Consider the following 144,179-nt stretch of genomic DNA (forward strand, 5'->3'; position numbering starts at 1 on the left):
TAAAGCTGAAGAAAGTAGACATACTTATAGACTCAGACGTAGAGTAGAACCCGTCATTCGACTCAGTTATGATGAGCCAGGGGTACCTACAGACCGGCCTATTACCTTAGTACATCGTGGGCTTGTCATTCGGATAAGTTACGAAACCCGAGATGTTAATTCCTTTTACACAGGTTGTAAATGTGTACCTGTCCCCTCTCGATATAAATGAGCATAAGGTTTAAGTCTGGTCTTATGGGGGCATGAAGACCATCTGAAGGGGGAGAGTGTAACCCTGATGTGTATATTTATTATTTCTATATTTACTGAGGGTGAAATTGATAAAATGCTTTATTTTATTTTTTGTGTAATTTGAAACATGTTTATGTTTAATATGTATTGTTTTTTTTTTTCTTCGTTTTATTATAGTTTGGTTGGGGCGTACATGTGAAAAACGTGTCTAACATCATCTTGGGTTGTTAGATGATGTGCATTGGCCCAAATAAGAGACTGACAAGTTTGTGAGCCAATCAGATTTTCCTAGGGGAGAGTTTTTTTCTGTTCAGAAAAAAGTTCGGGAGAGAAAGTTCGAGAGAAAACAGAGGCGAGACGAGAGAAAGTTATGGGAAGAAAAGACGCGACTTGAGTGATTTCTTTGAGTGTTAAAGTGTTTTAATCTTTCCTGTAATCAGAAGTACTGCTCGTATTTCTTCACTAAGGAGGTGGCTCGTTGTAACTTCGGACTGTTTCATGTGAGTTTTGCCGTCTTTGCATGTTTGGCTCGGCCAGAGTTGAACGCTTGTGTGTGTGTTGGCATTCTTCTGAAACTGTTGTTGTCATCTGCTTAAACCGAGCGGAGTTTCAGGATAACTACATAGACTTTCGTTTCCCGGGAGGAACTTGTCGGTGAGCATCGGTTTTGTGCGGATCTGACGCTCAAACAACCCCTGCATCTATCGTACACGGAGACATTGCGGCCCATTGGACACAGGACCATTTCAATGTAATGCATGCGGATGTGTTTCAACGTACACTAGCAACCAGATTGAGGTAACCTTTGAAACAATTGTTTTTGTTTGCTCACTTGAGCGAAGGGGCCATTTTCGTTTTCTCGGCCACTACGCACTCAAGCTCCGAATCAGGCCTGCAACGGGGTGGGAAGTGTGTAAACATTCAAGTGCACTAATATCGTAGTGATATTGTGACCGGTCTTTTTCTTTCTATTTTGTGTGTATTTTGGATGTGTTAAAAGTTTAATAGGTTTATCAGAGCTTATACAAGTTATACAGAGTTAATTTGATTGTATAACTTAAACTTAAACAGAACTTAGAAAGCATTTGTGCCTGTGTGGTTAACTATAGTGAGGTAAATACATTCATACAGTGACTTAATCCAGCCGTGATACTGTAAAAAAGTGTTTAGTTACTGTTAAAAGTAAGGCAATCACAGAGGGTTGTTTTTTGCATATTTTATTTTATTTGGGTTCGTTTTCATTTACATTGTCAAATTCAAATTATTGATCTATTTCATTTAATTTAAATACAAATATTCAATTTAATTGACATTAATACAATTCATTTTGGTTTAAACGTTATTTGTGATTGTGTGTGTGTTTTTGCAGGTTAAAAGTGGTTTATAAACAGCTCATGTGCTATTTAAACAGACTGTTTGAATAAAGTGATTTCCTGTAGGTCAATTTATATTAGAAGACAGGGTTAAAAGATCATTAAGAAATAAAAGAACTCAGGTCCTTATCAGAAACTCTGGCCTAGTGCAAATGGTTGGTGGATAGGGGCTACACTTTGAAGATCGAAATCATTGTGTACATGATATGCCGATAGCTGTGCAACATATTAGTATTACAAGAATCTTTCTTAGTTTCGTCATTAGACACCAATCCAGCATGCCATTGCAAATGAGCACGCTTAGAACAAAGACTCATAAATCCTCCCCACAGAAGAAACTCCCGCGCAGAAATTTCCCCTTTCTTATTGGTTGAGCCAGCCCTGCAAGGTGTGACCTTTGTCAAGCTTTAAAAGGCCTCTTCGCTAGCCCTTCCCTCTCTTAGCTTTTCTCTTCTGGCCTCAACTGCTGCTTCTTCACGTCCCTTTTACGATCTTGATCTTGTTACTTGCTCTAAGCGCTGTACATGCTAAGGAATAATTATTTTTCGGTGGCCATGAAAGATATGCTTTTCTTAGAATAAATGAATAATCAAAAGAGTTTGTTGGAACTGATTAATTGATTGTAATATTAATTTAGCTACCTCAAGTTAATCCAATTAACTGACCCAAATATTAATAACTAATCATAATTGATAATTATGAGTTATTATTAATATTTCCCCTTTGGGCTAATTTGTTACAGGTACAAAGGTGTCATCTCCACAGAAGTAAACAAATGGTAATAAGAGTTTAGAGATATCTTGCTTACAGAAGAGGGCGGGTCTTTCATGCAAATGGAACCCTGCCCTCAAAATGTGGTAACTCTGAATGCTAATTCACATTGTTAGTAAATGTTTCCATATGAAAGAAGTTTATGTCTTGGTCTAAGCACTTGAAAAAATGCAACAAGAGGCTCAGGGCGATTTTGTAGTGAGATCAGCCCATGATGCCAAATGTCCTCAAGACACTCATCATCATGTATACTTCTAATGTCAGGTAGCCTATGCATCTTTTCTCTTTGTTCCAGATCATTTGATGTTTTGTATTTATTATCTTTGAACTGATTATGTAATTGGCATGATATTGGATTTTATTCTGACTCACTCTGAATTATTTATTGAATAATAAATTTAGTACATTTCATTGTATCCATTGTTACCGCAAATCTACGTCAGATTAGTGACGGACTAGATTCCAGTTTTGAGTGGAGCATAGGGCACACCAACGATTTTGGAGTTCCAGGCTAATGTTTGGCTCAAATTCAAGTGTACTTGGTTTTGTAAAGACAAAAGGGGATTTCCATTTCCTATTTCCGTTTAGGACAGCAAACTGCTGTTCGACCAACCTAAATAGGGTGAGTCTTACCTCTGTTTAATGTGATGTTACTTCAGTTAAGTGTACGTGGGAAACCATGGTATGACCAAACCAAAGCTACTATCAGAGAAGTAATATTGGTCGGCTTATTTCTGTAGTAGTGGCCATGACCTCTGTCTGAAGAAAACTTTGCTTTAAGTGCTTTACAAAAATATATTTGATTGTGTTAGCATGAATGCGACCATCTAAGATATTAGCCAATTACCTCTGTTTAGTGACCAAAACTGTTTGTGAGTTTGTGATCGTGGGCCTGCGCAACGGCCGTTGCGAGGACCCTGTGCGACTTTGGCACCCGAATGATCGATTATCATAAGGGTAAATAGTTAAATAGAATAATCAAATGTATTGCTAAACTATTATATAATTAATCAATAACAAATTGCCATTCCAACCTAAATTCGAGGTTGTGATAAAATGGAGTCAGATAAAAATTTAATTGGAATTACTTTGCCACACGAAAAAAAAAGTAACACGCAGTAAACCTTCACCGGACCGATTGGACAGGCCTTACACAGTTATACAGAGAATGAGTAAACATTGTTCATTCACATACCGACATTATAACAATACAAAGTGGGTAGAAAATCAGATAGATATATTAGAAGGTATGAGGTAGACACAAATTTGAAGTTTTTTGTTTTGATGTGTGCAAAATTTATCAACCTTTTCCACATGGTTTTATGGGATCTCTTTGATAAAAATTTTGCTTGTAAAATAATATGGACCTCCAGTATTGGCTCCAAAATATAATAAAAGTCATAATTATTTAATCTGTCATTAATTAAGGGTATGTGTTCCAAGTTTTAATGTTAATATTAATGCTCAGTAATGATGCATTTCTCCATAATTCAAATTTGACACCACTTGTAGTTGCACTTCCATCTGGGAAATTAGATTTTGCTGATGTATATGTGACCGTATGATATCAAACATGACATCCACGTACATGATCAATGCAGTTAATGACATTGCATTGCCTTTTAAGCAAATAAACTGCATCAGTGTCACGGTTCATGAATTCACTGTCTCCTTCTCACGCTGTGTTTGTGTTGTGTGTGTGTGTGTGTGTGTGTGTGTGTGTGTGGGCGTGGTCGCTGATCAGCCGCTGATCCACAGGCCTATCTCCGTTTCAGTGTAGCTTAGGGTACCAGCCACCAGTTTTTTCTAGCCTGGAATCCGAAGTCGCGGTCCCCTCCGCTCACGCCTTCGTCCAGAGGTGCTGCCGCACATGGACCGGAGCCCGTGAGACTCTGCTCCAGGTGAGGGCACGCACCAAGGCCAAAGCCGATTGCCACCGGTCTAGGCCTCCCGTGTACGTCGTGGGTCAAAAAGTGTGGCTTTCTACTAAGAATATTCCGCTCCGCTCCGTATCTAATAAACTTGCTCCTAAATTCATTGGCCCATTCACTGTCACCAAGATCATTAGTCCGGTGACAGTCCGCCTCAAACTTCCTCCAGCGTACAGGAGAATTCATCCCGCCTTTCATGTCTCCAAATTAAAGCCTGTGTTTCGTTCTCATCTTAATCCGCCAGTCCCGGTTCCCCCACCGCCGCGACTCGTAGATGGGGAACCTACATAAATACGTAAAACGTATTCTGGACTCGAGAAGGAGGGGACGCGGATTTCAGTATCTGGTGGACTGGGAAGGTTACGGTCCTGAGGAGAGAAGTTGGGTTCCTGCTAGAGACATTCTGGATTACTCCCTTATTGATGATTACAATCAACAGGTAGGTCCTCCTGGGAGCGCCAGGGGGCGCTCCTAGGGGGAGGGGTAATGTCACGGTTCATGAATTCACTGTCTCCTTCTCGCGCTGTGTTTGTGTTGTGTGTGTGTGTGTGTGTGTGTGTGGGCGTGGTCGCTGATCAGCCGCTGATTGTCATCAGCGCCAGCTGATTCTGATCAGCGATCTCTATTTAAGCTTATGGTCTTTCGTCTTGTGTTTGTCAGATCGTTGTGGGATTTTCCCTTGTGTAGTGAGTCTTCGTTTGGTGTTCCTGATTCCCGGTGTGGTGTTCCTGTTGAGTTCGTTCTGCCTGTCGTCTTCTGTGGATCCTGTTTCGTCTCTTCACTCTGCGGACTCGTTTGGTGTTCCCGTCATCTGCTTCAAGGATTTCATCTCACCTGTTCACACTACGGGATCTGGGTTGCCCATCTGCCATCCTGCGCTACTAGGGACCATCTACTGTGTGCTTTATATCCCTGACTACGTGTTCATTCAATAAACCTTTTTCTTGCAATTGCATCTTCTGTCCTTATTTTATGTGACAATCAGTGAGTAAAAGTTCAGACATTACATTATAATAATTACCACAGTTTAGCAAATGTTTGCAGGGTATAGGTGTCTAAAACAGCTTAATCGTCTTCTTTGTTGATACCTGCTAAACAAGGTGGACCATCTTCTCCATATTGCACAACAAAATGCTATATTATATGGTTGAAATCCAGATATCAAATAGGAATATTTCACATCCAACTTAGAATGCAATACAACATAAATGATAATGTGCTGAAGCATAGGTTTTTGTTTAATCCTACTATTTTTGTAACAAAAGATTCTACAAAGCTAATCTCTATCTGGAGGAAACAGATGTATCTGATGAAAGCAAGTGCTCGGGACTCTGACAGGAACAAATGGAGTGTGATTGGCGACAAAGCGAACAGATCAATTAATGCCTAAATCAATCTCCGTGAATCAGTGCCATCTGACATGAGTTGCTCCATCCCTGTGATACTTAACACATCACTTTCAACACGTCTGTTGCTTTGGTTTTAATGAGCATGCTTGTTTAGAGCTGTATGAGAGCAAAGAATTTCTGTCAGACTGTATGAGAAAATTAGCTAATCTCAATAATCTCTGGAGTCATTGCAGGGAAAATGACTGTGGGTTTTACTACTGGTTCAATATATCCCTTTTGTAGTTTAAAATTCATTATGAATATTCTAATATTTATAAACTGATATACTGTACAGCAGGATTTAACCCTTGTATGGTGTTTGTGTCATGAAACAGAGGTCCAGAGACGAAAAGCAGGTACAGTTCTCTTTAATAGAAACAAGGAAAACGCCGTACAGGCTGATAACAGAAAGTCACTTCTCAAAAATTCAAACAAAGGTTTTGTTCGCAGCTTTTCTCAATGTAAATAGAAACTGAAGAGTGAACTGTCGATCTGGACCACTTCTGAGTAGCAAGGACTGGAAGTAGGTGAGCAGTGGAACCCTCTGCTATTCTCCACGGAGAACACTGGATACAGTACAGAAGAGGTAACTCACAGCAGTTGAAACCAGTGGCACAGTATTATTCAGCAGGACCAGGCAGGACAGGACAAGACTAGACAAGGTATTCCTACAGAGTAATAACAGCCGACGTGCATCACAGAGAAACAATAATCCGACAATACAGACACGAAAGAGAGAACTAGATATAGCGAAGACAAAAGTGAAAGATAGAGAACAGGTGTGTAGATGGGATGCGAATGAGAAACAGCTGAGGGCGATGAGGTGAAGCGTTAATGAGTGTGTGCGTAAGTGTGTGAGCAAGAAGGTAGTAAGGCGTAAAACAGCCAGCAGAGGGAGACAAAGGAAAGAAAAAGAGAAGGAAAGAGCCAGGATCATGACAGTACCCCCTCCTCAAAGTGCGCCCCCTGGCGCATCTGAGGAAGAGGACTGACGGGAGCGGAAAAAAACGTCAATAAGCGAGCGGTCCAGGACGTCCCGGGAGGGGATCCAGCATCTCTCCTCAGGCCCATAACCCTCCCAATCGACAAGAAATTGATGGCCCCTCCCCCTGGGGCGCACATCTAGTAATCGGCGAACTCGGTAGACGGGCGAACCCTCAACCCGGACCGGAGACAAGACAGGACGAGGAGGAGCGCGAATAACAGGCTTCAAACAAGAAACATGAAAAACTGGGTGAACCCTACGGAGATTGGCTGGCAATCGGAGTCTGACCGAGACCGGACTAAGGACCTTAATGACGCGGAATGGTCCAATGAATTTGGGAGCCAGCTTACGCGAAGGATACTGAAGAGGAAGGTTAGCAGTCGAGAGCCAGACTCTCTGTCCGCGGACATAACGGGGACTCTTGATGCGCCGCTTATTAGCGGATCGACGCGTCACAGAACGAGACTTACAAAGGGCGGACCTGACTATTCTCCAAGTTCGTTTGCAACGTTGAATAAACGCCTTAACCGAAGGGACCTTAGACTCGGTATCAGAAGCGGAGAAAAGGGGAGGTTGGTACCCCAAACTGCCTTGAAACGGCGACAGACCGGTGGCCGAGGCGGGAGCGGAATTATAGGCATATTCTGCCCAAGGAAGCTGTTCTACCCAGGACGCGGGATTACGAAAAGCAAGGGTGCGTAACAGACGACCGATAGTTTGGTTTGCGCGTTCAGCCTGACCATTTGTCTGGGGATGAAACCCGGAGGAGAGGCTGACAGAGGCACCTATGAGGCGACAAAACTCCTTCCAAAAGAGGGAGGAGAACTGTGGCCCTCGATCCGAGACAACATTCTCGGGAAGACCATGGATCTTGAACACATGGTCAACGACAATCTGAGGGGTCTCTCTGGCTGACGGAAGCTTAGGCAACGGAATAAAATGGGCGGCTTTTGAAAAGCGATCAACGACCGTGAGAATTACGTGGTTACCCTTGGAAGAAGGGAGACCAGTAATGAAGTCAAGGGCAATTTGTGCCCATGGACGCGACGGAATAGGTAAGGGTCTAAGATACCCTGCCGGGGGTCTGTTACTGATCTTGGTCTGTGCGCAGATAGAACATGAAGCGATGAACTGACGAATGTCTCGCTCGCGGTATGGCCACCAAAATCGTTGTCGAATGGCGGAAATTGTGCCCCTTACCCCTGGATGAGCGAATAACTTAGACGAGTGACCCCACTGAAGAACGGCGCGGCGGGCGGAGGGTGGCACAAACAAAAGTCCCTTAGGGCAGAGCCTCGGCGTATGAGTGTGAGAAAGGGCTCGTTTGACTAAACGTTCAATACCCCAGACGGCCGCGCCAACTACCACCCCACGAGGAATAATTCCCTCATTAGTTGGCACGGTCTCTGAAGAAGGAAACTGGCGTGATAGTGCGTCAGGCTTTAAATTCTTGGACCCCGGCCGATAAGAGATAGAAAAATCAAAACGCGTAAAGAAAAGAGACCAACGAGCCTGACGGGCGTTAAGTCTCTTGGCAGAACGTATGTATTCGAGATTCTTGTGATCGGTCCAAACCACGAACGGAACCGCAGAACCCTCAAGCCAGTGTCGCCACTCCCCCAAAGCCAGACGAATGGCCAGAAGCTCTCGATTACCTACATCATAATTCTGCTCGGCAGGGGTTAAACGATGTGAAAAAAAAGCGCAGGGGTGAATCCGCTCATCAGCTGAAGCGCGCTGAGAGAGGATGGCCCCTACCCCGACCTCTGAGGCATCGACCTCGACAATAAACTGCTTCTCTAAATCAGGCGTGACGAGAATGGGAGCGGAAGAGAAACGCGATTTGAGAAGATTAAAAGCTGCCTGGGCAGCTTCAGTCCAGGAGAATCGAATCTTAATAGACGTGAGTGCAGTGAGGGGGGCCGCAATCTGACTAAAACCTTGAATAAAGCGTAGATAAAAATTAGCAAACCCTAGAAAACGCTGGAGGGCAACGCGGGACTCTGGTCTGGGCCAGTCTGTAACAGCGCGAACCTTGGCAGGGTCCATACTGATTCCCTGGGCGGAAATAATGGAACCGAGAAACGAGACCGACTGGGAGTGAAAGGTGCACTTCTCGGCTTTGACAAAAAGACGATTCTCAAGGAGTCTTTGAAGGACCTGTCTTACGTGTTGCACATGAACTTGGAGATTAGGAGAGAAAATCAAGATATCGTCAAGGTAAACGAACACGAAAAGATTTAACATGTCTCTGAGAACATCATTGACAAGAGCTTGAAACACGGCGGGAGCGTTGACCAACCCGAACGGAAGAACGCGATATTCAAAGTGCCCTAGGGGTGTGTTAAACGCCGTCTTCCACTCATCACCCTCCTTGATGCGGACAAGATGATAGGCATTACGAAGGTCCAGTTTTGTGAAGAATTGAGCCCCCTGCAGGATTTCAAAGGCTGAAGACATGAGCGGCAGCGGATAACGGTTCTTAACAGTAATGTCATTCAAGCCTCTATAATCAATGCAGGGGCGGAGCGAACCGTCCTTTTTCTTCACAAAAAAGAAACCTGCCCCCGCAGGAGAGGTGGAGGGAACGATAGTACCTGCATCTAACGAATCGGAAAGATACTTCTCAAGAGCCTTGCGCTCAGGAACCGAAAGAGAATAAAGCCTTCCACGAGGAGGCGTAGTACCCGGGAGAAGCTCAATGCTGCAATCGTACGGCCGGTGGGGAGGGAGAGATGCGGCCCGGGAACGACTGAAGACCGCCCGCAAATCGAGGTACTCCTCAGGAACACCGGACAAATCCCCTGGCTCCTCCTGAAAAACAGGCACAGTAGATACAGGAGAAACAGCAGACACAAGACATTCTACATGACATGAAAGCCCCCATGAGAGTATGGAATTCTTAGCCCAGTTAACCTGTTAAGCTGCAACGCCACTTTTGAAAAATCCCCAGAAATGACATACCCAAACTGAAACAGATACAGTTCATGAACCCTTTGTACTAAAACCACAAGTATGATCTCGTTTGAAAGCTGACACCTGGCAGTTTATTGTAAATGTAGAATTAATTATTGTCGTAATGACAAAAATTGTTATAAATAGCTTCAAAGTTTTGTAAAGTTATTAGAAATTATTTTTTATGAAACATCCTCATGAAAATAAAATTGAAATTGGCACTGGAGCAATCTAGAAATGCACTACAGCTAAAGCCACATGTCTAAACATTTTATGTTTAAAATCTGAAGATAATAAGCCCAAAACTCTGTATTTAGTTAAATGTTTTTCAAGACCATGTCATGTGACTAACAGTTAGGGCTAGCTAGCATGTTAGCTTAGCACACCATCAATACACGACAATATATGAGATTAAAACCATATTTATGCTCAAAACGTACTTTATAACTCAAGCCGAATGTTTTAAATAATCTTCTGTGATCTAATTTAGCTTCAGATAAAAAAATCAGACAGAAAATATATTATTTGATAGTATTATGCACAATGATGAAGTCTATATAGATTAGCATTACATTATAAATATAATCTATTATTATAAAAATACCTGGCATGGCTTGAAGAACACAGGCAAATCAGATATCATTGCAATCATGTTTATTGTCTTCAAAACATCTTTTATCTGCATGATTACAGCCGATCTCTGTTAGCTGTGTGTGTGTTCGAGGCTTCCTGGAATGTCACATGATCATGGCTCTTCTTCATGTGCCATATATGGACTATATTACTGTGCATATAGCGCCCTCAGGCTATTGGTATGAATTGAAAACACTGTGAATTAGAATACCAAACGCTCATAAAGATTACATTGACGCATTTGGGTATAAATTCAATAAATATTATTCCTATCTATAGAAATATGATGTGAATCTAAAAGAATCTATCAATATTTCTCCAAATCTGCACATTTTTGAGCTAAAGCCCTGAGGGACGTTGTTTTGTGTATCGCTGTCATGACGACAGCACGGGAGTTTTTTTATGAATGGGAGCGGCTGACGCGCATAATTCATATTAAAGGTATCGACTCATTTTTTCATTTCATAACTCCTGACACAAATTAAGACATAACTGTCACTATGAGTTTCTCAGAATACAATAGTGGTCAAATACTGAAACTTGAGTCTTATATCTTTTTAATGATGTATAGTTTGTCAATGTATAACATTAAATCTGATAGTAATTTTGAATTAAATAAATAAAAAACGCTTCAGTGCGCCGACGCACTGGTGAAGCTTAACAGGTTAATATGAGGGTTGTGTTTGACCAACCATGGATGACCCAAAACTACAGGGGTATTAGGTGAATCAAAAATTAAAAAAGAAATAGTCTCTTTGTGGTTACCAGATACGGTGAGACTCACCGGTGCTGTAGAGCAGCAAACCTGGGCGAGAACTCGACCATCCAGGGCGTAGACAGGAGTGAGGTCTTGAAGGTCTAATAGGGAAATACCCTGTTTAAGAGCCCAGTTCTTGTCCATAAAATTTCCCTCAGCTCCAGAGTCTATCAGAGCGGGACAGGTGACAGACGAGTTGGCCCAGCGGAGGGAAACAGGAAATGTGGTCCGGGAGCGCAGTAGAGGGTCCAGAGAGGATGCGCTCACCAGTCTCCCTCTTATGACTGGTGAGCTTTGGCTTTTACTGGGCACTGTGTAGCGAAGTGCTTCTCCGAACCGCAGTAAAGACACAGACGGTTGACGATTCGACGATGGCGCTCAGCAGCCGAGATCCGTATCCCTCCTAACTGCATTGGCTCGTGTTCGGTAGAAACTGCAGGTGGAGAGCTGGCAGTAGATGAAAGAGTAGGCGTGGTCATAACACGGCGAGTCCGCTGGCGCAGTTCAAAGCGCTTCTCAATACGTAAAGCAGAGTCTATCAGTGGATCAAGACGAGTAGGGACCTCACGAGCCAACACTTCATCTTTAATCTCAGCATTGAGACCTTCAATAAAACGAGCCACCAGAGCAGGCTCGTTCCAACCACAGGAGGTGGCGAGAGTCCGGAACTCCACAGAAAAGTCAGAGACAGAGCGGCGTCCCTGCCGTAAGCAGGACAGTGTGCGAGAAGCCTCAGGACCATGGACCGAGCGGTCGAAAACTCGCAGCATCTCCTCTTTAAACAGTGAATATCGGATCAGACAATCAGCTTCAGCATTCCAGACAGCCGTACCCCACTCGCGGGCTCTCCCCTTGAGCAGAGAGATTACATAGGCTATTCGGGAGCGCTCTCTTGTGTAGATAGATGGCTGGAGCGAGAAAACGACTTCACACTGAGTGAGGAAAGGCAGGCATTCCGTAGGTTCACCAGCGTAACAAGGAGGGTTGTTGACCCGCGGTTCAAGTGTACCTGATGAGACAGACTGGGAAGCGTCCATGCGAAGCACGTGGAGCTGCTGAGAAAGATCGGCCACTTGAGCGGTCAGCGAGTCCACAACACGACGGGCGGCGGAGAGTTCTTCATCGTGCCGACCCAGTAAGGCGCCCTGCATCTCCACAGCGGCCTGGATAGGATGTTCACCAGCCTGCTCCATTCTGATGGTCGGATTATTCTGTCATGAAACAGAGGTCCAGAGACGAAAAGCAGGTACAGTTCTCTTTAATAGAAACAAGGAAAACGCCGTACAGGCTGATAACAGAAAGTCACTTCTCAAAAATTCAAACAAAGGTTTTGTTCGCAGCTTTTCTCAATGTAAATAGAAACTGAAGAGTGAACTGTCGATCTGGACCACTTCTGAGTAGCAAGGACTGGAAGTAGGTGAGCAGTGGAACCCTCTGCTATTCTCCACGGAGAACACTGGATACAGTACAGAAGAGGTAACTCACAGCAGTTGAAACCAGTGGCACAGTATTATTCAGCAGGACCAGGCAGGACAGGACAAGACTAGACAAGGTATTCCTACAGAGTAATAACAGTCGACGTGCATCACAGAGAAACAATAATCCGACAATACAGACACGAAAGAGAGAACTAGATATAGCGAAGACAAAAGTGAAAGATAGAGAACAGGTGTGTAGATGGGATGCGAATGAGAAACAGCTGAGGGCGATGAGGTGAAGCGTTAATGAGTGTGTGCGTAAGTGTGTGAGCAAGAAGGTAGTAAGGCGTAAAACAGCCAGCAGAGGGAGACAAAGGAAAGAAAAAGAGAAGGAAAGAGCCAGGATCATGACAGTTTGGATCTGTAGGACCCGTTTTAATTTTTTATCAAAAGAAAAATGATACGATTAATTATTTTTTCAAACTCAGACTCATTGGCCTTGGCTCATTTTCTGTGAAGAATATATATCTGAACACATTTTCAATGACCAAATTGTTTCTACCCCTGCCGTTTCTTCACAGGGTTGCAATTCTTAAATGTGATCTAACAAAGATAAAGAGAAAATATTAACCATATGCTGTTTATATTGCTTGTAATTGGGATGAATTAAACATCTGTTGAGTATTTTAACATAACATTTTTGATTGTGTTGAATTAAAAACCCAAAAATGCAGCGGATCCACCAGACCCACGAACACTGGCTGAATAACAAAAATATGAACACCACACGAGGGTTAAATTGTTCCAGTTCCATTTGTGTGTGTGTGTGTCCACAAATATGGCAATATCTGAAATCCTTGTCATTCTGGGGACATTTCTGGTCCTCGTTAGGAAATCAGCTTATAAGTCATACAGAATGATGTTTTCTTTGTTGTTGTTTTTTTAAAGAAAACTGCAGAAAGTTTTATGTGATGGTAGTTTTAAGGGTAGGGTTAAGGGATAGAACATACTGTTTGTACAGTATGGAAAGTCCCCATAAAACATGAAAACCCAGAGAGAGAGAGAGAGAGAGAGAGAGAGAGAGAGAGAGAGAGAGAGAGAGAGAGAAGGGGGGGGGGGGGGGTTGTTTTATCCGAAAAGAAAAAAAAAAAGATTTGCTGTTGGTGTAAAAAAAAGTACTGAGAAAAAGCTATAGGCACATTGGGTTTCACCAAAAACATTCATTCTAAGATGGATATTTATATATTTTTTTTTTTTCGAGTCAGCCAAGGATTACATGAAAAGAACAATTTGAGATGCCTAAATCAATAGAACTATGTCAACTTCTCCAAAATGCTTGACACGAAATCTTAAGATAAGAAACTTTGAACCATTACACCCTTATACTTGCACAATGATTACAGTAATCGGAAACACTGCATTTCAACAAGCTTAGTTTTGTAAGAAAAAGATGTTTAATAACATGAGAAATAACATTTTACTTGCAAAGTCTGTAAACAATTCACCACCATGACGCTTCATGACAAAATCTACAGAGCATTTCAAACAAGTAACAGAGAACATCTTGAACTTTACCACACCAAAACACACTCATGCGCAGTGGGAGGGTATAAATTAAAAAGGGAAGTTGACATTCTGACCTCAAGAGCATTGAGTGACACACTGACACTCCATTTAAAAACACATACCGAGACTGATTTAGAAAACATTTACTTGGAATCGAAACTTTGAGAACAACATAAAAATACTCTTTTCCACTTTTTTTTCCACTAAATTTTCTTTTCCAATTCACCATGAGTATCACAAAATAACCATACAGTGTGTGACCACTCAACATGCAGCTGAAATAATCAAGTATTCCCATGCAGTGGAAGGGCTTCCAGGTGCACAGGTAAAAGAAAATGGCACACCGTTCCCTTTGATGTCAGGAGCAGCCTACTGGAGCTCTCTGATCTTGGGCCTATGGATCCCAGGACAGAACATCTTGTGCATAAATTCTCTTCTATTGTTGGTCTGAAGATGAGAAATTGGACCTCAGGCTATGGTGATGGAGGAGCCTTCAGGGAATTACAGGAACCTCCCTGGCTTCCCCCTCCAGTACTGTGATACTGCAGACAGCAGAGGAGAACAAAGCACTATAGTCATCTTAGTTCACTCAAAACTTCATCAGTCATGCTTGCACTGATTTGACATTACTGCATTGGACATTTACATTAAGTTCAAGGTTCACAGATCATGATTGTGCTCCTGTTGACTTTTGCTGCTATTAAGGTGGGATACCAATAAGGTTCTGTGGTTTGGTTAGATGCTTTAACGGTGTGTAGTTAGGTTTAACAGTGGGTTATATATATATATACAGTGAGGAAAAAACGTATTTGAACACCCTGCTATTTTGCAAGTTCTCCCACTTAGAAATCATGGAGGGGTCTGAAATTGTCATCGTAGGTGCATGTCCACTGTGAGAGACATAATCTAAAAAAAAAAAATCCAGAAATCACAATGTATGATTTTTTAACTATTTATTTGTATGATACAGCTGCAAATAAGTATTTGAACACCTGAGAAAATCAATGTTAATATTTGGTACAGTAGCCTTTGTTTGCAATTACAGAGGTCAAACGTTTCCTGTAGTTTTTCACCAGGTTTGCACACACTGCAGGAGGGATTTTGGCCCACTCCTCCACACAGATCTTCTCTAGATCAGTCAGGTTTCTGGGCTGTCGCTGAGAAACACGGAGTTTGAGCTCCCTCCAAAGATTCTCTATTGGGTTTAGGTCTGGAGACTGGCTAGGCCACGCCAGAACCTTGATATGCTTCTTACAGAGCCACTCCTTGGTTATCCTGGCTGTGTGCTTCGGGTCATTGTCATGTTGGAAGACCCAGCCTCGACCCATCTTCAATGCTCTAACTGAGGGTAGGAGGTTGTTCCCCAAAATCTCGCAATACATGGCCCCGGTCATCCTCTCCTTAATACAGTGCAGTCGCCCTGTCCCATGTGCAGAAAAACACCCCCAAAGCATGATGCTACCACCCCCATGCTTCACAGTAGGGATGGTGTTCTTGGGATGGTACTCATCATTCTTCTTCCTCCAAACACGTTTAGTGGAATTATGACCAAAAAGTTCTATTTTGGTCTCATCTGACCACATGACTTTCTCCCATGACTCCTCTGGATCATCCAAATGGTCATTGGCAAACTTAAGACGGGCCTTGACATGTGCTGGTTTAAGCAGGGGAACCTTCTGTGCCATGCATGATTTCAAACCATGACGTCTTAGTGTATTACCAACAGTAACCTTGGAAACGGTGGTCCCAGCTCTTTTCAGGTCATTGACCAGCTCCTCCCGTGTAGTTCTGGGCTGATTTCTCACCTTTCTTAGGATCATTGAGACCCCACGAGGTGAGATCTTGCATGGAGCCCCAGTCCGAGGGAGATTGACAGTCAAGTTTAGCTTCTTCCATTTTCTAATGATTGCTCCAACAGTGGACCTTTTTTCACCAAGCTGCTTGGCAATTTCCCCATAGCCCTTTCCAGCCTTGTGGAGGTGTACAATTTTGTCTCTAGTGTCTTTGGACAGCTCTTTGGTCTTGGCCATGTTAGTAGTTGGATTCTTACTGATTGTATGGGGTGGACAGGTGTCTTTCTGCAGCTAACGACCTCAAACAGGTGCATCTAATTTAGGATAATAAATGGAGGGGAGGTGGACATTTTAAAGGCAGACTAACAGGTATTTGAGGGTCAGAATTCTAGCTGATAGACAGGTGTTCAAATACTTATTTGCAGCTGTATCATACAAATAAATAGTTAAAAAAAACATATATTGTGATTTCTGGATTTTTTTTTTTAGATTATGTCTCTCACAGTGGACATGCACCTACGATGACAATTTCAGACCCCTCCATGATTTCCAAGTGGGAGAACTTGCAAAATAGCAGGGTGTTCAAATACTTATTTTCCTCACTGTATATATTAAGTGCATTGTATCATAAGATTCATTTATATGTTAGCACAAAGAAGTTGAAGAAGACACAAGATGGGGCCAAATGTATCATTAATTAAATAAGTAATAAAAAGAAAACTCATTTAAAAATAGTTAAAACAAGAATTAAATCAATGGTCCTAAAATAGACCTAATTGTGTTTATTATTATTATTAATCATAATAATAATAAAAATAATTATTTGTGCTGAAGTATGTGAAATCTTAAGTAGAAAGTTGAAGATTTGAGGTGGGAGAGTAGTGTTAAAAATAAGTTGGCCTTTAATAGGCAAAAAAAAAAAAAAAACAATCACAATACTCTTCACCTCAGCCTTCAAAACCATCTGCTGTTAGAGAAAATAATTTGTTCTAGCTCCCTGCATTGCCACAAATGACAGAGCTATATATACAGTGGATATGTTGCTTTAAATAAAGTCTCTAGATAGTTTTCAGAGAAATTCTAACATTTATTTAATGTCAGTAATGCTTCTAGGTGCTTGATTCTTTTATTTTCCCCATGTGAATTTGAATGTCTTATAAAAAGAAAAGAATAACAAATGAAGAGGATCTTTGATATTTTGAGTATGATTTTTTCCTGCAGGACCACAATGACCTTGATTCAATTGTCTAGGGAAATGTAGCTTAACAATAGATCAGCTTTGCTTCAGACAGACTTCAAATCACCAGAGCAATCTAGCAATGGTTTATTTATTTTTTTAATTAGCTCTCTATTTAATTTGTGGTTAAATCTTTCAATAAGGTCTTATTTGTTAACATCAGTTAAAGGGATAGTTCACCCAAAAATGAAAATTAGCCCATGATTTACTCACCCTGAAGCCATCCTAAGTGTATATGACATTCTTCTTTCAGACGAATACAATCGGAGTTATATTAAAAAATGTTCTGGCTCTTCCAAGCTTTATAAAGTCAGATCTGAAATCAATATCTCTTATCTCTATAATTATTTATGTGGTGAAATGCTGTGTAATAAGTGGTATGACTGTATACCGTATCTCTTAAATCGTCTAGTTTGAACTTGCCGTGCTAGCAACAGCTCCTTCTGCGGAAGCTTTGCGTTTAAAGACCTAATCAAATATTTCAACTCAGATCAATATTTCGTGTCTAATTATTTACTTATGTGGCAAATAGCCGTGTAATAAGTGGGATAATGTACATCCAGCCGGTTGTTATCTCAGAATAAACCTCCTTCAGGCTGATGCAAGACCAAGACCAAAGTCGTCATCACCCTGTCGGGGGTTTATTCTGATTTTAATCCTTAGATATTATCCCTTACTTAATGTTATTTAATCAACATATTGTTCATTGTTTGTTCATGTTAGTTCACAGTGCATTAAGTATTGTTAACAGATACAACTTTTCATTTCAAATAATTTATGATGAAATATTGAAATTAACAAAGATTAGTTTGATTAGTAAATTAAAGATATGTAAAGATTTGTAAATAATCATTCACGTTAACTAATGTAGTTAACTTAAGTTGACAAACAAAACCTTATTGAAAAGTATTACAAAATGAATTTCTTTTTATTTATATACAGTGCATCCAGAAAGTATTCACAGCGCTTCACTTTTTCCACATTTTATGTTACAGCCTTACTCCAAAATGGATTAAATTCATTATTTTCATCAAAATTCTACAAACAATACCCCATAATGACAACGTGAAAGAAGTTTGTTTGAAATCTTTGCAAATTTATTAAAAATAAGCTCAGTTACATCCTGTTTCCAATGATCATCCTTGAGGTGTTTCTACAACTTGTCCACCTGTGATAAATTCAGTTGTTGGACATGATTTGGAAAGGCACACACCAGTCTATATAAGTTCCCACAGTTAACAGTGCATTTCAGAGCACAAACCAAGCCATGAGGTCCAAGGAATTGTCTGTAGACCTCTGAGACAGGATTGTATCGAGGCACAAATCTGGGGAAGGATACAGAAAAATGTCTGCAGCATTGAAGGTCCCAATGAGCACAGTGACCTCCATCCTCTGTAAATGGAAGAAGTTTGAAACCACCAGGGCCCGGTTCCCCGATAACGCTCACTCTTAGCGCGCTAAGAAGACTCAAAAGATATATCTTACCAAAGTTGTTTATGTTCCTAAGTGTGTTCCCCGAACTATACCTTAGAAAGCTGCTTAAGATATACCTTCTTACGTGCGACGTTACCGGGTGCTGTCCGTGGCGATGGTGATGAATCTGCTGATATCGATGGCTCAAGAATCAATTATTCTCTCGTGCAGGGGCTGTTTATGTGAGAAAGCGGTGTTCTTTATTAAAGAAGCACTTCAGAAATAGTTGAAATTACATTTATTAGGACTATTGGATATTATAAAAAATAATCCAAACTATAATAGCCTATAATAGCCTAGCCTACCTATTTTAAAATTGTAACATTGCTGCCACAATAACCTTTTCAAAAATTTTACGTGCTTTCTTCTCTTTCCCATTTTTGCTTGCTGAGGTGGAGCTGCGATGAAATATTGTTCTTGGAAATACTTTCGAGCATTTCAGTAATAAAAGTGTAGGCCTACATCTTACGTACGGTGCTCGGGAGTGATCAAAAAGGATTTAAACCGTGAATTTTGAATCTCTTCTTGTAAACTCAGAGATGTGGATTCAGACAGCAATTAAATTACCACACGACCTGTTTGTCAAAAAACAGTAGGTACTAATTTGGACAGGGATTTTTACGCGGGTTGGGTGAGAAAAACACTGATATTATGGATTCGGACGGCACTAAAATCACTGACTCACCCCTATAAATGTTTAAAATACCATACGAGCCCATGAGAAACAATATTAGCGTCCGAATAGGACTTAACTGACAGTAGACTATGCTTTCACTGGCCTTTAAAAGCGCTTTTTAATTAATTTAATAATATTGTATAATAATATAATTAAAAATCTAACAACAATCGGTGTAATGACAGTTTTATTCTTTGCATGAAAACACTTGAATTAGCCTAATTGAACACTGTCTGGGTGTATTAAAACTTCAGAATTATATTTGTGTAGACCTGCAACAGTGATAAGGTAAAGCTAAGAGTGGTCCAGACCAACCTTACGGAAGTGTGACTTACAGAAAATATACTTAGCGTACGAACGTGTCGGGAATCGTGCCATAACGTTAAGAGAGAGGTTAAGGAATAGGTTAAGAACTACTTAGCGATAAGAACGTTTTGGGGAACAAAAATCTCTGGTCTGATGAAACAAAGATTGAACTCTTTGGCCTGAATGGCAAGCGTCATGTCTGAAAGAAACCAGGCACTGCTCATCACCTGGCCAATACCATCCCTACAGTGAAGCATGGAGGTGGCAGCATCATGCTGTGCGGATGTTTTTCAGCGGCAGGAACTGGGATACTACTCAGGATCGAAGGAAAGATGAATGCAGCTATGTACTGAGACGAAAACCTTGATGAAAACCTGCTCCAGAGCGCTTTGGACCTCAGACTGGGGCAACGGTTCATCATCCTACAGGACAACGACCCTAAGCACACAGCCAAGATAACAAAGGAGTGGCTACTGGACAACTCTGTGAATGTCCTTGAGTGGCCCAGCCAGAGCCCAGACTTGAACCCGATTGAACATCTCTGGAGAGATCTGAAAATGGCTGTGCACCGACATTCCCCACCCAACCTGATGGAGCTTGAGAGGTTCTGCAAAGAAGAATGGGAAAACTGCCCAAAAATAGGTGTACCAAGCTTGTAGCATCATATTCAAAAATAATTGAGGCTGTAATTGGTGCCAAAGGTGCTTCAACAAAGTATTGAGCAAAGGATATGAATACTTACGTACATGTGTTTTTTTTTTTTTTTTTTTTTTTTTTTTTTTTCATTTTTTCTTTTTAATAAATTTGCAAAGATTTCAAACAAACTTCTTTAACATTGTCATTATGGGGTATTATTTGTAGAATTTTGAGGAAAATAATTAATTTAATCCATTTTGGAATAAGGCTGTAACATAACAAAATATGAAAAAAGTGAAGCGCTGTGAATACTTTCCGGATGCACTATATATATATATATATATATATATATATATATATATATATATATATATATATATATTAAGGGTGTCACGATTCTCCAAATCCTCGATTCAATGACATTTTCGATTCTAAAGTCACGGTTCGATTCGATTCTCGATAAAAAAAAAATATATATATAATTTTATGCAATATAATAATATCTGACCTTTGTTCGCAATGTACCACACACTACATTGTCAAATTTAAAACGTTTATTAACAACATAATGTAACAATAACTCATATCTTCAGTCAATTGGAAACTTAAACAATATAACCTATTACCTATATAGTCACGGGGCTCCCTTGGACTCCTCAGAGCAGTCACAGGCGAATAGCACGGCGTTTTAAATTGGGTTCCCACAGCGTTTGCAACGCAGTACGAGAGAACGTTCTCGTAAGGGAACGTACTTGGTTACTTGCGTAACCTCGGTTCCCTTGGAGATAAGGGAACGAGTACTGCGAGTACTGCGTAATATATATATATATATATATATATATATATATATATATATATATATATATATATATATATATATATATATATATATATATATATATATATATATATATTATTATTATTTATTTGTAGAATCATATTCTAAACTTTCTTGTTTTATGTTTCCAGAGTAAAAGTAACCATGAAGCAGTATTGTAGTAATTAATAAAGTAGGTTTACTCTACAAGTGATGATTGACCATTAGTGATGACACCTGTTGTTTACAAGGAGAGTCACTGAAGAGACAACAAGAGCAGACAAAAAAGAGAAGAGAGTAGACACACAACAATGGTCAACCGTCATTTGTTGAATGAACCTACTTTGTTAATTGATACAACAGTACTTCTACATTCTGTAAATGAACACTGAGCAGTGTTGATTTAACACTGAGGATTTTTCTGTGTGTTGTCTGTTTTCTTATTTATTTATTTATTTACTTAATTACTTATTCATTTGAATAATTTGTTACACTTCATTTATTATGAGGGCTAGATTTCCTGCAGAAAATTCAAAGTCTTTGCCATATAAAAATCTACAGTACTTTTACATTCTCTGGAAGATTTAATTTCTTTGTTCAAATAATGGCCCATAGCTTTGTGTGCACATTTCAACCCCTGAACACTTTATTCTCTACACATTTTTAAGACCAAAATATGTTTGTTCATAGTCCGGTTGTTTTTTCTGCAATTAGGCTACCTGAGTTTGTGAATAATGTATTGAGTGACAACATGGGCTCCAAAAACTCAAATTCTGAATTTCTGCATTCATTCTGTGTAAGAAAAATGTAAAAAATGTTTTTCATTGTTTCAACAAGAATGAGACTGATTAAATATGTAAAAAAATTAAATAAACAAACGAAACAGAATAGAGCAAACTTTTAGAACAAAAAAAGAATACAACTTTTTTTAAATAGCCTATTAGGCTACAACAGAATTGGATACATTTAACGAAAGCAAAACGTAATTTTGTAAAAGTGAATTTTAAACAGAATATAACAAACTTTTAGAAAAGAAAATTTGTGAATCAACATTTAAAATAGGCCTATATACAGTGAAAATAAATTAGGTGCAATGACGCTGATTATTTTTACTATTCTACTGAGGAATGAGACTAATGAAGAGCATTTCTCTCTCGTGTGCGTGGACACACTGACTGCTGCAGAACCGAACTTCTGGGCATTTCTCAGTGAGTAAATTCGTGGTCAAGGGGTAGAACTTAGGTTTCAATAAATTAGATGACAGGTTCAAATCCCGAATAAACATGGTCTACTGTATTTTTTATTATTATTATTAATGCAGAGACATTTGTCTAGTTCTAAAACTTTGTTACACCATATTGTTGTTTTTGTTTATATTTATAAAATAAAATTACCATGCATATCCATTTTACACTAAGGAACAAATATTATCCAACATAATGACTGAATTTACATCTGTATAATAATTCCAATCGGAATTTCAAAAGCAGTTCTGTTAAAAAAAAAGAAAAGAAAACTTCATGGGGTTCCATATACAGAAAGTGTAAAAAAACAAAAAAACAAAAACATGGTTGTAAGCAAGGTGCAATTTGCCAGGGGGAGGGGCAGGGGGCGAAGATTGCCCCCCTCCACAGTAATCAATGCTGTATTTCACCAATAGACAAACACGACCAATTTCCCCCTGGCAAATTGCACCTTGCTTACAACCATGTTTAAAAAAAAAAAAAAAACTTTCTGTATATGGAACCCCATGAAGTTTTATTTATGCATTTATTTTTAATAGAACTGTTTTTGAAATTCTGATTGGAATTATTATACAGATGTAAATTCAGTCATTCTTAGTGTAAAATGGAAATGCATGGTAATTTTATTTTATAAATATAAAAAATATATATATATATAATATATATATGGTATAACAAAGTTTTAGAACTAGACAAACGTGCATGTTGCATATATATATATATATATATATATATATATATATATATATGCAACACGCACGTTTAAACAACAAACAATAAAATCATAACCATCGCTTCTACTTCTGTATTGAGAGATAATAACATGCAACGTGTTTCAGTTACAATCCTGGTTCCACACCGTAAAAACAAATTTGTTCAGTTTACTTAATGCAATTGTGCAAACTCATTGCCTAAGGGGAGACACCCCAGGTGAATAGGAAAAAAATAAATTAACTAATAGATATCAGCATGAAACTTCCCCAGTTGATTACTGACATTAAGACAAATATCTTTTTTATTACAAGTTTTTAGAATATTTATGTTTAAATATGCAAATTAAGTAGTGTCTCATTAAATATGCGCTAATTTGCTTTGATGGGGTAGGCCTACTATGATATTAGACTACACAAAAGATCATTTAAAACCTGAACCAAACATATTTTTATTCAAAGATCAACAGTCTGTCATTAGTCTTTAGTCTGCCACAAAAAACAACAACATTAAAATCATGAACTCAAATGTAATTGTGAAAAAAAAAAAAAAAACAAGACTGTTGTAACAGTGCGTCAATCACACCTTTCAGGCTATAGCCTAACGCTAATAAGCCTTATGCCAAAATTATTATTACGACTAAATTGTCGGTCATTAAATAATAAAACAAAATAATTGTGTAGATGATTTGCTTTATGTAACCTGACATTAGGCCGAAGTATTTTTTTGCACACAGTGCCGCGACCAATCAATCACTCCTTTACGACTGGCTGCCTGCACATTCACTGTCCTCGCAGCTGCTACAACTTGCGCTCGCTTATCAATGCATATAAATTCGCGCCTACGGTATCTTTGTAGAACTTCAAAAAAAGAAAAAAATATGCTGCAGCCAATGAGCAGCCGGCGGAGGCTGGCTGCAGGACGACTCAACCTCCACGGACAGTTTTTAATGTTTTATCAGACAATAACTACTCAAGATTTTGATTTAGTACAATTAGGGCCAGATTCAGGATTTGGGACAACAGCTTAGATTTCGGGACTTAGATGTTTTGTTCGGGACTGATGTTTTTGCCTGCCGTGTCTCAACTTAATTTAATTAAGTAAGCAAAACTTAATTGAATCAAGTTCTTCTAACTTAATCCATTTAAGTTTTGTCAACTTAATTCTATCTGTGATCTGAGGAAGTGTACTCCCAGAGTGCATTGCGGCATGAATAAATTAATTGCTTTTCTTCACTATTTTTGGCTTTATTTTACAATTACAATTTTATTTGCTATTGTTATTGGGGTTATACTTACAAGATACAGCAAATAAAATTGTAATGGTCTAATTAATTAAATAAATAAAAGAAAAAAACTTGTTACCATTGATGTGGCCTGCATACTGAATGTTGAAGTCTGTGTGTGACTCAAGCAAAATTGCAAGATATTGTCACAAGTATAGAGGGATTATATCAACCCAATTAAAAGTTTATGCCATAAGTGTTAGCAATACAATTTTATAAGATCATTATTATACATGAAATATAGTTCATTCAAAATTCATTCAAAACATGGAAATAATATATCATATATATATATATATATATATATATATATATATATATATATATATATATATATATATATATATATATATATATATATAATATTTATTACTTCACTTCCTTTAAAATCAAATAACTGGAGGGCAGTTAAGTATTGTGGGGGTGCAGTGCATGCAAAGTTTTAATCGCTTCTCTTTCATATGGAGAGTGTCGGATAGCCAGCTTGATGATACAGATGTTATCTTAAAGAGCAGGCAAAGTTCCTATCAGGATAAATCTCTCGATGTGTCCAAATATAGGCCCTATATCTTATTAAATTAGCAGGTTAAAATTGAAGGTTTTCATTTTTTTTTTTTTTTAAGTGTTCAATCCAGTTGTTTCAACTGGTTTTATAGAGTTTTAGAATGTTTAAGCAGTGTGTTTGTCAACAATCTGGCCTTATCATGAACTGTTGACGAAATGCATTCATGCCAACCAAACGAATACGGGTGCAACAGATACAGAGCGCTTTAATTCACGATCAACCTCGTTTTATTGTAAGGTGAATTCAACTGCATTTTGTTTCTTTGAAGCAACAAAGGCTAAATAATTTGTTACAGTTGTTTTTTGTCATTGGTGACAAGCAGCGATATATACAGTTTTATTAACTGTATGATGTGTTTCTACCCTGAAACATTTAATATCGAGAGAGACCCGGCGCACACAGTGAGGGAGACAAGATAAACTTGCTAAAAAGACATCCAGCGCATCTGCGAGAGAGAGGCAAAGAAAAATAAGTCTTCTTAATTTATGTTGCTTTGTACTATTTTCATTTTGTACTGATTTAATTGTACACAGCAAAGCTGAAATTTCTTTAGCAATACACATTTAGAATGTAGGAAGAATAAGATTCTATATTTCTCATTTTGCCTCGCAAAGGGAATAAACACTGATCGAGTGTTTATTCCCTTTGCCAACCCTGTTTTAAATAAATAAACTGTCCCGACTTTTTATTTAAACCTTGAAATGTATGATGGGGTTATAATTTCATTGGCTTTTAATAATAGTATTATTAATACTATTTAGTTAGTCTATTATGTTTTGTAGCCAAGTCAACAAAATGTTAAGAGTCTTTTTCTGAGTTGTTTAATGTAGGCCTATGGATCTGTTTTGACAATTTAGTTCTTTCGTTGCTATGGATATCGTCTCGGGTTACGTGACTGTAACCCTGTTCCCTGAAAAAGCGGGAACGAGATGCTGCACTTGATTTAAGTGCTATGGAATGCTTTTGTGCATGACCAGCTGTGAATATATGTGTGCAACACATCAATAGAATTGACTCTGAGCTTTTATAGCCTCGGACAGTGACGTCATTAGAATGCGCGTATGTCATAGGCTATAATTAGATGTGCCACAGGTGCATTGGCAGGTATAATTTTGTCTGAAGAGCAGTCCTGGGACATCCATAGTGCGGCAATAAAGTGCAGTATCTCGTTCCTGCTTTTTCAGGGAACACAGTTACAGTCAAGTAACCCGAGACGTTCCCTTTAAAAAGCTACACTCAATGCTGCACTTGATTTAAGCGCTATGGGAATGTGAACATGGACGCGGGAAGTAGGCCTGTTGGCAAACTGTGATGACAATAAAATGATAGCTTATAAATATATCTCTGGTTGTTGCTTCTGTTCCACAACATTTTGTATGTCATGTTTGGGGTGTGGGATGAAGAGAGGGATATTTTTAGTAATTATTTAATTAAAAATTATTTAATTTATCTTCAGTGTGTAGTATTAGCCAATCAGGTGTCTTGACGCGAATCACGCGATTACGATTCAGCCTACGCAGCACAAAAAAAAACACGTAGTCTAAAAAACTACTAGTGATAACGTTAGTCTATATCAATATCAGCAAGATAATTAGTTAGCAATGTCTCAAAAGAGAATTTTGGATTTTTTTCAATCGAACCCCAAAAACCCGAGGCCGAGGACTAGCGAGAAGAATTCTCCAACTGACTCCTCATCCAGAGGTAACGTTACAGCCCCGCCCGACCAGGACAAGCTAGCTTCTGTCATTCCCGGTGCTAGCCAATACGACCAGGCTGCAGGTGACACTAACGCTAGCACTTCATATTCAAAAAATTCTCAGTCTGCCCCCGACAAGAGTGAGACTGCTGCAGCAGGGACATCACCTTTACCATCTGAGCCATTTCAGCCAAGGAATTTCGACTTCCCCACCAAGCGTTTTGGGACTGAAGGTTTTTCAAGATCGTTTAAATCAGCTTGGTTTGAAAGATGGAAATGGCTCCATTATGTCAATGACACTGACAAAGCACTGTGTTTTATTTGTTGTTCTGTGGTAGCCAAAAAGTTGGTACATTACTTTTACAGAGCTGACGCTGTATTCATCAGAGGGGGATTTTCGAATTGGCGTAAAGCCACAGAAAAATTCAGAGATCACGAGAAGTCGTTATTCCACCTTGAGGCTGCGAACAAAATCGCTGTGCTAAATAGTACACCGATTAGTGCCCTGCTCTCAGACGCGGTTGCGAAGGAGCAGATTACTGGCAGAGTGGTTCTCCAAGATGCCTTCAAGTCAGTACGCTATTTGGTCCAACAGGGCTTACCTCTCCGAGGCCGCGATCATCGTGAAGGACATTTCTGGCGTATGATGATTGACCGCACCGAGTCGCTTCCCGCAGCTCGCCAGTGGATGCTCCGCAGGGATAACTGGCTGTCAGATACGATCCAAAACGAGATGATAGAACTGCTTGCACATGCTGTGCAGCGAAGGTTGGTTTCTGGGGCAATGGTTTCTCATTACTTTGGACTGACGGCTGATGGCACTACAGACATTAGCTCATCAGAGCAGTTTTCCTGCCATGTGCATTATGTGGATGCTGATTTGTGTCAACAGAGTGTGTTTTGGGGATTTTACAGCGCGCCAGATTCGAAAGCAGACACTCTATTCAGGTGCATCACTGACATATTTTTGCGCTTGCACCCGCCGATTGAAAAGCTTCAAGGCTACTGTTTTGACGGGGCAAGTAATATGTCTGGACGTTTCACCGGCGTACGTGCGCGTCTTGCAGAAGTCTGCCCTGGCTCCTTGTTTGTCTATTGTTGCAATCACTCGTTGGATCTTGCTTTGCAAGAGGTGGCTCGGGATGTGGCTCTTGTCGCAGACGTATTTAACTTTGTACAGAGCACCTCCAACCTCATCCGAGAGTCAGCAAAACGCAAGAGTTTGTATCAGTCTCTTTTCCCTGACGGAGAACCCGTGTCCAATGTCGCAGCTCTGTGTCCGACAAGATGGTGCGTAAGGACCAAGGCGATATCCAGACTCCTACAAGGATATGGACCGCTGTTGGAGACCCTGCGAGCTCTCAAAAAGGACTGGAGTGTTCGTGGGGAGACTCGGTCGAAAATATCAGGACTTCTCAAGCAAGCTATGAAGGGCAGAACTGTCTTCGGGCTGTTGTGCTGTGAGGCTATGTTTGGACCTTGTGAGGCTGTGGCAAGAAGTTTGCAGAAGGCTGATGCAAGCGTTTCTGGTGCACTTGAGTGCATTAAAGTTCTCAAAGAGCGCATAGGTAAGCTATATTCTTTGCTTTTTGTTACCTATAATTGCTTTTTTTTTGTGTGGACGATTTGCATGTCAATCTCTTTTGCGCGCATTGGTGTGGTCAAATAAAAACTCTAATTTAAAAAAAAAAGTTCAGACGGTGGGGAAGAAAGCACACCCTGTTTATTTTCTTTATTTAACAAAAGCACAATGTTTTGATTTGATTGTAAGTGGACACATAAAAAAGTAGAAATATCACAGATTCTTTTTTCATATTTCTTTTTTTTGTATGAGCATAAATGACGAAGTAATTTAAGTTTATTATGCTATAGTGTGAAGAAAATCCAGCAAAACGCGCCGGCGACCTCAGAGGGTTAACCGTAAATAATAACATGTATTATTATTATTATAGGTGCACTGAGGGGAGAAGGAGTTGTGGACACTATTTTGTTGAAAGCAAAAGCGTCTGCATCTGCTCTCAGCCTGAAGTGGCCAAAACATTCCAGGGTCAGCAGAACACCAAATCGTCTTCGGGACACCACTGTGCTGGAGGATTTAGCAGACAGTGGTGAATTAAAGTGGCGACGGGACTTTTTTGAGGCAGTGGATTTAATGAATTCGGAAATGGAGCGCAGATTCGATCAAGCTGGTTTGTCAACAGCTGCAAAGAGGGAGAGAGTGCTGCTGGATTCTGCAAAGGGCCTTGTTTCAGATGCTGACTTGAATAACCTTCAGCTTCCACAGACACAGATAGACATTGCGTCCCTAGGCCTGCAACTGAAGATGCTGGGTGGCCTTACCAAACAACATGCATTCCACTCAGTCCAAGAACTTGCTCGCTTTGTATCAGCTCTGCATCCACAAACAAGAGGACTTTTCACAGAGGTGGAACGGCTGATCCACTTGTGCCTTTGTTTACCAGTGTCTACTGCTGGCTCCGAAAGGTCTTTCTCTGCTCTTCGCCGCCTGAAAACCTGGCTCCGTAGCACTATCACTCAGAGTAGACTTTCTCACATGGCACTGCTTCACATCCACAAAAACATTTTGGATGATCTGGATATTCAGGGTCTCATGGCAGAGTTTATCAGCCGAACTCCAGAGCGCAAATCTACCTTTGGTGTACCAAAATCATCGTAAGGTAGAGACACGGTGTCTTACATCTCTGCGTCTTTTTCCTGCCGCCGTGCAGGCCCAGATGGTAGCCTATATGATTGTGATTTATGCATGCCTATTATAAAGAAACGAATAGTCTGTAACTTTTTAGAATTTTATTTAATTTAGAATCACATATTACTGTCATAATACAGATTTTGCATAGTCTGTTACTTTTTTGGCCGTTATGCAGTTTATGAATACTTAATCTACTTGTGGTTGTTTTAAAATAAACATACATTGCCATCTAGAAAACCGATCCTGGTGTCGACCTCCTTGTTTTTAGACATTTTGATTATGCATGTATTGCTAATAATATATAATTTACATTGATTATAAATGACATTTTAATTTATATGCACACGGCAACATATTTAGATAGGCCTACTAGACTTTTTTTGTGTGTGTGTAGGCTATTTGTTTTCTGATTTTAACGCTATAAAGATCGTTGCCGTGCTTGCATCACTCCCTTACTCCTCCTATAGTCCCTATGGCGTGAATGCAAATGGAAAAAAAGGTTTTAAGGGAGAGTAGTAATAATTTGTTACATTTATATAGCGCTTTTCTAGGTACTAGTAGTTAATAGATCTGTTTAGAAGTGGACTTTTCCTATACCTCAACCAATGTGAAATTGTCAGTTTTGTGGTGGCTGCCCCTGTTACGGCCACCATGACAAACAAATAGTTGCTCTGACTTACGCCCCTGGCTAGTGCGGTGGACGTAGGACTGAAGAGCACGGACTGAGTCTCTCCTGATCCGCCGTTGTAAACGCCAGAAGGCCTCAAGAGTGACCGGATGTACGGTCGAGAAAGGGACCTTAGGCAGGCAGTCAGGATGAGGATGCACGATTCTTTTTAAAGTGGTAGCCATGAGAAAGCCATCTTAAAAGTCAGAAATTTATCAGACGCTGACCCTAGAGGTTCCAAGGGGGTCTCTCAACCAGACCCTCCAGGACTTTAGCTAAGTCTCATAAAGGGATCTTGGTTTTAACGGGAGGCCTCAGCTGACTGGCTCCACAAACGATGTGGGCGAGCAGAGGATGTTTCTCAAGTGACACCCCGTCAATCAAGGCATGGCAAGCCGACAAAGCAGCCACATAAACCCTGAGAGTGGCAGGGCATGTGCCTGCTGATAAGTTTTTTCTGCAGGAAGTCCAGAACTGAACTAATCCGGCAGTTAACTGGATCTGCATTACGTGCAGTGCACCTTTCAAAGACACCCCATTAATTGACATAACTTCCTTTGGTGGAGGGAGCCCTAGCACTGAGAATGGTCTCTATGATATCAACTGAAAACCCAGTGTCCCTCAGTTGGTACCATTCCGGGGCCAAGCATGAATGTTCCACAACTCGGGCTGGGGATATTGTCCCCTGTGTTTGAGACTGATGGTCCCTGCTGTTCGGGATCGCCCAGTGCGAGCCGTCGAGGAGAGAGATTATTTCCGAGAACCAAACTCTGTTCAGCCAACAAGGAGCTATCAGTAAGAGGCAAGGACCCTTGATGACAAACCTTGGCCAGGACTCCTAAGGGTGTAAATCGTCCTAAGGGACAGGAACTTGTCCTGACCCTAAAGCAGAGACTGCTGCACTCGCCTGTTAGAAGGCGCAAACACATTCCGCCTGATGATTTTTGTAGGCGACTACCATAGTATTGTCCACCTGCGTTAGCACATGATAGGCCCTGTAACAACATTGGCTATCGAATCATTCGTCGTTGGTTTGAATTAACAAATTCAAATACTCTGTGTTGCTAAAAACATTTCTTCCTGAATACAAAAGCTGGTGCACTTTGAACTCGTGAGTGCAAATCAGGCTTTGGCTCCAGCTAGTCGGCCAATTGACTTTTACGACACTAATTTCACCTCAGAGACATTCCGAACCCCCCCTTTCCCCTCTCTGGACCACAGAGAGATAACGAAACTTGAAACTTTCTACACACACACAAACACACACAAACATCCCTTTGTGTTTAAATTAGGATAGAATATACTTTAATTTATGTACAATTACGTTAGGCATGTGTGATTTAGTTTGGCTTTATAATAGAGGTGTGGTTTTGAAATGTATTCTTTAATCAATAGTGTTTTAGTTAGAGAATGTTCAACAATATTCTCTGGCAATTGCCTTCCCCCCACTTTGCTGTTTTATTGCCTAAAGGAATGTCCAGCAACAAAGATTTTAGGAGTGGAGCAGTGTTAATCTTTAACCCTACTTAAATCCTACATTTTCTATACGTATAACCATTGAAGAAATATGTAAACCTGAATGTAATTTCTCTTTTCCACGATTGTTCTTCTCTGTGATGGGTTGTTGTATTCTTGTAAACCTTAAAGGAATAATGTTTCAGATGTGCACCCTGTTGCAATCATAGATATGCCATGTGGATCTTTTTAAAAAAGTCCAATTTTCATTCCCACTTGTAAATGCACATCACATTTTAGGTTAGTCTTATTCCCAGTTTGTTAATCGAACTTTTAATACTTATCTTACAGAGTAAGAAGGTACTTCTAGGCCGTAGCTTTTAAACATACCAAATTTGGTCTTGAATTAAACCTCCATATACCCGTAGGAAAGATATGGATACCAAATTATGATAAAATGCATTTTACTGCAGTTATAATTGTTTAACGTAGAAATGGCATGATCCTAAGACTGCCATAAAACATGCAAATCCAACTCATAGTGAGACAAAGAACTTTTCTCCCGCCTGGAATTTCGCATTCCAATTGGCTCAAGCCCCAGGGAGGAGTGAAATTCCTGTGCCCTAGAAAAGCGGTTACACTCCGCGTTCTGCTGAGTTGAGTTCTGTTCTGTATTTCCTTTCGTCTTGTTTTGTTCCTGCACTTTCACGAACCCGCCTCGTCAGCGAGAAGACCTTATGGCTCCCTTTGGGGAGCGTTTTCAATTTTCTTTAAGTCTTTTTTTTTTTTTTTTCGTCTTCGGACTCCACGAAGCAAACGCAGCAAACAACTTCAACTCAAAGAGAAAGACTCTTTCGAAAACCCCGCTACCGCGCTCACCAGAAGACACAAGAGCGCGAGCCCGGCTTTCTTAAAGAAACACACGCACGATGGTCTTAGGACACACGCATGAAATCTGCGTTCTTCAGCAACAAAGAGAACCATTTTGCAAGATAAGTTTATTGAACTTTTAATGTGATTTGATTCCTTGCTGTCTCTCAAAAGGTTACCTGTGTTTTTGCGATGAGAGAGATCATCTCGGTGATCTCTCTCATCCTGAACTTTAGTTTCACTTTCTCCCTTTCATCCTCTCCCTCTCTCATCTGTTATCCGTTTGGTCTTGTAATGTTTTCATCCGTATGTTTCTGTTGTAAATATGTATTTACTCTGTGTATACTCGTAGTTTCGATGTAGTATTAGTCTAATTATTAAATTCCATATGTCCTTGACTGACTCTGTTTTAATTGCCCATGTTACTTAGTCCCTGAAATGTTCGATCTTAGCTATATGCTTTACCTTGGTAGGCTACGATTTAAGTAACCTAATTTTAGTCTACAAACACCGAGAGTGTCTTTTCAAGGCCTGGAAAAGATACTCTTTCTCGTGTTTGTAAGAAGGATAATTTTCCTTGAGAGTTAATTTAATCTTACGTACAATCTGTTCGCTGGACAAACAGATTGTTTGATAACTAAATTAATTTCATTAAAGTTATCCCATAACTTCGAGCTGAAATAAGAACAATTGATGTATTAATGACGAACCATAACCCGTTATGGTAATCGTTCATATATCAATCTAGTTCAGCTGCGATAAATTAATGTAACTGTAACATACAAAATATTAATCATATTCATGATTAATTATTAAAATTCCCTATAGATCATTTGAGCTAATATTAATATTAATGTACGACCCATTGTTTTTACATGTTTTGGTGGAGAATGCGGGCATTTCAAACTTTGTTTATGGGCAATATTCAGTTTCAGTCTGTTTATATGGTTATTAATAATTTTTGCGCATTATGAAATTATGAATTTGTGAGTTAAGTCGCTAACGCGAACTCACTCCTAACTGTCCAAGGCAAAAAGCCGAAGTCAGTAGGCCTAACGTACATTTTAACAAGTTGCTAAAATATGCCTAGACGATTTTAGCACTGTTAAATGCTACGTACACTGCAGTATTTAATATTACAAATGTCCTGTTAAGAGATGAAGAAATATCTCTGCAGTTGATACATTTCTAATATTTGTTTTAAATCGCTGTGAACGAAGAATTCTCACGTGCGTACTACCGGTATTAATAAATATGTTTTCTAAGCGAGAGTCCTTATTAAACATAGGCCTTGCATGCATGCTATATTGTTATTGAATTCGTGGTTAGTCCAGTGATATTCAACAAAACGGTAAACTCCTGGTTAACATTGACCTAGCTAATCAATCGAAAACCTAAATACACAAATCAAGTGCTATTTTGATAAATGTGTAATATGGGAGTCTAACAACAGACGGAAAATTCCTGTTGTCCACATTTGAGTATTTGCGGGAAGAAACCCCGCCATACTTTCCTGTGCAATATTAATAGCACCAAAAGGTCCGCCGAGACCTCTGTCCTATTTGTGAGTGTTGCAGAAATCAGCGCGTGACGCGAGCTGAAAAGCTCTTAGCGTTTGAATCACATTGAAGTTGTGTAATTCCATTTACTAAACGCCAGAGGGCGTAAGTGTTTAGCAGCCTCAAATTACCCCTTTGCCCTCTGATTTCCGCCTGCATGAGCGCAACAACGCCATCTCGTGGCCAGTTATCAGATAACGCTCTCTTTACGGCTGAATTCATTTCCCTGTGAATTAATGTTTAAACTCTAAATAACTATTCGCATTTATAGCTTTGCTCGTGCGTTTATTATTTTGTGTTAGACAATTTTCCTGCTTTTGGACTGATACATTTACTCTGAGTTTGGTTCAAACAAGATTTGGATTAAAACTCAGATTAAATCTCAGCCATTCCCTTAGAGGAAACAACGGCACCTAGTGGCCGCCACCCGCGAGGTCGGTTCACTCAGCTCTCTTTCCTCTCTTTTCAAATCCTTTCGTGAATTGTTTACTTCTACTTTTCTCTTTTGGTTATCTTAATAAATTATTGATGAGACTTCACTGTTAACATAAATTTTTATGGGATATTATTCTGAGGTCTCCGTTTCTTTACACGCTCATTTAAATTTGATTTAAACTAGTTTGAATTTTAAATTTAAATTGAGTTGTCTATTCAGCCACTGGTATCCACTTGGAAGAAACAGCGCCACCGTGTGGCCTTGTGGATACTAAGTTGGCATCACTGTTTCCCTCCTTTCACTCTTTTATATCGTCTTCCTCTCCTGATTATTTTTATAAATAGGACTGATACTTTAGGGTATCTGGATTATTATAAGAGATCATTCTTATTTTTACATTTCTTTACATGCTTATTTTAAATTTTAATTTAAACAAGTTTTGAATTTTTAATTTGAATTAAGTTTTATGTTTGCCAGGTTAAGCACAGAGAGGGAGCCCCCTTGTGGTGAAAACCAACTACTGCGGCCTGCTTCTTCTCCCGTGTTTCAATCCTGCCCCTTTCTATTTTGATTTTTAAATTTTTATTTTTTTTTATTCTATTATTTTATTTCTACTGTTATTCTTTTCCTTCTCTCTTTTGGGTTAGGTCATTTTGATAAGTAACATTATCATAATCTCCTTTTGTTTATTATTATTTAGTAAAACCTTTGACTCTTATTGCCACATAAATAACTAATCCATTTGGTTTAAACAAACTAGCCTTAATTCATTTTAAGTTTCACTTGTTTATCCTTTGTGTATTTATAGGTGGCATTCACTAGAGCACTGTGGGAAGTTGCAGTCATCTCGGATTGGTTTCCGCGAGCGAGGTTGTCCAACCGGCGTTACTGACACTCGCCGTTCTGTGAGTTTCGGACACTTCCGAATCCCGTACCATCGTTGCGGCACGCAACTTCGACATTAGCAATTTGGCACTCCAAAGGTCAACCGCGCCAGCCGACACACACAAAGCAATTTTGGGACAATAAACCCGAACTGAGGCCTAAAAGTGGGCCACTCTCCGGAGAGTCCCGGGCTAAAACCCAATTTTGTCGTATTGTCTGGCCGGGGAAACCTTGGTGTTGCCAGGTTGTGTTTTAAAGTCGCAAGTTGTCTGAGAGGGCGCAGCGAGGTACAGGGAGAAAACGAAGTTGCCCGAGAACACTGCGGTCAAGTGTTGGGAACCGTCGGAGGGGTTGACTTAGCCACGGATCCCACCAGAGCGGCTTCAATTCACCACAGGTTAATCTAAATTTAGTAAAACCCATTCCACTTACTATAAGCCACAGAATATTAGATATTCCCCCGGGTATATTCTAGATGTATGGCCCACCTTTCCCTCTTCTCTAAGCCATACCATCTTCGTAGGTTTCCTACCCCCCAAAAGCCCCCACTCACCTGTTGGCCTATCTTAAACCCTAGCAGTGGTAATAGCTTAGGTCTCGTTATCCTCTTGAACACATTCTGTGTTACTATACTGTTTATTTAATTTCAGACCTAGTCATCACTAGTGTTTTGTTTACCTTAGTCTTTTCTATCCCTTGTTCTGTTGTGATTTGTTTCTTTCATTTCACTTAGAGACAGTAACCTATGAGAGCCACCAAGGAAGCTAGATAATAGGGCGACAAACCAAGCAGCCGGTGTCATCACGTGACCCGCGAGGCTACTGCCTGTCAAATCTCTAGTTCGGGTCCTTCGACCCAAGTCAATTGGCTCCGCTAACTGTCTAACTGTGCATCAGTTAGCCCAAAATTCTCATAAACGGCATAGCCCGTATGAGTATAGCTCTTTAACCTTAGAACGAACTTGCATTGGTCTCTTTGTGTGTGTGCTGTGCTTCTCTCGCCTACAGTGAAGCCAATATGTCCCGTGCATCCAGTCCCGCGGTCCGTCGGGAGCACTTAGCGACATGGCTGGAAGCGACAACGAGCACCTTCCTGCCCAAGGAAGCCAGTGACCTGCAGCATCTGAACCAAACGCAGCTGGACACTGAGCTGGACCAGCTGATGGCACAGGATCCTAGCCAGAGTTACACCCACAAAGAACTCGCCAGGATCACCGGGACCCTAGCTCACCTCCTCGTCGCCCAGGCACGGCTCAGCGAACGGAGCAACATCGACCTGGAGCAGCAAGCCGCAACGCTAAAGCTTCAAGCGGATGAGGCCTGGAAGGACCAGGCCCGGACCCAGAGTCGTCTAGATCAGCTCCTCCTCGAGACCCAGAGCCAGCGCGAGAAAGAGGACGCCACAGATCCAGAACTACAGAAAGAAGTAGAAAGACTTCGAAATGCCCTGCAAGATCTGCGCCTCAACACAGACCAAAGAGAACAGTTGGAGAGAGAAACCAGAAAAGAACTCGACGAAAAACTCCAACAAAGTGACGCTCTCCTAGGGAGAGCCGAGACTGAACTAAAAGAAGCAGAAGCAAAAGCCAGGGCCTGCGAAAAACATTTGCAAACGGCCCGAGCTAAAATCAGCGAGCTTACTCTGCAGAGAGACGAGCTCCAAGATGAACTTGACACTGTTCATGCAGAACTGAAACCTTCTTACAGACTGCAGAGTGGCTGGAACGGAGAAACGCACATCACAGAGTTTCCCCTGACCAACTGGTCCGCACCTTTCAGCCAAGAACCCAGAGCTGAAAAGGGAGATGTAAGCCCGCCGCTCAAGACATCACCAGCCAGCTTCCAAGACCATCTGTCAACAGCGAAAGGGGGAGGACCCTTCCAGAAAACCCATGCCACTTACCACGGCACAGCCCCCCGAGAACTTGACAAGATAGCCCGAAACATTCCTATGTTTAATCCAGATTCTGCAGGACATTATGACATTCATGCTTATTTAAGAGACATTGACTTTCACGTGCAAACTGTCGCCAACATGACGGCTTGGGACAAATTGTATTTGTTAAGAATAACGGCTAGTAGTGATGTTCGTAGTTTTCTAGACCGTCAACCACAGGCTGTCAAAACGGACTTCCAACAATTACGGCAAGATTTGATCAGTGAATTCTCTGATCCAGACTCCGATCAAGGCTTCATCGCTGCCGTAGACCTCAAACAAGGTCGGCGTGAACACCCCCAGATCTACTACAACCGACTCCGACAAGCCTTCTTCGGAGCACAGAATGAGCCAGGGATGGAACAGGATGTTACATTTAGAACTCTTTTCCTGCGGAATCTCCATCCAACCTTATCCCATCATATTGGGGTTTTGGCCGATGCACGGGCCATGTCTACCCAACAGCTGCGTGACTTAGCCCATAAAGCTTACACCAAGCAAAAGACTATTTCTGAAAAGACTGTGAAAAACCCCACAATCTATTCTGTCTCTGAACACTGTTCAAAACTGACTTTAGAGGGTGTCCCACAACACCACAGTCACAGACATTTTTACAGAGAGTCACGACCGTTCCAAACCAGCAGAGGGCAACACAATCGCGGTGGTGCTCGTCCAAAGAACCAGAGCGAGCGCTCTAAAAGATTCCGGGAAACCGGCCGGCGACCCAAGAAGAGCCGATCTCCACTGTCCAGGACAACTAGCCCCGACAGAAAGTGGAACCACTCTCGACACGACACTGGTAAGCTCAAGCCTGAGCCCACATCAGATAACCACAGTGCATCCACGTCTGAGACAGCAGAGATCCTAAAAGTGCTGAAAGAGCTTCTTCACCAAAAACGTTGCAAGGAAGACAAGAAGGACGAGCCAGACATCTTATGTCTAAGCATAAGAACTGAAACCAAACCGTCTGACCGCCATCTGACTGAGCCAAGCACCCCGAACACTGCTCATCATCCACAGACCACAGAGCTAACTGTCACATCACAAGGTGACAACATCACCAAAGCTCCACAGCTGACAGCTGCACACCATGAACGAAACAGCACACCTCCTCACACCAGGTACCAAAATACCAAGGTACCAGAAAACGCTGTTCTGTCTAACTGCCTCCACAGCAAGCTACACGAGACCGGTCCTAACCACCCAACGACCGTCACACCTGCCATGCCAACATTCCTGGGCAACCTAATCAAAAAGGGGGTGGCCCAAAAACTCTACCTGAACATCACGTTGGAAGAGGAAGTGAGCATGGAAGCCCTGATAGACACAGGATCGGACATTACGGTGATCTCAAATCAACTGTTCCAAAGACTCCAATTTAAAGCTAAGAGACAAGACCGAACTCTTACACCTCAAACTTGTGAACTGAACGTACAGTCATACAGTCAACATGACATCCGGCTCGAACAGGTAGCCCACATTCACCTGACGATTGGTCCTTTGAGTCTAGTCCATCCCGTGTTCATCTCAAAAATGGACACTTTTCCGTTCCTCATTGGCAGAGACCTTCTAGATCGTTTTGAACCGTTACTGGACTTGAAACAGCTCAAAGTCTGGGCTCAAGTATGAGAACTTTGCCCCCTCCAGTCACAGCCAGACGGTCAGGTCACAAAGGTCACAGAGTTCATGGGAACTCCCACAGCCAGCCAGCAAGACACAGACTTAGCACCAACTGAAGGTTCGAATCCGCTACCCTGCACCTTACAGCCCACCAAAGACTTTGACACTTGCTGCCTCAATGTCATGACTGACCTGCAGCGACATGACCTCATTCAAGCCATTGCCAAGCCTGGCGCACTAAACAACAAGCTGTGGCCACTTTCAACCCACCCACCCACCCTAAAGAAAGTGAAGATTAAACACAGCATAAGAACTTTACAAGCTCAACTGCCTACCTCAGAGCCGCTTACGCTGGCTCCGCTGTTTACAAAGACAACCATAACTGACATGCGGGCTTCTGACATCCACATCAAGACTTTAAATGCCCACCTCTCAAAACCCTCCAACCACCCTCGCATGCCGTCTGACCTCACTGACAACCAGTGCCTCAGACCACTGCATAACACAACGCACATGCTGCGCGTACAGAACAACATTATGAGTTGTGCACCGATTGACATCACAATGCCAAGGCTTGTACTGCCACAGCGCACAAAGGGGGATAAACTGCTAATGTTCATCTATAACGCATCATGTGCTGCACAACGCAACACCAGAGACACTGACGAGACACTGAAGCAAGCGACAAGCCGACAGCAAGATGTGGCAAAACATGGGCCAAGGCGAACTAAACCCAGTCGCCGCCCACAAAGTAAAAAGACTGCCCTGTCCAATCAAAGACAACCCTTGCTGGCTTCTTCCTCCCCTTTCTCTCTCTCTCTCCCTGTTGTCTGTGCCAGGTTGCTGCTGTGGTTCGCCATGCTGTACTGTTTGCCAACCAGAGGACAGCTGCCACCGAGAGAACGACCGAGACCCCAGATCACTGACGGCAGGACCTACCCCCAGCAAGTGCATGTTCGACTCATCCAGCCCCGCCCGGTCTACAGAGCACACCACCCCAGCTCCGTAGCCCAATACATCTGGACAAGTGTCCGACGGACAGAGGACTCCCTCTCTCACGCCGAGGCCAAGGTCGAACACATGTTCAACCAACTTGAGAAAGTGACTGTTGCACAATCGGGACTCCTAAGCACCAACCACCACTCCAGCCAGTTCCTGGGAGCATTGCTCAGAACCGGAGCTGCTGCCAGAACTCTGTTTAACATTGGTGTGTCCATTGTAAATGCAGCGAACCAGACTGCAAACTCCATGAAGCCGCAGTTTACTGTCTCACAGAGTGACTTTGTCCAGACTCAGCTGGTTACAGTGCCAACGACAGACATGCTGTGGGAGGTTAGCTCCTCCAATGACAGCATAGCCACAGGTGTAATCCCACCATACCTGATACTAAGCCTGATGCTAACTGTGCTGGTTTCCGCCATCAACATGCCAGCTGACTTTCTACAAAAACACCTGGCCTACTCTCTGGGTAGCGCCATCTCACTCTGCTTCGATCCCGAGCAGAGGGAAGTGGGCCTTCTCCTAAATCCGCCTATCATCGAGTCAAGCCAAGTCTACAGACTTACAGGCATTTGCAAGGTCAGATTTTGGGAAAACAACACCCACCTCAAGATAAGCCCTCCAGACGTGGTGGCCTACCACGATGGCGACACACAACGGTACTCAGCTCCAAACCTACACCTGTGTACTATGACCAAAGACATTTGTTATCTCTGCCTTAGCAAACCCTTACTCAGAGACAACGCTGAAGAAATCTGCGGGTTGCACCCCCTGGTCAGCAAAGTCACCCACACACAAGCAGAGATAGCAGGTGAAAGGTGGCGTGCTAACGCACCTGTGCACACCGCCACTGTCACTCACGACCAGCATGACACAACCAGCCGTGTCAACATGCTCAACCAGAAAATGGGACTTCAATTACTGAAAGGTGTCATCCTACACCTTGATGGCCTGACATGGTACCAGCTTCCCAGCAAAGAGTACCAGACAGCACTGAAACTACCATCCTCCAAAAACTTCAACGTCACCTTGAATCCAGGACTGGAACTCCGTAGTGAGAAAAGGGGGTCCCAACTCATGGACATTGCTCCTGCCAACAAAACCCTCCGAGCACCGGCTCGACGGCCCGTTCTGAACACTTCATCTGCGGTCCGAGGCTGGAACGCCGCCGACATTGGGCTGTGCACCTTTGCAGGTAATCAGCCACACCCTAACACTAGGTTGGTCTCCATCCTGTACAGAAGACTCAACGAGATGCGATGCAGCCAAGCGCACGAAAGCTGTGTCCAAAGGTTTCAGACGGAATCCCCAGAAAGGGGGTGTCAAGTCAGAGACCACGCCGAACCTCATCGAGCTGAATCCTCAGCTCCAAGCACCACCTGCCTTCCTACCGTCATGATCCACCTGCTACACGACTGTCATGATTCACCTGCCATGTGACCATTGTGATGATTGTCGTCCGACGATGTCCACACGGACTTCACCGGACGAAAAGGGGGAATATGTAACAACATTGGCTATCGAATCATTCGTCGTTGGTTTGAATTAACAAATTCAAATACTCTGTGTTGCTAAAAACATTTCTTCCTGAATACAAAAGCTGGTGCACTTTGAACTCGTGAGTGCAAATCAGGCTTTGGCTCCAGCTAGTCGGCCAATTGACTTTTACGACACTAATTTTACCTCAGAGACATTCCGAACCCCCCCTTTCCCCTCTCTGGACCACAGAGAGATAACGAAACTTGAAACTTTCTACACACACACAAACACACACAAACATCCCTTTGTGTTTAAATTAGGATAGAATATACTTTAATTTATGTACAATTACATTAGGCATGTGTGATTTAGTTTGGCTTTATAATAGAGGTGTGGTTTTGAAATGTATTCTTTAATCAATAGTGTTTTAGTTAGAGAATGTTCAACAATATTCTCTGGCAATTGCCTTCCCCCCACTTTGCTGTTTTATTGCCTAAAGGAATGTCCAGCAACAAAGATTTTAGGAGTGGAGCAGTGTTAATCTTTAACCCTACTTAAATCCTACATTTTCTATATGTATAACCATTGAAGAAATATGTAAACCTGAATGTAATTTCTCTTTTCCACGATTGTTCTTCTCTGTGATGGGTTGTTGTATTCTTGTAAACCTTAAAGGAATAATGTTTCAGATGTGCACCCTGTTGCAATCATAGATATGCCATGTGGATCTTTTTAAAAAAGTCCAATTTTCATTCCCACTTGTAAATGCACATCACATTTTAGGTTAGTCTTATTCCCAGTTTGTTAATCGAACTTTTAATACTTATCTTACAGAGTAAGAAGGTACTTCTAGGCCGTAGCTTTTAAACATACCAAATTTGGTCTTGAATTAAACCTCCATATACCCGTAGGAAAGATATGGATACCAAATTATGATAAAATGCATTTTACTGCAGTTATAATTGTTTAACGTAGAAATGGCATGATCCTAAGACTGCCATAAAACATGCAAATCCAACTCATAGTGAGACAAAGAACTTTTCTCCCGCCTGGAATTTCGCATTCCAATTGGCTCAAGCCCCAGGGAGGAGTGAAATTCCTGTGCCCTAGAAAAGCGGTTACACTCCGCGTTCTGCTGAGTTGAGTTCTGTTCTGTATTGCCTTTCGTCTTGTTTTGTTCCTGCACTTTCACGAACCCGCCTCGTCAGCGAGAAGACCTTATGGCTCCCTTTGGGGAGCGTTTTCAATTTTCTTTAAGTCTTTTTTTTTTATTTTCGTCTTCGGACTCCACGAAGCAAACGCAGCAAACAACTTCAACTCAAAGAGAAAGACTCTTTCGAAAACCCCGCTACCGCGCTCACCAGAAGACACAAGAGCGCGAGCCCGGCTTTCTTAAAGAAACACACGCACGATGGTCTTAGGACACACGCATGAAATCTGCGTTCTTCAGCAACAAAGAGAACCATTTTGCAAGATAAGTTTATTGAACTTTTAATGTGATTTGATTCCTTGCTGTCTCTCAAAAGGTTACCTGTGTTTTTGCGATGAGAGAGATCATCTCGGTGATCTCTCTCATCCTGAACTTTAGTTTCACTTTCTCCCTTTCATCCTCTCCCTCTCTCATCTGTTATCCGTTTGGTCTTGTAATGTTTTCATCCGTATGTTTCTGTTGTAAATATGTATTTACTCTGTGTATACTCGTAGTTTCGATGTAGTATTAGTCTAATTATTAAATTCCATATGTCCTTGACTGACTCTGTTTTAATTGCCCATGTTACTTAGTCCCTGAAATGTTCGATCTTAGCTATATGCTTTACCTTGGTAGGCTACGATTTAAGTAACCTAATTTTAGTCTACAAACACCGAGAGTGTCTTTTCAAGGCCTGGAAAAGATACTCTTTCTCGTGTTTGTAAGAAGGATAATTTTCCTTGAGAGTTAATTTAATCTTACGTACAATCTGTTCGCTGGACAAACAGATTGTTTGATAACTAAATTAATTCCATTAAAGTTATCCCATAACTTCGAGCTGAAATAAGAACAATTGATGTATTAATGACGAACCATAACCCGTTATGGTAATCGTTCATATATCAATCTAGTTCAGCTGCGATAAATTAATGTAACTGTAACATACAAAATATTAATCATATTCATGATTAATTATTAAAATTCCCTATAGATCATTTGAGCTAATATTAATATTAATGTACGACCCATTGTTTTTACAGCCCTTAAACTGCTGGAGGAAGTATTTCAGGGCCAAAAAGATGCCTCCCCAGATACCGCTACCCAGGCCCGACAGGGAGGCATCTTTCGTTAGCATTCTGTGACGGCAAGACACACCTACTGTAGAGTGGGACCCAAGGCAAGGAACCGGGGTCTGAACCACGTAGAAAGGGAATGAAGCCGCAGCGAGTAACCCTTACAATAAACATGGATTTTAGAAAGTGCACAAAGCATTCAGCGCGTGACTTACCATAAACATGAATTTTTAGAAAGGACACAAAGCACTCAGCGCGTGCCCTTGCCCTTATTTACCTTTAGGGATTGTATAGATGAAATCACCCGTGTTTTGAGCCACAACTTGAAGTGGTCTCATGTGCAAAAGGCCCAGAGGGATAACTGTGGACGCAGCTGCCATAAGACCTATGTAATGTCCTGACCTAGCCAGATGTCCCTTAGGGTGTTTAAAATGGTCTTTATATGAGGGGGAGACAGATGTGCCCCCGATGGTGACAGAGTCCCATTTAACCCCCAAGCATGTTACCCTCTGGTCAGGAGAGAGAACAATCTTCTTGGTGTTGCATTTCAGCCCCAGAGAGAGAAGATGAGCGGGGATCGATCTCGATGTCAAAGTGCAAGCTCTTGAGACTGGGCCAGTATCAGCCAATCGTCTATGTAACATGGCTAGGTCGAATGGATGGACACGATATTGGTAAGCTTCGCCCCCAAAAGCAAACCTCAGGAACTTCCTGTGTTGTGGCAATAGTTTTATGTGAAAATGTGTGTCTTTAAGATCGATCGTGAAGAACCAATCGCCATGTTGAATTTGCAACACAATCTTCTTGATAGTTAGAATCTTGAACTTGAGTGTTCTGACGGAACGGTTCAAGCCTCAAAGATCTAAAAACGGATCCAGTTCCCCATTTCTTTTTTCTTTTGTGACAGCAGATGCGCCTACTCCTGTTTCATGTTAGTGGGATCCACTCCGTTAAAAGGAGGAGGGCAACATATTCCTTTTTACTGTCTTTAGGATGCAAAGAGAGATACCCTGCAGTAGCTTTCATGCTGCCAAAATCTCTTTAAAGGGGTGCCAATTTTGATAATTCCTGTTGGGGGAATATTACATGTTCTGTGTCCTGGGCGATAACAGGAACAACAGAACATTCAACATTTTGCTGGAAACCGCGGGGTGGCGGGGATGTTACAGTGGTTTCGTGAGGGTGTCAGGATAGAGCTGATTGAGGTATTTTACATGCCCCGTCCCTAAGGGGCACACCCCCAGAGACCTGGGACAAAAACAACAAAAAAAACCTCAGGATTTTTGTCTTTGTTCTATTATGAGGCTGCTGTGCGCGACGAGCCAGTCCCAGTCTTTACGAGGGGGAGCGCAACTCGCCACACTCTGCTTTTGAGCCCCCATTTTGTTATTTTTTTTAAGCAGATCAGCCGGGTACACCTGCAACACTGCCATAGTGTGCAGAGCAGCGCCAGTCTGACCCCCACCAGCGTGGATGTTATTATACACGGCTTGGTGGGGAGTGCTGACTCCTTAAATGACGATGAGCTCCAGAGAAGAGATAGCCCACGAGTGTCAATCAGACAAGCAAACACGGTCTGGATGACAGGCCAGAACATTCCACTGTGATCGCAATCACCATGCTCAAACGCAAGGGCAGCATGCTCTTTCCCCAAACAAACCAAAACAGCATTGGTGTATGTCTGATTCAGCCATAGGACGTGAACACAGAGGCACACACCGTTTGTTTTGAAAATCACTCATTTTCTTTTTGTTTCTTTTTCTTTCACTTGTCAGACAGAGTGTAGAGGAAAAGAGAGATATTTTTCTGCGCACTGCCTAGCAAAAACTTACTCCTATTAGAGGAAATAGAGAGTTTTTGAGAGCTTGAGAAGCACACACACATCCAGGGGCGCCCCCAAGGGGTGGCCAGGGGTGGCCACGGCCACCACTGTATAAACTCTGGCCACCCCTGTGCCACCCCTAGTATGATTTTGCAATGGGTACTATTAATTTGAATACATAATATAAATTCACAATAGTTCATGAAGTGAAATAAAATAAAACGCAACACCCGCTGCAGCCACCAAAAAAAGATTGTAGATTGTTTGGCGCCACTAGGCAGAGTAGCTGTTTCACTGCCCCTCCCCCTCTCCAATCCTATCATTGAGTTGACTGCTCTGTCAGTGCAAGAAGCGGGTGATTCGATCACGGGAGAGCATCTTATTCTTTTGGAGAGACGACGTCACGACAAACGGCAACGGGTATGTATCGTTATGCCATACAGTAGTGACTTATAGTGAAGACATTTATGTATGTTCTAAGTTAACTTTTCCTCAGTAAAGTTTTTACAGTGTTGAATTAACATTAGCTAAAATTATACGCTAGCGCTGATAAACTACAAAGTTAGTTTACTAGCCATGACTGGTCACACTGTGCAATATCAATTTGCAGAGGAAGGATGAAGAGAAAATCTACAAACATCTCAAATTTTTTTAAGAAGAAATGTAGCACAGGGGAGTGTAGGTCTGAGGAGGAAGGCAGGTGTGAGAATACACTACAAGATAATGTCCAAAATGAGGCAGAGAAGAAAGCCAGTGAGCAGGCAGAAGCTGCTAGAGGGGATCTTGCAGAGCACAGCGAGGAACAGGCAGAATCAGTGGTGGATCCTGGGCCAGCAGGTGAAGTTAAATAGACAAGACTGCTATGTTCTGATGTGACACACACACACACACACACACACACACACACACACACACACACACACACACACACACACACACACACACACACACACACACATAAAAGTTTTATGTTAATAAAAGAACTTATCAGAAAATTGTAGCTTTAATAAGATATTTAATTCATTTATTTAGGGCAGACCGTTTGATAACTTTATTCAATATCTGTTAGACGGGTAGGACGGCCACAGGTAAATACGACATTAATTATAATGTGTTATGTGAAGATTGTTTTAGGTTCACTTAAATTAAAAGTTGCTATTTTCCATAGCCTAATAAATGTTGTAATTTATAGCTTTCAATTATACACTGTAATGTGGAATGTCTGTCATTAATGTAAAAAAAAAAAGCAATTTCATAGAGACATCAGTACCTGTATTAATATCTTTCATTCATAAAAAAATGGCATCAGGCCTACTACAAATTATTATTTTTTTAAACTATCTTTAAGCTTTTTCTACATTAATTTGGAGTATAACTGTAAAATCAATACAATATAAAAATATTAAAAACACAGATGTTTTTAATTGTGATTAATCGCAATTAATCACAGATTTTTGTATTAATTAGTTACTTTTTTAATTGATTGACCGCTAATTAATATTAATGTATTATTTTTTACATTCATTGAATTAAGAGTCATGATATTCATATTCTGATGTTATTTAGGCTAGTAATTAGTAGAGCTGGAAGAGTCTAAATAGAAATGTCTACAGACCTAAATTTCAAATGTTATTAATAATTACTGTAGAGAGGGGCTATTATTATATTATTGTTGTTATTAGTAGTTGTTGTAGTAGTTATTTTTAACTATTATTTTCAAATCAAGCTTTGTGTTCTCTTCTTGATTTATTATAGATTTATCCCAGTCAAGAGCCGAGAGACCCAAACAGCCACTTCTGAAGGTTTTCCCTCGGACCCTCATAGGCGATCGAAGACGGGGCTTCATGAAAGAGTGGTACAGTACCCATAAATGGCTGGAATATTCTCAAGGTAAAGATGCTGCTTTCTGCTATGCCTGTCGGCACTTCAGTCTCCCTTCTTCACGTGATTCAGCATTTACGTCTGAAGGATTCCGGCACTGGAAGAAAGCAACCTTTAGCGATGGAGGATTTGCTAGCCATGCAAAATCAGAATCACATACCAATGCTATGTTAGCCTGGAAAGACTATGAAAAATTGGCAGAAAGCAAATGTTCTCTCTCTGCTTCTTTAAGTGCAGAATATGAAAAACTAGTAAAGGAAAATAGAGAGTACATTAAAACAATTGCGGAAACCCTGCTTCTCACAGCAACGCAAAATATAGCTCAGAGAGCACATAATGAAACCGAGGGTGAGAACAAAGGGAATTTTCTATCTATTATGGAGTTACTTGCTAAGCATGATAACACAGTCAAGAAGAAAATGACTAGTCAAAGAAATGCAATATACCTTGGCCATAGAACACAAAATGAAATGATTGATTGCCTGGCTGAAATGGTGCGAACCTCAATAATTAGCGAAGTTACTCAAAGTGAGGCCTTCAGCATTATGGTTGATGAGACCAAAGACATCAGTAAGAAGGAACAGATGTCCTTTGTGATAAGATATTATTATAATGGCTCTATATTAGAAAGTTTTCTTTCATTTGAAGCTGCGGAACGCTTGGACGCTGAAGCACTTTCTCAGAAAATCATACAGATAATGCAGAAGTATGGCCTTGACTACAGAAACAATTTAGTAGGGCAAGCATATGATGGTGCCTCTGTCATGAGCGGAAAAAACACAGGTGTGCAGGCACGCATTAAATTAGAGGCCCCGTTAGCTTTTTATATACACTGTAATGCACACTGCTTAAATTTGGTATTGGTTGACAGTGTGAAATGCCTTCCTGAAGCCAGCTGCTTCTTTTCTTTGTTACAGAAACTGTATGTTTTTATGTCAGGGTCCTATGTACACCAAAGGTGGATAGAGGTGCAGAAAGACATGTATCAGGGGGTGACAAGAGAATTACAAAGGTTGATAGAGACACGGTGGGCGTGTAGGCATAATGCATGCAAAACAGTAAAGGATAGACTGCCAGCCATCATACATCTACTCAAAAAAATCTCTGAAGAAAGCAATGCTGAAAGAGCTGTTGAAGCAAGAGGTCTTTTAGCACAAATAGATCTCAAGTTCATTTGTCTCCTTATTACACTCACCAACATTTTTGGTGAGATCAAGCATCTGTCTGACATTTTACAGTCCTCACAGCTGAATTTGGGCATAGCTGTTACCCTTGTTGATTCGCTTGTTGACACATTGAATGGATATCGAGAGGGCTCTGTCTTCAATGAAATTTGGGACAACACAATGACTCTCGCCGAGCAATGCAGTGTCAATGTTGTATCTTCAGGACGTCAGGTCACACCAAGCTCTAGGCTTGAAGGGTATTACATTTCCACACCAATAGCTCAGAGACAGGTCAGCACAGATAAGGAATCATTTAGGACAGGCTCCTTCATTCCAATTGTTGATGTACTTCTCTCTGAGATTAAGAGAAGGTTTTCTAAAGAGAATTGTGTCATAATGGCAGGCATACAGGCATTGAATCCTGGAAGTCCCACGTTTTGTGAGAAAAATGTATTGTTTCCATTTGCCTCACAATACAACTGTAGCACTGAGGATCTAGAATATGAAATTCCTCAACTTAAACGAGTTCTTGAAAGGAAGCAAACCAGCGGTGAGGAAGTGCCATCCAATTTAGTAGACCTCACAGTCTTCCTTGAGCCATATAGGGAGATTTTCCATGAGATATTTAAACTTTGCAAAATTGCTCTTGCATTACCTGTGAGCACTGCAGCATGTGAGCGCAGTTTTTCTGTGCTAAAGTTGATCAAGACTGTCTTGAGAAATACAATGAGTGAGGAACGATTGAGCAGTTTGGGGGTGTTAAGTATAGAGTCGAGAAGGGCAAAGGCCATAAATCTCGATGATTTTGTGGATGTGTTTGCAAAAAGACATGGCAATAGGAGAATAAAGATGTATTGATAAGATTGTGGCCTAATAAAACAGGGAAATGAATTGGTTGTGAGTAGGCTCTGTTAAAATGTACATTGTCTATATAGTAATGCATTTTGTTCAGTTTTTCTCGTATTCATTTTAGGCATATGCTATATTTGTGTATAATAAAAGAAAGTTGTAAAGTGTTTTTAAACTACATATTGTCATTTTATTTGGTCTGCACATATTTGCTGATGTATAATTATTTTTAAGGACAAGAACTACACTATGTAAAGAATAATTAATTGCCAATTAAAGCTACAGTCTGTAAGTTTTACCTCTTTGTCTCCATCTCTGTCTGAACCCTGAAATTGCAGTTATTTGCAGAGTTATCTTCTTTACGTGGTTTGTGCATTGGCACGGCTCCTCAGCACAGAAGAATCTAGTGTTTTGAGGTGTACGTGTGGGTTGTCAATCAACACACCAGTTGTCAATGATGATTGTCGTTTTGAACTTGCTGGATTACAAACCGCCATCAAAATGACAAGTTTAATTACATTCCAGCTGCTGTAAGAAAAGGCTACAAATGATCCGCCACTGGCTGCATCTTCACATGCAACAAATTGACTGTGGAAAATTTTTAACCAAAAAAAGTTACGGGTTGCAGCTTTAAAGTCATATTGTTACATTAAAGGTTGTGTAGGTAAGAATTGTCTAAAGAACTTTTTTTCAAATTGGCTTAAACTGTCTTTATATACCAATACATAATTAAAATGTAAGTACTTTGAAAAAGAGAGTATAAAAATTGAGTGACTATAGTGTATTTAATCTTCAAAAAACACAGCTCATTAATTCCTACCGGGACGAAACAAGTGATTGGCTTGCGCGACTGTCACTCTCCGTTGCCATGACTACCGCCGCTATTACTGGCTTTGCCCACGTGCGTGCAGTCGCGCACCCGTTTTTAGGTGGGAGTGAATGGAATTAATGAGCTGTGTTTATTGAAGATTAAATACACTAGTCACTCAATTTTTTATACTCTCTATTTCAGAGTACTTGCATTTTAATTATGTATTGGTATATAAAGACAGTTTAAACAAATTTGAATAAAAGTTTTTTTTAGACAATTCTGACCTACCCTACCTTTAACCAGAAACAAACATAAACAAGTATAACACACATTACACTGATTTTATTTATTTTTTTATTTATTTTGGTGCCACCCCAATAATTTGCTGTGACCTCCTCTGGCCACCCCTATTAAAATGTTCTGGGGGCGCCACTGCACACATCACAAGACAAAAGACCTGCCGATGCACCTGTGGCACATCTAATTATAGCCTCTGACGTGTGCGCATTCCAATGGCGTCACTGTCCCAAGGCTATAAAAGCTCAGTCAATTCTATTGACGTGTTGCACACGTATATTCACAGCTGGTCACGCAAAAAAGCGTTCCCATAGCACTTAAATCAAGCGCATCATTGAGTGTAGCTTTTGAAAGGGAACACTGTCATTCATCTCAATTTCGTGAATGATTCACAATACAATAATTTATCAGATTGAAGACGAGCTTCATCGTATTCAGGCCATTGTGATTTTCTGGTGCGATCGGCTGATAATTGTCCTTCAACAGCATCTTCGGGTTTTGTCGTCTGTGCAGCGAAACAGAGGTTCTACTGGAATGTAGCAAATTTATGTGGTAATGTGCCATTAATAATTAAACAAAACGCTTGACTTTAATAAACTGTTACCTATTTAAGCATCAAGAAAGGTAAAACTTGCTGTCGGCCAACATCGGTTAACAGTAGGCTACAATGTTATCGTCTAAACGCCTGTTAATAAAAATGACAGACAATGAATTACAAAGCTCCGAAAAGTCTTTCAAATCAATAAATGCACATTTCAAAAGTTTTTATTTTTGCCAAATATTAAACTAGAGACAAAATCATGGAAACTGTTCATAGAGCTGAGTTTCAAACTCAGAACGCTTGAAGCCCTGTGAGGCACATGTTGTAGCGTTGACCACACAGCTATTGTCTGAAAGCTTAACATCTTATGCTCATGTAAAGCCTTATTGATGTAACATTTTTCTATTACAATGTTTTATGTTGAAATGTTTTCATTATTTATAAAAAAAAAAATATATGCTAACCATAACAACATAACAACATATTTAATTCTTAAAATAATAAAGAATGCTAAAACACAACTGCTACCAACTAATATCTGTTAGCAAGTCTTGACAATGTTTAAATTAAACGATCATTTTGTTTAATTTATTTCACTGTTGTTTCAGTTAATAAATGTACTAACAAATTAAAATAACACAAAGTATAGTACCTATTATATAGACGCATAACCTGAGATAAATAGCCTTAATAGAAAAACTGGGCACACAATGTTAACGTTTAGCCTACTTTGCTTAAATTTGATGCAATAATAGAAGCCTACGTTTGTTTCAGTTCTAAATTTGTACTTTAATTTCAGTATTGTGATTAAGAAGTTTTTTAACTAAAATGTTTCACTTGAATTTATCTGCTACCAGGCCAGCTAGCAGATTACGTAATAGAGAGAATAAACTGACACTTTTCAAAGTCTGTGATTATAGTGACACTTAGCGGTAAAAAGCAGCTAATACACGACCCCAATTTTAAACGGCGACGGTAAAAGTATTATTCTGGTTGAGTACCAACTGTATGTGCGACACAGATGGAACTCTCTACAGCGAGAAATAGCACGAGTAAATTGAAGAAACACCTGGACCTGTGTCACGCTAACACTAAGCTAAAAAAGAGAGCTGCAGCGGACAAGAGCGCAGGCAAGACAAGCAACATAAATTAAGTTTATCTCTGTCTGCTGAAGTGAAGAGACTAGTGTCCACCCAATGTGTGCCAGGTTTGTGCTGTGAACCTGAACTAAAATAAAATAAAATAATAGAAATGAAAAGAAAAGAAAAAGAGGTTGTGCGTCTTGCCATGTCATTAGGCTATAGGTTGCATTATAGTGGGCTCTAGCTGTGTTTAGTATCTCTACCATAATTTACCAGACTTTGATCGTTTGTCTACTTTGGAGATTCTGACATTGATTGTTACTTATTGTATTGCGCCATGAGCCTTCCTACACAGTCATTGTGTTATACCACATCACCCTCCATTGGATGTATAATGTGCAGCAATAAACTACATTTTAGCATTTTAGAATATCTAGTCATACTTCTGAGGTTATTTTGGAAAAAAAACTCAAAAGTAACGCAAAAGTAGTGTAACGCATTACAATTCAGAGACAGTAATACTGCAATGCAACTAATTACTTTCAAATGACAGTAACTAGTAATATATAATGTATTACATTTTGGAAGTAACTTGCCCAACTCTACACTTCTTTAATTATCACACCTGATTCAGATCACTAGGAAAGAACATGAACTAAACTGAGAGCCATTTGCATGACACAGTTTTCAACTAAAAACGGGGATTTGTTTTATGAATTTTTTTATGAATTTTGCACAAAAACAGCATTTTGGGGGCCTGAAAATGCAAACTTATGAAAACGTTTTTTACGTATGTTTTGAAATAATTTGTTAAAATGGTGACATCATGCGCATGCATATTACGTGCTCAATCATTAGGTCTGTAGTGTTTCTTCACAAAGTGACATCGCCAACTACTAATCTGGCATTCATAATACAGCGTTTTAGTAAGTTTCACAGATCCGTGTGAATGGGGATCGTTTTGACAACACTGTATGCAAAAAGTTTAGCTTTTTTAGTACGTTTTTTGTCGTGTAAATGTACCGAGTGTGTCAGATAAGGGAGACATACAAAATGTGCACAGCATTGGGTGCCCAGACAGGGGTATAATGACCTATACTTTTTGGTGTCAAATAACCATGCACCCAATATACCTGCTGTCTTTGTAAAACTACACAAGGGATTTAAAAAGAATATCAAACAGTTTTCATAATCTTTTATAATTTCAAACAGTTTTTATAATTTTATATTTAAAGTTGGAATGCTGAATTTGGGACATTCAGTTTCATGCCTGATGTATTAGGCCTGTTGCACAAGCAAGTACTAAATTTGAGGATGTCCATGTGTTCTTACCTCGATGAGAGGATGCCAGTGTGCGATGGGTTTGCGTGGGTAAGTCAGCATTTCATTCCAGTGTTCTCTTCCCAAACCCTCGGCATCATTACCTACTCGGCATACACCGATGACCTCATTGTGACCTACACTGTGAAAAGAAACAGCGAAATACTCTGTTTACTTCGTAAGACTACATCTTGCAGAAATATTGTTCTAAAAAAAACATGTCTGTCTTAGCGGGCTTTCAAACTGAGCATGTTTGCAGCGGTCCGAATCCGAATCTATCAAACACTGGTTCATTTGCATTCATTACAAACGAGCACAGTTCAATATACTGTGTGTTTTTTAACATAATTTGGTTCTATTATGCAAAACAGAGTGAACAAAATTTGTATCTACTGTATGTGTGTAGCATGAAGGCAGCTTTCTGCTGCTAGCAAACTGTTACTTTTGAGCTACTCAGCTTGCACTCATTATGCATGACAACACTGCATGCTCACTCTCGCTCATTTTCCTAAGGTAAATCATCACCACTGTCATACCCTATATTATTTTCATATATTTTCATATTCACAGGAATCGCACCACAGTTCCAGTGCATCCGAACTCAGACCACCACTACAGGTAGTCTAAGGTTGGGTACCACAGTGTGCTCCTGTGTCCGCATGACAGCTTTCACATTTCAAACAAACGAACCGTGATCTGTTTCGAACTAAACTGCTAGTGTGAAAACACCCATAAGCCACAACAATAAGGCTCATATACTGTTCCCCTTCATGAAGACCAAATTAGAAATGTATGTATACCATACATATACTGTACTATAATACATTTACATGTACAGTATATTATTAAACTCACTTTTAAATTAACGTAAAACAAGAAAAACAATAATTTTGTGAGTACTCTTTACAATATGGTCCCATTAGTTAACATTGGTCAATGCATTGGGTAACATTAACAATACATTTGTTACAAAATTGATTCATGTTTGTTAATGTTAGAATGGCTTTTTTTTACTGGGAGCACTGTAGCCCCTTACTGAAAATTTTAGGAGCACAGGCAGAAGATGTAAGGGCACACCTTAAATCAACCGACAAGGCAGTTATTCACATTTTCCATTTTGCCTATAATACTGACAAATGCCTTGGTAATACATAGACTTAACTTACAGAAATTACAATGTGCAGTTATATTTTAAGTTCACAGGGCTCCAGTTTTCCAGCATTTGACATTTTGGTAACACTTTATGATGACTGCACGTTATTAATCATTAGTTAAGCATTAGTTAACAGTTACTTAATAATTTATAAAGCGTTAATAGACATTAATAAGCAGTTTATACATACAGCTATACATGCTTTATTCTTGATTTATAAGCATATCTATAATGTGTTTAATAATTGTATTTTCATATTTTATTAATGATCAATTTATCATTTCTAAATGAAGTATTGCATTATTTAATATCATCTTATTATTCAGACATATAGAAAGTAGTCAGTTAACTATTATTGTGAGATCATCTAAAGTAAGGACTATTTATGCATTGCAAAGCATTTACAAAGGAGATTTAAAGGCTCAGTTATCTTCTAAACAGAAAAAGGAAACAAACAAAACACAGTGATACAGAAGATATAAATATTTAACTGAGCCTTTAAATCTCCTTTGTAAATGCTTTACAAGGCATGAATAGTCCTCACTTTAGATGAGCTCACAAAAAATTACATAAATTAACCCTGAATTACAGTAGAAATACATGTTAATAAAGCATTTATTAACACACTAAGTAACTATTACTATATGTCTGAATAATAAGATGTATGAATGTACATTTAAATAGTTTATTAATCATTTACTTACACTTTCTAAGTGATCTTATGAACCATTGACAACTCCTAAATAACTGGTTTGTAAATAATACAATACTTCCTTTAGAAATGATAAAATGATCATTAATAAAGTATGAATATACAATTATTAAACACATTATAGATATGTTTATAAATCAAGAATCAGGCATTTATAGCTGTATTTATAAACTGCTTACTAATGTATATTAATGCTTTATGAAGTATTAATTAACTTTACTAATTTAATTTACTAATGCTTAACCAATGATTAATAGCGTGCAGAGATTATAAAGTGTTACCGAAACGTTTTATAAATGGGGCAAATCTTTAAAGGATGAATAAATTATGTTTTAAACCACATCAAAATATGATCATATGAATTTTGAAGTGCTGGTAAAAGATGGGGGGTGTTTGGCTCGAGGTCATGGTGCAAAGGACCCTAGGTTGATTTTACTCCGAACCATCCCTTTAATCTAGTAATAATGCTATGTAAATTATGCTCAACCCTAAATACCCTAAACCAAATCCTAACCCTATAGTAAGTATATGTTGTTAATAAATATTTCATTGTAACAAGGATTCCTGAAAATAAAGAGTAACCAAATATTGTAAATATTGTAATTTTAACAAAGCATAATTGAAACCTTTTTAAAGTAGCTCCTGGGTACCTGAATAAACAAACAAAACAATCAGTTTTAAGCAACATCTCTCAGGCAACTTTGTCCAAAGTGACAAAAAGATCATTCTTTTTTCTCCATCTCTCATTCTTGCTGCTGGCTTTTTTTTTTTTTTTAATTTTACGCACATTGCATCTTTAGTCATATTGACTAAAAGTGCAACAGCATTCAAACCCCACTGTAATACTAAGTGACTTGAATGTAAAGTGTAAATATTAAGGGATGCTGTTGAATGCTGTTGATTACCACAGAAAATAATTTTGACTTCTCAGTCAACAAACAAAAATGATTCAGACTTCAAATCCCTCACTCGTTATGCATTAACAAATTGCTGGAGAAGCATGCACAACATATTAATGGAAAATCAAGATAATCTTTAATTAATCCAAAATAAAAACTCAGGAGATTGCTGTAGAAAACTGGGATATTAACTCAAACACAACCACATATACAATGACAATCATGGACAAATTAACTAGGGAAACTCAGGGCTGTAAGGCTGGTGCCAGTATGTCTGATTGACCCCTCGATGAAACAAAAGACCCTCATGAGAATTAACACTTGAACTACCTCCTGCATATGTAACAGGGATTTCTGAGACGCAGCACACAGTGCAGTTCACACTTCACACACTATCTCCCCTTCATTCCCCCCTTCCTCCTCACCTGAAATACACTAAAAACCTATGCAATGTAAACTATGTACAATAAGTATCTATACATGTTTGATATCATTTAAAGTGTCTCAGTGCGCCTGGTAAAATGGTCTCATTCTCCCAACCATAATGAAAAGCTAAAAGAAGTTATAAAATATGAGAAAAGTGATGTGTCCCTTAAAGGTGTTTTCCCTCCCCCAGGTCCTCCATTCAGACTGTACCTCCTGTATGTAAAACAAGAACCTATTCAAATACAAATTCTGATCTCACAGTGTGAATCCCTGAATAGGGAGCCAAAATCTAATTATAATGACAGACCCCACCATTTGGTAAGAATATTGAATTATCTGGGTATATAAGGAAAAGGTGCAGAAAGTTCGAGGAGTCTGTAGGTTGACTGCCCACACAAACCGTTGTGTGTAATTTTCGTTGCCAGGTAATAATTTCTACAAATTCCTCGATTCCGGAATTGTTGTTCTGTTATGATTAACACTAGAACGGCCATGGCGGTCATTTTGACCGTTTTGAATTTTATATCTGCAATAACTTTGTTGAAAAAATAAATACAATGCTGCTGGTACCTGACTTTTCCTAAAAGTGTCTGTATTTTCATTTAAAATGTTTTTCATATAAATTACACATAAGGCAAAAAAATAAATGAACATATTTACCTATTTCGGCCATAGACGGTCATATTGACCGCACGGAATTTCGCGGTATTATTATAGGCTAAACCAATATACACAACAATAAAATGTGGTTAAAAATACACTAAAAGTGTCTGTATTTTCATTTAAAATGTTTTTCATATAAATTACACATAAGGCAAAAAAATAAATGAACATATTTACCTATTTCGGCCATAGACGGTCATATTGACCGCACGGAATTTCGCGGTATTATTATAGGCTAAACCAATATACACAACAATAAAATGTGGTTAAAAATACACTAAACATATTCAACAACAAATCATTTAAATGTAATGATATTCAGAACAGAACAAGAATGAAAAAAATAACTATAAACAAGCCAAAATGAAATGCGTTATAAGCGAAAGTGAAAGTAAGCGTAAGTAAGCGTGAAAGTATAGGCTCACGTAACTCTCTAATTAGAGAGTTACGTGACGTAATTAGAGTTACGTAATTAGAATCAAAATGTTTCAACATTTGCGATGTATTTGGATTTTAAACTATTTCTTTTATTATAGGCTTTGTACTTCACTCACGATCCAATATCGACGGAAAAAATCATCCTCTTCCTCTTCACATGCGCAAAATGGTGCGAATTGTAGGTATAGCCTACTATAGGCTACAAACAGAGCAGTGGAATTGTTATATGTTAGGTTGACTATTTCATTATTATATTTTATTGTGGCTATAATGAACAGGCTGCAATGTCAAGATGCAATAGGCTACTGGAATATGGTTGGTGTGTGTGTGTGTGTGTCGGCGGGTGCGGACGCGGACGCGATCGAACTGTGTAAACAAATATGGGCTACTCCGTCATTTTGTTCAGGACATCTACGGATATTATTTATTTATAAATGTATAATTAAACTTGTTTAAAATGTACAGTTTGGTGTTGTTTTGTTTTTTAAAGACATATTAACACAATAAATGCATTAATCTCTCAATTGGGTATTTATCATTAAAGATATAGAGTTTGGAATATAGCGGTCAAAATGACTGCTTGCGGCAGTTCTAGTAGTTATGGAATTCTGGCACTTCTAGTGTTAACTGATGATTTTATTCTTGCGAATTGGATTTGAATTATTGCTTCATTACCTGGTCAATAAATTGTAAACGTTTGATTTTATTCTGACTGACTCTGAGATTGTTTTTACTCTTATAGATTATAGGATTCGTATATTTCCACAAGTTTGCGCCAGACATTAGTGACGACTAATACTGGATAACAGATTCAAGTGTACTTGAATGAGGGGGGCGAGTTAATTTCCGTCCAGAATCAGCTAATGCTTTTTGATCAACCTGGATTCGGGTGCGCTCCATAACCTCTGTTCTCTTTTAATGTTCTTTTAGATAAGTGTACGTGGATATCCCACGGGCTTGACTAAACCAAAACCATTTTAAGAAAAGTGAGTTGATCGGCTAACGTCTGGTGGTCTTGACCTCTACTAATTGAAACAATTGAATTAAGTTCCTGAGGTGGCATTCAAGGGGGCTATTTAAGTGTCTGTTATTTTGTACGTGTGAATACGGCGAATCTCAAACATTTAGCCAATTACCTCTGTTTTGTTAAGCCAGACTGGCGAGATTGTGTCGTGCATCCGAAGGACTGCTGAGCGATATAGTTTCCGAATCTAGATGGGTAAACTATAATCAGAGTTAAAGGAATAACCAGATATTCGTTCACGTTTAATGATGCACAGATATCATTAAAACCTTTTTCATTTATGGAGTCAGATGAAACGAGTTATTACATTTGAGAAAATATATTGCATTTAATCTTGTTGTGTTGCGTAAAAGGAAAGACAGTAACGCGCAGAGAAACCTTCCCCGTATTATTGGAGACCTCCATTGGACCAATTAGACGGGCTTACAGGGCTTATATACACAAAGAACATAATCAAAAGAGAAACCAAACAGGTGCGTGGAATTATGACCTATGGAAACTGATTAACAAACAGAGAAATTAACTAGGAACTAATTGCCCGGTACACACTGTTTGATTTTGTGCAGTCTCAGACGAAAGATGACCAACCACAGCGTGGCTGTGCTCGTGGCTCCTAAACGGTGGTCCAGTAGTACAGTGAGAGATGTTCAAAGATGGCCGTTGACACGGTCTTGCAACCAAAGATAGCCTGCGATCATTTTCTGATAGTGTCAGAAATTTTGCATGATCATCTCACAGTGTGTTTGCTGCTACGACCTGCATCTACTGACTGGCCAATAAGTATGCAACATGAAATGGCTATTGATCAATGCGACAAAACTTAAAACTATTTAGGCTACCTCAAGCTCCATTTGCAAAATTGGCATGCCAATTTGGTCTTTTTTTCCCTAGCCCTGATCACATCCATATGTGATGCGATCTGGGAAAACCCATCACATGGTGAAATTTTACTTATTACAGAAATCTTTACCAAAGTTGGTTTCAAGTCCTTTACAAATCTGTTTTTATTTCCTTCATTGTTTATCGGTAACAAAAGTTATGGTTATCTGAAGTCGGCAGATCGCTATGATTTTCAGGAACGGAATTTTGAGAAAAACAGGTTTAATTAACTGTTACGTCTTGGTAGCGGGACGATCGGGGCTCTTTTTTATTGCCTTTTTTTCATATCACATATTTTAGTAATCATCATAGATTAGGTATCATTCAAAAGCTTACAAACTCAAAATTCATTCTGTGAAAACCATTTTGAAATTGGACGATTGAGAGGCGAGCAAGATCTTTTAAGCGAGCAGCTACTTCAGACTCCGTTGTTCTCTTGTGCTCCGCATCTCACAATAACAATGGATAAAAAACACGCAAAAAAAAACAAAAAAAAAAAACTTGTGTGCCATTGTAGTTTACACAGGACTGGCGGGAAATGCGCATCGATAAACCTTTATTCTAGATGTTATGTGGTTTATTTTGATAGGTGTACTGTCTTTGTAGTCTTAAGACAAGGAGAGCTGTGGGCGTTTTTTTTTTTTTTTTTTTTGCACCTCCGCCGACGTGCGTGTTCTTAAAGAGAAAGACACAGTCTTTTCAGCTTGCCACTATAAATCGTAATCACTAATCTAGTGAATTTTGCCAAGATATATTCAGAGCTGATAGACAAGATGTTATAGAATAATAATTTAATGAAAACCCAATTTTGACCAAAAAACCTATTTTTAGACCTTACTGAAAACGTACCAGCGCGACATCTGACAGGTTTTCCCAGATCGCATCACATATTCTCCTCTATAGCTTCCTCCTATTTTTTTCACTGCACATAAAAAACACAATTGGCCAAAGTATGACTCATCTTGCTCTATTTGTTTACCATTAGCATTTGCAGATGACGTTTTATAGTTCTATACTAACTTGCATTGTAGCCTATGATTCAAAAGGTGTCATCATTGTACATTCTACATACATGTCATACAGTGTGATTTGTAATATTCATATAGGATTGCCGAAATCGCGCAGTCTGTAACAGGCATAAGGAGAATGGGAACAGAGCAAACAGAGTGAAAACTAAATTAAAACATAATATACTCGTTACACTTATAATAACATAAGTTACACTTTTTACGCCAGTGATATCAAATGCTCATTGGCCAGTTTCGTCAAAGATTGCCACATGCTGTGTTTTGGGTGATCTGTGTTTGAACGAGAAATGTGCGCCTTCACAGAGTGGATCAGGATAAGAATTTAAGCAATTAATAACTTACATTCTGCTCGGTACCTCATACAAAACTATTATGTACAGAAAAAGAGGACTGCAACTGCAACACATTGTCATTTTGACTACTTTTTGGTACTGTTTTTGACATTTTTGCAATAAATAAATGATTGTGATTACACTTGTCTTTGTTTTTCTTTATAACTCTAAATATTTTTAAGAAATGGTTATGGGTAGGTTTAGAGGTAAGAGTAGGATTAGAGGCTCAAAATATCTTTTTAATGCTATATTGTTACTAAAAGTGTAATTTTCACTGAGGGATGAGTCAAAATTAATTTATTTGGTAATCAACAGCATTTCAGAGATGCTTTGCATAGAGCTTAACATGCTTTTGAAACTGATAAGAGTGCTTAAAAATCAGAAACAAATAAATAAATAATGGTAACAAAGCAATCATCTTTAACTTCAAATTACCCCTGTACCAGGTAATTATGCCGGACAGAAAGGACACATTAACATAATTCAACAAATATTTGTGAAATTCTCACCGGTCATAGTCCATAACAGCTACGAGAAGGCTGATTTGGTCAATGTTCTCTGGAGGCACATCAAACACTATGGCCTCATTGTACACAGGGTTTAATGTGTTCCTCTTGGTGGAGGTTTTCCTTTTCTTCAGTCTTCGTCCATCACACATCAGAGAAACTTTCACATAAGGGTCTAGGAAAAGATTCAAAGTAGAAAGTGATTTTTTTTTTGTATTATTTTTTTTTATATGATACTATATTATAATATTATTATAATAATAATACATTTTATTAAGATAATTTACATATAAGACCATAACCTATATATCCACAGTTACATTTTGAACACAAATCCAAGGAATGGCATACCCAAACTGAAATGGTTTCAACCATTTAGACTACAGGCATAATTGTGGTCTCTCTGAATTTGTTGTTTAAAAATCAGAAGTCATAGTTATTACATGCATTTATGCAAATGTGAACTTTTTTGTCATGTGTTTTTCAGTGGGGTGTTTAAACACTCTTTCTTCACCAGCTTTACACTTTACCTATAAGCCAGCCTCTTACTTATCATACCATAAGTTCCAAATCCTCCAAAACTATTCTGTTATATTGTAAAATATTGTAATATATGTTATTTCAAACTGTGTAATCTGAGTGTGAACTCATACCTGAAGCTCCAGTGATGTCCATGGCTTTCAGATTTCGTGCTTTGATCATGGTGATGGTCAGCCGTCCGGCAGTGGGCAGGTAGCATAGAGAAAACATCAAATCCCCCAGATCCACATTGTCCTGGCAACAGACATAAGATTTAATTACTCTTTTGATATTCTACCTGTACAGTAAACACATTCATTTATATGAATGGCCGTTGGATTCAGTTTATTCATGTTATTATTTAAAGACACCATATGTAAGTTTCGTCCTAGATATTGCTTATTCAAAACAATAACAGAGGCATTGACACCATGATTGAGCATGGAATCATGATAGGTGTCGTCTTCACCTCCACAGCCGATAGAAAGTAATTAGATGGGAATCACATTCATGGATGAGCAAATGTATTAAAGTTTTATTAACGTTTATGTGGTATAAAGCAGGGCTGGGCCGAGAGCCTGGGACATTTTACACTGCTGTTTTTATTATGTTTATATTCTGTAGTCAGCCCCTGTTGTTCCTTTCGTTTTGTTTATGCATTTTTTTATGATTAAAGTTGCATTTAACATTCACCTCCTTCTTCCATGAATTTGAACTTAGTTACAGTTTTAAGTTGTATCACTTAAAGGTGCATTGTGTAATATTTAGGAGGATCTGTTTACAGAAATACAATATTATGTACATAGCTATGTTTTCAGTGGTGTATAAAGACCTTACATAATGAACCGTTATTTTTTTTATTATCTTAGAATGAGCCATTTCTATCTACATACACCGCGGGCCCCCTTACATTGAAATAGTAATTTTGGGCAGACATGTTTCTACAGTAGCCCTAAAGTAGTGGTCTCAATGGAGGCGTTCAGAGAACAATGAGGGGTGTTGGAAGCAAGATTTTTGAAAGGGGGGCGTTCAGGTGTTCATGGGGGGCGTTCACGAGTTTACACCAAAGATTCAGGCAAGACAAGATTAAACATGAAATTATTTGCAAAATAATTGCCTACAGCATTCTAAAATCTACCAGTTTAATGCGACATGTAAGCTAGGGTGACCACACGTCCTCATTTTCATGGACATGTCCTCTTTTTGGACCTAAAAAAATGTCTAGATTGCCCAAAATGTCCGGGATTCGGCTTTTGCTTTGTACAGTCGACATTCATTATGTTTACATGCACACCTTTTGTTTCAATCGGACTGAATTCATTCTGATTGAGGAATCTGAATTTAGTGTTTACATGAACGCTAAACAAGTGATCGGGTTGATGTACATTTTAGCAGGTCCCGCCTTCTCGCACGGCACCATTGGTCAGTCGGTCATGTACGTTACGCAAACATTGGTCAAACTGCAACTCAATCATTACCCTCAGCACCACGGCTTGCTTGTCAACAGTGGCACATGGCTCCTGAACAGAGTAAAAAAAAAGCCCAAATGTAAATTCACAGATGATTTACAGAGAAAATCCCTGTGTTTTCGTCTCGATCGGGATCCTTGTGAAGCAGAATGCATGACCTGCAAAGCTGGCACGTACATGTCAGTGTCAAATAAAGGTGCCAGCGACCTAGAATGACACATAAGGAAAGTATACAAGAAAGCATCAGGAGGACTGAAATTTTTTTCTTTTTTACTGAAATAGTGTTTTTTTTTCTGGCAAATGATTTTTAATTTTATTTTAACCAATGACCATGAAAATAAACAGTGTCATGAAAAAGGTGTTAAAAGCTAAACTATTTTTTTATTTGTTTGTCATTATTCTATTGTTGCGGGCGAAAAGTTGAATGGAATATTACTTTATGTATTAAAGTTACTTTGTAAATTACTTTATGTATTAAAGTTCAGTAACATAGTTGCAAGGTTGTGAATGCATTTGTCATGGTGCATGGTCACCCTATGTAAGCTATGTATCGTTTCTTGCAACGACTCTATAATTTTTCTAGTCATAGACCAGCGCTCAAGCACTGACTAGAAACCAGCGCTGACAAGAATCAGCATTCACATGCTCAAAAATGTGTTTCGTGCTGACTAGAATCACGCAGCGGAGGAATGTAAAGTTGACAAGCCATTAAAAAAGAATTGACTTAAGAACCACTTCATTTCAAGTGGGGGTGGGAGTAACGTAACATTCTCATTTTCCACTAGATATTTTCCTCTACATCTCATCAGCAATTTCGATTTTGGCACGCTCTGCAGCAGCTAACCACTAAGGAGTGAATGTTCAGTGACGTGACATAACTGCCAGATTCAAACTGTGCTTTCTTGCTATGGCTGGCGCTGAACCAAAGACGGACGCGCTCAGCACTTGTCATATATCATAACTATTCAGTGTTTTTAACCACATAATGTTTATTTTAGGTTTCAGACATTTAAATACATATAATTTATAGCAAAACAATACAAGCCGGCTCAACATCATGATGTCTGACAGCCGCGAACAGCCAATCAGCAAACAAGAAGCATTCTTATGCATTAGGGTTGGGCCGATAGACGATGGTATCGTACAGCTGCTGTTAATTCAATTTTGAATGTCAAATTTGTAGCTGTTGCAATTTTTGGTTGCTCCTCGCTGATTAGCGGTAAGGGACCTGGATAATGGATAGGGGCTCTGGCCCAAAAAAGGTTGATAACCATTGCCTTAAATGGACAAACACGCTTTGTCGCTATGTTGTTCGTCATGCAAAGAAGCTAGCAAAAGTTAGCGAATTAAACACTGACATAATGATGAACAAGTAACAATAATATTCGCAATAACATATCGTTTTACTGAATAATTATATAAACATAATTTATTCATTTATCTTTGTAAAGAAACCTTGTTGCTTAACTGGCTACTCTCTGCGGTCTCAGACGACGATGATGATCTTTTCCTGTAGGCCACTGTAACTTCTGTTGGTTGCAATGCGCAACCTCACCACTAGATGCTGCTAAAATTTACACGCTGCACCTTTAAATTCACATTATTTTATTTAATTCCAATGAAACAAGTGCAGTTGTCTTTTTTTGTCTTCAGTAAGACTGGATGTCTGTGCACCTGTTACACTAAATAATGGACAAAGTGATCAAGAGATGTGTGCCACCATACAGGAGGTTTCTAACCACAGAGGACACGCACAAGCTGTGTGCCATGTGTCTGGGAGCGGAACACAGCCAGTCAGCTCTTGAGGGAACTGACTGTCCTCATTGTTAGGCTTTTCCACTTAGAAAGCTCTGCTCCCGCCTGGCTTTGTTTAGGGGGGATGGGAGCCAGGTTTCCAATCGTGAGTCTCTCAGATGGACCTTGCTGACGAGTGACAGGCCTGGCCTTTTCTCCAGCTTGGGTCGCAAGTACCGTTCTTTTAAGGCTGGACCAGGAAGCACACTCCGTGAATTATTATGATCTGCCTGAGCGCAGGATATTGGCCCGCTCTAGCACCGATGAGCTAGAGGTGTTGGTAGTCGAGGCAGATGATCAGAGTAAGCCTGCCTCCTCCATTACTCCCACTGACAGTGAGCTGGTGAAAGTTTTGATTTACGCCACGACCAGACTGAAATTAGACTGGGCGTGGAGAAGAAGGAGCCTGCTCCCGGCAGGTTAGACGAGCGGTTTCTTCTGGGTCCCCAGCGGGTCCCCAGCTTGTGAGCCTTACGTTTCTCCCAATGCTTCATAAAGAAATTATGTATGTAACTCCACATATCTTACAGAAGTCATTTTGACACCCCCAGAGACCCTAAAGGGACCTTTCTCACTACCCAATATTCCAGCCCAAATCATCACCCGCCATCTCCTTGCTGATGTCATAGTCTTGTTGGTATGCTGTGGCCATTCACGAACCATCCCAAAATCTATCTATTTAGACCATCCATAGTACGCCATTCTTCAGTGGATAAACATATTTAAAAATGCCTTCATGTATTTTTAAACTCAATGTAAACGTTTCTCTTTGTGAGCTTTGGTTTGGGGTGGCTGAAATGCAACTTTATGCACAACTGCCAGCCAGCATGGAGACAACAACCATTTCTACCTGTTCATACCTGTTTTCTACTCAATAGTAGCTTTTTATGACTGCCCTTTTAATACAATTAATTTGTTTGACACAAACTTTCCTTAATAAGACTTTATCTGACCTATCTGAGTTCTTCTGTGCTCAAAATCACTCACAAAACTTTTGAAAGTTTGATAACCTGAACCTGGCTGGTAACGTGGCACCTAGCTATCCAACCACAGTACATATTGACACAAGATTCAAGCACCTCACCACTACTACAGCACACACATTAGACTTACAGTCACTTGACACACACTGGAGTAGTAAAGCGCTCATTCAAGCGTCAAGGGCTCTGAAGTCTATTTCCTAGCATACCAAGCATAATGGAAAGTTGATGGCTATCGCAAAAGGCTCTGCTTTATGCTTTGCCTTAGTACACTAGGTAGGGGCATAGAGCTGTGGGCTCCTTAGGCATTTGGTCATTGGGCGCAGTATGGCTACAGCCTGGCTCATATAATGGCACACAGTGAGCAGCATTATTCGTATGGTGTAGTGGGTATTAATGTTCATACGTAATGACGCAGCAGTGAGTTCCTTGAAAGGGAACGTCTAGGGTTATGTATATAACCCCGGATCCCTGAGAGGAAACAAGATGCTGCGTCTCACTGCCATACCTCAGGCATGCATGCTGCTAGGGGTGTGAATCGTCACTGGTCTCACGATTCAATTTGATTTCGATTATCATGTCAGCGATTCGATATCACAATGCATCACCATGCGTTGCAATATTACTGCACATGGCAACATTTTCATCAATTAATACAAGCAGTCAAATATATATACTCCATTTGGATTTAATCTGCTCCAAGAATGTACACTTCCTATATGTAGTCAAACAAAACTTAAGTCTGAACACAGCAGACGACAGGAGCATTTAGAACTAAAATATTGTGGCTGTGCTGCAGGCCTACCAGGCCGACCTGCTGAAGGACCTGGAACAGGGCCAGAGGCTCCCCTTGAGGCTGTAGAGGAGCTGCGTTGCACCACGGATTTGGCTCTCCGAGCCACTAAACAAACTGCCGCCAGATTGGTCAATCTATGGCGGTCATGGTTGCTACGGAGATGCATTTCTGGGTGAACCTGGCCAACATCGAGGAGAAAGAGAAAAACTTTATCTTCAATGCACTCTGTACAAGGCTCTCTGTAAGCCTCCTTGCAAGTTATCCTGAGTGTGGGGCATTGAGAGTAGCTTTTGAAAGGGAACTTTGTAACACTTGATGGATTTGCTGTCAAGTCGTCGTCGTCAGTTAGGAACCTGGGTGTGCTCTTTGATACCAATCTGTCATTTGAAAGCCATATTTCTAGCATCTGTAAAACCGCAGTCTTTCATCTTAAAAAGATATCTAAACTACGACATATGGTCTCAATGACAAATGTGGAAAAGTTAGTACATGCATTCATGACTTCAAGGCTAGATTAGTGGAATGCTCAACTGGGTAGTTGGCCAGGACTCTTAATAGACAAACTTCAGCTGGTCCAGAACACAGCAGCTAGAGTTCTTACTAGAACCAGTAACCACTCTTACTAGAACCAGTGACCACTCCCATGCGTGCACGAGCGATTGACATGCAAATCATCCACGTGAAGGAACACAGAACTGTAAACACCCATTACCTCAAAAACAAAGAATCAGAGACTTACTCCTCTGCTTTTCATAGAGTTTGGAAGACACATTGTGTTTGTGCTGTGCTGTTTACCTTGGATTTACCTCAGAAGAATTAGAAGAACGTGATTTGAAGATGAGAAATATGTTTAAGGTAAGAAATGTCCACTCATAAAAGTGTAACGCAAAGTAAGATGATCAGATTGTCAGCTCTCTCTATATGATTAAATTACTGAAATTATCCCGTGATCGAACCCCGTCTAGTCTGGGACCTAATTAACTTACTGGAATCTTCATTTACAAACACCTCTATCCTTCCTGGGTAACCACACACAGCACATAGTGTTTTGCGCTGATTAAAGCTATTTGACATTCCGATCAACAAACGGACTCTGTTCTTCTTGGACTGTCTACAAACAACAGATGGCGCCTATCAGCTCAAATAACTCATTGATGGCCGTCTAAAGACACCTCTCTTGTTCCTGAATCAACAAAAAACATTTTGTTTTATTGCTTACACGGGAAGTCACGAGCGCAAGGCGCCACGATGTCTGGGATTACGCAAATCCCCTAGGGTCTTCTTAGACACTGATTTACACTTAGACACTGATTTACACTTCAGAAAACAACAAGACATTGTCCGACCAGATGCGCTGGCTGATAATCTCATCAAATCCAACACACACACGTAGGCTGGAGAGCAAAAGTTCAGCTGCGAGCGTGATCTCTCAGCCTCAGTCAGCACCCACACACACACAGAAACACACGCAGATCCGACCACGTGTGATCAAAATCATCTTGTGAAATGTTTAAATTGTATTTTCTTGATGTGTGCATGATCCCCTTTCCCAAATACTATACCTATATAGTTTTATTGGTCTGGAATCAATTTGATGTGCCTATAATCACGAGAAATCATGTATCTTCGTGCCATTAGAGATGGAATTGGCATTCGCGGTATTGCTCTGTTCCACGAACCCCAACGGTGTTGAATCTTTAACACAAAATATCAGAGGATGCATTCTTTTATTAATACCAGTGTTATTAATGTTAGGAACGAATTTATCTTTTCAATACTTAGTCGGAAGGGGATAGATCTACGAAACCTAAGGAGGTGGCCCCGATACGTCGTTAAAGACGATTGGGTCACGTACGCGAGAAGGCGTGGTTTTAGCTCCTTCAAAATACGGCGCCCTCTCTTCTCTCATTGCAGTCGCCAGAAAGAAAGAAGACCCCGCCTCCTTCCTTCAAGGAAACCTTCGCTCGCTTTTATTTCATTTTCTTCCAAGTCTTTCTTTTCTTAAAACTACTTTACTTCAGTTGATAGTCTTCTTCAACCAACCAACGAAACCAACTTAAGGCTAAGATCATCTTTGCCGAGTTTTCGCTCGCTTCGAGTCGCTATAGCAACCAGAACGCTGTGACCTTCAAAACAGAGTAACGTAGATCTTTAAATTCGCAATCTGAAAGAAATGCTGTTTTAAGTTGTCTGAGAATTACTAGAAGTTGTTGGGGTTTCGTTGTGACGAACTGTTGTAAACTGTTTCGGCCTTTCTCTAAATTCTCTCACTCACACTTACACTCTCTCTCACACACACACCCACGCACACACACACATACTCTCACACACGTGTTCCTAGACAAACACATGACCACGTGTGCACGGAGACACACACCCACGTCTCCTTACAAACGCTACTATCTTACACACACATAAGTTCATCCTTAAAATCACTCTTATTCTCTCTTTCTTAATTCTCTCTCTCTCCCAAATTCTCTCTTCCCCCTCTCATAACCTTTGACTTTATTTTTATTTTGGTTTTATTTCTTATTACGATCGTTATATTGTTTGTTTGTTTATTTGTTATGCATATTTACTCCTGCGTGATTGAAATAGTACATGTAATCTTTTAGCTTGTGTGATTAAACTTCCATAATTCTTTGAATTGAAATTGTTCTTTTGCTTCATTACTGAAATCCCTGAAAAGTGTGATCTAATGTTACAGCTCTACTTTTGATTTTACTATTAAAGAGATCTAAGTTGTCTAAAACACGAGAGTAATTGTTCCTTGTGGCCACGGGAAGAATTGCTCATCGGTGTTAAAGACGATAGGTTTCTGTTCAGAAATTGTACATTCTGTTTGCTGGACGGACAGTTTGCATAGTAAATGAACAGTAACCTCTACCTAAATTTCCCCTAATTAAAATATAACTCTACCTACCTATATCAGTGATTACTACGAGTAATCGTGTAATTGTTGATATAAGTCGAGGTTTTGACCTATTTCCTATTTGGAATAATTTAATTTGTGTAAACGGCATATGCATATTCATGTCTATGAATATTACCTCTCATTTGAGCTAATAAATTCCCTACAATAGAGGTATTTTTGTTACAAAAGTAAGCATGTTATTGTTCCATAAACTTTACATTGTAGTTACTAGTTAAACTGGTTTTAGACTAAAATGTATGTGTGTGTGTGTGTGTGTGTGTGTGTGTGTGTGTGTGTGTGTGTATATATATATGTATATATATATATATATATATATATATATATATATATATATATATATATATATATATATACAGTACTTTGAGTTTCATGTGCGCGTCTAAACGATCAAATACAGGCAAAAATATGGCTAAATGACCGGTTTGGAGATTCACTTTAACACAGTTTTTGTCTTAAATGGGAGTTAGTTGTGGAATAGTTGGGAGAAAATGTGTATTATTAGATCTGCATTCGGTCTTAAAGTGGCAGCGTCTAATAAACCTGCTAATGATCACACCTTTAATGTGAATAAAATGACTAAAGGCAAAGAGACAATTTCTCCCAGCTCTTGAATGAATAACTTTAGCTTTAATGAGCATTAATCTATCTATAATAAACTATGCTGTGTTATTTTACATTTGATTACTTTATTAGATTTCTAGCATATTATTATGGATACTTATATCCTGATCATAATTGGGATAGTTATGTGCATGTATATAATTTGCATATAGTGGTGTTCCATTTCATAGGGAAAGATCTTCAGCTCCACTTCCCCTCGTTGAGGGGACTTTACTTTCGAGGGCACTCAAAACCAAGTGGAAGTTTTAAGGGGGGAGAAATGGGACAGGGCCTTTGAGTCACTCGCGCTGTGCGTTTGAAAAGCAAAAACATTAGGCTTCATGTTTTTACTCCAATCTCATTTCATAATGTCATGACGAATGGAAACATTTGAAGTAACATATGATAATCCATATATTTTTCTCTAGTGTAGTGTTTCTTTTTAACGATTTATAGGCCGCCTGCTAAAGGCTATTGTTATTATTATTTTATGCAGCCCTACACGTATATGGCACTACAAGGCACAACAAACCTGGTGTTCATTATTTATATATACACACATGAAAAATCAAACACCTTGGAAATGACAGGTATATACTATGTTTCAGGAATGGCACAAAGGTGTGTGACTGTTCAAATCTCTGTCTTTAGATCAGTGTGTTCAATAATGTGCTTTTTTGTCCTTTGTTGTGTATCTTTGGATTATGTTGTGTTGTAAATAAATCCAAACAATCAAAAAGCCATTCTTTTTTAAATCTACTCATTCTTTGTTTTGGTTCTCTCACAATCCCCACCTGATAGGGCCATTATGGGAGGGTCTTTGTCTTTCTCAGGTGTGAAACACATCAATATTCATGATGATTCACGCCTCCTCGCCTAAAGCTTTCTTACACAAAACATGTCTTATACATTTTAAATCAATATATTGTTTTATCTGAATGAGAACGCAGGATGATTTTCACATAGTTTTGAAGCAAATATTCTAGGCTACGTGAAATAATTTTCAAAAGTCTTGTGAAGAAATAATCAGTATGGGTTTCATGACCTTATTTCAGTGACAATTTTTTTTTTTTTTTCACAAACCACGCATAAACGTCATTATCTCAAAATTACAAACTTTTACATACATGCTGCTGACATATTATTGCAGCAGAGTTTGTGCTGAATACAGTGTAATTAGACTAGACTTGTAAAAATGTCACAAGTAACAGAAATAAGCACAAATGTCAGAGCATGTCAAAACACCTCAGACCCCAGAGGGTTAAACATTGAATACATTATAAAATCTTGCATATTACTTACAAAGCATTAAATAGTCTAGCAGCCCAGTACTTGAGCAAGCTCTTAATATATTATAGTCCTTCGCGTCTATTGCAATCTCAAAATTCTGGACAGTTTAAAATACCTAGAATATCAAAATTAATCGCAGGCAGTATATCCTTTTCCTATTTAGCACCTAAATGTTAGAACAGTCTTCCTAGCATTGTTCGGGAAGCAGACACACTGTCAGTTTAAATCTAGACTAACACATCTCTTTAACCTGGCATACACATAACACATTATCGATTTCTATAATTCAAATCATGTAAAATGATTGTTAGGCTACGTAAATTAGGTCAGCCTGAATCGGGAATACTTCCTATTACACCGGATCTACTCCTCACATCATAAGGAGAATGGCATAAACGCTAATATTAGTCTCTCTGTTTATCCCAAGGGTTATCATAGTCAGCTGGACACAGGCCATATTCAGATCAGATAAAGGACCTCTGCCTAGACACAACCACAAAGCAGCCCTGAAGTGTTAGCAGAGACCGTGTCAACAAGACTATCCCCTGCTAAGGCATCATCGACACTGACAAGTTTTTTTTCCTCTGTACAGATGAAAATGTTATCAAAATGATTCCTGTTCACATGGAAACTCGTTTTCAAAAACATGCACTTTGGTCCTATTTCAAAGTTTACATTCTCAGGCCAACAAAACACAGTTGACATGTAAATGAATGGCCAGAAGGCATTACAAGTTTTCTGTTTTTCAAACGGTGTCATGTAAGCGGCCCCAAGTTAATAACTAATGTTGTTTTCAACTGAAATGAATCAATCAAAGACTTAAGCAGGACAATAACTTTCTTATAGAGCTGTTGTACAGCCAAAACAATCTTTTTTGCATTAATTTCCTTTTATCACTGTAAAGCTGCTTTGAAACTATCTGTATTGTAGAACGCATTATATAAATTAAGGTGACTTGACTTGATTTTTAATTAATAATTCATGTCTATAGTTTTAACATACTGTTAAAACTAATCATGGTATTGATATCTTTGCAGTGGTGTGTGCACACCAAAAGCTAATTGAATTATTTGCGCAAGTAGATTACATACAAAGTCAACGCAAAGACGTGAATAGATGCAAATTCGCGCCTGGCGACGCAAATTGGGTGACGCGATTGCCGTGAATGTGGGATATTCACTTCAATCGCGTCTTCCGCGCAAGTTCGAAAATTTTAACTCAAGCGGGAAATTCGCATTATGCGTTGTCCCAGCAAACACAGACCGTTGGCACAACGTAGCCAACCTTCTAAAAACTTTTTAACAACATGGCCAAAAGGTTGCTATAACTACGTTGTGTAGTGAAGGTTGTTACAGCATTGTCACAATGTTGGCATTAAACCACCGTTCAGGGCCATTGCTTAAGGTTGTGCCAACGGTGTCTTGACAACCACTGGACTACATATGTACTCGTCACTGCCCTGAAGCGGGAAAATCATCCTTTTAAATTCCAACCACCTGTTGTTGGGCTCATTGTGTTCTCATTCATCATCGAGCAAGGATACGTGAGTATTGCGTTTAGCCTACCTCAGCTATCAAACACAACCTACAACTTTAATTTCTAATGTGATTAATGTAGCATCGCTCGCACTGTTTAGTTTTTCATTTGATTTTTCTGCTATTTAGTCTCATTCGTTTCTTTGCTCCTCTGGATTTGTGGATGTTTCCCCGGTGACACCTGCTTTCGGCTACTGTCTGCCATACAGACCCGGTTTTGTTCATTAAATGTTCTGATCTGCCTTTGCTTTTTATGTTTTATTTATTATACTGAAAATAAATTTGTATATTCGTTTATTTCTTTTTTTTCTTATTTTTCACAAATGTATGACTTTTGGAAGTGCAATTTGATTATATGCAGGTTTAATAAAGTTGAATCAACGAAACCTTCTGTCATTTTTACTCTTCAAAGTGTAGGCTACACTTGCAGGTGTTGATAGCCACATTAAATAATAATATAGGTAAACAATAAACGATAAAAAGTATATAATCATCTAACAAAATACACCATATAAAAATATTGTCAGAACGTTGTCGTCTCTCAGTTGCTGAACGTCTCGCAACAACATTGCTACATCCCTGTCACGTCTTACAATTCTACGTTGTTACTATGTTGCGAGCACGTAGACAGCGACGTTGCCATAGCAGAAATGCAACGTGCCAGAGACGTTGCCACAACGTAAATGTGTTTGCTGGGGCCGTGCATGCCAATTAGTGAAGAGCTTATAGACATGTCTAGTTGTATCAGAAAATGGAGGAGAGCATTATTGTAGCTGTCTGCGGGCACCCTGGAATTTATGACAAAAACGTATTCATACAGAGACTGGACTAAAAAGGAGATAGCTTGGAGAAAAGTAAGCGAGGAAGTTGGACTTTCCGGCATATTTGGGACTTCCACAACAGGTACAGAGCAGCAATAGTAGTTATCTCCAACATGATTGATGACGGAAAAAAGGGCGGAAAGGAATGTTGTTGTTGTTGTTGTTGATGTGCACAATGTTTTAATTCGCATGAGTCACGCGAAAAACAAGAATCCCATGAGTAATCTAGAGCAAATAGCGCAATGTGAATATTCGCTTCGCTTTTGTTGTGCACACACCATTAGACTGCCTACTCTATAAAACAGTGGCAAGCAGTGGGATCCATCTCATGAATTCATTCACAGCAGTTTTCATCATATCAGAACAACACTAACGTCAGCAGCATTAAAAAGTAACAGCCGTGTTATCACTTGTTCTGGAAATAACTCAGCAGAGAATGTGAGATGAGCTTTTTTAACACCTATTCATCTGAACTTCACAATGATGGCTTATAAAAAGGAGGAAAACGGAGGATTTAACTGAGAACTCACTGCCACATTGATGAGTTTCATCTACACCTGGCTATTCATTCATTCATTAACTATTTCAGTCATATCTGACTCTTGGTGATTCTATGGACTGTCCATGATTGATGTTTTTTCCGGGGTAGGTCACCAGGTCTTTCCATAACCTTCCCCATTACATGGCTTGGGACTCACACACACACACACCTACAGATAATTTAGCGTCATTAGATGTTATGCTGATTGGCGTCTCATGGTAATTCAAAACTGGCTGATATCGAGAAGGACAGTTATTTTCAAAGCAAGTCACCCTGATCAGTTATACAGAAAACATTTAAGCATAAAGTAAGTGCATACTTTGTGATCAGAATTTAGATCAGAATCTGCTCAAATAGTTATTTAGCCTAATTACTACCAAGTGCCTCTGAGAAAATTTGCCTCTGGCAAATCCAACAATTATATTTCCTCAAAAGCGCTTACTGTAACAGTCTGTTCCCTTTCGTAAAGGGAACTCCCGCTGCATCGATACTCGATACTTTGGGGAATGCCTTCGGCATGAAGCGTCTGAAGTCAACTATGGAACTATTCCAATCTTGATTGGTGCAACGTCACCCGTGACGTCACATGTGACGGTGATCCGGAAGCTACAAAAGGGTCACAGGAACCAGGAAATGTTAGCTTCTGGTCTTCAGCAAGCGCTCTATGTCATCTTGTCTGTTCTATTTGGTGTTGTTTGTCCCGTGAAAAGAGTATTATTTATGGCGAAAAAAAAAAAAAAAAAAAAAAAAAAAGAGAAGCTATTCAGGCAGTGTGCGTCCCCTTGCCCACGTTATTTAAGCGAGGATGACACACACACGCTTTGTGTAGTTTGTCTGGGAGTGGAGCATGCATGGGCGGTGCTCGAGGGCGCTGTCTGTGCAAACTGTTTTCAATGAAAAAGCTCCGCTCCCGTTTGAGCTTGTTCGATCAATTAGATCAGGCTCGCGTTTCCAGTGCATCAGGTCCCGCGTCTGTTGAGGCAGCGCGCCGCTTGTATGCATGTGATTCGCACGTGGGGCTGGCATATGATACTGAGACGGTTGCGACCCTTTCTCAGTGTTTATTAACCAGCTCCACTGGTCTCGCGCACGGTTCGGAAGCCCGCGCTGCGGCTTCTTCCGACCGTGTTAAAGACACAGCGTTTGATTTATGTGGCTCCGAGGAGTTAGATATTATCTATTAACACTGAATCACGTGGATAGGGGGATTCGCCACCCCATATTCCCGTTAGTGAGGAGTTTGCTGGAGGTTGTAATCAGGGCAGTGGTTAAATTAAATGTTAAATGGCCATATAATAAGCAGGAAGCGACTAAGAAAAATAAAATGAATGAGCGCTTCCTGCAGACCCAGTCACAATCTTCGTGTCAGAGCCTTCCCTTTTTCACTGATCTCCATACTGAGGTATCAAGATCGTGGAAAAATCCATTTTCATCTCAATTATTTTCCCCCATGTATATATTTACTCATCCATTAGGGAATCTAATGAAAATGGTTATTAGGTGATGGCTCGGGTTGAGGAATATTTTGCGAAATATTTTCTCCCCGACATTGCGTCACCCCTGATAGCTCAGACACTTCCCTCCAAATCTCGTACATCGAATTTGTTAGGGAAAGCATATATGGCGGTGGTCGAGCTGGTGCATGCCCACACACGATGGGGTTATTACAGGCATACCTGGCTGACCTCCTCAAGTAGGTGGATGATAACTGGGAGGTCTCACTCTATATTACTGAATATCGTAGAGTATCTGACTTATCTCTCCGTATTATTAAAGAGACGGCCGTGCTATTGGCCGTTCTATGGCAGCACTAGTCGTCTCAGAGAGACATTTATGGCTTATTCGCTTGTGGATCGGGAAGAAAGACAGGGCTTTCCTTCTCGATGCTCCCCTTTCACCTTCTGGCCTCTTTGGCGACGCGGCAAGAACCGTTGTCGAGAGGCTTCAGGAGGCAGAGCGACAATCAGCTATCCCCAGTTGTCAGTCCAGGTCTCATGGGGTTGCTGCCAGGGGGCAGCCTCATGGGACAGCCGCCAGCTCCTCATATTTTGAGAAGGTTTCCTCTCGTGCCCCCCCGTATAAGGCTTGGGGCCAGAAGAAACATTCTCGCACAAAGCTCTCCATACCAAAGACAGGTCTGAGGACTGTCTCTCGGGCTATGAAGGCTTCAACTAAGAGGTCTTGTCGTAACACGCAGACCCTTATGGGTGTTCCCCCAGGAGAGCGAGTACAGGAGGATCGCCCCCTTATGCAGCCCTTAGGAAATCGATGTTTGCTTCCCGCCGCCGATGGCGCTTCGGGACACATCGGCTTCCAGCGAACACAAATCGCAGTATCTGCCCGAAGACGTTGCGGCACTGTCGAGTTCGCCGCCTCTCAGGAGGTCTGTAGAGAGCATATTTCGGTTAGTTCCTGCCAGTTAGCTGCTTCAGGTCACCAAAGCCATTTGGAAATTTATAGCCGAGGCCAGTCTCGAGGGACTGGTCCCCATAATGGCATATTTAGACACCCCGAGGGGTCTTCAAAATATAGCCTAGGGGGTCCTGCTTATGGTGGAGCTAATATACAAATATTATCTACTAAGGGTGGTTCACATGTCGGCCAGCCCGAGCAGGGTCGGTTTTTGGAACGGGAAGTCTAGTCCCTCTTAACACAGGAAACCTCAAAGTGGGCTCTTCCTTGGTTACGGGAGCCCGGGTTTTACAGCTGGCACTTCATAGTTCCTATGAGGGGGGGAGTTAGGCCTTATTTTGGATCTCAGGGTACTGGATCAACCTCCGAGGGGGTTCAGATTCAAGTTACCGACTGTCAGTCAGACCAGCTCCGAGGACTGGTCTGTCTTGATAGATCCACAAGCTCCTTAACTCCTCTTTCCCTTCTAACCCCATCACAGGAAGTTTCCGAGATCCGCTTTTGGGGGGAAAAGCGCATCAGTTCTGGACTCTTCCAGTCGGCCTAGCCTTATCCCCTCGCACCTTCACTAAATGTATGGACACGGCCCTTGCTCCATTGAGACTTCAGGGGGTCCGTATCTTATAGATGACTGGCTCATTTTGGCTCAGTCAAAAAGAACTAGCAATTCAACATCGAGATGTTGTTTTGCGCCATCTAAGGTGCGTGGGGTTGAGACTCAATGTCAAGAAAAGTTCCTTAACTCCTCTTCAGAGGACTACGTCCCTGGGAGTAGAGTGGGACTTAGTCACAATGCGGGCACAATTGTCTCCTGCTTGTATAAATACTATCTTAAACACAATGAAGAGTATTAGGTTAGGCCAGGCTATCACTGTCAAACACTTTCGAAGAGTTTTGGGTCTTATGGCTGCAGCTTCCACGGTAGTACCCTTTGGTCTGAGGGCCTTGCAGTGGTGGCTCAGGAACAAGGGATTTTCTCCTCTGGGAAACCCTTTTCGTACGATCAGAGTTACGCGCAGATGCCTTCGTTCTCTTGTCGTATGGAAGAAACCATGGTTCCTGTCTCAGGGCCCGGTTTTGGGAGCACCATGTGAGAGAAAAACTCTGACCACGGATGCGTCCCTCACGGGCTGGGGTGCGGTTATGGAGGGCCGTTACACCCGAGGTACTTGGAAAGACCATCATCTCACATTGTATATTAATCGCTTGGAGATGTTGGCTGTATTTTTTGCCCTGAGGCACTTCCTTGTAGACCTCAGAGGCCATCATGTTCTTGTTAGGACAGACAATATGTCGGTGGTCTCTTATATCAACCGCCAAGGAGGTTTGAGATCTCGCCCTCTTTGTAGACTGGCGCATCAAATTCTTCTTTGGTCCCAGGACAAATTTCTCTCTGTCAGATCTATTTATATTCCTGGGGTTGAAAATATGGGAGCAGACATCCTGTCGAGGCAGGGGCCGAGGCCCGGGGAATGGTGGCTCCACCCTGAAGTGGTTGAGCTTATATGGAGAGAGTTTGGCCGGGCGGAGGTTGACCTGTTCGCTTCTCATGAGAACTCTCATTGCCCGCTCTGGTACTCTCTCTCACATCCAGCTCCTTTGGGCTTGGATGCCACGGTACAGATGTGGCTAAGGACACATCTGTACGCTTTTCCCCCGATCGCTCTGCTCCCTGGGGTTCTAGAAAGGGTCAGGAGGTACGGAGTGAGACTACTCCTTGTAGCTCCGTACTGGCCGGCCAAAATTTGGTTTTCGGACCTTATTAGTCTCTTGGAGAGTCCTCCATGGAAAATTCCTTTTAGGAGAGATCTTCTGTCTCAGGCTGATGGTATATTATTTCATCCCCGACCAGAGTTATGGAGACTATGGGTCTGGCCCCTGAGGGGGTCCCACCCATAATTAGGTTGCCCTTTCCACCGAGGTGGTCAGGACATCCATACTAGAACCCCACTCTACTAGGAACTAAACAATTAAGTTAGGGAGGGCATTGAACCCAGTTTATTACTGCCCACTGGCTTCAGTACTGGTGTTCCATCCCGCTCTCTAACGGGATCTCCTGTTCATGCTTAGGGCCTCTGTGGCGGCCTCAGTGCCCTCCGCAAGCCTCTAAGGGTGTTCTCGAAAGGACGTTCCCACTGAAACTCCATGTTCCTGTAGATTGGAGGATGAATCCTGTCATCCAGCCTATTGGCATCAGGCTGATGGGTTATCCCTGGCACCCATCATGTCCTGTGGGTGAGGTATACAAATATATATTTGAGATATATAAGTATATATAGGAGAATCTATTGAGTCTGCTTCCTGCTCGTCTTACTCCCTGGAAGAGTGGTGGTGCTGCTCCCTCTCACTTGCTAGCGTGGGAGCCACTCAACGTTATTTTTGCCCGGTACTGAGGTACTTGTAGGCAATGTTAAGATTCTTCAGGTATTCCATCCTCCATCGCATGTGTCGGATGGTCAAGGTCGTAGCCTTTGAGGTTCCTACATTAGGACTCAGGCTGAGAGGAGTCAATCCATCTAGTTTATGCATCAAGGGTTAGGAGCTATTCCCTTTATTAAGAGTGCAGTTGGTTATCTAAAACCACTCATATTTGAAGTACAAGGTGCGCTTCTGCCTTCACCTCTCATCTAATATTTTCTACTGTCTGGGGCTCCCAGCCATGAGGTCAGTCGAGCCTCCGGCTCCAGACCTCCCCTTCTTGCACCAAATCTTATGACAAGCTAGTTTGGATCTGCCCTCTACTCATTCTATCGTCCGTGAGTGTACCAGATGCTTTATACCAGGGCGTTTTTTCTCTCAGTGTGGCAGCGTGGGTATTTGTTCCCCAAAGTATCGAGTATCGATGCAGCGGGAGTTCCCTTTACGAAAGGGAACGTCTCGGGTTACGTATGTAACCCTCGTTCCCTGAGTAGGGAACGAGACGCTGCATCCCTCGGCCACACTTTTCGCGCCCCTGAGAACGACTTGCTTTGACCAATTAGAAGCTAACATTTCCTGGTTCCTGTGACCCTTTTGTAGCTTCCGGATCACCGTCACATGCGACGTCACGGGTGACGTTGCACCAATCAAGATTGGAATAGTTCCATAGTTGACTTCAGACGCTTCATGCCGAAGGCATTCCCCAAAGTATCGAGTATCGATGCAGCGTCTCGTTCCCTACTCAGGGAACGAGGGTTACATACGTAACCCGAGACGTTCACTCTTGGTTTTGGAACTGGGGGTATCCAAGCAGTAGACCAGCATCTGTCAGATTCTATGATTTTTTTTTTTTTCTATGATGGCATTTGCCTATCATGTCTAAACACTCAGCATACAGGGTGCAAAAAAAGAAGGTGTTCGGGATGACTGGTTTATTATAAGTTTGTACCTGACACTCTATTGTATGCTTGAAGCTCATGATGAAGATAAGGCTCATGATGAAGATAACCAGGGGTCGTGCAGGTTCTGACAATAAAAGGTCATTTTAGTGCTGTGATGATTTTTGTACAGGATCTGAGAAGCTAGTGGTCCTGCCATTTAGAAAGGGTAAACAAATGCTCAAGGGCAACTGCTGCTGATGATTTGTGAACATTCAAACAACTTTAAATATAAAACACCTTTCTTATATAAAATATTTATCTAAAAGCTGTCCATGCATTGACAGTGGGTGTCATTGTCATGTCATGTCTGTCCATATGCAACTTGTACACTTTAAGAAAACCTATGAAAACTAATGGAAACACATTATACCTATTATACACATTATTGTTTTATTGTGATAAACTGTATAAACGATTGTTGTCCCTGTCAACTAATTTCACATAGCATGTATCTTGTATCACTCTGTAATCCCTTCTCACATAATCTAATAATTTCAGATCAATTCAATATTTCATGCTATTCTTCTCATTTATCTATTTGGTATCTATTCTTATTCTTCTTATTTATCTATTTGGTAAATGGTACAGTCAGACAGTCATTATTGCAAAATAAACCTTGAGGGTGATTTAATTTATAATCATAATTAGATTATAACACACTACAAGCTACAGTACACTTGAATGAGGCCATTTGTGGCAAGGCCTCTTATTTTCTCTATGAATTTTGTATTTGTGGATTGTTATGACAGATCATGGTAGATGTGTCTCATTAGCTTGAGTTGTGCCTTAAATGAGCTCTACTTATTCTTTTTTAATCAGAAGAAAGCACAGGACTTTGAACATAAAAACACATCATGTGTGCTGTTAATTTAAGACAGTCACCAGTGGTTTTATTTCAAAATGCCCCTCAGAGTCAGTTCATTGCTTATGCACTTGAAAAACGGCAATGTTTACTAGACTCCAGATCAGTGGCATGCACAGACATCTGTGGGGGCACAAAATGATCGAAAATGACACTTTTGCTTTAAAAATTAAAGGGGTAGAGGCTCAAATATCTCCAAAAAGCTAATAATAATAATAATAATAATAATAATAATAGAGATTTATATTTTCTTAGCTATATCCCCCACTTGCTATGACCAGAAGACAGTTATGTTCTATTAAAATTTCACATAGCTGCCATTTCACATGATTTAGTTGTGGCTTTTCAAATGTGTGTGATCGTGTGAACTGACGCAGGTATACGATTTGTGCTGTGAGGGTAATGGTTTTATAGATTTGTGCTGAAATTTTCTGAAGTGCAAAAAACAAATGATTTGCAATGAACAGAAGATTCTGATGAATTAATTTCTCATAATCATTGAAGTTTGAAACAATATGCCATAGCAGCTTCCAACATTATCAATAAAGACAGCCTTAAAAGAATATAGTTCAACCAAAAGTAAATATTATAGAATTAAAGCAGTAGTTTACCCAATATATCCTAATACCCCAAACAATCTATATAATATCCAAAATCTGTCAATCAGAATCTGTCATGCTTCACTGACCACCCTCATGTCATTCCAAACCTTTATGACTTTCTTTATTCTGTAGAGCAGGGACATGCACAGACATTTTGAGGGGCAGGGGCTCAAGTGAAATAAAGGGCACTTCTCATAATTACGTATTTCTTTTTCTTTTTTTAAACAAAAAAGTATATATATATTAACGCAACTCTGACTTCCTTTTTAAAAAAATTCATTTAAAAAGTTAATTAATTTTATCTTCCTCAAACTCACGTTATTGTTTCATTTTCAAAAGATGTCTACAAAATAATCCGTTCACACAGAAACCATGTGGTCTCCTTAGTATTCACTAGGTTTAGCCTATAGAGCAGGGAACCTTATAGCAAACTATTCCACAATGTGCATGTTTTGAAAACATTTTCTATGCTACTAGTTTCAAGTATATATGAAGAGTTCAGATGCAAAAGCCTCTAAGTGCCATCTGAAATTTTCTTCTAAAATGAGCAGTTTTTTTCAAGCTTGTATATTTAAGTTCAGTAATTTAACTTAAATGACAATTAATAGGTCATTTTCATTGCCAGTAATGTGAAATAAGTGAACATAAACATACAAGCTTGATAAAAATTATCATTATAGAAGGAAATTTCAGATGGCACTTAGAGGCTTTTTCATCTGAACTCTTCATATTTAGAATAACCTAAATAACTGCATCAAGCAGAGGGGCGTGTTTTACTAATAATTTGTTTATTTTTGCACAAGGCACTACATCGTTTTAATTATTTTGGTGTTATCAGAATACATAACACTGTATTTGTGGTTGTATGGAATACTATTTTATAAAGATTTAGAGGAAATAAAAAAGTTAAATTACTCATAAATAAAAAGTTAATTTATAAATATTGTTATTTTTTAAGTTTAATGTTAACTTATTTCTACTCAGTTTTATTTATTAATGTACCAGATGCTTACTCAGATTTACTACATGTTTTAGAGTGTATCCTCCATCTGTTTGCATCTGTAGATTTCTTCTAAATTCACCAATTTAGATTTCTAAATTTCAGGGGGAAAGACTCTTGATGTAAGTCATTAACTGGGGACGTTCTGTATGCAAATTAGGCGTCAACTAGTTAAAATACGCACATTTGCATCTAATTGACAGGGCAATGCAGGTAAAAAGGATAAACAAAATAACGAAAGCATATCACCTGGTGGTTATATATGCTTATTTTATTAACTTATTTTATTACATGGCTTGGTTGAATTCCAATGTAGAATGCGGTCTGTTATTTCTTGATAACAGGCCGCTGTGCGGAGTATAAGAGACCGTTGCCATGAAAAACAGAGTGTTGCTATGGACTCACAGGATTCTAACCGTAGAGACGGAGCGCACTATTTTCTTTAGCGGAAGCAATACAATCGGGTTCAACAATCGGGGGAGAGGGAGAGGGAGCGCTTCAGAACTCCTAAACTGATATTTAGATACTATTCTTCACGCTTCAATAAATATATTTGTTTGACAGGGAAGCTGTGCGCAAACAGAAATATATATTATTTTTCAAAAATAATCACCCCAGAAAAAAGGGCACTTTCTCTCCAGGAATAAAAAGGGCAGGTGCTCAAGCCCCCTTTGATGTCTATGTGTGCACGTGCCTGCTGTAGAGCATAGAAGGAAATATCGGATGACGGTCTTCCATGCAACAAAAACATATTGTGACCAGGAACTGTGAAGTTCACAGAAAAAAATTAAAAATGACATGTGCGCTGGGGATGCATGCCTGGGACTTTTGTCAATATCCCGAAAAAACGAATTTTGGCCAATAGCCAATTTCATATTTTTTTGAATTTCAGTTAGTATTGTGCAAAACATCTCGGGTTATGGCTGTAACCCTTGTTCCCTGAGAAGGGAACGAGACACTGCCTCGGAACGACACTTTGGGGAACGCCCTCAGCGTAGCCTGGGAAGCCAGCATAGTCGCCCTCAGTGTAGCCTCCCTGCCTGGGAGCGACTTGCTTCATCACAGAAGCTAACTTTGTTGTGTGCTGGCGTCCATATGTAGCTTCCGTGTATGCCGTCACACATTACGTCATGACGCAATACCATCACGGTTGGCTTAGTTTCATTTATACTTCAGAGTTGCTACTCTGAGGGGCATTCTCCAAAGTGTCATTCCGACGCAGTGCGATTTCCCTCGAAAGGGAACCTGTATTTTTTTTTTTTCATTCTGGTTTCAGAGTTCTGAGGTCTCATTACCAAAAGGTAACTTGTTAGAGCTAAATTAATGTTTTGATGAACAAACAGCATTTTTGAGAGTGCCACTGAGCCACAGTGTTTGCACTTTTAGAGGTAAATCAACCCATGCATAGCTAACTTAAAGTTGTTTCTGCTAATTCAGCATATTTATAAAAAAGAAAGCTAAAATAAATATCTATAGTCTCTGAATATCTCAACTGACTCGCAAGTGTTTTAGAGTCTCTCTTTTGTTGTGTCCAAGTGTATCAGTATCTCTTAGAATATACCTTTCAACAGAAGAATAAAAATCTACGCACCGAAGACACATACTGGATGTCCCTGCTGAGTTTGGTCTCCCTGGGAAAGTCCACTAGATCCAGAAAGTTGTCAACCACCACCTGGCCAATAATATCGTGGCGTGAAAAACGATCAAAATCGTAGACACTGAAGTGCAGCTTCCTTGTGGGCAGGTCCGCATATGCCACAGGAAAGAGGAAGACCTCATCAAACACAGGGTTTAAAGTCTTACGATGCACCTTGGTCTGGTGCTTGGTTTTGCGATCTGGGAGAAGGTAGATTTTTACATATGGGTCAGAAGTTCCAGAGAAGTCCTTGGCAGGGAGGTCTTGGGCTCTGTGGATCTTGACAATGAGCTGCTCCAGGTCACAGTCATATTTAAGAATAAAATGGAGGCGTCCACAGCTGCCCACATGACTGCTTCGGTTGTCCTCGCCATCTAGGGATCTTTGTTTGTAGAGTTCTGGTTTTAGCTGGCCCAGACTCATTCCAGTCAGAGAGTCCTGCCTCTGGAACTGGGTTACTGTGAAGTCAGGGTTAGACTGGTTCATCTGACGCCGAATTGAACTTTGCCTGTTGACAAATAGTAGGAGTTAAAAACAATTTACTGGATGTGAGGCTTACTTGGTTAGCCAAATAAATAAATGGGAAGTCTCATACTAAAGAAATACTTTTTAGCCAAGTTTATATGCCAAGTTAAATGCCAAGTTAGTGAGTCAATAATCTATTGACATACTAGAAGCCAGAATCTATTTTACGATAAGTGTTACTTTATCACGGTAAAAGGATGAATGTCTCAGTTACATATGTAACCCTCATTCCCTGAAGGTGGGAACAGAGACGTTACGTCGGAATACCGACAAACAGGAATATCGCTCGAGAGGCCAATCTACTTCGAGTGTAACTAAAACAAGCCAATGCACATTGGCATGCAATAATTGCATCAGCTACACTGCATCGTGGCACGTGTATATAATAAGCAGCAGGTGCAGCACAGTCTTCAGGTTTTCGCTGAGAAGCCGAGCCGAGCCGGTGACCTGGCTGCCCCAGTGAGGCACAGCAGATCTGGCGATTGGACGTAACGTCTCTGTAGCCCCCCTAAGGAACCTGACGACCAGGTCGTGCTTACCAACCAACTTCCCAAACAACTGGCAGTGGGTGGTTTCTGGAGAGACATACAGGTCTACCTGAGTGGCCCCGAAATGTCGCCAAATCAGCTGGACCACCTGGGGATGGAGTTGCCATTCTCCCGGGAGGGCAGCCCGTGAAAGCTTGTCGGCCACAGGCAAGTCCGGAATGGAGGCTCTTGTTCCGAGAATGCTGGCTGCGAGCAGACTGGGGTTCTTCAGCCGGCGGTTGGGTGTAGCGTTTGTCTGCCAAGGCAGAATGCCTGATAGCCTCAGTCTGCTTCTGTACAGCCGAGAACTGCTGGGCATAGTTCTCGACCGTGTGGCCGAAGAGGCCGGTCTGGGACACGGGGGAATTAAGGCGAGACACCACAGGTGAAAACATTGTTTTTTCATGCAGTGGTCAATTTTGAGATTTTGGGCCAGTTTTGGGCTCCCTTAAAATGTAAGCTTTCATGTCAAAATAAAAATGATGTCAACATTACACATTAAGGTGGTTATTTAATTATATTTTGTCAACTTGCACCTTTAGATTTCTAACAGAAATCACCAAAAGTTAGCATTTTAACGCTAGCTCCCATGCCGTCGCCATTCACAAAAACATGTCATGCCTGGTATCATTGTAAAGCTCTCAGTCTCCTACACAGCGCTGTCTAATGTTGCGCTGTAGTGTTAAGAGAAGGAGAGCTGCTACTATAAATGGCTATTTTTCTGCACTAAACTAGTGAATTTTGCCAATATATATTCAGAAATGATAGACAAGATGTTATATAATAACTAGATTAAAGAGTTCGTCGCGACAAACTTTAAGTTGGCTTGAGAAAGCCGGACCAGAAAGTTTGAAGAACTTTAAAGTAGTTTGGAGTTTAAAGTAGTTTGAAGTTTAAATTAGTAGTCGATTGCCGAGTTCACGCGCGTGATCATAGGTAACTAAACCTATGCGCATGAACTCGGCAATCGACTACTTTGGACTTCAACCGAAAAACAGGATGTAAACAGGTATTTGCGCTGGCTTAAATAACATCATTTTTATACATATCTTTTACATCTACTGCAGTCAGATCCACTCGTGTTCACTCAGAAGGAATCACTCACATTTTCTGTGCACTTGTAATGACACATCAAGGATGTTAAGAGCCTAAAAGCAGGTTTAGTACTTGCCCTATTGAAGTCAACAGGGTGCAAATTTTAAAAATAGAATAACTCGCCGTAGGCAACACCGATTTTTGTCGTTGTTCTCTGTATTGACAGCACTCCAAATGTACAAAAAAATGAGCTCAATGTTAAAATTGACCGGAGTTCTCCTTTAATTAGTTTATAAGTGTATGAGTTTAGAGTTTATAAGTTTAAATGAGTTTAAGAGTTCAGAGTTTATTAATTTATGAGTTTAAGAGTTCATAAGTCTATGAATTCATGAGTTTATAAGTTAATTAGTTTATAAGTGTATAAATTTAGTTTATAAGTTTAAATGAGTTTAAGAGTTTAGAGTTTATTAATTTATGAGTTTAAGAGTTCATAAGTCTATGAATTCATGAGTTTATAAGTTAATTAGTTTATAAGTGTATGAGTTTAGAGTTTATAAGTTTAAATGAAGTAAATTTAGTAGTTTGAAGTTTAAATTAGTTTAAAGTTTCATTTAGTTTGAAGTTTAAAGTAGTTTGAAGTTTAAAATAGTTTGAAGTAGATAGATAGATGAGTTTATTAGTTTAAATTAGTCTCAATGGTTTTTATATTATATAGAATGGCAGTTTGTTTAGTCTAGGGTTTCAAGGAGTTTAGATTTGAATTTTTGGCAGTATGATTTAGTTTAGGGTTTCAAGGGATTTAAATTAGAATTTTTGGCAGTTTGGCAGTTTAAAAAACCTGAACATTCCGGAATTTTAATTCAAATGTTTTTTTTCCGAGTTTTGATCATCATTTTTATTTTTAGTCCGATCAGTCTGAAAAGATATAGCAACTCGAGTCAGAACAGTCTGAGTGTCTGAGCCGAGTTTGGAGTATGTAGAGTTAAAGCTCTATCTAGGAGGAGATCCATTTAGTTTTTTTTTGTCTCAGAAGAATAATAATAATATGTTTAAGTACAATATCAGTAAGTTGGCTCTCTCAAGCCAACTTAATAATTCAATGAAAACCCAATTTTGACATAAAACAAAAAAAAACTAACTGACATTCAACCTATTTTTAGACCTTACTGAAAACGTACCAGCGCAACATCCGACGGGTTTTCCCAGATTTATCAATGTCCATGTGTTTTAAATATTATACTGAATATATATTTTGTTTGTAGAGTGGGGGTTTCATTTTCTCACAATCAGAGTCAGATACAGATGGTAACCAACCAGAATGCCTATTACCGCCGCGCAAGCCGCCACGACAAAACTACCGCGGCAAAAATAAACCAGTCGCATTTCAAAGTCAATCGCGAAATGACCGCCAGGTGGCGCAAAGGGGATACTGTGCGAAACAGCAGCAATTGCTGCATTTTTTTCAATTGCCGTAAGTGGGGTTAATGTCAATTAACAGTAAGGATGAAATACTTCAACTATGGTAAAAAGAATAGAACATTTTATAAGGCCAGAAAAATAGAATAACAAGTTAAAAATAGAGACGATAACAATATAACCTGTATTTCATATTGTAGGCCTAGACGTCAGTGGGCGACAAGCCTATTCCCCGGGGAGCAGTGCGATAAAACACACACACACACACACACACACACACACACACACACACACACACACACACACACACACACATACACACACAAAAAAAAACACAAAAACAAATTTAATACCAAAAATAACAAACAAAAGTAAATTATGTGCAATGAAGCTGATTATTTGTACTATTCTATTGAGGAATGAGACGAATGAAGAGCGCTTCTCGCTCATGTGAGCGAACACACATTGGAACGTTTGGGCATTTCGCAACGAGTAAATTCATGGCTGACTGGTAGAACTTACGTTTCGATCATTTAGATGACACAGGTTCAAATCCCGAACCAACTTGGACTACTGTAATTTTTATATTAGCCTATTAATGCATTTTATAGCCTATTATTGATGCAGAGATTTGTCTAGTTCTAAAACTCTGTTACACCATAGGTTTTTGCTTATATTTATAAAATAAAATGACAATGCATTTCCATTTTACACTAAGGAACAAATATTATACAATGACTTTACTTCTGTAGCCTATAATAATTCCAATCGTAATTTCAAAAGCAGTTCTGTTGCACGGCTTTTCAAAATGTCACAAAGCATTTTGAGATTGTTTTGAATGAAATATTTAAGTTTATAATTAAGTGTTTTGGCACACCACAACGAGTGGCGCTATGCATTGTTCTAAAGTCGGGTTTTATTCTGGCATGTTGAATTAGTGTTCGACAAACACGGCAGATTCATTTGGATTTATTTTTCTCTTAACAGCTAAAATAACTTAATAGGCTACTCTGTAGTTTTTCGGTCATACAGATAAGAGTAGAGTAGCCTACATCGTTCAAAACTGTAAACTTTTATTCATATTAGGCTAAAGACAAGAGTTTGTCTGTCGTCTCTGTCTCCGGGAACTGCGAGTCACAAAAATGAACCGAAAACCACTTGCCTCAGCTCAGTCACAATACGAAATTAATCGGCTATGTCTAAAGCCTGATTATGTAATCCATATGAAACCGAGAGGTACAGAGGATCTACTCAAACATGTTTAGGTATCATGTGAGCGCTTCCCAATGTGGAAAGGACAAGGAAAGGGTTTAAATCTCGCTCTAATTAAATGTAGGCTAAATCGCCCTAAATTAAATTGTTAAAAACAGATCAGATAAATGTATTTGTCAATGTTGCAATATTGTTTCATTTAAGTTCATAATTATTCTATAAATGTTATTTAGTTTAACAGCAGCACGAAGCACTGTGGTTCGAGATTTATTTGAATAAAAAAAATAAAAACTTTATTCACAAATCGCACCCTGGTTGTAAGGATTCAAAGATCCCTGTGGAATTTAATATTGAGTTGAACATTTTGTTCATGACAACAAATGAACATGCGTTTGAAGATTGTATTTAGTTTTGCTTGGAAAAAGCTGGCCCAAACTGAAGTAGCGTTTTAATTCTTCAATTATTGAAATAGGCCTAATTAAATATTTAGTAATAAACATTTATGACAGAAATATTACTACATAGCCTAAATTTTTTAATTCCTTCATTATCAACACTTGAATAGCCTATTGCTAATGTCTAGAATAGCGATTTAAGTGTGAATTGCAAACTCTTTGTTTTGTTTGCAAACTCAGATAGCCTGTCGGGGGTTTGGAGAAGGCAGTATAGTTATGAATGCTCCGAGACATGAAGATTGATCCAAACGCAGCTTTATTAAATAAAGGGTAATCCAAACTCGAAATCCAGTAAACGGGCAGTGGTCAAGGCAGGCAGCAATAAACAGTCCAGGGTCAAAAACAGAAAACAAACACAGGATAAACACTTAGAAATGCAGACTAACAGTACAACAAGACTTCGCGATGAGTGAATGTGAAAACCAGGTATTTATGGTGTGAGTGAAACAAGGTGATGAGAAACAGGTAAAAGAGATGAGTGCTGATGAGTCCGGGCAGTGTGTTATGGGAAATGTAGTGTTTGAAGGAGTGATCACAGTCTAGTGTGGAGTGGCCTCTGGTGGCTCTCGAAGGCACTCCAGCTGGTGACCGTTACAATAGTTGCTTTATCGTGGCATGCTGTAAGGCATGCTGTATCTTTGAAGCAACAAAGGCTATTTGTTACAGTTTTTTCTTTCGTGATTTGTGTGGATGACATGCAGCGACATATACAGTATTATCAGCTGTATGGTGTGTTTTTACCCTGAAATGTTTAATTTCGAGAAAGACCCGGCGCGCGCAGTGAGGGAGACAAAAGAAACTTACTAAAAAAAGATCCAGCGCGAGAGAGAGGCAAAGAAAAACGCCTGTTCTTAATTTATGTTGCTTTGTACTATTTTCGTTTTGTTTAAATTTTTTAACTTAGCTGTAATTTCTTTGACAATAGAAATTTAAAATGTTGCAAGAATAAGATTCTGTGTTTCTTATTTTGCATCGCAGAGGGAATAAACTCTATCGATGCAACCCTGTTTTAAATAAATAAACTGTCCCGACACTTTATTTATACCTTGAAATGTGCGATGGGTTTTCAAACTTAATTAATTTTATTTTTCTTTTACATTTTCATTGTTTATTTTTATTGAAAGCAATACTGTATTGAAAGTATTTTTCTGATTTGTTCGATCTGTTTTGAAAAATGTCTTCCGTTGCTTTGGCCGGGTATCACTGTCAGTCATCTCAATTTCGTGAATGATTCACAAAAAAAAATAAAAAATTGTGGATTAAAGACGAGCTTCATCGTCTTAATTTTCTGGTGCGATCGGCTGACAGTCTTCCTTCATCAGATGTGTCGTCTTTGCAGTGTAGCACTGTCGGCTACACTGAGATTCGATCTCAAATCGCTTGAAGCCCCGAGAGGCTCACGTTGTTGCATTGACCACAGAGCTATCGTCTGAATACTGTTAAACTAATGTCTTATGCTCTTACAAAGCCTCATTGATGTGGCCTAATATTTTTCTATTGCAATGTTTTGTTGAATTTTTTTTTTCATTATTCAATTTAATTTCAGTATTGTGATTATGAATTTGTTCAATGTTTCATTTGAATTGATTTGCTACCAGCTTTCAATCGCTCTTATTAAAACATTAATTTACACAAAACTTGTAATACATGTTTTTCTTATGTGTATGCCAGTAAACATAACGTCGCTGTTGGGAGGAAACCTCGTATGTCCACATTTTGTCAATTTGATATTTTTTCACAAATCGATGCTATTGGTCAGTCCCCATGTGGTTCTGTTATTTTTACAAATTATTAACCAATCTAAAGTGTTGAAAATAGCGTGAGAGCAAATCTCCATTGGACATTTCAACTGAATCCGCGTAACTCCACCTTTTCTTAACTCCGCGGCGGGAGCTTCCGCAGCATTTTGTCTCCACAGGATTGGAAGTTGCAACGATTAAGAAATCCTCGTCGAGCAACAAGTAAAGCAAGCCTTAACTCTGATTGTATGTGTGTTAAACTATGATATCAGTTATTGATGTATTTTAAATGTCTACTTATTACTAGGTTTATTATTACTAGGCTTATTATACGTGTGCATTGAAGTTTTAAAATGTATCTAATATAATACTTGAATTGAATTTAATGTTTTGGATACCAGCATTAAATTATTGTTTTTATTATTATTTTACTGACTCGAAGTTGTTACTGTGCCTGTAAAATACGCCAAGTAGCAGGTTTTATTTATGGGAGAAAAAAGGTCTGTCTACTGGCGGCAAGTAAGCCTATCTTTGGATAACTCTGTCTGTTTTTTAGACAATAACGAGTGAAAATAGTTAGGTTAGATACATTTGAGTAGGCCTGTTTTGTTAAAAATCGATAGCTGTAATGCTTCGGTGCAGAAGGAAGCCCGTGAGCCACGAAGTTAAGTTTGCGTGCAGATTAGGCTAATTTCCGCCTATTAGACCTCATCGTTTTTTTGTTCTGCTTCACTTATAGCTCTTAAACCTTTAAAATGGAGTTTAGGAAGATGTATGTAACCACAGTCGTTAGCTTTGGTTAACTATTGAAGCCTTTTCTCTTGTCAAAAGCTCAACGCGACCGCCGACTTTGTTTGCGTACAGATTAATTTCCGCCTATTTTAGACAGCCTAGTATTTTGGTATTGCATCACTCATATCTCTTAAACGTTTAAAATGGAGTTTAGGAAGATGTATGTAACCACGATCATTAAATTTTAATAGCTCTTAAAGCCTTATCGCTTGTCAAAAGGCTCAACGCGACCGCAGACTTTGATGAACACTGCTGGCAGCAGCGACGTCTGTGTCCGTACCATTCTTATCAATGGTAAATGGTAAACTCGTATTTGTCTGAAAATTTTGTAAAATTTAGACGAGAGTAGTAAGATGGCTTGAATAAAGCTGTTGAACCCGTTCTTCTGATCTTAATTTGGGTTCTTTGTCTCTGCGGTCTACATGGTTGCTAGTCTGGTTTAGATCTTCATCTTTTCCTGCCCATCTCTCTTGAGAGTGATAGCAGAGCGTTTCTTGAGGGTGAACCCAGAGAGCGAGTGCACAGAGAGAGAGCGAGAGCTTTGTTTCGGGTCTAAGATTTTAAACTCAAAAGTTTGTCCCACCTCCTGAAGAGATTGGACCAATTAGACACTGGCTTTATTTGTCTCATCATAAATCATGCGTTATCTGGGATCTCCTTACTTTCCAAGCTCTAGCAGAGAGTACAGAGGCCACAGTTTAGACATCATTACTATTATAAGAATACAAAACATTTTACACAGATTTCAATCAAGCCATCTTTTGAATCACGGGCATACGATCCTACTGATATGAAACACAACACACTTTCATTCAAATATCTAACAGTTATAACCATTAAATGACATGGGATATAACCAAGTGTAGACACATATACACATATACTAGGTTGTAGACAACAAAGAATTATGTACGATAGTCTGATTATAGGTCAGTCAAGAATTGTTCTGGGATGAGTTTTATGCATTTTGATATGTAAAAATCTCAGTTCTTGTGGTTTTAAGAGAAGAGAACTCTGGTTTGTCATTCAGAGGTCTTAACGGGGGAGGGGTCAGGAATGTTTGTGGGGTTCAGCAACAAGCGATCCGTCTTTTAAAAAAACCCTCACATTGACAAGTTATTCCGTTAGTTTTGGCCATTACAAGGGTCTTTTGCAGACTCTCTGGCGCCGGGATGGGTGACTTATGGCTCTGGGTTTGGTGATTTGACCCTGGTATGTGAGGACTCTGTGTGGGACCTTGGTCTCTGTCTTTCTCTTAACCAGTCAGTATTTCGCCAACAAAGCTAGCATTGACCAGTTATTTCGTTAGTGCTGGGGGTCAGTTTTAAATAGTCAGACCGGTGATGCCTGGACCCCATGACAAGATTGATGAGGATACGAAGTCCTGACCAAATCTTCCTCTTTGTTCGGCAGGAAGTGAAAAGTTTGAATTAATTTTCTGGAAGAAGATTAGTTGGTGGTTGGTTCCTTCTCATTGTCGCTACACCCTATTCACCTGTAGTGTATCGCCTTAAGAAACCTGACTTTGTCGGTACCCCTTATGTCAGCCCCGCACGACCCAGAGACCACACAGCAACCTTCATTGCTCGAAGCGCGAGGTCTGTCGTGTTACAAAGTTCTTGTAGAACTTCTGGATAATGACCACCCTCGTGCAGGTGCCTTTCAGTGCCTTGGCCTGATGGAGTTGCAACAATGCTATAATGTGTATAGCAAAGACGGCTTCCCCACAGGCCTGATAAGCCTCGCTGGTTAGACCAGACGAGTGCTCACAGGCCCGAGAAGGGAGACATGGATTCCCCGTGAGGTGGAGATAGGGCATAGCAACAGCCCATTCCACAGGGGAAATCAACGTGTCAAGGGTGATGAGGGGGGAAGAACTACTAGGTTTTGGCAGTAAAAGTTGCCGTCCGTGACTTAGTGAGCTCTTCAAGCACCTCTGGAAAGAAAGGCACCGGGGCGAGAACCAGCACTAGCCATCTCGAGAAACCAAACGTCTAGCCTCGAGGGATTCCCACATGAGCCCGATCCTCTCAGCGGCCCATGAAAGCATAGCTGTCATTTATGGGTCTTACTCAGACAATGCTATGGTTCCCGAAGGAGGGAGCACAGCCGAAACGTCATTCCCAAAAAAAGTTTGGCTCACCCTCCGATGTAGCGATTGACATTCAGTTGTCGGGGGGAGCCCCAAAGGGACTGGTACACACTTTTGAGATGGTCCAGCCCATTCCAGAAGGTTCCGTGTGCTTCCGTGTGCTTTCAGCTCTTTGAAGGCACCCTCTTACCCTCTTGTCAGAACAGCTTATGTAGCGCTCTTACACAGCGCACCTGACCAGCTGTGAGAACAGTCTTGTTGCTCAGTTAAACTGGCAGAAAGAACAATGAGGAAAACTGGCTCCGTTGCAGCACCGTAACACCAACACCGAACAGGAGAGAGCTTCTTCCAGATGAGATGCTTCTTCAGAGATGACTTGTTGTCCTAGAAACATCGCTTTGTAGAGAGCAGAAGACATCAACCGCTTGGCTCCGAAGCAAAAAGCTCAGAAATGCGTTGCTTCTCATTTTATACGTACGCCGCGATGTAGCGAAACTGATGCAATTAGCGCATGCCAATGTGCATTGGCTCATTTTAGTTACACTCGAAGCAGATTGACCTCTCTAACGAGATTCCTGTAACGTCGAGAGTGACCGACTGAAAGGGAACTCTGCTTCACTGAGTTTCACAATGTGCCTAGGAATACCTTTACACATGGCAATATTCCCTTTATTGCATAACCTCATTAGGTATGTTTACATGCATTAATTTCCGTCAGTCGGAATGAATCCCTTTCGATTTCAGATTCTGCAAGTTCTTATATGTAATGTCACTGGAGCTACTGGGAGTATAATTGTCATTTTTGCCTTGATGACATACCTAAAAGGCAAGTTGACAAATACATCAGAGCAGCTTTTTTAGCAAATACAGACATCTCAAGTCCCCGGAAGTTCCGGGAGTCTCCCGCATATTGATAGCGGCTCCCTGATGCCCGCAAATTAGTTAAAATCTCCCGGAATCTAGAGAGAGCAAGCAAGAGCGCGCATGCAAGACAGAGACTGTTCCAAACCGTGTAGTGCGCGCACGGCAGAGAGGGAGAGGGAGCGAGAGACCTTGCGTGTGTGTGCTTGCGTACGTGTGTGCCTCATGAAGCGCATGTAAGATAGAGAGCATCCTGATTGGCCTGTTTCGGTAAATCAACCAATCAATTGTCAGTGTGGGCGGGCTTTTATCTCTTCTCCTGAACCAAATTAATCAGTTGGTGTAAGGCAAATCTGTGCATATTTAGCACAAATACTCAACTCGTGAGTCATCATGATATATTAAATACAACGTATACAGAATCTGCGCATATCTGGCTTACTTGAACATGCACGTCATTACACAACAAATAACGGTGCGCTTGTTCATTTGCATTGAAGCAATAGCGAAGATTAAAAAGGATTTGGTCAAAGAACAGAACAGAATAGCGAAGAACGTCTCGGTTACGTATGCAACCCTCGTTCCCTCCGTTACATCGGATGACGACGAATGGGGTTTCGCTTAGAAAGCCTCTCACCTTCGAGTATTTGCATAGCATAAGTCCGCCCCACGCCGTGGGTATATAAGGAAGTACGCTGGCAACATGCAGATATGTTTCTTCGCTGAGGAGCCGAGACTGAACTCAGGCGTTCCCAGCGGTACAGCGGAAGTGGCAGGGAGATGTAACGTCTCCGTTCCCTACTCAGGGAACGAGGGTTACATACGTAACCAAGATGTTCCCTTTCGTGGTCACTCCGAGTTACGTCGGATGACGACGAATGGGGTCCCCAGTCTAATCACGCCACCTCGGCTGTCTTCCAGTGCCCTGCGTAAGTCTGAGCTCCCTGTCGTGAGACTAGCACGGACGAAGGAGTCCTACTTAACACAGCTAAAAGGGAAGCATATCTCAGCGGAAATATGCAATTATGCCCAGCCCGAAGGGGGGGGGGGGGGGGGATATGGAGTAACACTGGGGTGTCCAACCGCAGGTGGAATATTTCAACCCCAGGGGTGGCAAGGTGGCTTGCCGAGGGAAAGACACATGCTCAAGGAGGCTTACAGTGGAAATACACATGTGGGGGTCGCCCAGAGGGGGAACCATGCACATGGAGGCACCTAGCCAAGCGCGAAAGCTGCCGGTGGCATAACTCTGGCGCTGACGTCGACAGTGCTGGAGGAGACTCAGGGCTTATTAGGCTCACCTGAGGAAAATATCGCACGTATCTCGTCCGTGGAGAGGAATGGCGAGCAAGCGAAGACACCTGAGCAGAATCTAGTACCAGCTAGTTGAAGCGAGTACATGAGAAGAAACTGGCACCACTTGGAGATTATAGAATATCGCGAATGTGTTAGGTGTCGCCCAGCCTGCAGCTCTACAAATGTCTGTTAGCGAGGCGCCATGCGCTAGAGCCCAAGAGGATGCCACACTCAGAGTGGAGTGGGCCGTCACACCAAGGGGGCATGGTCGACCTTGCTGCTGGTATGCCAAAACAATGGCGTCCACTATCCAGTGAGACAACCTTGCTTGGAGAGAGCCTTTCCCTTCAGTTTCCCACCATAACAGACAAAGAGCTGGTCTGAGGTCCTGAAACACCATGTTCTGTCTACATAAGCACGGAGGGCGCGTACTGGACAGAGCAGTGCCAAGGCTGGGTCTGCCTGCTCCAAGGGCAGCGCTTGCAGGTTCACCACCTGGTCTCGAAAGGGAGTGGTGGGAACCTTGGGCACATATCCAGGGTGGGGTCTCAGGATCACGTGAGAGTTAGCCGGCCCGAATTCCAGGCACGCTTCGTCAACCGAAAATGCCTGCAGGTTCCCTACCCTCTTGATGGAGGCCAATGCAACCAGGAGCGCTGTCTTAATTGACAGGAACTTAAGCTCCACTGATTGCAGAGGCTCAAAGGGAGCACTGGACATCACCGGGCATCACCGGTCTGACTATTTAAAACTGATCAGGTCGTGCTTTCCCAGAGACTTACCATCAACTGCGTCGTGATGTGCGGCAATGGCGGCAACATACACTTTGAGGGTGGAGGGAGACAGCCTTCGCTCCAATCCTTCTTGCAGGAAGGAAAGCACGACACTGATCGGGCATTTCGTGGGTTCTTGATGTTTAGAAGAACACCAGTTGACGAAGAGGTTCCACTTCAATGCATAGGCATGTCTCGTGGACGATGCTCTAGCGGAAGTGATGGTAGCCACCACCGCTGGTGGTAGGTTACTCAAACCTGCCTCGTCCCGTCCAGGAGCCACACGTGGAGGTTCCAAAGATCGGAACGAGGGTGCCAAAGGGTGCCCCGTCCCTGAGAAAGCAGGTCCTTCCTCAGGGGAATTGGCCAGGAAGGTGTTGTTGCGAGGAGTACTAGTTCTGGGAACCAGGTCCAGTTGTGCCAATACGGGGCAACCAAAATGACCTGCTCCTCGTCCTCCCTGATTTTGCGCAAGGTCTGCGCAAGAAGGCTCACTGGGGGAAACGCATACTTGCGTAGGCCCCGCGGCTAGCTGTGTGCCAGAGCATCCGTGCCGAGCATGCCCTCTGTCAGGGAATAAAACAAGTCGCAATGGGACGAGTCATGGGAGGCAAACAGATCTACCTGTGCGTCCCTGAACTGATCCCAAATCAGCTGGACCGTCTGGGGATGGAGTCTCCATTCTCCAGCGAGAGGCCGAAGCCGAGACAGCTCGTCGGCCGCAAGGTTCAGGTCTCCCGGGATATAAATGGCTCGAAGCGACCTCAGATGCTTCTGACTCCATATGAGGAGGTGGCGAGCGAGTTGCGACATACGGCGGGAGCATAGACCACCTTGATGGTTGATGTACGCTACTGTCGCGGTATTGTCTGATCGGACTAGTACGTGCTGACCCCTGAGCAACGCACGGAAGCGGTGCAGGGCGAGACGTACAGCCAGCAACTTGAGGCAATTGACATGCCAAAGGCGCTGGGGTCCTGTCCAGGAGCCCGCGGCAGCATGTCCATTGCACATGGCACCCCAGCCCGTGGTGGAGGCATCTGTTGATACAACAACATGCCGGGAAACTTGTTCTAAGGGCACTCCGGCCCGTAGAAAACTGAGGATCGTCCACGGGGTGAAAGTCTGACGGCAGGCCGGAGTCACTGGGACTCGGAGCGTGCCGTGTTGCCATGCCCACCTCGGGACTCGATCGCGAAGCCAAAGCTGAAGCGGTCTCATGTGAAGCAATCCGAGCGACGTTACTGCGGCTGAGGATGCCATATGCCCCAGGAGCCTCTGAAATAGTTTCAGTGGAACCGCACTCTTGCCCTCGAACTGACGAAGACAAGTCAGCAGTGACTGTGCACGCTCGCTCGTAAGCTGCGCGCACATGGCGACCGAGTCGATCTCCATACCGAGAAAAGAGATCCTCTGCATGGGGCAGAGTTTGCTCTTCTCCCAGTTGACCCGAAGGCCCAGACGAGCTAGGTGCCGGAGCATTAGGTCCCTGTGTTCACAAACCTGGTCTCGAGAGTGAGCTAGGATTAGCCAGTCGTCGAGATAATTCAGGATGCGAACCCCGTGTTCCCGGAGGGGAACAAGGGCTGCCTCGACGACTTTCGTGAAGACGCGAGGAGACAGGGCTAGCCCGAATGGGAGAACCGTGTACTGGTATGCCCGCCCCTCGAAAGCAAACCGAAGAAACGGTCTGTGTCGAGGTAAAATGGAGACATGGAAGTAGGCGTCCTTCAGGTCGATCGCTGCAAACCAATCCTGTGGCCGCACACACTGGAGGATGTGTTTGGCCGTGAGCATCTTGAACAGCAGCCTGTGAAGGGAGCGTGGTCATTCGAACCACAGACGTACCGTCGGTGGTGCAGCGAGGCGGAATGACCGGCCCAGGCGAGGGTGGCATAACACGTGTCATTAACCACCTCCTGCCAGAGGAGGCCAGGGGAGGACCAGCGTCCCATGAGGGCGTGCTCTGGCAGGGGTCTGGCGACAGAGGGGGATGAGAGGAGCGTGGTCCGTGGGTGGCGCATGCTGTCATCCACAGCCTCTTGGGGCTTGGAGGAAGGGGCATCAGTTCTTGAAACAAGAAATTCTCCCCCGGCCCTCCACCGGGAGAAGGAGTGGCCCTGCTACCAGCTCCTGAGAAGAACTGAGCCCTAACTCCAAGCTGCCCATCTCAAGAGTGCTGCTTAGCCTGGCGTTTGGCCCGCTAAGGGGAAGAGACGGGCAGTGCCGCCTTCCTGCATCCTCCTTCTGCTTGGGTCGGTGAAGGCCCGAGGGGAGGAGCTGCAGGGAGGCAACCTCGGTGGGAAGCAGACTAAGGAGACCGCACGGACGGATGACCGTTGGTGCAGAAGGCCTCAGTCCGCTTCAGGGGAGGGTCGAAGACTGTTGGGCGCAGTCCTCAACCACACCGCCGAGCAAACCGCCCGTCTCAAGAGTGCTGCCTAGCCAGGCATTTAACCGGCTAAGGGGCGGAGACGGGCGGTGCTGCCCTCCTACAACCCTCTCCTGCTCGGGGCCAGTGAAGGCTCGAGGGGACGGGCCGCAGGGAGGCGGCCTCAGCGGGAAGCAGACTAAGGAGACCGCACGCACTTCTGGGGGGGTCGAAGACTGTAGGGTACAGTCCTCAACCCCACCGCCGAGGAGCCCAGCCTGGGACATGGGGGAGCTGAAAAAATGAATTCTCAGACCCCCTCACATCAACCTGGCTGAGCCCATTCCTGGACCACACCTGTGGACATCACCTGGCCCGGGATCACACAGGTATCGATGTCGCCCGTAGAGCGAGGTCAGTAGTGTGCGTGGCGGATCAACCAGCCCGGACATGGGAGGCATAGCGTCCCTGCGTGGGTCGTGGTCGAGTTTCCGCGTTCTGTCGGTGTTGGCCAGGGAAGGACCAGCGTTCCACAGGGGCCGGGTCTGACAGAACTCCCGAGTCAGCACTGCCTCGAAGGCGAAGGCGACGCACAGCACTGCATGCCTGTGCAACGATAGTGACAGAGAACATACAGCCCATGATCGCCACGCGATCGAGTGCAGTGAAGGCAGAGGACGCCCGCGGGCCGTGATAAGTCACGGGGACCCTCGCGAGCCGGAGGCGTCCTGATGCACGTCCGGGAGAAAGGCACTGGGAGCGAGTGCTGTAGAGCAACACGCGCCCAGGAACCAATCGTAAGCCTACAGTGCTCGGGGGGAGGGCGCCACTCCAACCGATGCTTTCAGCTGCCCGGGAAAGCATGGCCATCAGCTCTGGATCTGACTCGACTAACGCTGACACTCCCGAGGGAGGCAACGCAGTCGAATCCTCATTTCCAGAGGAATCAAGCCCGCCTTGTGATGCTGTGAGTGACATGACACCACCTGCTGGAGTCCCGAATGAAAACACTGGGTCCCTGAGAGGAACCAGGCACACACGGAAGCCCCACGGTTTGCGATGTGGAGGGGGGCGTGGCCCGAGGAAAGCTCGTCGGAATTATGCCACACCATAACCCTCAGATCACCCTGGCCACCAGCCAAAGTATCCCCTCTTGAGGAAGAGATAGATTGGGGTGTGGCAGAGGGGACTCTCACACAGAGATCATTGAGTCTCGATCTATAAACATTGCGATGGTCATGTTCCCGCAATGAAAACATGACTCATCCACGAGCGCTGCCGAGCGTGATTAAGCCCAACACGCGAAACAGCACTCGTGACCGTTAGGCAGATGAATCACGCGCCCACATCCAGTAAATACACGGGCGAGCCGTCTTGAAAAAGACGTGCCGCGTGCAGCTCTTTTAGAGAGAGGAAAAAGCTCAGCAGAGTGCTGAAGCGCCCAGGGAGAAACACACACACTGTCGGCAGATCACTGCACAGATCACAGTAGCAGGCAATGCGATCTCGCTGGAACGCGCCATCACTCCAACACACTGAAGAGCCGCTCGTCTCGTAGAGTGAAGATAATTCAGAATGGCTTGCAGGACTGAAGAGAACTCTTGGCTCCGAAGCGAAAACATATCTGCATGTTGCCAGCGTACTTCCTTATATACCCACGACATGGGGCGGACTTACGATATGCAAATTCCGCAGACCCATGGAATTTCATTGCCATTGGCTCGCTTTGTATACCCGAATGTGAGAGGCTTTCTAAGCGAAACCCCATTCGTCATCATCCGACGTAACTCGGAGTGACCATGAAAGGGAACAATAAAGACATTGTTATTTTCAAAAAAAAAAAAAAGTATGTTCTTTGTACTGTATTGATCTGTCCATCTAAAACACATTTTTGGTGATGAGGATGTAAGAGGAAGGGAGGAGATGGCTGGATGACAGGATTTAGTTTGAATAAGAAATGAATGTATGGATAAGTATTTAAACACCCTGCTATTTTGCAAGTTCTCCCACTTAGAAATCATGGAGGGGTCTGAAATTGTCATCGTAGGTGCATGTCCACTGTGAGAGACATAATCTAAAAAAAAAAAATCCAGAAATCACAAAATATGATTTTTTAACTATTTATTTGTATGATACAGCTGCAAATAAGTATTTGAACATCTGTCTATCAGCTAGAATTCTGACCCTCAAAGACCTGTTAGTCTGCCTTTAAAATGTCCACCTCCACTCCATTTATTATCCTAAATTAGATGCACCTGTTTGAGGTCGTTAGCTGCATAAAGACACTTGTCCACCCCATACAATCAGTAAGAATCCAACTACTAACATGGCCAAGACCAAAGAGCTGTCCAAAGACACTAGAGACAAAATTGTACACCTCCACAAGGCTGGAAAGGGCTACGGGGAAATTGCCAAGCAGCTTGGTGAAAAAAGGTCCACTGTTGGAGCAATCATTAGAAAATGGAAGAAGCTAAACATGACTGTCAATCTCCCTCGGACTGGGGCTCCATGCAAGATCTCACCTCGTGGGGTCTCAATGATCCTAAGAAAGGTGAGAAATCAGCCCAGAACTACACTGGAGGAGTTGGTCAATGACCTGAAAAGAGCTGGGACCACCGTTTCCAAGGTTACTGTTGGTAATACACTAAGACGTCATGGTTTGTAATCATGCATGGCACGGAAGGTTTCCCTGCTTAAACCAGCACATGTCAAGGCCCGTCTTAAGTTTGCCAATGACCATTTGGATGATCCAAAGGAGTCATGGGAGAAAGTCATGTGGTCAGATGAGACCAAAATAGAACTTTTTGGTCATAATTCAACTAAACGTGTTTGGAGGAAGAAGAATGATGAGTACCATCCCAAGAACACCATCCCTACTGTGAAGCATGGGGGTGGTAGCATCATGCTTTGGGGGTGTTTTTCTGCACATGGGACATGGCGACTGCACTGTATTAAGGAGAGGATGACCGGGGCCATGTATTGCGAGATTTTGGGGAACAATCTCCTTCCCTCAGTTAGAGCATTGAAGATGGGTCGAGGCTGGGTCTTCCAACATGACAATGACCCGAAGCACACAGCCAGGATAACCAAGGAGTGGCTCTGTAAGAAGCATATCAAGGTTCAGTCTCCAGACCTAAACCCAATAGAGAATATTTGGAGGGAGCTCAAACTCCGTGTTTCTCAGCGACAGCCCAGAAACCTGACTGATCTAGAGAAGATCTGTGTGGAGGAGTGGGCCAAAATCCCTCCTGCAGTGTGTGCAAACCTGGTGAAAAACTACAGGAAACGTTTGACCTCTGTAATTGCGAACAAAGGCTACTGTACCAAATATTAACATTGATTTTCTCAGGTGTTCAAATACTTATTTGCAGCTATATCATACAAATAAATAGTTAATTTTTTTTATTTTTTTTTTTGATTATGTCTCTCACAGTGGACATGCACCTACGATGACAATTTCAGACCCCTCCATGATTTCTAAGTGGGAGAACTAGCAAAATAGCAGGGTGTTCAAATACTTATTTTCCTCACTGTATATACAAACTGTGACGTAGTTAATCTGGTTTATTTCTTTTTTGCTTTTTTGGCTTGTAGAAGTTCTGAATGGCCGGTATCTTAAAGATGTAGTAGCCAAATTGGCCGTTGAGTAGGGTTGCCAACTTATGGAAAGGAAAATAAGGAACAATCGTGGTTTCTTTATAGGAAAATAAGGGACAGAATAAGGAACACCCAAAATATTTGTAGTGTACCACACAGTGCATATCATTTCAGCATCTACAGTTAAATATGTGTACAAAAGATGTATAAAGGTTCTCAGACAAACACATTTGGGTCATTTCGGAAAAATCAACCAAATATCAGAAACTTTCCCGGCTCAAATTTTTGATTTTGTTAAAAGAAAATATTCTGAAGAAAGACAAACGTAAATGAAGAAGAAAGCCAAAATATTAGGCTACATGTGATGGATGTCTATTTACTGAGTAATTTACAGTTTTGTAAAATGGGTCAAAATGACAATTTTCACCTAAGATTTGGAGTCAGATTACAGGGGGGTTAAAATGACTTTAAAACTGCAGCATTATTTTACTTTTACACAGAGATTGTTAGGTCTATTGGTTGACTTTAGCCATCTTTGTTTCATTATAGCTATGCCAACGGTGACATTTTAAAAATGGGAAAAAGCAGTACTTTTGTTTTTTGCCCAAAGTTTGCATGCCTGCAACACATATTAAAAATATCTTAATATCCTTTTAGATTATAATTCTTAACAAACTTTTCTTTTGGTTTCTTAATTTTTAAGGCCAAATATGGTTAATTAAGTCCCAATATAGGGATGTTAATGTGGCTCCGTGAGTAAATTAGTTTACATTTTCAATGGTTGCACATTTTCTGAAGAACAAATAATGTTGAAACTAGAAATGTATCTTTTTTTTTCTATCAACACAATTGAACATTACTAGAGTGCCATAAATAGTATTTTTCCAAAGTTTGTGTGCTTGTAACTCTAAAAATAATAAAGATACCTTAATATCCTTCTAAATTCTCATTCTTAATAAACTTTTATTTTGTAATCTTCATTTTAAAGGCCATATATGGTTCAGTCCCATAGAAATAATGTGGCTCCATGTTCAAATTGTTGAATTTGACCTATTTTCAATATATAGCTATACCAATGAATATTTCTGTATCATCAACCTCTATTCAAAACAATAAACATAAAAGGTTTTTTTTTTGGTCAGGAAGATACATAGATGGCATAAAATTTGAAAGCACAATAATTAAACATCTTTAAAAAAAAAAAAACATTTAAACAATGGCACTTAAAATTTTGAACTAGGCCTAAATGTTTTTGCAACCATGTATGAATAAATGAAAAGTGCATACTTTTCAGATAAAGAGAACTTAGATGATTAGAATGCGCTGCTTTTGGTGCTTGAGATTTTATTGGTTATTTTATGTTTCAATAACGAGGTCCAAAGTAGCCTACGGTACAAGTTACTTTAATGTAAAATGTTTTTCTCTATTTAACATTAACTTACAATAGTGAAAGATTTTTGATAACCTCTTCCCTCAGGTAGACTGCATGTTTTCTTGCGTTGCTGAATGTTGGACTCATGAACAATAATCACATTGTTTGTAGTCGCCCAAACTGATTAGCTGGAATCAAAACGTGGACAGTGAAAGAATGTATTTGCCGTTAGCGCGAGTCCCGTTGTCTGTGAAGCGGGAGCGACAGCCGGGAGAGGATTCTGCTGGGTCATAAAGCCTTCCGCGAAAGGCTATGTTTGCAAATCAAACAAAGATTTGTCTCAAAGAAATGGTTAATTCTTAATTTAGATCGTATGCCTGAAAATACGGGACAAGCTGCGTTCCGTATGGCTTTCATACGGGACGCTTCATTGATGCCTTAAATACAGGACGATTCTGTATTATACGGAACAGTTGGCAACCCTACCGGTGAGTGAAAAAATTCATTTCAAACCCTGATCATGACACTGTGCAAGTGAACAATGTTTTTTTATTTAAACTAAGAGGATAGTCATATTCAAGCATTTAGATGCTTAGTTTTTTTGATTGATTTGATTATTTCAAATCTACACCAAACCTTCTACAATTCATTCAGTTACAAAATCTCAACAAAAGCAGTATGATTGATTCAAGAGACTTGATACTTCCTTATTCAGGAATGCTCTTGTCATTTTATGCTGTAATTTTAAAATGTGGAAGAAAACACTGCAAGCTGATGGGCCTGCCTTAAAATTGTCCAATTTTAAAGTGAAAACTGCATCTTTATGAGGTCAGTGTCCTCGATTGTAGAGACACTTAGTGATAAACACTGATTAGAGACCAAATTGACCTCTTAGCCAGTTCTATTGTTGAGAGACTGATGTTTTTACCAGAATCCATTAAATTATAGAAGGTTGAATTACCTGACACAGGTCGAGGATGGATCCGTGATTTGCCTCTGCATGCGTGTGTTGCCATGGACACCATTTTCTTGAGTCTTAGATTCCACCTCCAGTGGAATATCAGGTGAAGTGTGGCTTATTTTGAGGGCTGCCTCAGGCACTGGCACTGCAGGAGGAGATCCTGGAACCGCTGGAGAGACTGGAGTGGGCGGCACTGTTGTCTCTTTTACCACTGAACATCGGGCATTATTCCGGCGATCGAGGGTGGCGTCCACCTCTGGACGCTGGGGTTGAAGGGGTGGAGGAGGAGGATAAGGAGGGTCTGGATGTCCCTCCTTGGTGCTTGGAGAGAGGCCTCGCTCGCGCCATGGAATCCAGCACAATTTCCATGAAACAAAGAGAGAGACACCAAACAGGGCCAAGCCACAAGCGGTCACCACCAATGACAGCAGGCTAATGGATATATCTACGAAGAAAGAATTGAGTGCATACAAAAAAGAGGGTTAGACAGAAATATAGGCCACATACATCTGTTAATTTTACACAAATGCTTTCTGGAACATGATGTATGGGATACTTAGACTTCAGGGCTGGTGGGAGCACAAGTTGTTTAGGTCCAAATAAGACTGCTTTAATAACTAGTATTTCAGTTCTGTTACATGCAGTTCAGATTTAATACAAATTTGTTTGTCACTACCAACATTTTTCAAGAATTAATTTGGTTGTAGAATGCAGTTGTCACTGTTATAAGAAAGTCTATGTGTACACAAAGGAATGGACATAATTTTCTGCATTGTCTAAGTGGCAAGTGAAAATCCATAATAAGTGCAACAATGCCATTTAATAGAAATCAAATTATATAATACATATCACGCTTGGTGCAGTTCAATATTCAATAAATGAAACTGTAAATATTATCACAAAGCATTTTCACACTATTGGTTTTGCATTTTTAATCTACATGAATCTCTGTGAATTCTTTGAACGACTCATAGAGTCAACAGGCTTCAATGGGAGTCTACCAGTAACACTGATTTCAATAGATCAGAGATTATGGTTCATTGGAAATGTGCTTTAAACACATAGGTAGAGCTTAGGAGAAACATTGAATTCTTAAAAACAATCTTAGGATCATATATTGCAAATGCTGACAGAAATTGCAAATATTAAATGAAGTATATCATCAAAAAAACAGCAAATTGGCTCCATTCGTTCACAGCCATTCAGTCTGAAGATGTTTGAGCAGAAGCTCAAAATTCAAAGAATAATTTAATGGACTTAAAGTTAGAGGCTACATGTCTCCAGTCATTTACTACCTTTTCCTCAAACCTCTCAAATAGACACTACAGTATAATATTCTTTAAAACACCTGCTTTACTTTCATATGTAATGCCTTTCAGTATGTACAGTTTCCTTGTTCTGATAAAAAAAAAAAAAAAAAAAAAAAAAAAAAAAAACCTCCCTAGCTTCCTACATCAAACTAACCATATTCAGCACACTGTATTCCCGAGACACCTAACTGAATGCCTATTCTAAGCCACTGCCATTTAAAACATTGGATATTGTCACTGTGATGATTAGCCTTAACCACCAGTGACAGTGAAATCCATGAACTTTAATTAAAATCAGGAACTTCAGTTAATTAGCAGTAAAAAAGGGAACCCTTACACAGTTCATTCAAAGCATATGACATGTTTAATTAGGATGGACAAAACTGGTTTAATGAACTCCACAGTGGGGCAGCCAAGGGTTGGACAGTTTGGACAGGATCACCAGTTGGACAGTCAAGCCCCCTTAATAATTGTCTTGAGGAAGTTCAGGGGTGTATAAATCCCCAAATATTTTTTCTCTAGGCCACAACACCCTGACACAATCTAAAAAAAAAAAAAAAAGATTTTATAATTTTATTGAAAGTAGACAAAAGAGTAATTACACAGCAAAAAAAATAAATAAATATATTTGTAATTATCATAAGTCAAAATGCACATTAGAGTATAGGGCAGGGGGGAAAGCACCCAGACATGGAAACAAGGACATGTAAAGCAGACTGCTTTTGGTCATTATCCAGAAATATTTGACTGATCAATGTCATGACTGACCAATCATAATTAAGTATTCCAGAGATATGATTAATATATTACCAATATACTGTACTGTATGTTTCCAGCTGCAGGCCTCACAGTGCTTCTAGACATTATCACAGCTTTCACCCCATTAGCTACGGCCCTGACAGAACCCTTTAACAAATGCTCCAAGTCCCACAATCACAAAGGAAAAAGCAAAAAATATTTTTTTGAGGTGTGATACATACAAGTGTGTGTATATGTATGTATATGTATGTACATGTACAATTCCAGCGGAAGTTAGCGTTGCTATGGTACTGATAAACAAACCTGAATTCTTAACTTTTAATAAAATAAATAATGATTTTATAATGATAAGTTGTCACGTCATTTTTTTATTTTCATGATTTTCTAACGTTATTAGGACAGTTAATACAATTAAAAGTCCTATATACCACTATAACACATTTAGCCGACCTGACATGTCAACGTCCTGGGCAACTTTCCTCCACCCAGCAGCCTTCCGATTAATGTCTCTATAACCCTCATCAGAGAGATCATACAGAATTGTACATTCTGAAACAGACAAAATCAACCGTTCTAATCTCTCCGCCATTTTTGTTCTACTCACTTCCGAAGCTTCTGACGCTTTTCAACGTTGTAGTACAACGTCCGTTGGGGGCGTATTGCGTATTACGGAGCTGATTTCAACTGCCAGTGTGAAGACGGCATTAGTGACGTCACTAAAGCCACAGGCCCCGCCCACGAGTGTCGACAGACACTGCCGTTTTAACATAGACCCACCCTGAGTTCACAGCGAGTTCACACATCCGCCATTGCTGCACTGACGAGAATGTCTCCCAAGCATTGTAGGTGTTGTGTGGCTGGATGTATTAATCCACATAGCTCTCTCTATTTACTCCCTAAATCTGAAGACAATGTGGAATTATTTTGTTTAAAAAAAAAATGCTCCCTCAACTCTACCGAAATTTGTTTATGTACTTACGCACTTCTTATACTGTGTTTACTCAGCTCTTACGGTGATTTTCTGGAGTAAAACTGACGCTTCATCTTTTGTGTGATGTACAATAAAATTTATTAAACTCATCAGTATATTTTTGATCATCATTCATCAGTCTGCCGAAACAGCAGACTTGTAGGCTATTAATAGTGGATACATACAAGCAGATGACAAATACGTTATAACAGTAATTAAACTAAACTGTACCTGTTCCATCTCCATACAGCACTCTGACTCTGTAGGCATTATGGTCCGACTCCGGGTCGAAATGAACACCGTTACTGAGAGTTTCTGATATTATCATCATTCCGTGAGATGAAATTGTCCTGAGACTGAGCGCGAGCTCATGAAGCTCCGCTCCCTGTGCCGTGCAGCAGCAGCTTATTTGCATTTAAAGGGCACACTAAAACAGCACGTTTTTCTGAGCACCAAAAAGTGACAATTTAAACATGCTGTAAAAAATGATCTGTTGGGTATTTTGAGCTAAAACTTCACATACACACAGAGACTTATTTTACATCTTGTGAAAAGGGGCATAATAGGTCACCTTTAAGCCAATTGTTTATATATTTTGCTGTAGTGTGTCAGTAGGACATATCAGTTTACATTTACAAACATTGCTTTTGCCAGCCTTTAATTGTAATAATCAAGTGAGATTTTTGTATGCACAAGGAGTCTGACAACAGTCAGTATGCTCCACACGGAGATCTCATCTCACCATCAAGTCTGTCTGTGATTACATTAAGATTTATATTAACATATTGTTTATAATGGATTGATTGAGGAATACTAAGAAACCCACTGCTGCTGTGAGTCTCCTTCTCTGAAATAATGCTCTGGCTGGAAAACGGATACTCCACATAATGTATTTTTACTGGTGGCAAGGCATACAATAATAGTCTTTAATGGGTCTCTTGCTACTTGTTCCACATTTATTAGTGGTTTGACCGTCAGGTACATGAGAAACCTGGGAAATCTGATCATGGGTTCCAAATGTTGAAGAAAATGGGGCATATACCATGCTGTCTGTCTAATTTCCCTTAAAAAGCTGTCTGGTTGTTTCCTACCATAAATATCTTATATCAAATACTGAGTATTTAAGATAATCATACTTAAAACCCTTGGTATTCTGAGGCAGCCAATATCTGCGATGAACAGTTGATCAAAATACCTGGGTGTAACTTTCTTTAACCTGTTTTGGAATGATTGTGGAGAAAAGGACATTATCTAATGAAATTACAAATCATGAACAAAAACAGTATTATTAAAATGCTTTTATGACGTTGTACCGTTGATTTATATAGAAAATGTACTTTTAAATAGCAAGCTATATTTGCAACAGTTCAAAATGCACAACCAGGGCAGTCTTAATATTTCGAAGAAACAGATTATCCAGTTAAAAAGCAATGTTGAACATGTTGAAAGAAGAAAACATTAATTGCCAGTACTTTATTTCTTAGTGTCATAGTATGATATTGTCACGTTATGTTCCTTTTTAGTTCTGACTCTAATTTGTTTTCATTCATCACGCGTTTCTTTTTCTTTTGTTTTCCCGCCACTATATAATTCACAGTGGACACTAATCATCACAGCTCTTCGTCTTTTAGTTAATCATCTCTGTGTATTTAAGTTCCTGCCTCTGTTATGGTCTTTGTCGATTGTTGATACAAATAGTGCTATTTTACTCTTGTTTGTTTTAGTTTTTTTTATTATTAGTATTTTTTCTATATATTGCAACCTAAATAATAGCATTACAAACATTTACATGTAAAACATGTATTATTATTTACCGCTCTATGAGACCTCATTAGTTAGGTTGTGACTAACTAATATTTAGTTAGTTACCTGTAACTAATGTGGACTGGTAATAGTTTGTAATTATGTTTCATTCCATCATTACATCATAATATTCCACAGAGAACCCATGGAATAATAATAATAATAATAATAATAATAATAATAATAATAATAATAATAATAATAATAATAATAAAGAACCTGTATACATTTTGAAACTATTTTAGCTCAATTAAAATGTTGCATTATGGAACCATGGCATTTGTATGGCAACTAGATAGAACTACACCTGGACCTTAATTCTTTTTTTTTGTTTTTCCCCCTTCCTCTTCTTTTATATCGCAGCAGAAACACCAGCTGCCAAACTCTATTTTATTTGAGCTGTCCCTGTTGAGCAGAGTCCTCTAAAGCAGCCTAACTCATTTCAGTCAACTGAATGTGTCAGTTACACTTCAAAGTGAGAGCTCCACAATGGCTCATATCTAGTAACCCATAGAAACATTCCAACACACAAAGAGCTTCAAAGAGCTCTATAGCTGAGATTCCAACTGCACTGCAGCTGCCTGTACGAAAGCATTTGTGTTATTTTTTTAATTTTTTTGCGAACACAGAAAATTTTGAAGTGAGGTTTTAAATACTAATAATGCAGCAAACATATCGATACATTTTTAAAATGCTGTTTGCAGTTATGTAACACATGTAACATTATACTTATGGAAAAATGCAGGTTTTCTTTGTATTCACCTTCACAAGCAGGAATATTACACATGATCCTAAACCCCTATAAAAGTGCAATATCAACATTTAAAAGTACTAGGCAGTCAATCACCCTTCCTATCTTGTTACATGCCAAAGCGGTTATGCTAGATCATCTGACCCCATTCCACAGCTTTCTGCAAAGTGGGATTGAGAAGATGAAATGGGATTTCCAATAAGAGGTTAATAAAGCGATGGAACTCCAGCCTGTGGTCTTTCATGCTGCAGCTGAAGAATACCAAATGTTAGTTATGCCTATAGCATTTTCATAAGAAGGGGGGGGAAAGAACTCTAAACATACTGAATCATTGCAAAATCACAAAAACACTGCACTTGCTATTTAATATGGCCCCTTGTGTAATCAGGTCTCTTCCAAAAAAAAAAAATAAATAAATAAATAAATATATATATATATATATATATATATATATATATATATATATATATATATATATATATATATATCCTCCAAATGAAAAAACAATGTTAACATGGCATTCAAAGAAAGGCGACCATTCCGGCACAGTGAGATGCTAGATAATTATTGTTTTGCCTCTTTCTTTTCACTCTGGCTTCATGCTGCTGATTATTTAATTATAGTTTACACAGCCACTTGGTCTAAATGTCCTGAACTCCCATGGAGAAAAAAACTTTTGCTGCAAGACTGGTCAAATGGATATCCAAGCTATTGAAGATTTTTGGTAAATAACTTAGCCCTCTACCACACATTTCATAGACTGTAAAACATATGGATGTTGTGTCCGTGACGTCACCCGTAGGTTTCTGAAGAGCATTTCTGAAGGCTAAAGTGGGCGGAGCCGGCCATCGCCATCTTGGCAGCGCATCACCGCGTGTCACAAATAGACGGGATTAGGTGACGTGACGTGACAGCTAACAGACAGCAAACAAACGGCTAGTAGTGACAGCAGCGGCAATCCACCTGACACTCAAGCCCCTAATTATGCAGAACTTTAAGACTTAATATAATTTAAACAGATGAGTTATAAAAAAAAATAAAAAATCACCCCTCTCACATGAAGGGAAAATTTGACTATATAGACCAAAACCACTTTTTGTACCAGGCTGTAAACATTTTTTTTTCTGCTGCAAAGTTGGGCATACAGTATTAACATGGGGGGTCAATGGGATTGACTCTCTTTTGGAGCCTGTCTCTAGCGGCCAGTCGATGAATTGCAGTTTAAGTCACTTCCGTGTTGGATTCAAGAGACCGGAAGGTTGCCGCTTGGTTCATTTCCTTGCCACTGTCTCTTTAAGAGAACATTCTCGTTTTTTTTTTTTTTTTTTTTTTTTTTTTTTGGAAAAAGAAGACCTTAGTTTAGCCAATACATGTTTAGTCACACCCTGTGCTGTGCACTGTCTTAATCTTAGTTCATCTACACAATAAATTATGTGAAGTAACAGATGCCACATTTGAATCAAATGCAATTATCATCTTGGACAATGTGGCTTCAGCTATAATGTAGTAGGCTATCTAAATAATAATAATAACAATAAAAATAAAATAAAAAACTGATGAAACGTGGTAAATGTTAAGAGAATGGATTTTAATAAGGACTGGATTGGTGTGAAGCTTTGAAAGGTTTATCATGCTACCACCTTCCAATAATCTATCATAGCTACAAGTCAAAGTGTGTATACTCTTGGGGGGAATTTGCTATGAATTCCTATAAAGATCAGGTAAGAATGAAATAAGGTCCTGCTGCATTAACTGCAAATAAATAATTCATAATATATAAACGATTTATTTATTAGAACATTAATCGTAGGCTATTTAATTATCCTTATAATTCGTTCCAAATCATGAGAGAAATTCCATTAGCATTTCTTTACAATTTCTGACAAAAGTATTTGATTACACCAAACTCAACAGATACCGACACATAACGTCAAGTAAGATAAAACGTGAATGTGGTCGACATTCCTCAAGCGTGATCACGCTGGAGGTTGATTTGTAATAAATTGTTGAGCAACAAGTCAATACTGAATCAAATGAATTTTTTTTTCGTGATGCTGAGGGGGAAAAGCGCATGCAACCGTTTTGTACAGAAGTGTCGCCTACCTGAGTCCGAATACCTCGGCCTGGCAAGGTCTCGAAAATAATAAATGAAATCCAAACAGTTTTCGTTCTGAACCTCCCCTTTAGAACAAAGATCCGATAAGAGTTCTAGTGCTTTTTGACAAATCTCGTCCTCTCTGTCGACAGGCATTTCCCACCAGCATCCTTCTGGATTGTGGAGCTTCTAAAGCGCAATCCCCTCACAGAGAAACATCATCTCACGGACGGCATCTCGCTCTCGCAGACAAACCGAGCTCTTTTTTATTATTATTATTATTATTATTATTATTATTATTATTATTATTATTATTATAATTATTATTATTCCCTTTCCCAGAATTCACTCGACACGGTGAAGTTCTTGCTTGACGTGGAGCCCAGTCGTGACGCAAATGGAGTCAGAAAACAAAAGCCACCGGTTGAATCTTCACACACACATGCACGAACTGAAGTGTGAAGCTCAATGTCCACGCTCGCCGTGGTGCTGAAGACAGTGCGCATGCTCACAGCCTGATCGAAACGTAATGTGTTTCTTGGTCCTTTAAACAGTCGTTTTACAGCTGAAGCTAAGAATCAGTGTCTACCACAAAACCAGTAAGTACACTTTTCATACAGCAAAACCTTGGTTTTACAGGAGTAACACTAACTAGAGTAACTTTGTGATATTTGGTACACAACTTGTCATGATGCGATTTTAGTTTGGAACATCTTAAAGCCAATGAAAAGCCTGGCATATGTTATATCTTGGTGGTGTTTTGCACAAATATACTAAGAAACTGACCTGGTTGATTGTCTGATGGGAATTTGTTCGATATATTAGCCATGCCATACAGAGGTGGAACAAAGATCAATTACATGAATTTAAAGGATGAATATTGCAGATAACTGAAACAGATAATTAATGGTCAGTTAATCAGTGTTTGTTAGAACCTTATAAAGCAATGTAAGGTAATCTCTAATAAGGCAGAATATGAGCAGCAAACATGATTAACCAACTTCTTAATCTCGGAAAGCTGTGCTTTAAATCTTGTTTAAATCTTTAAACACATATCAATTAGTATTTGTGTGTGTGTGTGTGTGTGTGTGTGTGTGTGTATGTGTATTTTTATTTTATTTATTTGTTTAACTTTTCTTTTTTTTTTTATCTGCAGAATTTATCAAATAAAACCACACATGTGATTCTTAGCCTATATTATATTTGAGACATTATTAATACTGCACCATAGTCAAACTTCCTAATTTTTTCATCACACTTAATCAACGATTTCCAAGAGACTGTCTCAGTGACAGCGGGGTATATGCCCAATGTGAACAGAAGTGTACAGACCTGGTCAAGCACCAATAATGAAGATGCATGCACCTTGTTGGAGAGCATTGCTTGATCATTCATCACATGCTCCTTCAGAGGAGAATGCACCATTTTTGATATTGAGGGCATCTTAGTAGACAAAGGTGAATAAAGTGCAAAATGTGGAATAAAAACCAATAAGGACAAACTAAATAGTGAATGTTGTTGATTCCACTGTCTGCATAATGTTCACCCTAAGCAGAAACCTAACATAAGTGACTGAAACTTTTTGACCTGGCATGTGCTGACATGATTCAAGTCATTAGGCAACCTCTGTGGCGAGCCAGTTTAAAAGGGGCAAATACAAAACCACTTTACACTAAACTTCATCGAAACAGAAAAATCAAAACTTCACTCTTGTTCTGTTTTAAAACATTATTCTGGTGCTTTTTCATTATAGTGTCATTCTTACCCCAAGTTTAATCTTTAAAATTTTGAAATTATAACTTTTATTACGTTATTTACTTTTTTCAGTTTGTTTGTAACATGTCCACACTGTGGCTACAAAAATGAAACCATAAAAGTATCATAGCAGTGGTCCATATGACTCATGCACTACTGTATATTCAGAGTCGTAAGTTGTAATCCTAGGTCACATTATATTTTTTGTGAGGAATATATTTTAAGACTTTGTCATTCAGTGATGGCTGCCTCATCCTTCGATCTCACGCTCATTTTAGAATTCACATATATATATATATATTCCTGTAACGCAGTTTGTTGTTGTGGGAAGAAGAAGGCAGGAACCGGCGAACATTCAAAGACTTTTAATAAAATAAATAAACAAATACAAAACCGAAAGTAAAGACGGCAGCCCCTCACGGTCGACTGCCGACACATAAAGAACATCAAATAAAATAGATACAATAGGTGCCTACGCACCTTCTGTGCTTGGCCCCTAATTAGAACACCAACTGATACAATAGGTGCCTCCGCTCCTTCGGTGCTTGGCCCCTAATCACATGAACCACACTTGGAACAAAGATGTATAACAACAATTAACCGAATAGAGCACAGAGAATATATACACATAATCAACAAAGAATCTAAACGAGACACTGGTGACAATAAATATTTACTAAGGAAATGAACTAGAATATGGAGACTGCTAAACAGAAAGGATAAAGACAAAGGACAAAAACACAATGGCCTAATTTACAAAATGAACGTGCAACAGAAAATTGGGAGTACAGTCATTTCCATACAAAACATGCCATTTATCAATATGTGAGCGGTAGCTGCGATCAAATCTCACGTCAGGTCTCAGCTTGTGTACACAAGTTTTGAGCTAGCATGAATTTACATGCAGCATAGTAAATCTGGTGGAGAACTGTAATGAGAGCATTTTGTTCATTTAGATTAATTTCTTGACCGACAAGCGAAGCTCATTAGTCATAATTAACCATTAAGATTAGAATGTCAAATTAAAATTAAATGACATTAGAATTAATGGGAGTTTGTGACCCATTAAAAATGCCACAATTGTTTTTTTGTTTTGTTTTTTTTTTTACTTAATTTGCGCAAATAGCAGCATAAACAACAAAACATGAGGATTCACACATTGTCACATCATGCACCTACAGCACTTCTGTGAACCGAGAAAAACAGGAATTAAGTATATAAAAGGAATAAAATAAATAGGACTACAAAAAATATATTTTACTTAAGTAACATATTAACAAAAGCGGAAAACTGCAACAAGTAGTATAAGCTATACTTGTTTTTGTGGTACTCTAACACATTGTATTTGTTTTCTTTAGATCTTTATTTAATTAAATCCAACTGATCACGCAGGTGCCTCATGCGTACTTGCATAACATATCAGTTCTAGGGTTTCTAACTTGACATTTTAGCCATTCATCATCAAACTAAAATGCAGTCAACCAAACATAAAGTTTACACTGCTCAATTTAAATGGCCCTCTGTAAAATCCACACCCCCAGTTCCCAACCACATTTTTGCACGTGCGAATAATGCTGTTTTACGTGGATATTGGAACACAAGTGAAGTACAAAGCCTTCTTTACATGATGAATAATAGTTTAATAACCAAATGTTACATAGCAAATATAGATACATTTGGGTTATTGTTGAATGAGAGAGGTGAACCCGCTGTTTCAGTTTCACTTTAACGTTCAGGGTTCACTCTAAGCATGGTGAGTCCGCTTTTAGCTATTATGCCAGCCGCAGCTGGAACCACCTTAAATAAATAATTAATTTTATATATATATATTTTTTTATTAATTTTATAAAAAATATTTTTTAATTTTAAAATTATTAATTTTTTTTTTATAAAAAATTCTTAAATTGAATATAATAAAATTTTAAAGTATATAAATATAAGTAGTCCAAATACAAAACAACACATTTACATCATAAATTCACAATAAAACCTAAGCCACCTAACCCAACTACAATAATTTAACACTAAAAAAAACACTACAGTACTAATAACAGCAAAGGCTGTGTTCTTGGTATGTGTCATTATTTAGTCCACTGGAGGCAAGTTGAAGTGAGAAGCCAAATGCAATTTATTAAAATACGTGATAAAACATAAAACAAAGGCATGAAACTGGAAACTCAAAAAAAGAACATCGACCAAGACACAGGGCAAACATGAGGGCTTAAAGGATTAGTTCACTTTTAAAAAAACTTTTGCTGATAATTTACTCAACCCCATGTCATCCAAGATGTCCATGTCTTTCTTTCTTCAGTCGAAAAGAAATTAAGGTTTTTGATGAAAACATTTCTCCATATAATGGACTGCAACAATGGGCCCCAAACGGTTCAAGGTCCAAATGACAGTTTCAGTGCAGCTTCAAAGGGCTTTAAATAAAAATTTTAAACGATAAACTGACACAAAGACATTTGAATATGTGTATATGGTCCTCCTTCCGCACATTTGTAAACACTGACTCGGTACTTCCGCCTACGTCAAGCGTGACCTTTTCAACGTAATTGCGTATTACATGACGTCACGAACGCGCATCACAGAACAGAGCAAGGCGAGCATTTGTGCTTATAAAACTTAAACTTTCTTATTTATTTTTTAAATGACCGATCGTTTCGCTAGATAAGACCCTTATTCATCGTCTGGTATCGTTTAAAGCCCTTTGAAGCTGCACTGAAACTGTCATTTGGACCGTGAATCGTTTGGGGCCCATTGGAGTCCATTATATGGAGAAAAATCCTGGAATGTTTTCATCAAAAACCTTAATTTCTTTTTGACTGAAGAAAGAAAGACATGGACATCTTGGATGACATGGGGGTGAGTAAATTATCAGCAAAAGTTTTTTTTTTTAAAAGTGAACTAATCATTTAAATACACAGACTAATTACAAGACAAGGAACACCTGTGAACAATGATAAGACGATTAACCAATGACAAGACACATGGCAGGATCACATGACAAACAGGGAATCACATGACAAGACACATAAACATGACAATGACAAGAACAAGAAACAAAACCCAAAACGTGACATAATGCTACAAACAGCTTTAAATTTCAGCAATACTTTTCACATTTTTTTGCCTTCTCTGGCACAATGCGACACCTCTCCTGACTTATTGCATGTCCTGCACAAGGTGAGCGTTATTTTAGAACGCATCACCTTAAATGCTGTGACGCGAAACCCCTCGTGGAAGAAGAATGCCGTCATGTTTACAACTGTGACAATGAGCTCTTATCAGGATCAACTGAATGCTGGATTTCAAAAGTAGGCCTATGTGAAGTTTGCGGCTCTATTGTTGCAGTAAACTTGCACAATGTTCTTGAATGATTAATTTAGATGTATACGCCGGTCTGTTATTGTATGGACGTCGACTTCACACTTTCACACTAAACATGATGCAGAACAAAACAAACTATGACTGGTTGCGTTACATGTCAGTCAGTCTTTGGCTGATATTGTTATTCTTAAATACATAAGTGAATGTGGTTTGTCATTTAAGAAACCTTTATAATGATCATTCATGTTAGTTGATCTATAACGCACAATGGGCGCCATTTTAGTAGGCTGAATCGATTGCTCCTGTCTGCCTTGCTGCTGGTCTGTCTGTAAGCTCCGTAGAGTCTTCGTTTTAAATCTCTATTTAATATCATTCCTTGTTGTTCTTACTTGCTAAATTTAAGTTACTCATCTACATATATTAGATATTATCTAATATTGCCTATCACATTATTCTGACTTCGCTAGCTTTTATCTATTATCGCTAGCACAACACGCTAGTATCTCGCTAGCCTGTTAACCTGTCATCCGTGCTTGCTGTCTTTTCTCTTGCGCGCGCCCGCGCCTTTTACAAATCAAACAACTGTGATGAGTAGGATCAGTCAACAAACACGGTGAGTAATGTCTTCTCCTGTTATTGTCACTTGCACTTTATGTCACATGTATAGTATAGCATTCTCTGTCAGCAATGAAGGATTTACATGTGATAAATGCAGAGAGAGAGTCAGGCTGACGGAGAAGATTTCAGAGCTAGAGACACACATCCAAACTTTAATCGAGGATAGTAAGAATGCAAGGGCTTTAGATACTGATTTGGATGTGACTAGCTTAGTGAACTCTGTACATTGTTCGGTTCCGGCTGTAGAGCCCGTGCAGCAGGGCAACTGGGTGACCGTGAGTTGCAGAACAAAACACCGCTCTTTCGTTCCGATTACCATAACAAATAGATTCTCCCCACTCGGTGAAACACCCACTGAGAATCCTGTTGAATGTTCCCTAGTTATTGGTGATTCTATTACACGGAACGTGAAAATAGAGACACTAGCCACCATAGTTACATGTTTGCCGGGAGTCAGAGCGCCTGACATCAAAGCAAATTTAAAAGTGCTGGCTAATGCTAATTGTAAATTCTCTAAGATTATTATTCACGTCGGCACTAATGATGTTCGACTTCGCCAGTCGGAGATCACCAAAATTAACGTTAAAGAGGTGTGTGAACTCGCAAGTACGATGTCAGGCGCAGTAATTTGCTCTGGCCCCCTTCTTGTTCGCAGGAGTGATGAGATACTTAGTAGACTGTGCTCAATCAGTGGCTGGCTGTCTAAGTGGTGTCCGCAAATAGTATAGAATCCATAGACAATTGGAAAAGTTTTTGGGGCAGACCTGACCTGTTGATAAGAGATGGTATTCAGCCCTCCTGGGATGGTGCTGCTCTTCTCTCTAGTAATATAGCACATAGTCTTAGAGCTCAAGCATGAATTGGGGCTCAGGTCAGGAAGCAGACTAAACCGACTGTTTGCTAGCTGTCTCAAGTCACTGAGGTCAGATAAATCATATAGAGACTGTGTCTGTTCCCCAAACTAGGAAATACAAAAAAACTCCCCAACCCATTTATGGGGAAACATGTAATTGATGTTCAACAAATAAAAAACAGATATAATACGGATGAAAAAATTATAAAGCTCGGGTTGCTGAATATCTGATCCCTTACTTCAAAAGCACTTATTGGTAATGATATGATTACAGATTATAACCTAGATGTGCTGTGTTTGACAGAAATCTGGCTAAAACCAGACAATTACATGACTTTAAATGAGTCCACCCCCAAGATTACTGTAATAAACATGAGCCTCATCTGGAAGGCAAAGTGTTGCTGTAATTTATAGTAATATCTTCAGAATTACTGAGAAGTCTTGTTTTAAATATAATTCTTAGTGTTGGTGCTTAATGTAACACTATCTAGTGTAAATGATAAATCACGTTTGAGATTTGTGCTGGCTACTGTCTACAAGCGACCAGGGCACCATACTGACTTTATCAAAGAATTTGCTGATTTTCTATCAGAGTTAGTACTGGCTGCAGATAAAGTCCTAATTGTTGGTGATTTTAATATACATGTAGATAACGAAAAAGATGCATTGGGATTGTCATTTAAAGACATTCTTAACTCTATTGGAGTTTGTTACGGCCCTTAACCCACTTTAGCTCGTTTAAAACAAACAAAAGGTAAGGACTGAACATATCAGAAATCACAGACGATTGATTGCGTTTCTGACGTCCAATCACGCCATAAAGTTTTAATTTGAGAATCAAAACCACAACAAGTACAAGATGGAAATAATCAACAATATCAAAAATTAACGAAAATAATAACAGTTCACAGGTAGGGCAGCTAAAGAAACAGAAACCCCTGACTACACCTAATTAACAGGAGAGATCTTACCTAGCTCCCGAAAAGAACAAAAACAGGTGAGTCTTACGGGCAACTGCTTACCTCGCTGATCTAACTAAATAACAAGATTTGAACTAAGACAATTAAATCCACTACCTGTGACTAAAGAAGACAAAAACAAAACTAAAGTAAAAAAATACAGTCAAACACTGGATCGCTCCAGCACGTAGAGGAGAGGTGGTGAGCGATCTCGCAACGAGGCGAGAGACACCCAGCAGACAAAGAGGACAGAGAGAGCGCCATAAACACCGTTGCAGCTTAAATAGCAGAAACCCCGATGACGTCCCTCCATTTTCGCGGTTCAGGGAAAATCCCTTCCCACGACTCCACCTACAGATGGTGGACAACCAGAATGCCTATTACCGCCGCGCCAGAATAAACCAGCCGCATTTCAAAGTCGTTCCCAAAATGACCGCCAGGTGGCGCAAAGGGACATTGTGCAAAACAGCAGCAATTGCCGTATTTTAAAATGTAAGTGGGTTAAATATAAAACCCTAAGCCTAATAGGCATATTTTTTATATATATAAATAGGCCTATTAGGCTACAACAGAATAGAACCAAAGATAGAATCAATTTTAGAACTGAATATTTTTACTATTCTATTGAGGAATTAGATAAATGAAGAGCTCTCGTGAGCGATACAATTGCATAGTAATTTATAGTGATTTCAAAAGCAGTCCTTAAAAAAAAAAAATACATGGAGTTGTGTGGCATAATTTTTGAGAGATTACGCGGAACGCGTTTTAGTTAAGATCCTGGTTTCAATGCCCTTAATGTATATAGGCTAGGCTACTGCTTTAAAAAAATGTCACAACGCGTTTTGAGATTGTTTTGAATAAAACATTGAAGTTTAAAATGTAGTGTTTTGGCACACCAGGCCGAGTGGCATTACGCATTGTTCAAAAAACAGGTTTTATTCTGGCATGTTGAATTGGCGTTAGAATTTTTTTTTAGATTTCTTAGATTTAGATTTTAGATTTCGTTAGATTTATTTTTCTCATAACAGCTAAAATAACTTAATATATGCCTTGTCTTAATATGACCTACTTAATATAGGCAATAGGCATATAATAGCCTATATAATAAATTAGCAAAACTTGGCCACTAAATATTTAATTTTCAATTATTTTAATTATCACAATTAAAGTTTTAATTTTATCAAATTGAACAAGCGCAACAATCAGCATTTAATCAAATATTCTAAAAGATGTATTATTAATAATAATGTTATTTTAACATAATATTTAGTTTTTTCGACATAATATGTGTGCGTGCAACAAGCAATATGTGTATTTGTAAATCCGGTGATGCGTGCATTGATTTTTATCAATAAACTAGTGTTTTCTGACAGTGTCGACTGCAAAGATGAAGTTGACGATCGCCATATTTGTAGTGAACGCACCTAGAGAGAAATGCACATAAAGACATAATCAGAGAGTAGCCTTTTTCTTTTCGTTTTGAATTATTTTGTTTGAAGACATTTCAAGCTTTGTGTATTTGATGTACTTATCATGTCTGTGTGAGGCATACGCTGAGTTTCGTTAAGTTAGGAGGATGAGATGCGCTCCAGCTGACGTGCAATGCAAGCAAATCCTCCATGATTAGTGTCTGTTATATTTGCTTCTCTTACTTATTAAATCCAGGCAATTGGTTGATGAAAAATTGATTAAAATTAAGATACAATTTATAGAAAACGAAATTCACTTTAAAGAAAGGTTTTCTACTAAACAAAACTTAATGAAGTGGTCAAAATCATGTCTGACCCACTCCATATCCATCTCTCGATATAATGCATCCTATCTTACTCGTGCTGTTCACTTTTCATATTCAACATAGATGGAAAAAAAAAATGGCTCAGTAGCAACAATTGTTTTCATTGGAGCTCTCTGATGAGGTGTGGGACTCCGTCTGGCGTCACATGGAGTACATTGCTTGCACCACATCTTGATGTCACGTAACATAAAGGCCCAGTAGCACAGCTGTTGAGCACGTTTCAAGACCTTATCAGCAGATGTATGACCAGTTACAGGATTTCCATGCAGCATCTGCAGAACAGTGTCTTTCAAAGCATGAGGGACAATCAGTTGATAGAGCACTGATGTGGTGGATGGGTTGAAAACTTTACGGCAGAGTACACCATTATGAAAAGTAAGTCTGTGGAACTCGTGCCAAAGTGCCTTCTCAACAAGTGTGCGTTTTTTCATGCGCCAGTATGGTGGTTTCTGTCCCTTAACTGTCCAGCTAATAACCTCTGACAGTACGGAGTCTCGCTGTTGTTCCTTTTTAAAATCCTCTTCAGGGAACTGAAGCACAAATGTGGAGGAGACAGACTGGTGAACACACCGTGAGGAGGCCGGCGGAGGTTGTGGTCCAGTCAGGTTACAGCAAACTGGCTTTGTATCAGTACTGCAGAGGCTGTGATGTACCAAACTGACCGGACTAGACAGACTCACAGGACTCAGACTAGAATGTCTCTTGTCAGAGTGCGGATTACCAAAAGCACTGGAGGTGCTCTGCTCAGTTGGTCTGATGTCAGCAGGGCGACGTGACATCGCATCTGCATTGAGGTGACTGTGGCCATCCTTGTGAATTACAGTCCATTCAAAAGGATCAAGTTCAAGGGCCCAGCGTGCACGACGACCAGTTCTGTCATTGTCAATGGGTATTTTTCTGAGACCCAGGAGAGGTTTGTGGTCAGTTACAATAACAAAGGGCTGTTTGTAAAGGTAGTGACGAAAATGTCGCACGGCCAAGACAATGGCCCAGAGTTCTCTGTCATATGTTGACCATTTTCTTTCTGCTTTTGTGAGAACATGACTAGCATAAGCAACCACTTTTTCTTGAACCCCTTGTCTCTGAGCAAGCACAGCACCAATTGCAGAGCCTGAAGCATCTGTGTAGAGGGAGAATGGCACCGTAAAGTCAGGGAATGTAACCACTGGAGGGTTTGTGAGTGCATGTTTCAGGTAGGTGAATGCATCCTGACATTGAGAAGTCCATTGGAAAGGTGCATTCTTCTCTGTGAGAGCATGTAGAGGGACACTGTGATGTGCAAAGCTTCGGATGAACTTGCGGTAATATGAACAAAGTCCCAGAAATGCTCTTACTTCTGTAGCTGACCGTGGAGTAGGCCAGTCTTGGACACTTTTCACATTCTGCGGGTCTTGCTGAATGCCGTCTTTAGATACAACATGGCCCAGAAACTGTACTTGATCCCTGGCAAAACAGCATTTTGAGGGATTCAGCTTCAGGCCACTTGACTGGAATCTGGAGAGAATTTCTTCCAGGTGCTGGAGATGTTCACTGAAAGAGTGGCTGTAGATGAGGACATCATCCAAATACACTAGGCATGTTTTCCATGGGAGGCCACGAAGTACCTTTCCATCAAGCGCTGGCATGTGGCTGGAGCATTGGTGAGACCCATTGGCATAACTTTAAAGTGATAAAGGCCACTACCTGTTGTGAATGCTGTTTTTTCACGGTCTTCCTCCTGCAGCTCGACTTGCCAATAGCCATGTTGTAGGTCCATTGTGGAGAACCAGGCAGAGCCCGACAAAGCATCCAGTGCGTCGTCGACTCTCGGAAGAGGGTGGGAATCTTTGATTTTCACTGTATTAAGTTTTCTATAGTCCAGGCAGAAACGCCATGTGACATTTTTCTTGCGCACCAAAACAACTGGCGCAGCCCAGGGACTGTAGCTTTCTTCAATGACATCCGCCTTTAACAGGTTGTCAACTTGAGTCTGTATTTCAGCTCTCTGTTCTGGTGTCACTCTGTAAGCTCTCTGTTTAATTGGTGTGGCCTCACCAGTGGCCTCATTTGATGCTTGATGATGCTAGTGCGACCTCTGTCCTCTGAGTGTTTACTGAATACTGCTGAGTATTTCTGAAGCAGTGATTTCAGAGACTGAACTTGGGAAGGTGACAGGTCGCTGTCATTTATCTGGACAGATGGAGCTATATCGTGCACGGGGGAGGTTGCACACCCTGTCCCTTCCCCTGATATGACGTCAACAGATGAAACCGAATGAAACTCACCCAGGTGTTGACCTGAATGCAGCTCAACGTCATCTCTGGAGGGATTTAAGATTCGAACCACAGTTGTACCATTCTGAACCGCACTGAGAGAATGTGACACAATGATGTCACACGATGGGTTGGGCATGAGAACACCATAATAGTCAGTTGGCATGGGAGAAGCAGGTGTAGCTGCTGACACACAGGCTGTGATGAGGGTTTCACTCATAGCTGGAATCTTAGTAGGCGCTAGCACAGACACATTACAGCAGGCGGCCACTTCATGTCCTTTGGGCAGGAGAGGAATTTTCATGTCCCAAAGTTGCAGCATTTTGTTGTTTATGTCAAGGAGGGCATGGTGTTTCCGCAGAAAATCAAACCCAAGAATGACTGGCTGGCAAGCACCTCTGAGAATTTCAAAGTCCTGTTGCCATACCTGATGTCCAAGTCTGATACCAATCGTTAACTTGCCTAAAATGTCCAGGCACTGTCCATCGACTGAGCGAGCTGGCAGAGAGGAGGGTGTCATGGGGCGTTTTTTTAATGCTGGGTGAGAGTTACGAAAATCTTCACTCACAATGGAAACAGTAGAACCAGAGTCAATTAAAGTGCACACTTCAATGCCCTCAACAATAGCCAAGATTGTAGAAGAGACAGAATCATCAGAGTGTGAGTCATTCTTGTCGGGCATTAACTTGGGGGAATCCTTCTGGGGCAATGAGACAGTAGCTGATGTTTGCCCCTCAACAGCAGCTAATGGAAGTTTCCATGGCGGTTGGAGTCAGAGTGCGGATATCGTTCAGGAGACTTGAAGCGAACACTACCTCTAGCGTGTGGACTGGCATCCCTGTTTCCCTGTGGAGCAGGACTAGGGCTGCGTCTGTATCTGTTCGTATCATCCTTGTCATGGCGACCATACCTGGAGTACTGATAGGACTGGCGTGAGGGAGAGCGATGCCGGTCACGTCTGTCATTGTCATGCCATTGACGGTCTCTCTGAGTAACAGAGGAAGGAGGACAACCATCATAGCAGGACCCTGGATCACGACCATGATACTGCTCAGGTGAGTAATTGTCTCTGCGGTGTTGTCTGTTATAATAGGGTTGTGGAGAGACACTGCGTGCACTGTATCGAGCATCGTCAGAGGAAAACCTGTCAGTTTGGGAGTCCAGACGCTGAGCCAGGTAGCTGTGTTTTTCTCTTAATAGATGTACTTCACTTTGTAAGCTGTTGACAGTAAGAGTCAGCTGCTCAACTGCATGCAGAAGCTTATCATCCGTAGGTTTAGGACGAACCATAGCTACCTGCTCTGAAGATTGAGAGTGTGGAGACCCTACAGTTGTCAGTTGGAGCGCTGCACGTGCCCTCTCACAGCGGCTGGCGATACGCAGGGCGTCCTCAAGATCCTCCGCACCCATCTCATGGACTTTTGACTGAAGATTTGGGTCCAAGCCAGCAACAAAGCGGCGAAATTTTTCACCCTCTAGTGCATTGTGGTCATAGTTGGGAAAGGCTTCTAATACAAGACGAGTGATGTCTGCACTGTACACATCCAAACTTTCACCTGGTCGACGAGGTCGAGCATTCACATGTGTCTGGAAAAATGGCAGGGAGTATATTGGTCCAAAAACGTCCCTGAGTTTCTCCTTTACTGAATCATAGTCCTTCTGGATCGAAGAAGGAAGGCTGTCCCAATACAGAAATGCAGCATCTGCTAGGCGAGTAGGGAGGATGGAAGCCATCACCGTATGCAGATCTGTATCAGTTGAACTCATAGCCTGCACTGCCACTTAAAAACGTTGAGACCAACTTGTGAATGATTCAGTCCCATCTCCTTTAAAAGCAGGTGGAAGATCAATTTTTAGAGCACTGGAGACAGCGCATGTGGCTAGAGAAACAGCACCTGTTGATGTAACGGTAGCATCTCGCCGTCGTCGTGTGGGGGGAGACTGCAGCCCAGTTTCACTTTCATCAGCCGACATGGTGACAAAATGTCCAGTCCCAAAACTCACAAAAAGCACGTAAAGTAGAAAAAAAATAATAAATAAATACCGCAAAAGTCCCTTAATATCTCCACACCAGTTTTTAGGTAATCCACTGCTCTCAAAGAGTGTAAAATCCAGATAGCACAAAAAAAAAAAATGACTGCATCCACAGGTCGTAGGAATAAAACTCACCAAATGTGCAAAAACCACCAAAATAACACCACGCTGCCACCAAATGTAACGTGAGGGTTCGGTATGTGGTGGTAAATCACTCTTTATGATAGTAAACAGCAAAATGGAGATAGAAGACTTTCTCAAGCGGCACTTTTTTACTGAACACCGTCACAACAACAACACTTCCTTCAACAGCCTTTCATGTGACTTCACTAACCAATCAGAAGCAAGGACTTAGACTGAGATAAACGTGAGTGAATCAGAGAGGCAGATTCAGCAGAATATCCTTACTGTATTAAATATGTAAACACATAAATGTGTAAGTAATTAACTAACTAAACATTGTAAATATACTTCTAGTATATTAACTAAAATATAAATCATATTAAATTCTAAGCATTACAACTTTCCCATATGAAATATGAACTCCACTTCTAAACCTTACACTTGTAACAAATTCACACTGTAGGGTAGACTGTGTACAGTTGAGACACCTTAAATAACTTGCGTTCGCAGCAAGCACAAGTTGTGATTTTTGCTGTGCACTTGCATATTAGTGTCAGCTGGGAAGGAAATATAGAGACCAGACCTCTTGGAACTTTAATTGAATACATAGCGTTGGTAAAGCATACTGAAATTACATCCCTACAAATTTATTAGGCCCTACTGAAAATAAATGTATCGAATTTAAGCAAAGTAGCCTAAATGTTAAGACTGTAAGCCCTTTGCTTTTTTACGTAGCCTATAAAGGACTCTTATAGCCGACTTTGTGTTAATTTAATTTGTAGAGGATTTTTTTAACTCAAACATTAACACTGAAATAAATTAAACTAAATTATTGTAAATTTTTTGGCACACCACGACGAGTGGCGCTATGCATTGTTCTAAAGCCAGGTTTTATTCTGGCATGTTGAATTAGTGTTCGACAAACGCGGCGGCGCGTTCATTTGAATGTTCGCTCGTGTGAGCGAACACACACTGAAACGTTAGGCCATGTCGCAACGAGTGAATCGTGGCCGAGTGGTTGAACTTACGTTACGATCATTTAGATGACACGGGTTTGAATCCCGAACTAACTTGGACTACTGATATTTTTATATTAGCCTATTCAAGCATTTAGTCCATGAGCCAGGGGGGTCCATCGGTATCAACGGGGGGGCAAATGCTATCATTGTTTTTTGGCAAGGTATACACCCCTAGTATTAGAAAAATCACGATAGCAGTGCAGCGGTGGTAGCGAAATCACTTTTTTGAGCTCATGAAGTTACTAACCCCCTAAAATAAATTCCGTTTTTGAAATCTGGTGTATATCTGGTTTAGGCTCATGCTAGGGATATTATCAATATTCTATAATATAGTGCTTGGTATTGTTGGAAAGGGGACCTTTTAGGCTTTCATTTAAGCCCAGTACTGAATCTGTCTGACAAACACAGAGGTCACAAGACTTCTTTAAACCAGAAATAACACACATTTTTTCACAATTTCCGCCTAAACTGTATGCTTTCTTTTATCCCTGTGGCATGAAAGAACAACATGGACACAAAACTCAACAACTTCAATACTCAAGGCACTCTGATGACTCAGAAAATGTATAATATACCCATACTATTTATTTGTGAGAGCCTTAAATTAGACTTGTGCAGCCAGCACAAGTCTTCAAAATAGAATAGAGCCAATAGAATGGACAAATAGAATACCCTATTAGTCCAGGGCCAAATGGCCTATTTATTCATGTACAGTTGTAATAAAAAGTAATTGTTTCAATAGTGTAGTCAATGGTGTTGTAAACATAACACTTGTAAATGGTTTAACAAAATGTTTCTATCATGTATTTTGATATTCAGATATGATGTCAGAAAGTAGCTCATGCACGGAATGTTGATGGATTTTGACAGTTTGACGAGGTTTTGTCAGTTTTGTGAAAAGATTGTTGGTTCAGTTGACTGGTTATAACAACACTACCAACTATGTCATCTTCAAACAACTTCCATTGAGTTCCAGGGGTCTTAAATGTAAGTACAAAATACTTTTTCTCTTGTGCTTGTGAATTGGTGGGGAATAGTAGAAGTAGCTAATGTAAGCTTGGTGTTTTTAGCAGGCTAGCTATCTAGCAGGCTAGCTAGCTGGCAGGTTAAACAGTGTAACAGTAACTGCTACAGTGCAGTCAGGGCTCTCAAGTGTCACGTGACAGTCACTCATTTCGGTCTTTTGTCACGCCCTCTCGCCACAGATTGTATTTCTAACGCGGAAAAACTATTTATAATATATTTAATATGCCGCAGTGCCCAAAATGTCTCTGGCCGCGCCAGTCTCATTATGGAACCGGCAGGAATCAATCGCTGTAAAAATCTATTATTGTCTATCCATTATAAAAGTGCATCTATCCATTATCCATTATAAAAGTGCATCTATCCACTATAAAAGTGCATCTATCCATTATAAAAGAGCATCTATCCATCATAAAAGTGCATCTATCCATCATAAAAGAGCATCTATCCATTATAAAAGAGCATCTGTCCATCATAAAAGTGCATCTATCCATCATAAAAGTGCATCTATCCATCATAAAAGTGCATCTATCCATTATAAAAGAGCATCTGTCCATTATAAAAGTCCATCTATCCATTATAAAAGTGCATCTGTCCATTATAAAAGTCCATCTGTCCATTATAAAAGTACATCTATCCATCATAAAAGGGCATCTGTCCATCATAAAAGTGCATCTATCCATTATAAAAGTCCATCTATTCATTATAAAAGTGCATGTATCCATTATAAAAGTGCATCTATCCATCATAAAAGTGCATCTATCCATCATAAAAGAGCATCTATCCATTATAAAAGTGCATCTATCCATCATAAAAGTGCATCTATCCATTATAAAAGTGCATCTGTCCATTATAAAAGTCCATCTATCCATTATAAAAGTCCATCTATTCATTATAAAAGTGCATCTGTCCATTATAAAAGTCCATCTATCCATTATAAAAGTGCATCTGTCCATCATAAAAGTGCATCTATCCATTATAAAAGTCCATCTATTCATTATAAAAGTGCATGTATCCATTATAAAAGTGCATCTATCCTTCATAAAAGTGCATCTGTCCATTGTAAAAGAGCATCTGTCCATTATAAAAGTCCATCTATCCATTATAAAAGTCCATCTATCCATTATAAAAGTGCATGTATCCATTATAAAAGTGCATCTATCCATCATAAAAGTGCATCTATCCATTATAAAAGAGCATCTGTCCATTATAAAAGTCCATCTATCCATTATAAAAGTGCATCTGTCCATTATAAAAGTCCATCTATCCATTATAAAAGTGCATCTATCCATTATAAAAGTCCATCTATTCATTATAAAAGTGCATCTATCCATTATAAAAGTGCATCTATTCATTATAAAAGTGCATGTATCCATTATAAAAGTGCATCTATCCATCATAAAAGTGCATCTATCCATTATAAAAGAGCATCTGTCCATTATAAAAGTCCATCTATTCATTATAAAAGTGCATCTGTCCATTATAAAAGTCCATCTATCCATTATAAAAGTGCATCTATCCATTATAAAAGTCCATCTATCCATTATAAAAGTGCATCTATCCACCATAAAAGAGCATCTATACATCATAAAAGTGCATCTATGCATCATAAAAGTGCATGTCTTCATGTTCATTTTATGAAGTATACTTAAGTAATTTTCAAGTATATTTTTTAAGTATACTTTATGTTGTTAGTATACTAATAATGTGTACTTGTAGTAAACGTGTGTACTATTTCAATACTGCTTGGGACTAAATTGGCCCACTTTTAGTATTTTTAGTATTTGTAAGAGTAAACTAAGTACACAACTAGTTTTCTCATTTGTAATGCATCTGTACTACAAGTGAACTTATAAGTATACTAGTAGTTTACTATTTTAATACAAGTAGTACATTTTTTAGTTTATGAAAGTACAAACTGATGTGTGCTCTAAGTAAACTACTAGTTTCGTAGTTTATACTACAAGTATACTTGTAAGTTTTCTTTAATTGAACATAACATTATACTTATAGTTTACTATTTATATATTATTTTTGCACTTGAAAAATACCTTTAACTGTTCTTTAATTTTACAAACATTTTATTAGCTTCATGCATCCTTTTTTAATCAACACTTGAATGTCAGTAAGTTTCATAAAGAAAGGCAACATTTTAAACAAAAAAAGTAGAATTAGAGTAAATTGCAATACACTACCAGTGGACTAGCCTACACAAAAATTCAGATATGCAGAATTAGAAACATATCTGTTTTATATCAATATTCTAATCAATATTTTCAAACAATGTAAGTTTCATAAGACTGTATATGAAAAACTATGTAAATTGACTACTCAATCAAAAGAGTTAACACAACTACAAGACAAGTATACTTTGAATTCTTAATTATTCTTTTAAGTATATCTGGATCAAAAGATTGAGTTCAAATACAGGCCAAATATACCTGGGCCCGTATTCATAAAGAATCTAATGCAAAGAGTAGCTCCTAGTGACAAAATTCTAAGAAAATTCTTAGAAATGTGGGCGTTTACTCTTAAAATTAAAGAAAAAATCCCAGTAAAGAAAAAAGTAATTCAGAAAGCATCTTAACCCTTAAAAGAGGTCTTAAGGTCAAAATTGTAAGGAGTACGGACGAGGACTTTTCAGAGGCTGAAGAGTTTCTTTAGCAGAGGAGAAAATGGCAGAAAGACGAAGAGGGAGAAAAAATGTGTTGCAGACAATGGATGACAGTGAGTTAATAAGACGCTATAGATTAGATCGTGCAGGGATCATGTTTGTGACTGATCTTAGAGACGCACTACATCTCCGACACAGTGCAGAAATGCCATAGCGCCAGAAATGAAAGTAATCACTACATTACGATATTTGGCAACTGGGAAAATGCAACAATGCAGCATGTGTGTAATGTACACAGTCACATGTAATTTCAAAGTGAAGGCTTAGAATAGACCCTATACTTTTCACTCTTTTTTTCCTTCTTGGACAACCAGCCAATCACAGTCTTCAAAAGATTGTGTCATACATAGCAACGGGGTCAGCCCCGCCTCCTCACTAAGATGAAAGTTTTTGTCTTTTCCTTGCTCAGAGTTGCTCTCAGATTGGCCCCGAATCGCTCTTAAGCTAAGACTCTTATGTAAAAGTTTTTAAGCTAAATTAAAGGACAAGTTCGGTATTTTACACTTAAAGCCCTGTTTTCAGATCGTTTCTGATGAAATAGAACAGTTACGATTTCGGTTTAAAATTTTAAAATTTAAAATTTTCGGTTTCTGGGGTTGCACCCCCCCACCTCCACAATGGCTGCATAGGTTCACTGGAACAATCCTTCCTAAAACGCATTAAACAAAAATTGCAGCAAAAGATGCATAGTGCACCTATGCAGCCATTGTGGAGGTGGGGGGGGGGTGCTACCATAGAAACCGAAAATTCTCGGGACAGCAGCATGTGTCCAAATTTCAATCTTAACCGTTCTATTTTCATCAAGTCTATTTCTGAGAAGTACATAAAAAGTAGACTGAAAGTATACTTTCTTATTTTAAGTTTAAAAGAAGTATACTAAGTGTGAAAAACACCAAGCTTACATTAGCTACTTCTACTATTCCCCACTAATTCACAAGCACAAGAGAAAAAGTATTTTGTACTTACATTTAAGACCCCTGGAACTCAATGGAAGTTGTTTGAAGATCATAGTTGGTAGTGTTGTTATAACCAGTCAACTGAACCAACAATCTTTTCACAAAACTGACAAAACCTCGTCAAACTGTCAAAATCCATCAACATTACGTGCATGAGCTACTTTCTGACATCATATCTGAATATAAAAATACATGATAGAAACATTTTGTTAAACCACTTACAAGTGTTATGTTTACAACACCATTGACTACACTATTGAAACAATTACTTTTTATTACAACTGTACATGAATAAATAGGCCATTTGGCCCTGGACTAATAGGGTATTCTATTTGTCCATTCTATTGGCTCTATTCTATTTTGAAGACTTGTGCTGGCTGCACAAGTCTAATTTAAGGCTCTCACAAATAAAAAGTATGGGTATATTATACATTTTCTGAGTCATCAGAGTGCCTTGAGTATTGAAGTTGTTGAGTTTTGTGTCCATGTTGTTCTTTCATGCCACAGGGATAAAAGAAAGCATACAGTTTAGGCGGAAATTGTGAAAAAATGTGTGTTATTTCTGGTTTAAAGAAGTCTTGTGACCTCTGTGTTTGTCAGACAGATTCAGTACTGGGCTTAAATGAAAGCCTAAAAGGTCCCCTTTCCAACGATACCAAGCACTATATTATAGAATATTGATAATATCCCTAGCATGAGCCTAAACCAGATATACACCAGATTTCAAAAACGGAATTTATTTTAGGGGGTTAGTAACTTCATGAGCTCAAAAAAGTGATTTCGCTACCACCGCTGCACTGCTATCGTGATTTTTCTAATACTAGGGGTGTATACCTTGCCAAAAAACAATGATAGCATTTGCCCCCCCGTTGATACCGATGGACCAAATTTAGGGCCCTGGCTCATGGACTAATTTTATAGTCTATTGTTGATGCAGAGAGATTTGTCTAGTTCTAAAACATAGTTTTTTTGCTTATAGCCTATTTACAAAATAAAATCACCATGCATTTCCATTTTACACTAAGGAACAAATATTATACAATGACTTTACTTCTGTAGCCTATAATAATTCCAATCGTAATTTCAAAAGCAGTTCTGTTAAAAAAAATTATATATATATATATATATATATATATATATATATATATATATATATATATATATATATATATATATATATATATATATATATGACGTTTAAACGACAAACAATAAAATCAGAACCAGTATTCTGTTGCGTTCATGGTTCCAGTGGCAGTAATGCATCCATGGCTTTTCAAAATGTCACAAAGCGTTTTGAGATTGTTTTGAATGAAATATTGAAGTTTATAATTAAGTGTTTTGGCACACCACGACGAGTGGCAAACTCTTTGTTTTGTTTTGCAAACTCAGCTAGCCTGTGGGGGGTTTGGAGAAGGCAATAGTTGCTTTATCGTGGGGGTGCAGGACAGAGGTGTTAATGTTCCGTCTTTCATATGGAGAGTGTCGGAGCCAGCCTGATGAGCAGGCAAAGGCAAAATTCTTTTAAGGATTAATCTCAAAATCTCCAAAAGTCCATAGCCTATGTACAGTAGGCCCTATATCTTATTAAATTATATATTGTAGTTTTATTGATTGTATTTAAAGGTTTTCCACACACAATTTCAATTTAGCAGATACAGAGCTCTTTAATTCGCGACCCACCTCGTTTTATTGTAAGGTGAATTCAGCAAGGCATGTTGTATCTTTGAAGGAACAAAAGCTATTTGTTACAGTTTTTTCTTTCGTGATTTGTGTGGATGACACACAGCGACATATACAGTATTATCAGCTGTATGGTGTTTTTTTACGCTGAAATGCTTAATTTCGAGAAAGACCCGCCGCGCACAGTGAGGGAGACCAAACTTACTAAAAAAATATCCAGCGCGAGAGAGGCAAAGAAAAACGCCTGTTCTTAATTTATGTTGCTTTGAACTTTTTTCATTTGGTACCGTTTTAATTTTTTAATTTAGCTGCAATTTCTTTGACAATAGAAATTTAAAATGTTGCAAGAATAAGATTATGTGTTTCTTATTTTGCATCACAAAGGGAAAAAACTCTATCGATGCAACCCTGTTTAAATAAATAAACTGTCCCGACACTTTATTCATACCTTGAAATGTGCGATGGGTTTTCAAACTTAATTAATTTTCTTTTTCTTTTACATTTTCATTGTTTATTTTTTAATTGAAAGCAATACTGTATTGAAAGTATTTTTCTGATTTGTTCGATCTGTTTTGAAAAATGTCTTCCGTTGCTATGGCCGGGTATCACTGTCAGTCATCTCAATCTCGTGAATGATTCACACACACAAAAAAAAATATTTAGCAGATTAAAGACGAGCTTCATCATCTTCATTTTCTGGTGCAATCGGCTGACAGTCTTCCTTCATCAGATGTGTCGTCTTTGCAGCGGCTCAACTGGAATGTAGCAAATTTATGTTGTAATGTACAATTGATAATTAAACAAGATGATTGACTTTAATAAACAGATGCATATTTAAGCATCAAGAACGGAAAAACATAAACACTGTCGGCTACACTGAGATTCGACCTCAGATCGTTTGAAGCTCCGAGAGGCTATTGTTAATGCATTGACCAAAGAGCTATCGTCTGAATAGCCTAGGTCTACTATTTTCTCTGTTTTAAAAGTTTGTTATATTCTTTTTTATTTGTTTATTTTTTTAACATGGGCAATTTACTGTCTCGAAATTATATGTAAAAAAAAAAAAAAAAAGTGTTTTTACAAGATCTTGTGCTGTTTATTTATTATTATTATTATTATTATTATTATTATTATGCAGATGTTAATTCAGCCATTCTGTTGGATAAAAATTGTCCCTAATGTAAAATGGAAATGAATGGTAATTTTATTTTATAAATACAAAATATTTAATATAGGCTATAGGAGAAAAAAAACAATATGGTGTAGCAATATTTTAGAACCATCAAATCTCTCTGCATTAATAATAAAAAAGTAGCCCATGTTTGTTCGGGATTTGAACCCGTGTCATCTGAATTATTGAAACGTAAGTTATAGCCTACCACTCGGCCACGAATTTGTTTTGTTTTATTTTGTTTGAAATGTATTTTTACATATTTTGCTTTCGTTAATGTGAACCAATTCTGTTGTAGCATAATAGGCCTATATTTTTTCCAGTTGAACACTGATGTGCTCAGTGTAAAACACTATGATGAATGGAAAACACTTCTTCTCCATTCATCATAATGACTTGTCCTTTTTTTTTATTCAGTGTTACACTTACTACAGACAGTACATACATAAGTGTGTTGTAAAATATTTGAGAATATTGTTTTTATACTCAGAACACACAAATACACAGTAACAAATATATTTTATTTTTCCCACAAAAACAATGTACACAGTGTACATCCCAACCAACACAAAGTTGTACATACAGTGGTCTACATATAAAACAACAGAAGAATTGACTGTATACAGTTACAGTAAAAAAAAATAAAAAATCCAATGTTGGCATCCATTGTACCATTGAAGAGCTCACCTTTTGCCCTTTTATGCTAAAGCACTGATTGCTAATTGTAAAACTGTGTGACAGGTGTTTGCCCATGTGATGAGTCAGTGTGCATATTTGAATGGCAGTGTGTTCCTTGTGAAAACAAGAGATTTTCTGCATGAAAATTGTGCCAAAAGCAGAGAATTGTGTGTAGTGTTTTGAAAAAAGTGTGTTTTAGAACTGCAATTTGAGTGTAAAGCAGGAATTGTGCTTGTAGTTTAACAGAATTGGTTCAGGGGGTTGGTGAATGAGTTACATGTTGTGGTCATTGTGTCTCAAGTACCAGTATTTGTGTGTAAACAATTGAGAAAAACTGTAAACCGATAGGAAACTTACCTTTTAAAATGCCGCAGTTGCTGCTGTTTTGCCCTGTCACTTGCGCCACCCGGTATAGCCTAGTCATTTCGCGAACGACTTTGAAATTCGACTGGTTTATTTTTGCTGCGGCAGTAATAGGCATTGTGGTTGATTATTTATTAAAGAATTCAATTGATAATCATAACAACATGCAGGGCCGTGCACAGACCTTTTGAGGGGCATGTGCTGAAACTGAAAAAGGGCACCCTCCTCCCATTTTCAATAACACAAAATAATAGCCTCAAAAGCTTTAGATTTATTCACGATTAATAACAACCATAATAATAATAACATAGATAACATAGATAAACTGGGTTTTAAGGGCTTCTTTAAACCTAATTACAACAGCAACCTTCTGTGAGCCAGGGATGTTGGTCTCTTGAAAGTCTCTTTATTCACTACACTTTCCCTAAAATCAGCCAGCAATGAAAAAATATATAAAATAGTGTGAAAAGTACAGTTGCAGTGAAAAGCATTTCTGAAGGATCACGTGACACTGAAGAGTAGCCTACTGAACTGGAGTAATGATGCTGAAAATGCAGCTTTGATCACATAAATCAATTACATTTTAAAATATATTAAAATAGAAAACAGTTATTTTAAATTGTAAAAATATTTTACGATATTACTGTTTTTGCTGTATTTTGGATCAAATAAATGAAGCCTTGGAATGAATTAAATCATGAATTACATTCTGCATGATAACATAAAGATTTCACAGTGATCTTCTGTAATGTTTTGTTTTAGTAACTACTACAACATTACTGTAGTAAAAACATTTTATACAAGTGAGGACTAGAGTATAGAATACTATAGATTAAAAAATTAGCTAGATAGCGAATACGTGCATATTGACAGCCTTGAATTAACCATAATTTAATATTATTACCATAACATGATTAGCCTAAATGTTAATAAATTAAGTGTATCAGCAATTATAAATCAAAGAAGAAATTTCTTACTTCTTACTTGGTCAAGAATTACATCCACATGAAGTAAGTCTTCTGAACAAAGGTCTAAGCTTTGTTCCAACCAAAGCTACAGATCCTTTTGTCACCAAAATTGAACTGTTTAAGTTTTTTCGGACATTAAGATTGAAATGTTAGAAATGTGAGAAATTCAAGCCTAAAAGTACTTTTTGTCCACCTGTGTCTAATCCATCTATTGAAACCTATTGTAGGCTAGTGGAAAGGGATGTGACTAATTTATTTGAACAGACATCATCTAGGAACCATAAGTCAAATTTGACACATTCTGAAAAAGAAGCTCTTGATGAATTGTGTAGGAATAAAGACATTGTCATCAAACCTACTGATAAAGGGGGTGGTTTGGTGATTATGCCTCGAGCACTCTACAATAATGAGGCTCTTCGTCAACTCAATAATACCAATTATTACCGAGTTTTGCCATCAGATCCCACGACTCGGTTTCAAGGTGAGGTCAAGAAATTTGTTCAGGAAGCACTTGTCCATCAATTAATCTCTGATAAAGAGAAGCAATATCTGCTGAATTGTTCTCCGACTAGACCGGTCTTTTACATCTTACCCAAGGTACATAAGAGCTTGGTCAATCCACCGGGACGACCTATAGTAGCAGGAAACAATAGTCTTACTGAACCTCTTTCAAATTTTGTTGATTCTGTTTTGAGACCTTTAGTCACTTCCCTTCCTAGTTATTTGAGAGACACCGCTGATTTCCTGCAATGTTTAGCAACTCTGCAAAATGTTTGTTGTGATGCTATATTAGCAACCATGGATGTGACCTCATTGTATACTAACATTCCACATCATGAGGGCCTACTGGCTTTAGAACATTTTCTCGATTTGTGCATTGATGATGAGGGTCTTCCGACTAAATTTATCACTGAAATGGCTGAAATGGTACTTACTAAAAACTATTTCCTATTTGAAAATCAATATTATTTGCAGGTTGAGGGCACCGCCATGGGGGCCACTATGGCTCCTGACTATGCCAATTTATATTTGGGTTTTCTAGAGGACCAATATGTTTTCAACAATAACCCTTTCTTGGACAATATTATTTTGTTTAAGAGATACATTGATGATTGCTTTGTCATTTATAAAGGTTCTGCACGTGATTTTGAAACATTTGTTCTGTACATGAATTGTCTTAGGCCCTCCATTAAATTTACATACCATGTGGGGCTCACCGATGTCAATTTCCTGGACACTTCCATATCAATTGTGGATAATAAAATAGTCTCTTCTCTTTATAGAAAAGATACAGCTAAGAACAGTCTCCTTCATGCTAACAGTGCTCATCCAATGCCCCTAAAACGAGGGTTACCTTACAGCCAATTTTTGAGACTTCACCGCATTTGTTCGGGGAGAGAAGACTTTGAGTCGAAAGCCCAGAGCCTGTATCTGGACTTTAAATCACGAGGCTATCCCAACCAGTGGCTTGACACTGCACTTGAAAAGGTTTCCATTCTACAAAAACAGGAGGAGAGAAATTTGACTATGAAAAAAAGAAATAAGAATATTTCATGCATTTTTAAATCCACATTTAGTCCACTGAGTAATGATATTAAAACCATTATCAAGAATCATTGGCACATCATTCAAAGTGATCCCCAGTTAATGAATGTATTTAGTGAACAACCACTTTTTGTCTCTTCCAGGAGCTCTAATTTGAGGGACAAGCTTGTCCATGCTGACACCTACATCTCATCTCCAACTACTCTTGTCGATGCCCAGGGTAATTTTCCATGTCACAATTGCTCTTCTTGTACTAAGTATGTCAAATGTAAATCATTTACACATCCTCATACACTAAAAACGTATAAGATTAGACAACTGATTACTTGTAAGAGTACATATGTTGTTTACATTATTATTTGTCCATGTCCACAACTATATGTTGGCAAAACTGCACGTGCATCACGCACAAGAATGATTGAACACACAAGTGCCATTAGAAGACAGGATGATACATCTTCAATTTCTCGCCATTTTAAGTCTGCTAACCACTCTTTGTCTGACATGAAGTTCCTGGGCATCGAGAGGATTCTACCTCATAGGAGAGGTGGAGATAGAGATAGAAAATTATTGCAAAGGGAGGCTTTTTGGATCTTTGAACTAAAATCTTTATTTCCTGAAGGTATGAATGAAGAACTTGAATTTTCTTGTTTTTTGTAAAACACATTCTTTCTTTCTGTATGTCTATAATGCTGTATTATCATTGGAAGCTGTTCATTTTGAAACATGTACTTGTGTGTATTTCTACTTGAGACAATTGAGATTGAGCTAATTGCATTCAGCTGATTGTCCTTAATTGCTGACTTGCTTTAAAAGGGTGAATGTTATTTGCTAAATGAGCACTGAAGATAGCAATGTGCTGAAACGTTTGCTGGTGTCTAGTCTGTTTTTAACCCACATGCACTTTGCACTTTTTTTTGCACAATGCAATTTGAAAAATAAAATATGCTTTTGTAGACTTCTAGTCTTGAGTGGATCAGTGTGCGGCTAGCCACTCCTCTTGTTTACTTCTTACTTAGAAATATATGTTACCTAGGTGATGAGGATCAGTCTCGCTTTGTGTAAGTTCCAGTACGAAACAGCGCGGGGGCGCTAAATTCGTGGTAAAAAACGAATTATATGTTGTTGTATTACTTATCAATAGCCTATATAGTTTTTGACCAGCGAATGTGTGCAAATGTGCATTTTTTTGTCCGTCATTAAAACGGCGCCGGCGGCATCACATTACATTTTCATCAACAGGTTAGCAGTACAAACTAGTTTGTTGAAGCTAACGTATATAGGCGGAGCGCTCAGTTTTTCCTGTTGTAAAATACATTTGGCCAAAATCGCATTTTATAAAAGATGAAATGCTACTGTATGCACATTTAAGTGTAGGCTATGTATTGGCTATGACTAGATGGCAAATGCTAGACCTCTCTCTCAGTCTCAGACGACGTCCCACATGTCTCAGTCAGTGAGTCAGACATCAAATAAATAAAATATGAGCCTTTATAGACATAATGTTTAGTAGTACTTATTCAAACAACAAGATATTTATTTACCCTTCGCAAAACTTCGTTCAGCTCAGCTGCTGTCTACTGTGCGGCTGCTGTGGAACTTCAGTTGATTCGGTGAATATAGAGGGGGCGGAGTTATCAGCTTGAGGATCGAATAAGATTTACACAAGCTCATTTTAAGAACTTTCATTGGCTAAATATTTGTAAAACAGACAGACAGGCGTAAAGGGTGACCAATAGCATTGATAAAAATAAAAAAAAAAAACACCACCAAAAAAAAAGGGCACTTCAGAGTGTAAGGGCAAAAAGGGCATGTGCTCTGCACAGGTTGAGCCCTACCTGTGCACGTGCCTGACAACATGTAAGCCTATTTAATTCTGAATATAACAAAGAATGCTTAAACCGACTAACATTGGTTAGTAACTGCAAGTCCTGAAAATGTTGGCAGATTACGTCATAAAGAGAATAAACTGACACTTTTCAAAGTCTGTGATTACAGCGCCACTCAGCGGTAAAAGGCAGCAAATACACATCCCAATTTTGCCGCCGCGGGAACGGCGGCGGTAAAAGTCTCATTCTGGTTGTCCACCATCTGTACAAGCTCAAATAAAAGCATCGGATTAATGAAAAATAAGGGGTTGTGATCCGTATAAAAGACCAACGGGTGCGAAACAGAACCAATATAAACATTGAAATGTTGAATAGCAAGGACAAGGGCGAGTGCCTCCTTCTCAATAGTGGAGTAACCTTGCTGATGTTTATTAAATTTGCGTGAAAAGTAGCAAACGGGATGCTCAACACCTGCCTGGTCTAGTTGAAGGAGTACAGCTCCCGCACCGGTGTCACTTGCATCTACAGCAAGAAAAAACAAAGTAGAAAAATCAGGAGCAGACAAAACAGGAGAATTAACTAGAAGCGCTTTGATTTTCAAATCAAAAGGGATTTGACCATTTAAGGCCTCAGACCATTTAAATGGAACCTTTGGACTGAGAAGGTCGGTTAAGGGAGAAGCAACAACAGAAACATTTTTACAAAATTTTCTGTAGTACCCTACCATACCCAAAAATTGACGAAGCTCGCTGCGTGAATTGGGCACGGGAAAATGAGTGATAGCCTCCGCCTTAGACTCAACAGGTCGAACTTGACCGCCACCAACAATCTTTCCCAAATAGGTGACCGTAGCTCGACCGAATTCGCACTTCGCCAAATTAACCGTAAGGTTAGCACGAGACAGACGACTGAACAGCGCATCGAGTTGTTCCAAATGTTCTGACCAAGACGCGCTGTAAATGACCAAGTCATCCAAATACGCTTTAACATTATGCATGCCTTCAATGACACGATTAACCAATCTCTGAAAGGTTGCCGGGGCGTTTCGTAAACCGAAAGCCATTACTGTATAATGTAGGAAATGATCTGGTTTTACGAATGCACTGATCTCTTTTGCGTGATCTGACAAAAAGGCACCTGCCAGTAACCCTTAAGCAGATCGATTTTAGTAACAAACACAGCATTTCCAACATGATCCACGCAATCTTCCATACGAGGCAATGGATAAGTATCTGGTTTCGTCACAGCATTAACGTGTCTAAAATCAGTGCAAAAACTAAACGTACCGTCAGTCTTTTTAACAAGCAAACAGGGTGAGCTCCAAGAACTAAAGCTTTGCTCTGCAATGTCATTTACGAGCATGAAGGTCACCTCGTTTTGCAACTGAGTTCGCTTTTCAGGACTTACCCGATATGTGTGCTGTTTAATGGGCAATGAGTCACCAACATCAATATCATGCTCTATTAACAAAGTACGAGAAGGAACATCAGAAAACAGATTACTGTACGTCCGAATAATATTAGTCACGTCAGCTCGTTCGGTAACGGTCAAATGGGAAAGATGCGAGTCAAAGGTTTGAATCATCTCAGAATTTTTCAATCTTCCCGCAACCAGTTCTGTAAAAGGAAACTCGACATCATCCTCAAGAATTGATGGAGCAACAGCGCTGTCAAACACAGCAGGACACAATGAGCAGGTCAAAAGTTCAGGGCTGGACAGTGCCCCAACTTCAGGTACATCAGCACTGGACAGCACCTGTCTGTGAGTGAAACAGATAACACAGCCGACTTCCTTCCAGACAAATCTGGCGGTCTCTCAAAGTACGGCTTAAGCATATTAATATGACATAGACAAGTATTTTTTCTTCTGTCTGTCGTCAAAATAACAGTCAAGCTCACTCACCTTTTCTTTCACTTGATAGGGACCATAATAACAAGCCTGCAATGCAAACCCAGGCACTGGCATCAGTACTAGCACCTTGTTACCAGGAGCGAAGCTACGAAGTCTAGCATGGCGATCAAAACGCTTTTTCATTCGTTGTTGTGACATCTCCAAATTCTCTTTGGCCAACTCACATGCACGGTGCAACTCTGAAACACGTGAGCTTAGAATTATAAGGTTCTATCTCCGTTTAGGGTAGTTCTGAGATATTGAGCATCAAAGTTTTTACATCCCAGCTGGCAAAACTGTTATGTAGTATAATCTACTATTATAGCTCAACAAGACCATCACCCTACAGGTACTTTGAGGATAGAATATCAAAATCCTGGCACATTTGGAAATGGGATTTTTTAAGATGGCCCAAATGGAGATAGAACCTTATAATTCTGAGAGCTCTGATTCTGTTTGGAATTATAAGGTTCTATCTCCACTTTTACAAATAAAACCCCACATTTCAAAGAATAAATGTATATAACCATTGATTTTAATCAATTTATATATTTATAATACAAGCACACAGCTTGTAGTATATAATATAATATATAATAGTATAGTATACATCAAAGCCAAGAAAGTTTGTAAGAAAAAAATGTTATTTTTATTTTCAAAGAACATGGACCTGGAAAAATTACAGTTAAACAAAAAATGTTTTCTTCACATACTACACCCCACTCCTCTGTACTGTAAAAACATTTAGGAAGCATCTTACATACATTAAAAACGGTTCATTTAGTAGATTAAAACATACAAAATATTGTGTAACATCATGAAAGTTATGTTTTCATCCCTTTCCACCCCCACCCCCTCTGTGCACTGAAACACTTAAAAAAATGAAAGATGGATTATTTAGAAAGAAAGATAGATTAGTTAGAAAGATAGAAAGATGAATTAGTTAGAAAGAAAGAAAGAAAGAAAGAAAGAAAGAAAGAAAGAAAGATGGATTAGTTAGAAATAAATAAATAAAGATGGATTAGTAACAAAGAAAGATAGATTAGTTAGACAGAAAGAAAGAAAGAAAGAAAGAAAGAAAGAAAGAAAGAAAGAAAGAAAGAAAGAAAGAAAGATGGATTAGGTAGAAAGAAAGAAAGAAAGATATATTAGAAAGAAAGAAAGAAAGATAGATTAGTTAGAAAGAAAGAAAGATGGATTAGTTAGAAAGAAAGAAAGATTAGTTAGAAAGAAAGAAAGATGGATTAGTTAGAAAGAAATAAATAAATAAAGATGGATTAGTTAGAAAGAAAGATAGATTAGAAAGAAAGATGGATTAGTTAGAAAGAAAAGAAAGAAAGAAAGATGGATTAGTTAGAAATAAAGATATATTAGAAAGAAAGAAAGAAAGATAAATTAGTTAGAAAGAAAGAAAGATGGATTAGTTAGAAAGAAATAAAGAAAGAAAGAAATAAAGATGGATTAGTTAGAAAGACAGATGGATTAGTTAAAAAGAAAGATGGATTAGTTAGAAAGAAAGATAGATTAGTTAGAAAGAAAGAAAGAAAGAAAGAAAGAAAGAAAGAAAGAAAGAAAGAAAGAAAGAAAGAAAGAAAGAAAGAAAGAGAATGAATGAAAGAAAGATGGATTAGGTAGAAAGAAAGAA

At 39.8% G+C, this 144,179-nt stretch overlaps 1 protein-coding gene across 1 annotated transcript; it reads right to left on the bottom strand.

The window, feature by feature from the left end:
- Positions 1–13,881: 13,881 nt before the first annotated feature.
- On the bottom strand, positions 13,882–113,247 carry syt9a (synaptotagmin IXa). The gene is made up of 7 exons (XM_081372362.1): positions 113,025–113,247; positions 105,329–105,773; positions 84,260–84,812; positions 61,807–61,927; positions 61,157–61,328; positions 53,106–53,235; positions 13,882–14,550 (listed from the first exon to the last, which is right to left on the bottom strand). Exons 1-7 carry the CDS (start codon positions 113,170–113,172, stop codon positions 14,482–14,484), a joined length of 1,638 nt encoding a protein of 545 aa, XP_081228488.1. The 5' UTR covers positions 113,173–113,247; the 3' UTR covers positions 13,882–14,481.
- Between the last annotated feature and the right edge of the window lie 30,932 nt (positions 113,248–144,179).

The sequence above is a fragment of the Scardinius erythrophthalmus genome (assembly GCF_964197995.2).
Source record: "Scardinius erythrophthalmus genome assembly, chromosome: 8".
NCBI lineage: Eukaryota > Metazoa > Chordata > Actinopteri > Cypriniformes > Leuciscidae > Scardinius > Scardinius erythrophthalmus.

Coding starts and splice junctions, on each gene's coding strand:
- syt9a (XM_081372362.1), bottom strand. CDS start 113,172: ATGCCTGTCGACAGAGAGGACGAGATTTGTCAAAAAGCACTAGAACTC. Junction 84,813..105,328: donor CCATCCTCGACCTGTGTCAG/GTAATTCAACCT, acceptor ATTTGTCAACAG/GCAAAGTTCAATTCGGCGTC. Junction 61,928..84,259: donor ACATCCAGTATGTGTCTTCG/GTGCGTAGATTT, acceptor GTCTGTTGCCAG/GACAATGTGGATCTGGGGGA.